Source organism: Triturus cristatus, chromosome 2_1 (genome assembly GCF_964204655.1).
Source record: "Triturus cristatus chromosome 2_1, aTriCri1.1, whole genome shotgun sequence".
Lineage (NCBI taxonomy): Eukaryota > Metazoa > Chordata > Amphibia > Caudata > Salamandridae > Triturus > Triturus cristatus.
Window position 1 is genome coordinate 433,629,955 of NC_140581.1, and position 144,179 is coordinate 433,774,133.

Consider the following 144,179-nt stretch of genomic DNA (forward strand, 5'->3'; position numbering starts at 1 on the left):
GGATGTATAGTGAGGTTTTAGTTTTGTAAGGCTTTGCGCTAAGGAAGTGTTATGTGATGCGCATCTCTTTCAATAAAGTGGCCTTTGTCACACAGAACAAGTCCCAGTGGTATGTAAGTGCCCCCCTTTTACCCAGTGCGGCCATGAGTAGAAAACAAATACAGCTGGGCTAGAGAAACAAACCTCTCCTATTTGCCAGAAACATAATCAAGATGGTGCAGGCTCCCCAAGCAGCAGAGCACAACTGAATATGAGCAACAGACTCTTTACACTTCGTTCACTAACTACCAAAAGCTTGCAAGCAACCATATTTCTAGGGAAAACTGACACTGAAAATATATCATAGAATTAAGTATATTGCGCTCCCTGGGTCTTCCTTCTGTGCTAAGAGACAAACCACCTGCATTTTCCTGCAGTCTTTCAAGTCGAGCAGAGCACTTTTCTGCGCAGGCCTGTTCCTTAACAATTGTCTTTATTTTCAGAAATGAAAAACATTACTATTGCAAATCTCACTTGTGAATGTTCCAAATATACAACACTCCCTTGCCTCCTTGGAAAAAAAACAGGGCAAATTCCCAAAACATGAGATTGCGCACGTCTATAGTGGTGATCCATTCAGGGTATGTTGCAAACAAATGCATAGAGCCATAAAGCCGGATAAGGTTCACAGTGGAAATAAGATAGAGCCAGATGTACGAAGCCCTTTTGCAGTCACAAAACCTGTGATTTGCAAAATCACAGGGTTTTGCGACTCCAAAAAACATTTTTGTGCTAAACCCATTTTGTGAGTCAGAAAAGTGCTTCCAACTCACAAACTGGGTTGGAGATTCTTTCTAAATCGCTATTAGAGGGGCAATAAATGACAGTAGCCTCCTAATTGAAAGTTGCAATGGTATGTATAAATATTTTGTGATTGCAATTGTGGTCTCAAACTATTCCTCAGTTACTGACGTGTCATAGGAGGTGGTAACTGATTTGCAAAAGGAGGGAGCATCTTCCCCTTTGTGAATTGTGTCAATAGCCCCGGGGTAATAGGCTGTGGTCCAGGGGACCTTCAAGGACCCCAGTCTACTTTAACAATATTCTATAATGAATTTAGCAGTTTTCAATTACAGTTGTGTTAAATAACAGACAGAATTAGTGATGAACAAAAGAGATTTCTTTTCTTCAGGTGACCTTCTTTTAGCCAACACGTGTTTCGTTGTTTATTATCCCTACGCCTTCATCAGGGCTGACAGTAATACAAATACCACAGTTTGTTCCATGATATTCTGACATATTATACATATAAGTGATTACAGTGCATGCTCGTTTATGAAATAGTAAGTAATTGGAGCACCCTTATATACAGTGTATGTTCTGGTAACTATTACATCGTGGACATCCATTCCAAATGATTTCAGAAGTTCATGTGAGTGTCATATTGTAATACACAGTGCAGAAATTGTCAGAAACTTGTGTGTAGAGAGACGAGATGTTTTATAATTTCTAATCCTCTCATCCAGGACAGAGATTGAATTGTCCTTTATATTCACTTATGGGCTTTAAGGAAAGACATCAGCATAATCCACGTATACCACTTTTTAAATTTTTATTTAATTTTTACAGAGTTTTATATAGGGCGAACTTGACCCGAATCGGGTATCGGAGCGCTTTACGTAGCACCAGTTGCATTACATGAGGTCACATTCATTTTTGTTAGGCACGGGGAGATGTAGTGGTTTGCCCAGAATCACAGGATGTTCAGCGTCATTGCCGAGACACAAACCCAGTTCCCCAGATTCGAGGTCGGCCGCCCTAGATGTTAGGCCAGCTCCTCTCCCCAGTTATGCTTGAACATGTCTTAGAACTTGTATTCACGTGCTTGAGTTCCAAACTATGAATATCTTGTCACTCTGCACACGAGTTTCTGACAATTTCCGCACTGTGTATTACAATATGACATTCACATGAACTTCTGAAATCATTTGGAATGGATTTCTATGATGTAATATTTACCAGAACACACAGTGTATAAGGGTGCTCCATTTACTCCCCATTTCATAAAGAAGCATGCACTGTAATCACTTGTATGCATATTGTGTCAGAAGATCATGGAACCAACGGTGGTATTTGCATTACTTTCAGCACTGACAAAGTCGTAGGGATAATCCCCAATAAACTACGAAACACGTGTTGGTTAAAAGGTCACCTGAAGAAAAGAAAATACAACACTGAAGAAAAGAAATCTCTTTTGTTCATCCCTAATTCTGTCTGTTAATTAACACAACTGTAATTGATTTGAATAGCGTGCGCTTCGTACAACTAGTATCTGTTCATCAATCTTAAGATTGTACCAGGGGAGTCGGTGTCTTTCCCCGCCATCGAATGCACCGCAGGCGAAAACCCGGTTGTATAAAACACGCGTGTAACTACTATAAGAGAGCTCAACAGCTCACAAACACCGAGCTCCGACATTGGTATTTAGCAGATATGTTGCATGACAAAATTAAAGAATGGTCACAAAAAACAGTATGCAATTTGCAGACACTTTTTAAGCCTGTTCTTTTAATACATCTGACCCATAGAACTTAACCGTTTGAACTGTAGTAATAAATGACTTCACCCAGCATTGACTTAGCATAGTGTGGCATAGGATGGGCTTTCAGTGCTGTAACCCACACCATAGTTAATTTTCTCCAGTAAAACCAGTATGGACTTAGCCTTTTGTGTGCTGCAACATGCATTTGGTATGTTTTGTAGATACATAGGGAAGAGAGTGGACAAAACACTGCCTATTATGCTACAACATTTGTAAGGCAACTGCATAAAGACAGATGTGCAGAGCATGCACCCTGTAAATAATAGGATTACTGTCACACTAGTGGGAGGCACCACCAGTCTGTGAAAAAAAACTGCATTGGTAGGTTGTGCCAGACAAGGTTTGTCAGTGTAAATGCATGAGCTACCTAGAAGGGCACATAAGCGACAGTTTTGTACGTAGTGTCAAGGATGCATGCTGTGACCCATATTTTCTATACCAAAAACAAGGTGATGGGTGGAATGCTTAAATTAACCTCAGCCACTTTCTCAGGGCCAAATCCTACATCCATTGTCATTCGCCTACCATGCTACATCAGTTTGGACCCAGCAGCATGCAAATCAGTCTTGACCCTACTCCATTGGGAACAGCCCAGCCCTAAATGCCAGGTCAGGTTCTCCCTGAACTGGAACACAAATAACCCAGACCAGTTTTGCCCATATTAGGAATCATCAGCCAAGTATACCTTGGGTCCAGTGGAAGAGAGAGCATGGCACCCACATCTGGGCATATCCATTACACATTAGGCATCAACAACAAGATGATGAATGGAAGGCTTATTTTAATCTCAGCCACAGACAATAATTGTGGACTGCTTCCCAATGTGTCGTTTTTCACCCACAATGCCACCTCAGTTTCACCCCAGATATGCAAATCAGTCTTGATCCTGCTCCAATTGATACAGTTCATCCTAAACTGTTTTGCATATGAGCTGGCAGTTAGGGCTGGACGGTTCCTATTGAACCAAGGTAAACACTGATTGCTAGCATTGAGTGGCCCTATTTGTTTATGGTTCTCCAGAGGCTGGGTTTTGGTCCGACTTTCTGCAGTTGGGTTAGGCTTCTGTACGAAGGACCCACGGCCCGAGTGTGCGTCAACGGGGCGATATCCAGATCCTTCCCCTTGCGCAGAGGTACCAGGCAGGGCTGTCCCCTGTCTCCTCTCCTTTTTGCCCTCGTGTTGGAACCCCTGGCTCATTGGATCCGGAGGGATCCAATGATCTGGGGCATTGTAGCACCTGGGGGTTGGGAAGAGCGTATCTCCCTGTACGCCGACGATATCGCTCTGTATCCGGTGGGAACATATCACTCAATGGCCCGAGTGCTGCATATTTTCGAACTGTTTGGCAGGTATTCCAGTTCTAATATTAACTGGTCGAAGTCTGTGATTTTTCCCCTGTCTGGTCCCCCCCCAGTACTCCATCTCTGTGCTCGGCCCCGGTGGTATTGGAGGACTTCAAATATCTGGGCATCTATGTCACAGTGACAGGAAGGTGTTTCACGATAGGAATCTCGAGCCCCAACTGAATCGCCTGGGTGCAGACATGGGTCATTGGTGTTCCCTTCCACTCTCCCTTATAGGTAGGGCAGCACTATTTAAAATGCTGACATTACCGAGACTACTATACATTCTGCAGAATACACCGTACCCTGTCCCCCCTGGGCACCTTCACATGAATAGCACAGGTGGTCCGAACCTTGTTCTAGGAAGGAGGGTCCCCGAGGACTGCGTTACACAAGCTGCATAGGGGAGTGCACGATGGTGGCCAGGCAATACCAGATGTTAAGTTATACTACTGGGCCTCGCAGCTCCAGGTGATAAATGATTGGGTTTATGTGGACACTAGTGAACCAGCATACAGGGTTCATAGATTATGCCCAGTGGGAACTGTGAACCTCTCCTATATGCCCGGAGGTCACGCCCTGGACACACCAAGGTGGTACTGCAGTGTTGGAGGGAGGCGAATAAACTTCTGGGGTGGGCGGGAACATTGACTGGCAGAACCCCATTGTGGTTGGGTGACCAACTGCGGGAAGTGACTGCTTTAACTGGCTTCAAGAGGTGGAAACTGATTGTGATCGACTACATGGGGGACGTTTGGAAGGGGACCTTCCCCCACTCCTTCGAGTATCTCCAAAAGAAATACAACCTCCACCAATCTCAGAGATACAACCATGTTAGACTCTTACATGCCCTAAGAACACATATACAGAGTGGCTCGTCTCTTCCGGACTACTCCCCACTGGAGGATAGGTTGTTGCTTGACCCCATCACAGAGAAACCAACATCCACGATTTATCGCAAACTTGTAAACAATGTACCTGACCCCCTAATCACACTCAGAGAAGCTTGGGCCAAAGAACTTGGTAGCATAGATGAGGAGGAGTGGCAGGATGCATTTTTGAGCCCTAGGGAGATCGCAATCCGTTCTCATTTTTGGCTACTGCAGCTAAAGATCCTACACCGCATATATTATCCCTGCACACACCTGTATGCATGGGGCAGGATTCAGTCAGCGCTATCAGGGGATGCCAACAAGAGGGCACCTTCTTCCATATACTATGGGAATGTCCGGAGATAAGTCGCTTCTGGAAGAGGGTCACTGATACTATGTCTGAGGTGGTGGGGGAAACGGTCCAGATGGAGCCGAAGTGGCTCTTGCTGGTGATTAAAGGAGACACTGATTGGTCTAGATATATGGAAATATGGTTGGTCCTGGCTGCAGGAATTGCAAAGCGCAATATTGCAAGGGGATGGGGGGTGCCGGCACCCCCGCAACTGGAGGACTGGAAGCAAGACCTTGACTGGTGCCAAAGGGCTGAAGAAACTATGTACAAAAGTAGGAGGTGTGGTAAAAAATTGAAGAAAGTTTGGGCGTCATGGCAGAGCTACAGAGGATCTGGAGGGGCCACGGAGTGGTTGGTGGGATGGGGATTATTGATTGTCTTGGCTGCTCCCTCATGATTGTTCTACTGCTGATTTTTGTGGTATCTCCAAATATGGACTTTTGGAACAATTTTGTATTGTATGGTCTCATGAGAATTGTTAATAAAAAGATTTTTTTTTAAAAACACTGATTTGCCTTTAGCTGGGTTCAAACTGAGTTGGTATGGTGGGCAAAAAACAATGGACTGGAATGCGGTAGCAGGCGATTGCCAATGCCTGAGCTTAATTCAAACATTTCATCCATCACCCTGTAACTATTGTTGCTATCTTTTCTGGTGAAATACGGAAACATGCTGTACTGGCCTTCCAAGGACCAATTGAAATGGAATGAAATTGACATTTTTAAACATCTAGAATTATAAATGGGTAGTAGTGAGTTGTGGAGATGTTTTCAATGAGGGGCTCTGAGTGACAGTTGAACCAAACAAGGGAAGGGAGGGCTATTGTTCATCCAGGTCCAGCATACATGCCCAAAGATACATCTAAACAATACTGGTATGCAGTTCCTAATGTAAGAACACGTTGTTGGTGAAGATCGAGATACTGCAAATGGAGTAGAAACTAAGGAGAGTATTCTCCTTTTTCGGAAAAAGGCCCTCACACACCCAGCCAGCTAGGTGTCTTGCTACATCATCGGGTCTGCTCCTAGTCGGGTCGGCGCTGCAATACCCGATCATGCGCCCGTGATGGGGCCTACTTAGCGGAGCTCTTTATTCCTGAAGCCGTTGGGTGACGTGCGTGTGGGGGCCCTAGAACAGTGTAGGTGAAGGTGATGTGTAGGGAAATGTGGAATTAAAATAGGGAGAGATGGTCCATTCAAGATAATTTTAAGGAAGTTGGCCACTTCCCTAATTAAAAAGGTAAATGCGCATATGTTCACTCTATGGTGTGAGGTTCTACGCTAGGAATGGTGGTCGACATGTTTCTTGCTCTTATATCAAGTAGATGGCAATTCTTCAGGACCTATAAAGTACTACCTACACTTTTTGGTAGTGGTCACTAACAGTAGTTTGTGAGTTGTGACCACCATTACAGCACCCTAAAAAGTGGTGGTACCAGTAGTTCAGAAAAAACAACAACCCAATTAGGGTCAGCTGTGGGTCGCAACAGTACCGGCCGGTGTAGACACCAAGGTGTTGTGTCGGAACCCCAGGAAGAGGATCGACGTCTGTCGGCCAGCCGAGTGAGGGGTAGGACAGACGCCGATCCTCTTCCTGGGGTTCCAGTAATTTACATTTTATTAATCTATAATTTTATGTTATGTATGTCGCTCAAAATCATATGTCCCTGCTTTCAACTGATATGCAGAGGCAAAAGAGTAATGGGGGAGCCATATATAGCATGGTTTCTCCTCCCTGTCCCAAATTTATAAAAGTACAGTACAGAAAGTGAACAGCAATAATGACACTCTAATTTTGTGGCAAAATAATTCTGAAAATAGGTGCGTATAAAAAGATGTTCACAGCAACATAATTTAAAATACATATTCTGCAACGAGGTTAGGGTGTATTTGTTATTGATACACATTATAGATAGTGGTGTCCAGAGACTACATAAACCACCTATATGTCACCTACTGTCATCTGTACTCCTTCAGGTTTTCTCTCGTACTTCCAACCTTAGTTTAATAATATGGTTTGAGGTTACCTCTAAATGGGGCTGACCTTTTTTGAGCCTTTTTAAGTGATGCAGTTTTGGAGAAATTCCAGCAATTGCTACATATGCAGAGTAGTTCTGGTTCAATGCTTCTTTTTTCACCTTAAAGCAGCATAGACTCACCAGAATTATGGTAGTAAATGCTATAATTTCAGCCGTGCAACATAATAAAACACACTCCACGCTTCTGGTACCAGCTCCAACTGCTGTATCCCCACACTCCACATTCTAGAAGCCCACAAAGACTAAGCTACCGTAGCCACACAAAACAAATTAACATTGTAATATTCTATTCACTTACCAATAACACATTCTTCCCCCTAAAATAAAACAAAAAACAACCGTATGATAATAAAATACAGAATTCGTATTGCAAAGATATGTAATTAGTACTAATACAATACAAATCCTCAATTCATTTTATAAAGGAACATGTCATGCTCAAAGATAAACAGACAGAAATTAACTTTACCTATTGGCATAACATACAAAATCATTGAATATTCATGGTTTGATAATAGGTCTACCAAAACTGCCTCTGCGGACATGTAAAGTAGTGTCACATTTAGGCACATTTTAAAACTCTTGACAAATTCTGGAATTTCGATGTGAATTATTAGCATCATCTGTAACATCATAAATTGGAAGTTCATTAACTTCCAACCAATCAAACTTTTGTTTATTTTTTCCAAAATGCATTTGGACAACTAACAGAAATTCAATAAGGCTGAATTGCATTACAACTCCTTGGCACATAAAGGGTCAGTATATCTACACTCTCCTTTAGGAATTTTACCACTGTTCTCGACTTTAATCCAATCTCAAGGTTTACGTTCTATATCCATAACATTGTGCTTACTATCATATCAGGATGTGTAAGCCTATTGGGCTTTTGCTATGCTTTCTCTCATGAATTCTGTAGACCATGCTACGTTGGCACACCACGCAAGATTGTCTTGGTTACAGGTACCCTGCCTCTCATCAACACAAAAGGACTGAACCTGGTCATTTCACTGGGAGTCAGTCTGTTAGATCAGGCCATTTTTTGTATTTATTTCTTCCAGTGAAGGTTGTTGTTAACAGAAAGTTGAATAATGCCCTTTATATTCTGTTAAACTCTTCTACAAAAACATTTCCTTCGGAATGACATACAGAGGTAGCAATGTCACTAATATCATTCCTTTTCAAAACATCTGAAACAATTCTGAAGTAAATTGTGTACCATTGTCAGTGAATATAACCTGAGGAAGATCCTCATGAGCACAAACTTGACCCAAAACTCGAATCAGTACATGGCTATCTGCTTTTTTAACCATTTTGATTTGTGGCCACTTGGAAAAATGATCAATCATCAAAACAATATACCACAGTTTTATATTATCCTAAATATGCACCGTAATATCAATGCAAAATCTTTCCCAAATAAGATTGGAACTTCCAATAGGATGCAAAGGAAGTCTAAAAGTTGATTGTGACTAGTTTATATTACTACATTCAATACAACTTTTAACTAAATCCCCCATACACTTATCAAGCCCTGTCCACCAATACATGTCTCTCATTCCTTTTCCTTTAAAAAAAAATTCCAGATGTCAATCAAGGCAAATATCAATTTTTTTTCCTAAGAGTAACCAACATATTGTTGGGAAGAATATTTCAGCTTAAATTTCATCAATCAAATTCTTCTTGAGTGGCCAGCCATCCCTGGTAAACCAAAACATGTTTGATAGAATACTGTCATTAAGAAATTCTTCTCTCCATACCTCTTCACTATTTCCAGAACATTTCAAAACAAATACCCTAGACAAACATTAATCCTGCTACTCCTCCATACAAAAAAGTTGAATCTTTAACAGATATTAGCATGCAACTTGTTCTTAGCACCAGGAAAATGTAGACTTTTATGATTGTACTCCATTAGACTTAGTCATTAGTCTTAGAGAAATGCGTGCAAGACTTGGGGAAGTATTGCTGAGAACTTTAGTAGTTATTAGTTTAGTAAGAGGGTTGTGATCTACACTTTTTTTTGCATAATATTCTGCAAGACCTACAAAGTATCTGACATCATCCTGGTTCAGTAGGTGGAGGGCATTGCATAAAGCTTCTGCCAGTTCTTCCTCTGATTGTATTCCTCTTACACTAATTTCATGTCACAAATAAGTTACTTGGTCTTGTACAATATTTACACTTCTACTATTCAGTAGTCAGACCTTTATTTGTAAAATGACAAACAATTGTAGAAGTTTGTCATTATGCTCTTTTTTTGTTTTCCCCATTATGAGGATCTGATCCTTTAAAGATTTGGTGCATAAACCTCTGAAACATTGCAGCAGCAGATGCCAACCCGACAGGAACCCTCTTAATCTGAAAACACCCCACAGGAGTAACAACAGTTCCTGCTTTCTGGATGTAATGGTACTTGATGGTATGCTGCAATTAAGTCAATGGCAGAAAACCATTTAATGAACTTCGCAACAACCAGAAGTTATTTTTTCCTAGGTAGAGAAAATCTGGAAGCAAACATTTTCTAATTAAGGTCTCTGAGATCCACACAAAGCCTTACTTTATAGATTGCACACCAAGCAACAATCAAGGTAGCCACCCATTCAGAACTGTCTACTGGTTCAATCACACAAGCCTCTTGTATTTTTTTTCCAGTGCTATAAATATTTCATGTCTTATAGATATGGGAATCTGTCTGCGTTTGTGTACACAAGGAATAGCATTATTATTAAACATAATCCTTTCAACCCTCAATTGTTTCCTGAAAATATGATGGGAAACAAACATAACATCTTTGTCCCCACCTCTTTTTGTTGTTCAACAATCATCATTGGCTCTACTTTGTTGGGGTCTGATTTATTTCTTAATTCACCTTGATCTATCCACCCCAAAACTGAAGGACCCTTCCAAGAAATGTTTAGCTTGCAAAATGCTTCTCTGTCTTTACATTGGAACAAAAACTCTCAAAACGTTCCCTATATGTCTTTATTAACAAACGTGCAGGGTGACCCTGAATCAGCCGCAATACTGATGTTAATGCCTCTAGTAATTAGATCACAAACAGGTTTCTTTCTCTTTGAATATTCAGCATTCGAAAGATCCACACTCAAAACACAATCATCTAGCGCTCTCTCAACTAATAAACATTCATCTTCATCAGATACAAACTTAATAGCTTTTTTGTTCTTTTTATGACTCACATTTACAAAATGTCCCATGATGGCACAACCAGAACATCTTTCTTTCTTTGGTGGACAAGATTTGTCATAAGCAAGGCGATATAATCTCCCACATCTGTAGCATCTTTTATGGACATTAGGTGATTTAACACTAGAGTCAGATTTACTGATCAAGAATTTGTTTTCCTTATTTTCTCCTACGGAAGTAGACTTGTTCCATGTACTACACTTCCCTTGTTTTACTTTGTCTAGGACATCCTTGGGATCTTTGACAGTTTCTTATTGCCTGCTTTATTGTATCTACCTGTTAATTCAGCTTTTTCTTTTTACAGTGGAACTTCTGAATCACCTTTGACCCATAGTCTGTCTTGAATATTAGGATTTCTGGAAGTCATTATAGTTAGGTCACTGATTAACTTATGATGGAAATTGCCAAAATGACATGATAGAGTTAATTTCTTCAGAGCAGAAACATGGTCTGTAATTTTTTCGTTAGGTTCTTGTTTGCAATGAAAACATTTAAATCTTTCTATAGCAAGACAAACTGTAGGAAAGGAATATGTATTAAGATCCTCTATAGTGTGAATATACACATCACCAATACAAGCTTGTCGAGGTTTGTTGTTACAATTCTCTTTTTCTATTATAGTAATAGCACTTCAGATTCAAAAGTAGAAATGTAATTGTTGAAATATTTCCTTCATTCTTCCCATTTCGTGCTAGGCCTCCCACCAAAAGTAAGAAATGATTGAGTAGAGACAACTATAAAGGATTGACAGTAGTTATGGTATAAATAAATCTATCTCATCAGTGTAGTTGTAGAAACGTCAGACACTCCCAAACAATTCTAAGTAACTGAATTTCTATGCAATGCTAATGAATGAGTAACAAAAGCAGTTTGTCAAGAAAAGGGAGTTTGTACCTGGATGATATCCCCAAAACCTTTTACGTATCCTAACCTACCTTCACTGGCAAACCAGGAGAGATGTTGATGAAGAGATTGTTCTTTGATAGAGTGGAGTGGGCCTATCTGTTTTGTTTCATGAGGAGAATGGGTTTCAGAGCATAATTTGTAGGGATGGTGCAACTTCCCTGTGGATCCCAACGGCGGTTATAATTTGTATTGGGTTCCTTTCAGGGAACATCCAGATCAGTAGTGAGATGTGGCAGGGCTGTCTGTTGTCTCTGGCTATTCTTCATAGCTTTGTAGCCATTGAAAGTCTTGATTATACAACGCCCCAACATCAAAGAAATCCATTCTGCAACATAAGAACTGAAGATAATGATATATGCATATGATATATATTGCTGTAGCCAACCTGCCAGCTTCATCCATACCTTCATTGATGGAGACCACAGCAATTTTTGTACTGTTCTCCAGTTAGAAAATTAAGTTGACCAAAAGTATGGCTACACCAGTGATGAATATCACCATGGAAGACTCATTTTCGGATCTCCTGTTCAAATGGATTCTGAGAATTTTAAATATTAAGGCATTAATATAAGGGCATTCTGTTGAGCAGAGGCATACATCACATGGTGCAAGATAATCTGGCATGACTGGTCAAACAAATGCAATCAGAATTTGTGAAATGGAAACATCTTTAGCTGACCCCCAACATTGTTTTCACTCCTGAAGATCATAGATTCTCACATCAATACTACATCTGAGATGATATGAAACCCAGGTTGGCTGTGTCTAAACTGTATGCAAGCACACTTATGGGAGGCCTATGACTATCTACCATCCAAATGTATTACATGGCATATCAAAAATCTCAACCAGTATATCACTTCCACTTGGACACGGAAACACCAGATCGAGACACTTAAGGACACTTAATTGAGACACATACGAAATGATGTGATGGGACCATGGCGCCTATACAGAATGCAAAAATAGGCTAGGGATCTAACTAGTCCTATTATACACTACTTAGTCCACTACTGGACCTCAGTCCACAAATTACTCAAACAAAATGGCTTTTTCCAACTAAGTGTGGCACTTTGAAACAACGTGGAGCTTTATAGATAATTCTCATTTTCACTTGCCTGGTGATGACTGCCAGCTTTCCATTGCCGAAAGGCACTCTAAGTGAGCAGCTGCGAAGTACCACTTCCACACCTTGCCCCACGTTAAGTAGTACCTCCAGTCCCATTGTTGACATAGAAGTACATTTGCTCCACATCTCCGCTTGAGCACTATTCAATTAGAAACATGACCTAAAGAGAACCTGCTTTCCCTGCATCCTGGTAATATTCAGGGGTGAGCTCTTTGCCTTTCTACTATGAAATCATGCTTACACAAATAATTTATTGGTGAACATCTATGGTTGGGATGGAAAATATCTGGAAACGTTTTGTGTATCCAAAATGGTCGTGACTTTGTAGCAATTGGACAAATATTTCCACATCCTCCCTCCCTGGACCGAAGAACCCATACCCCACTCCTCTTATAAACTTACTCAGGTCAAAAAAATAAACCAGGAAGACAGGCTTTTTCACTTGAGTAAGTGGATATCTGCAAGGAAAGGAAATCTCCATTCTGAGGATCATCATTTTCCATTTCAGAATACGCATTTTTATGGCTCGGCATAACACCCAAACATGTAGAAACGTTTATGATTCTGGTCAACAGAGCATAGGTCTTTTATTGTTTTTGGGCACTCTAAACTGAAAAAAAATATTTTATCGATGCTATTTCTTTGACCAGGCTACTTCACTGTTCTAGTTACTACTTTAAAAAATGGTGTCAGCAAAACCATTTAGGCTCCCTAATAAAGTGCCAAAGTACCTCCACCATTCAGTATATTCTTAATCAGCACATGAAATGACTGCATTGACACGTTTTGCTGTATTTCCCAGTATAGAGTGACACCTCGAATGTTGTAATACCTCATGCAATATAATAATGTGGTATATATCCCATTACTAAAGTCCTGCAACAACTAAAATCAAGTCCTAAACAGCACCTTTAGGAATACCAAGTGGAACTACCAAAACCACTTAACATGCTTGCTGGAGCAATTGTCACTATCATTGCTGTACATTGTTACACAGTGATTTTTTATTTTGAGCATATATGTTAGTGTACTGAACTGCTATTGATGAGTGCAGTAGCTCGGGAGTCCTAACAGAAGTGCATTGGCGTTATTTCCCACAAAGGCGGTGTGGCCTAATAGGGCGCTGCCATAATGGATGTTTGCCTGCAACAGTAGTTATTGGGTGCTAGTAAAGATACTTAAGCAATGATAAAATGTGCTACTCAGAATGTGGCAAAGCAAGTTTATGTTTGTAAGCTCTTTCGTACATTTTGTACCACATATTTGAAAATACGGCAGCATTTTACGAAACTCCTGGGCGTTGTACCTCAGATTATTTCAGATTAGCCCTTTTCAGCGTTTGCATTCCCATATCTCTCGTGATGCCAGATACAATGCACTGGGCGCTTGATTTTTTTCGTTGCATTATGGTACTTGTAGTTCTGGTTATCCTAGGATAAACATTACACTACAAGTACCAGACTGCAAAGAAAAACATGAACTGAATGGACTCGTCACTCGTGGAACTGGGAAACCTCGGCACTCTCTCGTTCTATTGCAAAGTCCGCCCACTGTTGATTGCTCCCGACTTAAGAAGATTCTCCATGAGAAGCAAATCATTTTGGGAGGAGCAGTTAGGCCATGTGACACTGTTTTACAAACTCTTAAATCGAATAAAACGTTCTGACTCTTAAGGAAAAAGCTGAATTCTTGGCTTGGTTTCACAGGCTTTCAAAACTCCACGAGGCACCCTTGTTTCTGGCCTATGAGCAGGTGCAGATGTCTGCATTATGGCCCGGCTAAAGACCAGAAGTAAAATGCATTCTGCAGAAACAAGCTGTGAGACTCAATATAGCTGCCCTTGTAGCCAAAGCTCCTTCAAAAAAAATATCTGCCCTGACCACAGTAGTTTGCAACCTCAGCTCACCCTGAACTAAGAATTCCATAGTTAGCATTTCTGATATATTGTTTGTGCTGGCTCTTTTACCCTGGAGCTCAAGCAACAAAAGAGCTTGCATTTACCATTAAAATATGTGTTTGCATACAGTAAACCTGTGTTTCAAGCTTCCAAATGAATTCAAGTTATGAAGTTAAGTTGGCCTGGATACACCTTGCATATTGCCTTGGGTCTAAATTCATGCGTCATGGACATGTCAGGACAGCTGATGTAAATCATTAAACAGAAATACGAATAGTTAACATTTTTATTGATGTCAGCTGTTTTAGTCAGACTTTTTGATAAGCGTTGAAAATGTGCAAACTGTGTATAAATTTGACATTGTCACAGAGAAATCAACCTAATTTGACACTCAAGGAGGGAAGTGGGGGGGGAATAGAAGACTGTCTACCGGGAGTAAAGGATACAATCTCCATGGGAAGTACTACTAACATGGGCTGTCCTATAGCCCTGTCTATCTCTAGGCTGTGCATAGGTGTTGAAAAATAATAATAGGAATCCTATTTGTGTCATCTAAGACCTTCACCCACTATATTAGTGGCAACCTTTATCATTAGGTTTCATCCTGGTCCCTATAACCCAGGATGTGCTCGACCACATTCCAGGAAGCACTTAAAGATATTACTTGACGGGCCTGGTTACATACAGATAAATTACGAACAGCAAGTTTCCCTTTATTGCTGGTGGCGAGGTATGGTTAAAAACTGTCACTTTTATTTGGGTGCTTTACAGTTATAATCCTTCTTACACCCTACAATTTGGTGTTGATATGTTTCAGCCCTAGTATAAATGGCATCTAAGGATCCAGGCCTATAGGATACCATGTGTTAGAAAGGGTAGACGGACCGGGAGGGTCGGCCGAGGTCAGGAGGAGAGGTCTCCGGGGAGAGCCGTCTCCAGCGATCGTACAGACAAGTGACTCCCCCCCACAGACAGACACCACACAAGGATAAGATTTAGTGTTCTTTATATGCACTTCTTAAGGTACGATGAAATAGTACAAGGAGGTCTGGACTCAGGGGTCCCCTCGATTTAGGTCTCTTAGGATAGGGAAGGGGAAGCGGGACAGTCTGTTTACCAGTCCGGTAGTTCGGATGAGATGATGGTTAGCCCACAATCCTCGAGCTTGGTGGTGTAGCTGGTACGGGCCGCGGCAGCGCCAGCAGGTCCCGGTAGAGATGGTCGATACACGGTCCGCGGCAGCGCCAGCAGGTCCCAGTGAAGATGGTCGAGGTACGGTCCGCGGCAGCGCCAGCAGGTCCCGGTGAAGATGGTCGTTACAACAGGCCGCGGCAGCGCCAGCAGGTCCCGACGAGGATGGATGTTGCAGAAGGCCGCGCCAGCAGGCAGGACGATAGTTCGCAAGATAGGGCTACGGCAGCGCCAGTAGTCCGTCAAGGCTGAGTTCTCTCGGTGTCTCTCGACTCCAGGATACAACTGCCTTCCTGCTCCGGAGTTGCCCCAGTTATAGGGCAGGCGCTCTTTGATGTCCGGACCCTCGCACTTGGAGGTCGGAGGGCCCGGGATGAAGGTGTCCAGACACCCAGCAGGGGGTGGAGCCAGCGCCTGGGGGAGCTGGAGGCGATCGGCACCTGGCGGGGGAAGAGCTCTTGACACTTCGTCCTCCCATTGACCTGCCAAGTGGTCCGCTCACCTCCCGGGTGGATGGTGGTGCCGGGATGTCGGGGCCGGTCAGGCCCGGGGTTAGGGTCGGGGCGAGGCCACGCGGCCTCGTGGTGCAGGGCCCAAGATGGCGGCTTGAACCGGCCGGGGGAGCCGGTGGGGCTGGGCCCCGTGATGAGTAGAGGTCCGAGGGCAGAAGATCCGTCGGGAGACGGGGTATAGGTGCTTTTCGTGGGTTATGCCTGGTGGGCCGGAGCTCGGGCCCTGTCGTGCGGGGAGGGAGCAAGCCCTTCGTGTGGCCTGTCCAACATGCGTCCCCCCCAGCTGAAGGCGGGGAGAGTCACCCATCTCCTTGGGGACTCTCTTCGTCGAGGCGGAAAAAGCGGGACAGGCCATCCGCGTTGGCGTGGTCTTGGCCTGGTCGGTGCTCCACAGTGAAGTCCATTCCCTGCAGGGAAATGGACCAGCGCAAGAGTTTTGGGTTCTCCCCCCGCATCTGCATCAGCCACTGCAGGGGTCGATGGTCGGTTTGTACCCGGAAGTGGGTACCGAAGAGATAGGGCCGGAGCTTTTTGAGGGCCCACACCACTGCGAAGGCCTCCCTCTCGATGGTGCTCCAGCGCTGTTCTCGGGCCAGGAGACGTCGACTGATGAAGGCCACCGGCTGGTCATGACCTTCGGGGTTTAACTGAGAAAGGACGGCTCCGATGCCGTGGTCGGAGGCGTCGGTCTGTACCACGAATTCCCGACTGTAATCGGGGGCCTGGAGCACAGGGGCGGTGCACAGGGTGGCCTTCAGCTTCTCGAAGGCCGCTTGACAATCGGGGGTCCAGTTAATCCGCTTCGGTTGGTTCTTGGACGTGAGACCCGTGAGGGGCCCCACGATGCTGCCGTAGTCCTTCACGAACCGCCGGTAGTAGCCGGTGAGCCCCAAGAAGGCTCGGACCTCGGTCTGGGTGACGGGGGGCTGCCAGGACTGGATGGCAGCAATCTTAAGTTGTAGCGGGGCCACCAGCCCACTTCCCACTTGGTGCCCAAGGTAGGTCACAGACCCTTGGCCAATTTGGCACTTGCCGGCCTTAATTGTGAGGCCGGCCCGCTGGAGGGCCTGTAGGACCTCTTGGAGGTGACGGAGGTGGTCGGGCCAGTGGCGGCTGTATACAGCGATATCGTCCAGGTAGGCAGCGCTGAACTCTTCGAGCCCCGCCAAGACCTGGTTCACGAGGCGTTGAAACGTGGCGGGGGCATTCTTCATGCCGAAGGGCATGACCTTGAATTGGTAGTGGCCATCGGGGGTAGAGAAGGCTGACCGTTCCTGAGCCCTGGGTGTGAGGCCGATCTGCCAGTAGCCTGCTGTTACGTCGAAGATACTGAGGTAGCGGGCGGCCCCCAGCCGGTCGATCAGCTCGTCTGCTCGGGGGATCGGATGAGCGTCGGTCCGGGTGACAGCGTTCAAGACCCGGTAGTCGACGCAGAATCTCAGTTCAGGTGCGGTGCCGGGGGCAGCGGCTTTGGGGACCAATACAACCGAACTGGCCCAGGGACTGTCCGAGGGCTCGATGACCCCGATTGTGAGCATCTTGGCCACTTCCTCCTGTATGCAGGCCCGTACCCGATCTGGTACGCGGTAGGCCCGGTGTCGGACAGGGGGACTGTCCCCGGTGTCCACGTCGTGCAAACACCAAGGGGTGACCCCGGGGGTGAGGGAGAACAGGGTAGCGAACTGCAGCAGGAGGTTCCGGCAGCCCTGGCGTTGCCCCGAAGTGAGGGCGTCAGAGAGCCGGACCCCGTCCACGGAGCCGTCATTCTCCTGAGTCTTCAGAAGATCCGGGAGGGGTTCGGAGTCTTCCTCTGCCCCACTGTCCGTAGCCATCAGGAGGCTGAGTTCTGAGCGCACAAAGTGTGGTTTGAGTCGGTTGGTGTGGAGGACCCGAAGGGGGTTCCGGGAGGTCCCCAGGTCGATGAGGTAAGTGACGGGGCTTTTGCGCTCGACCACTTTGAAGGGCCCCGTCCACTTATCTTGCAAGGCACATGGTTCGGTGGGGGACATCACCCATACTTGTTGTCCAGGCTCGAACTCAACGGAGGAGGCATTGTGATCATACCACCTCTTCATGTCCTCCTGGCTGGCCTCGAGGTTCGCCTTGGCCATCTCTCTGAAGCGCCGGGTCTGATTGCGTAGGGCCAGGAGGTATTTGAAGACGTCTGGAGGGGTCTTTAGGGGGGCCATCTCCCAACCTTCTTTTACTAGGCTGAGGGGCCCTCGCACAGGGTGCCCGTACAGGAGTTCGAAAGGGCTAAAACCGAGGGACTTCTGGGGAACTTCTCGGTAGGCAAAGAGGAGGCACGGGAGTAGTACATCCCACTGGCGACGGAGGGGCTCTTCCAATCCCCCAATCATCCCCTTGAGAGTGCGGTTAAAACGCTCCACTAGTCCGTTCCCTTGGGGGTGATAGGGGGTCGTGATTCTGTAGGTGACCCCGCATTGTTGCCAGAGGGACTTCATGTATTTGGATATAAAGTTCGTGCCTCGGTCGCTGACGACTTCTCGGGGGAAGCCTACCCGGGAGAAGATCCCCATTAGGGCCCGGCCAACCACCGGAGCTGTCACGGTCCGTAGGGGCACCGCCTCGGGGTAGCGGGTGGCATGGTCCACCAGTACTAAGATGAACCTGTGTCCTTGTGCCGTGCGGGGGTCCAGAGGCCCCACAATGTCTATCCCCACCCTCTCGAACGGGGTGGTGACCACAGGGAAGGGTTGCAGAGGGGCTTTCAGCTTCCGACCACTCTTCCCGCTGGCTTGGCATGTGGGGCAAGATCGGCAGTGGTTCAGGACGTCGTTCCTCATTTTCGGCCAGAAAAAGTGGGTCACTAGGCGGCTGTACGTTTTGTCCTGGCCCAGGTGTCCAGCCAGGGGGACATCGTGGGCCAGGTTGAGCAGAAAGTCTCTGAAGCGGAGAGGTACCACCAGTACTCGACCGGCCCCCAGCTCGGCGATTCTTTGCTCGCTGTATAGCAGGTCGTTATCCCAGTAGACCCAGTGAGTTCCGGTGGAGTCCCCTGCGTTCTGGGCGCTGGCTTGTTGGCGGAGTCCCTCGAGGGAGGGACAGGTCTTTTGTTCCTGGCGGAACTGTTCTTGGGTGGGCCCCCCTTCTTGACGCCACTGAGCCAGGTCAGGAAGGTTCTGGGTTGCGCGTCCCCTTCGGTCGTCGGGTCTGGGAGGCTGGCCTCGTCGTTGTCTTCTACTGGGGCGACCGGGGGCGGAGGTGCTGGCCATTCCGGTTCTTCTGATCGGGGGACGGCACGGGCGGCCATGGACCGGGTGGTTACGCAGGCCCAGTCCGGGAGGCCCAGCATCCCCAGGTGCTCTCTTCTCTCAACGGTGGCCCACGGGGAACTCTCGAGGTCATTCCCCAGGAGGCAGTCCACGGGGGCATCGTCCCGGACCGTCACCTTCAACAGGCCGGAGACCCCTCCCCATTCGAACGGGACGCAGGCCATTTGACACATACTCTCAGAGTTGTCTGCCGAGCGGACGGGGCAGAGAATGTTCGGCAGGATCTGCTCGGGCTTCACCAGGTGACAGCGGACGGCCGTCACACTGGCGCCTGTGTCACGCAAGGCCTCGGCTCGCTGTCCATTAATGGTCACCCACTGACCGTATTTCCTGGTGTTAGCGGGTAGGGGAGCCCGTGGGACCATGTCTCTTCCCCCTAAGCACGCCAGGACCATGGCGGCCGGTTCCCACTCTTGCTGGGCCGGCTCATACTCTTCTGGTTCCCCCGATAATCGCTCTTCCCCCAGGGCGGCGGCAGCTACCTGGCGGGGCTTGGGTGTTTGGTTCTGCGGGCAGCTCGGGTCATTGGCGTAGTGGCCGACTCGCTGGCATCGGTGGCACGTGACGTTGGCTCGGAACCCAGGACGCCACGGGGGGTTGCCCCGGCCGGCCGGAGGCGGGGTGCTGGCCACGGGTGTTGCTGGCAAGGCGTCTCTCCCTCGCCCCTGGCCCCCTCCTCCTCCCCGAGGACGGTGCTGGCCTGGGTTGCTTCTGTTCTGTTCGTGTGGCCCCCTCCGGCCCACTCGGGTGCTTTCCCATCGGTCAGCTTCGGCGGCGAGCTGCCGGGGGTCAGTCAGCTTACTGTCGAGGAGGTGCTGCCTGAGCTCGACGAAACAGTTGTTCGACAGGTGCTCCCATACCATAAGGTTAAAGAGTTGTTCGTAGGTGGTGACATGGCTCCCCTTGATCCAACCCTCGAAGGCACGGCTAAAATAGTTCACGTATTCTACCCAAGTTGTACCTGGGATCCGGGTGCAATCTCTGAACCTCTGGCGGTACATCTCGGGTGTGAGGCCGTAGCGGGTGAGGAGGGCAGCCTTCATGTGGTCGTAGGACGACATTTGGTGATCTGGGAGCTGCAGTAGGGCATCGCGACCCTCGTTGACAAACCTCCCCCAAAGTCCGGCTCCCCAATCACTCCGGTCGATCCGGTGGGAGGTCATGGCGATCTCGTAGGCTTTAAACCACTGTTGTATGTCGTCTTCTCGGACATACTCGCGGACAACATCCTTGGGGATGTGGACTTTTTTCTCGATTGGCCCCGGGGTGTGTGGCCGCTCAGGCACCCCCAGTTCTTTATTCTGTTTCCGAAGTTCTATCTCCGCTAGTTGGCGCTCGTGCTCGAGCGTTATTTTTTTCTCCTCCAGCTCTCTCTGTCTCTGCTTCTCTTCTCGTTCTTCTCGGAGCCGCATATGCTCGAGGTTGAGTTTCTGTTCAGCTAACTTGAGTTCCCCATCCATCTTGAGTCGTGCCATTTCCAACTCGTGCAATCTGGTTCTTTCTCTTTCTCGGATCTCCTCCTGCGAGAGGCCCGTTCCCCGCTCCTCGGGAGCCGTGGCGTTCCCCTCTGGTGTGATGCTGCTTTGGTCGGAGGGTCCGGCGACCCCAGTTTCTGTCCACGACTCTAGGGCGTGCTTTAGATCATCCTTGGTACTCAGGCCGGTGGTAGCAATGCCAAGTTCTATGCAGAATTGTCTCAATTCGCGGTGGTTGTATTCTTCTAACTTATCCATTTGGAATTTCTCGGTGGAGCTGCTATCTTTGGCTGACATCGTGTTTTTGTCGTGGGGTGAGCTACTCTCTGTACGATTACGCGTTGATTCGGATCGCGCCGCTGGCCACCAATGTTAGAAAGGGTAGACGGACCGGGAGGGTCGGCCGAGGTCAGGAGGAGAGGTCTCCGGGGAGAGCCGTCTCCAGCGATCGTACAGACAAGTGACTCCCCCCCCACAGACAGACACCACACAAGGATAAGATTTAGTGTTCTTTATATGCACTTCTTAAGGTACGATGAAATAGTACAAGGAGGTCTGGACTCAGGGGTCCCCTCGATTTAGGTCTCTTAGGATAGGGAAGGGGAAGCGGGACAGTCTGTTTACCAGTCCGGTAGTTCGGATGAGATGATGGTTAGCCCACAATCCTCGAGCTTGGTGGTGTAGCTGGTACGGGCCGCGGCAGCGCCAGCAGGTCCCGGTAGAGATGGTCGATACACGGTCCGCGGCAGCGCCAGCAGGTCCCAGTGAAGATGGTCGAGGTACGGTCCGCGGCAGCGCCAGCAGGTCCCGGTGAAGATGGTCGTTACAACGGGCCGCGGCAGCGCCAGCAGGTCCCGACGAGGATGGATGTTGCAGAAGGCCGCGGCAGCGCCAGCAGGCAGGACGATAGTTCGCAAGATAGGGCTACGGCAGCGCCAGTAGTCCGTCAAGGCTGAGTTCTCTCGGTGTCTCTCGACTCCAGGATACAACTGCCTTCCTGCTCCGGAGTTGCCCCAGTTATAGGGCAGGCGCTCTTTGATGTCCGGACCCTCGCACTTGGAGGTCGGAGGGCCCGGGATGAAGGTGTCCAGACACCCAGCAGGGGGTGGAGCCAGTGCCTGGGGGAGCTGGAGGCGATCGGCACCTGGCGGGGGAAGAGCTCTTGACACTTCGTCCTCCCATTGACCTGCCAAGTGGTCCGCTCACCTCCCGGGTGGATGGTGGTGCCGGGATGTCGGGGCCGGTCAGGCCCGGGGTTAGGGTCGGGGCGAGGCCACGCGGCCTCGTGGTGCAGGGCCCAAGATGGCGGCTTGAACCGGCCGGGGGAGCCGGTGGGGCTGGGCCCCGTGATGAGTAGAGGTCCGAGGGCAGAAGATCCGTCGGGAGACGGGGTACAGGTGCTTTTCGTGGGTTATGCCTGGTGGGCCGGAGCTCGGGCCCTGTCGTGCGGGGAGGGAGCAAGCCCTTCGTGTGGCCTGTCCAACACCATGTGCCTAGTATTTACCCAGGGAGATTGTATCATATACTCCCAGTGCAATGACTTCTCACTCCCTCCCCTCTTGACACAGGTGTGCCAAATTAGGGGGGTTTCTATTTGACTTTGGTTAATGCAGCAGAAAGCTGCAGGGGACTTATATATTTCAGGTAGTAGGTAAAATTTCGTTTTTGAAGCACAGTGCATGAGAAACTCTGGATAGAGCTTGACCCGTGAAATTGGCCACATTCTTCCTGCCACAATCCAAGGATCAGTTAACAAATGTAAGATTCATTATGTACAACCAAACCCGCTGTGGCTGTATTTGCTCTTAAGTAAGTTATAATAGCCCTGGGTAACTGGATTTTTACCTGTTTCTCTTAGCTCAGCTAATGATTCTCAGACTTCTGCCTGTGTCAACTTTGTGTCACAAATCAAAGGTGGTGCTGAAAGTATTGAGGGTAAAATTTCACCCGGAAATCTTATAATCCCGGCTCCCTGTTATACCTCCATAAATAAATTGCTATCCAGAGATTTTCATTTTTGATTTGTGTTTTGGATCATTAGAGAAGTAACTTGGGAAGACATTGCTAATCCAGGCAGAATTTTTCTGGATGACATTTTAAAAAATGGGGGATGTTTTGCGATGATTATGTAATATTTTAGGGAATGAGAGACCTATATACTTCATTTTGGTGTCAAAACATTGGTTATGGAGGCCAAGTATTCTTATAGAGACAGAAAATGACTCCTCAAAGCAGCCCTTCTGCCATTTTCCAAAATGGTGGCTATAATAGCGGAAGAAGAGACATATACAAAAATAAAACAAATAATAATGGTTTTAATCCTTCTATCTATACACCAAACAATGTTTATGATATGAATATAAAACAAAAATAATGTTTATCACTCCTGTTTCAGACACATTTTCATATTTCACTTTATTTATTTGTTTAGGCAATCGCTTGTGGTACATTTGCAAAATGTTGGACATTTGAGAAGAGCATATCGACAGGAACATCCTTTTATAGCACAGGTTTTGCAAGTACATGTACGTGTTAGTTCTGTGGGTAGAGGCTTTAGAAATTTCATAGGTTTTAGCACCCCATCGATATCTTCTCAACCACATTCACATGAATCATTCTCTACATGTGCATGGTCCAAAACATTTACACATCTTCTGATCAAGTAGAATGCTCTTTTAATGTGTCCATAGACAGAATATGACATTGGTGGAAGGTCACTTAGCAGGACTGATCTCTTGAACTCACCGACCGAAGATCGTCAAATGTGTGACAATCAGAACTTGTTTTCCACACACACACAAGGTATTTTTCTACGTCTTTAAAGTCACATTCTTCTTCTGTCTCCGCAAATCCTTTTAAAAACTTCATGGGTTCAGCAGTTACAGCTCTAAATTTTGTTCCAATTTACTCATAGTTTCATCACCCGTAAGAATATGTGCCTTAATAAGAACACTGTGTCTATCTCCCTGCCAAACACATGCGGAGGGACTCACGAATGGCCCCCCAACAGGACTTGCATAAATGAGGACAGAAATCCCTAAATGAAGAAATCTTTTTAATGTGTTGGCAAATAAGCACATCCTTGAGTAATAATAGTCCACTCACCCGAGTGGGGATGTAATAATTTGAATGAAACATCCACCCCCTCGAACGCGTCCCACATAAACATTTCACCAGCCCTGAAGTAGACCTTCAATAATTTATCAGGCCCAACAAGAAGGTTGAAACGCATCGGCATATAAATTCAAGTGAGCAGGACTCATTCTACTATCAAGAAGGAAAGAATTTATTTTTAAAACAGGCGAGGAGAGTATTGATACCTCCATGACCTTATGAAAGATCTCCAACCACACAAGGACCTGTAGTACTGTACGGACTGTATTATAGAGGTAAAAGTATGTCTCAAAAACTTAATAATATGTAACCATTTTCAGTATCACATTCTAGGAAACCCTTTCCACATATGCACTAGTTATGACCTGAGATGACAACCAAGGATAAATGTAATGTGTCAATGTAATGTTTGGATATTTTATATGTCTATATTTTATGGTGTTGAACATAGAAGGATTTATAAGAATTGTATACAAATTGTTTTGTGGCATGCCATTGAATGCATCACGAGTGGTACATGAAAGATGATAATGGAATCAAGTGATAAACATACTTTATTACCAGACATGTCTTCTCTCTGTGAATGCCTAATTTTATACCAATAACTGATGATGAGGTAGCTGAGTGATTTTAACAAAACAAAAAGGTCAAATAATACATGACAGTCATAAGATGAAAATTTAAGATACAAACAATGAACATATCCCCCTTATAAGTAGTTTAGGATCAGTGGTATAGGGGGTTGCACTTATATTGTTAATAAGAACACTGGGCATCTCTGGGTCAAGTTTCTTGTACAGAATATGAAGCAGGATTAAGTGCCTTTCCTCACCTGTTTCAAAACATGTCCATAACTCTGACAATCCTTGACTTATGAACTTTGCAACAAATCTAAGTAGCACAATAATAACATCGGTGTCACTTGACAGTACAACGACTCGATTGGAACCATTTCGAACAGCCCACATAACATGTGGCACAACAAGTAGGTCAGTTTCCTCCAATTTGCTGTTAAGTTCTTGAACAATATGGCCTAAACCTTTTGAATATATCTCTGTAGGCACCAACTCCTCATTGACAATTATTCCACTTGCAATAATTTAGAATTCAGTGTTCACTGAAGAATCAGCAATGTTTTGGGGAGTCAGATCTCCAAATTCATATTGTTCGATGTTGACGTCCAGATTGTATCAAGTTGCACAGGTATAGGTGTCGAGTTTTTGATGCAGACCAGCTCAATTGTTCTATTTGTAGACATTCGTCTGATTCTCTCACATTCTTTGACAGATAGTTCAAGATAACTGTAAAAGACAATGTGCAGTTCTTGAAAGGTGCACACTGACTTTGATAACTGCAGAACAGTCTGAATGACCTCTCCGAAGTTTTGCATGGATGAAATCTTGACCATTTGCAATTGTCACATATAGCCCACAATGCCAAAAAACAAAGGGAGTGAAGAGGTATAATAAGTCGTGGACTCGGCCTCCTCTACAAGTAATGAAAAAACAAAGGGGGTGCACTCTCAATTCCAAAGAACCGTGCTATCCTTACAAACAGCGACTAAACCCAAGAGAACCATTCGGTTTATAGCATGGAAGAAATTATATGTGTTCTAAAATAAGCCTCACCCACCAAAAGGTCCCTTGGTGGCATGCTTCATCATCGGGTTCTTCCTGCTCCGCTGCGGGGCGGGGCGTGCTACAACCTACGGATACGTGGGAGCACTATACTCTGATATACTGGAAACACCCCTTCACCACACTCGTGAAAGGTTTAAAAGGTGATATATTTTTCACTTCATGCACAATAGTTCATCGTAATTTACGATATACACGTAAAGATTACGATGAACTATCGTGCATGGAGTGAAAAATATATCGAGTATATCAGAGTATATACTATGATTATTAACTTTGTTCCTCTATCCTTCCAGATCGTTTTTAAAGAGAATACCAAGTAGGTATTGGATGAATGTGTTTTTGACAAAGATGCATATTAGCCTTTGACATTGACTAGGCTGACCACACTAGGTAACATTCAGAGTGGTAAAGGGGATCAACATCCTAGGTCCTAAAGAGAAGCTTCAGGGTAGGCTTCGAAACATGTAGACCCGTGAGAAACTGCCCATTACAGCACTTTTTCCTCCTTTTCCCCACTTTTATTAAAACCAGCTATAGGGAGTATTCAGTGGCGTCACTAGGGTTGGTGTCACCCGGTGCGGGTAACTCATGGTGTCACCCCCTCACGACTTACCGCATGGACCTCCTCCGCTCCGAGTCCGGCTTCCCCCTCATTTCAGGGCGTGCCAGGCGGTTTAACCAGATTTAACTTGTGGATGCGTTTCTGCCAGGCAGCTCTCCACCATGTTGGAGTCATGTGACAATGACACCGTAGTTGAGCCTCCCAACGAGGCTTGGACATCGGGGTAGGTGCTCCTACAAGCTATTCCAAATAAAGGTCTCAGTTCAATAGCACATAAATGCCCAATAAAGGGCAGCCAAATATAGCCCCCGCCCCCCTTCCTGTACTCTGATGGGAGTGACAGAAGTAAATGGTCTGAAAAATGATAGCGCCACAGATTCACCACTTGTGTCGTCTTCACATTTCGAATTACAGATGGTTGCCAGGTCACATTACTCCGGTCAGAGAAAGAGACTGGCTGTTGCTTGTAGTTTTAAATCATTGCTGGTGAAATTGTTTTTAAATGTAGTATTTTTAACCATTGTTCATTGCCCTGACTGTTTGCACTTATTCTGCGCTCTATTTGCACTTTGCACGTTTTAGATATCATAAGTGTTAATTGTAGGAAATCTAATTGCAAGCACTACAATTGTTGGTCAAAATCATTTTTCCCTACCTGTTCCAAGCTCTTGCCGCTAGAGTTGCGAGCCCGACCCCGTTCCGTCACGGCGTGTGCCAATTGTACGAAGGGTCAGAAGGGGCTCGACCACACTTCCTGCTTCTGGCGGAAGTCTAGGGACGCGTTCTAGCTGCTCTGGCCCATTGCCTACCTAATCTGGACGAGGGCGCGGACGCGCGCAGCATTACTCCAGTCAGAGAAAGAGACTGGCTGTTGCTTGTAGTTTTAAATCATTGCTGGTGAAATTGTTTTTAACTGTAGTATTTTTAACCATTGTTCATTGCCCTGACTGTTTGCACTTATTCTGCGCTCTATTTGCACTTTGCACGTTTTAGATATCATAAGTGTTAATTGTAGGAAATCTAATTGCAAGCACTACAATTGTTGGTCAAAATCATTTTTCCCTACCTGTTCCAAGCTCTTGCCGCTAGAGTTGCGAGCCCGACCCCGTTCCGTCACGGCGTGTGCCGATTGTACGGAGGGTCAGAAGGGGCTCAACCACACTTCCTGCTTCCGGCGGAAGTCTAGGGACGCGGAAGTCTAGGGACGCGTTCTAGCTGCTCTGGCCCATTGCCTACTTAATCTGGACGAGGGCGCGGACGCGCGCAGCGGCGCGCCAAAGGCAAGCCCGTCTGCGCCCGTCCGCGACCGGTCGCGTCCAGCGGCCATACCCCTTGTTCTAGACAGGTCTGTCCCGGGATTTTGTGCTATTTGGCCCTTAGTTTTTCCCTCTTGCTACCATCTTGCCTTATTCTTAAAATGGTTTTACTCCAATATTCTAGTTCCCAGTTAAAAAGCCTTAATATCCCACCTATCATATATTTGGGCCCTCATGAAACCGCCATGTCTAAGCATTCTGAGATCAGGCGTTCTCATAATCAGTCTACTCCTACCCCATCTATCAGACTTAAATTGCCCAATCAAAATAATGCTCCTTCTATTTCATTAACTGCCATTTATGTCAACGCTCGTTCCATTTCTAAACATGCTTTGGATGTATGGGATCTTTTGACTCTCACTGTCCCTGACATCTGTTTTATCAATGAAACCTGGCTACACGAGTATTCTGGACCTTTATTTACATACGGCCCTTCCCCCTGATTATAAAATTCTTCGAGTGGATAGAAAGGAGAAAAGAGGGGGTGGCTTACTTATTATATATAAAGGAGCGTTCACTATAAGCATCCTGGATTCTGTATCCTGTAGCACTATAGAAAGCTGCTCTTTTAAAATTGTTGGCCTTTCAAATGGCTCCTGGAGAGGTGCTTTGGTCTACCGCCCCCCTGGCTTAAAGGGCAATTTTTCTGACCAGCTAGTAGAAATCATCGCCCCTCATGTTCTGGCCTCTGATAAATTCCTGCTTATCGGGGACTTTAACTATCAAGCGGAGTTATCGGCCAACCCAGACACAGATAAACTACTCTCAGATCTGAATACTCTTGGACTAGGCCAGCGGGTAAATGGGCCTACTCACTGTGCGGGTCATACGCTGGATCTTTTGTTCACTAATGTATTGGACCTGACGGTGGAAATTCCAGTACCATTAATATGGACAGATCACTATCTCTTAAAGTTTGCCATTCCTTCCGCACCAAAAAAGAAATTCCATCAGGGTAATAAGTCTATTCTTTGCAGACCTTGGCATAAAGTCACTACTCCATTATTCAAAGAGAATTTTAGTTTTTATCCCTTAAATTATGAATCGAGTGTTGACCATGATGTATTTCAATTAAACAATGCTATTGGAACCACTATAGACCTAATTGCCCCGCTTCAAAACATTAGACCCAAGACTAGAAACTCTCCTTAGTTTACTGATTCACTCAAGGTCACTAAACGTCTGTGCCGTATTGCTGAAAAACTGTGGAGGAAAGCAGAAATCTTGTTAATCGCGAAAACTATAAAAAGATGCACAATGGTTATATGCTCGATATCAAACTAGCAAAGAAATCATATTTGGTTGACAGAATAAATAGGGCAGAGAACTCCTCTAAGGAGCTACATTATTTCCTTAAAGAATTTACAACTACTACTAATGCATCTGCACCACCCGTCTCCCAAACATGGACGGACTCCCTCTCTGATTTTTTCGAGGACAAAATTATGAAAATTCATAGTACTTTTCCGCTGGCTCCTGCGCACACAGCCAGAGACCTGGTAGTACCCTCACAGTCTCCTCTGATCTCAGACGATTACTTACGGAATTTTAAGGAATGTGACCTTAAGTCTGTCTCCGAGGCTATTACAAAAATCTAATCTGGCTCCCCTGATGACCCTTTTCCTCCTAAAATATTCCCTTCGCTGGCACCTACAGTCCTAACCAGACTAGTTGAAATCTTCAATAAGTCCTTAGCAAAAGCCGACTTTCCAATGTGTTGGAAAAAAGCCAGAATCAGGCCTATTCTAAAAAAAACTTCAGCGGACCCAGATATATTCTCGAATTATCGGCCAATTTCCTTGCTACCATACTTTGGAAAAATATTGGAGTCTCTAGTAAACAGGCAGCTTGTAAGTCATCTCGAGAGCCATGAGCTTTTAGATCCCTCTCAATCCGGGTTCCGTGCGGCTCACAGTACAGAGATAGCACTGATTGAGATCACGGACAATATTAGATTAGCCTTGGATAAGCAGCAGTCAGCCATCCTTGTTCTGCTTGATTTGTCGGCGGCCTTCGACACCATCTCCCATCACATACTTGAACATCGACTTTGGGAGATGGGGGTCAGGGGGTCAGCCCTAAACTGGTTTAGCTGCTATCTGAGAGATCGCAAAACCGTGGTCCAGATGGGCAACATCACGTCTAGTGAACGAACACTAAAGATGGGTGTCCCTCAGGGCTCTATACTGAGCCCCACCCTTTTTAATCTCTATATGACTCCACTGGCCGCTGTGATCAGACAATATGGCTTTGATGTCATATCTTACGCTGATGATACTCAGATTTTAATCACCTTGGGCCCTGATCCAGAGGAAACTAGACAGCGTTTTAAAAATTGTCTGATCCAACTAGATGAATGGATGTCATCAAATCATCTCCAATTAAATGGAACCAAAACCGAGATCATGCTGTTCGGTAAAGCTGCGGACCATTGGACGCATGACTGGTGGCCGTCCAAGCTCGGGCCTTGCCCCGCATATAAGAACGTGGTCCGAAACTTGGGTTTTTACATTGACAATAATTTGTCCATGAGTGGCCACGTAAAGCATGTGATCAGCACTTGCTATGGTGTTATGCGGAGCCTGCATAAAGTGTTTAAGTGGCTTCCATTAGAGGCCCGTAGACCCTTGATACAAGGCCTTATCATGAACAGAGTTGATTATGGGAACTCGCTTTTACATGCCATTAATTCAGATCTTTTAGCTAAACTCCAAGTCCTTCAAAACACGGCCGCCAGGGTTGTCTTGGATTGCCCTAATAGGACCTCGGCCCGCCTCTGCTTAAACAACCTTCATTGGCTTCCAATAAGGAAACGAACCCTGTTTAAAATACTATGCTTGACTCACAAGCAAATGTATGTTAACGGCCCCAAGTACTGGCTGCCAAAGCTCCGTTGGTACCATCCCTATAGAGCCCTGCGCTCCAGTGATGCTGCCCTGCTCACCCCTCGCAGGATTCACACTGCTAGGCAGGGAGGCCGTGCCTTTTCCTATTTAGCCCCTTTCTCATGGAACAAAATGCCCTATCATCTCCGAAACTTGTCTGATCATGGTTCCTTCCGAAAAAAGCTAAAGACCTGCCTTTTTCGGTAATTAAATCTGTGGTCCTCCTTTCTATCCGGTGAATCTGCAAGCGCCATGAGACTCTCTGAGTGATATGTGCGCGATATAAAAAATATCTCTGACATGATAGTGAATTTTACAGCACATTTTTCATTACATATTCAAATTGTATCAACTTTCAAAGCACAGTAAATAGTAGATGATGACCTTAAAGAACATCAGGTTACCCACCCAGTCATATGTACCCATAGACATTCTTTCAGAGAGCACCAAAAATAGACACAAGTAGTGAATCAGAGAGAACAAAGTAAAAGTGAGACCACCCCCCACATGGTGTGTAGCGAGCAAGGCAGTGAGCAACCACTACTAGGGGGATTTTGTGGGGTTGAACTTCTCCCACCCCAAGAAAATTTGGGAGACAGAAAGGCAAAAAAAAGCATTGTTCAACACATTTTTCATTACATATTGGATTGTATTAACTTTTAAAGCATAGTAAATGATTACTTTATAGAGCACCAGGATACCCAGTCATAAATCACGGACATTCCTACAGAGAACCCTAAAAAATGAACTGTCGAGCATGAAACATGAATTTAAATATAACCAATTTATTCTTCTACCACCCAAATCTGTGTAGACAATGAAAGCCCAGCCGTGCCTCTGCAGACAGAGACCCCTGTGCCTGTTAACAACAGTGTGATAATGACTCATTAATCAGGTTGTACAGTGGGCTACCTGCTAGTCAACAGTTTATTGGAATTTATAATATCATCGGTATGGTACTTTATACTGGTGTGGTGTTCCCACTATCCAGCAACACGATATATCAGTGGTCGAAGTGAGGGGAAAAAAGTAGGGGAACTGTTGGCGGAGAATCAGAGGGCGGGAATAACCCAAGGACTGGATCAGTGGGCGGAGCCAGAGGTGTGGCCAGAATGCGCAAACAACCCAATTTTTTGTATTTGTTTGGTTTTACTGCCCAGTTTTATCAACCAATGGATACACATGATTATTTAAGGGTATTATGAGTTATTGACAGTAAAATGTATTCACAAAGTGGGATATACTAATCACAGAAGTTCCCCAAATACGTTAAAAAGCACAAGCCATTTGTCTCCGACCCATGGAGTTTCTGTCATCAGCACTTCTCCCTTTTCCACAACAGCAGTTCAAACATGAATGGCTAAAAATCCTAGTTTGCCAATGTGTTCTAAATAATAATGGCTCTGCCATATTTGCCTCATAATGCAAGATCTGCAGCATGATCTGACCATTTAAACTAATAAATTGTTTGTAGCTCAAACGTATCAAAAGTTAATAAAAAATGTGACTTGGCTTGCTGCGGAGTAGATGACAGCTAATAGCTCACTGTTCTATGTTAGGATTTTAACTTATAAACTGCAAGTAACAAAAGGATCTCTCTAACAAAAGCAGTAGCCCACTGGCCTATTTACATTATGCGCACTTTGTGATCTGCATGGTACATGTTCTTTGCAGCAGGTACATTAACCCTCTGAGCTACCTTTCCATGAGTCAAATCTTCCATTAGACAAAATTCTGATCTCTCTCTACGAAGAACATTAATCACCGGTCATCATGACATTTTTATTGTTACCGAAAATTGCTGGAGGCCAGGAAGGAGGCAGCAAGCGCTTTTAAAACCATAATATACTTGCAAAAATTATGCCTCCACCTAAAGTCAGCACCTGGTGCGGTCACACCGGTTGCACCGCCCTAGAGCTGCCCTTCTCAAGGGTCCTGTGATCTCAGTGACAGGGTCACTGTTGTTCTAGGGTGTGCTGCTTCATAGGCCTTCCCTCAAGACTGGAGGTGAACTTCAGTATGAATATTGGTGGACAAGCCTTGAAAGTTAACCTACACTTGTCATGCTAGGGTCCACCTGCTGGTGCTACGACACCGGGGCTTCTAATGTCTTGCAAAGCCTTCTAAGGTCTAGCATGAGATAGTGCTCTCTCAGGAGAGTGGTCTGGCGGACTGGTTATTAAGGCTGAACCTGGTTCCCCAGTTCCAAATTCAGCAGCTCTGGCCATAGTGCCACATCCTCTCCCCCACTGAACATCATACTGTCCTACTGAGAAAAACTCAGACTGCCTTCAACTACAACCCAATTGTTGCCAGCTATAAACACCTGGATGTGGCTCAATTCAAATTATGCACTTGATAAGAGTAATATGCTGCCTAAAAAAAAAGTTAAAGCAACCACTCATAGGGAATGCAAGATTAAGTAAAGCATGTGAAATGTAAGCAGAAACAACATGGTTACCTTAACGATCTCTCACTCACTATTCAGAAATCAGCGAGTGGTTTTACCTGAAAAGTTAAGGACATGACTAGAGGGCCCTGAAGGGAACCGTTTCAATGTCCATTGCTTATATCCTTACAAAACGTAAGCAGTATGGTTTAAAAAGACCACATCCCTAAACACAGAGCCATGGTCCACATTTTGTTTTCCAATCCACCCATCAACCAGGTATTGCAGTGCATCCAGGAATGGTACACTTTCCCACCTGGGAACAACAATGCTGTTCAAAGAAAGACGAGAAAACAATAGTATCACTTCACTGGCAAACTCTGTAAAGTAATGCTGATACATTTGGATGTAAATAAAACCAATCTAGCAACTTTACAACCACTCTGTCTTGCTTTATTTAGTTATGTATTTATTTTTCATATTTAAAACCTTCTATTTCTCTCCATCCCGCTGCACTTTGGAATAGAAAAATGTCAGAAAAAGGGTATTTCTCGCAAGAGTGTTTTTCTTTTTTGGATCCATTTCACAGGGAAGCAACTAAATGAAAGAAGGAAAGAGAGGTTGTGAACCGTTTCTTCAAGTTACCGTTTTCAGTAAGTGAGGAGTAAGACAGAAAGGGAATAATAGGAAGGGGGGGACAGCTGCCAGCACAAAAAAGAAGAGAACATTGGCCGAGTCCTATTCCTTCTCTGCCCGTCCCCAAGAGTCCACGAAAGCAAGCCGAGCCATAATCTGAATGCCTTTGTCCTCCCCCAAAATAGTGCCGCCTGGGACGGACCGCCCCACCCTAGCTACGCCACTGTACATACAGCAGACTTCATTTATGAAAAATGCAGAGGGAAAAATGCACCGACCTCTGCGTTACTTTGAGGCTGTTGCACCTTTATTACTCACCTGGAAGCGACAGCATTCGAACATGTTTGCTTTGGCCTTCGGAATGACATCAGCCGCCTGCACCCGGGCCTAGAGTCTCTGGTGAGTAGTGAAGACGCCACTGCCTAGAGAGGCACACAGACGCGGCGGAGGAGGAGACAGTGCGCACTGTGCACAGGCACCTCCTCCTCCTGAAAAGTTAGGTTGCGTTGCGTTGCATTGCTCTGCACGGCACACACCGGCCCTTTGGTGTCACCCCGTTCGAGGGTGTCACCCGGTGCGGTCCGCACCCCCCGCACCTCCATAGTGAAGCCGCTGGGAGTATTTAAGTTTAGTTTTCCACGCAGCCAAGTATTTTTTAATTCCCATATCTTCTGACCCTTCCACTCTCACATCAAACACATTATTTCACTTCACCTGAAAGTGTTCCCACGTATCTGTAGGTCGTAGCATGCCCCATCCCGCAGCGGGACGGGACGAACCCGATGATGAAGCATGCCACCAAGGGACCTTTTGGTGGGTGAGGGTTATTTTGGAACACATATCGTTTCTCCCATGCTGAAAACCGAATGGTTTTCTTGGGTTTAGTTACTGTTTGTAAGGATAGCACGGTTCTTTGAAATTGAGAGCATATAGCCCACAACAACAGCAATGTTCAATAAGGACACCTTTTTGAATTGAAATTCTTCAGGTGAAATGTTTTTTCGAGTTCTTGTATGAGTTTGTGCTTCACTGGTTTGGTTGGAGCATCTCCATCAAATAATGGTTTTGTTGGAAGAAGATCATGCGACAGAATGTGCTTGATAAATTCACCCCTTTCTATTGCTACATCCATCTTTTTACGTGCTTGCGAAAGTCGTTTTTAATAACCTGTTTTGTAGTGGCTGGTTGGACTATACTCTTACCATGGCAATAAAAGCTTTGAAGTTTAGCTTTAGTGATTATGTTAAACAGTTTTTTCTCTTTCAATTCAAATCTCTCCTGCTTCAGTTCTGCTTATAGTTTTGATGCATGTTCCAGGACATCTAGTAAACGTGTCTTTATATCTTTATCCACATATTGTTTGGTCACGAAGTTGTGTAGTCGCAGAGGCTCAGTCATTTCAAAGGGGTTTCCTTGCTGCTACATGAAATGGAGAAGGCTGTCAACATGTTTATTAAAATGTTCCCCTCTCTTTTCCACAAGTTCATGGTGAGGAACTGTTTCACGATGGTCCATTAATTTTGAATATGTCATCTCTCTGAAAACATTGCAAATAGAAAGGACTTCATGGTAAACTAGTTGCCATTAAGCAAGATATTCTCTTTTACGTGTCTGACCAGCAATCCCCTTGGAGTTTTTCTGTGATCTCTGGATCATCTGTTCCAGTTGCATATCTGGAGCCACAGCATTGAACGTTCCCTCTCTGTCTTTCACCGCATTATGTCTTTGGATGAATTTCCTGTAGGGGTATCGTTTTTCCACCTCTAGTTTCTTCACTCATACCAAATACCAGGACCCATATGTCAGATAGTTTATGCAATTGAATTCGCGAAACACAGTAATCAGTGTCTCCATTGTCTTCACGTGCAGCTCCCAATCACCTTCCTGATCAGCATGCATCGAGTTTTTCACTAGAACTATCATGCATAAAACATTTCCCCAGTACTTGCAAAGTTCCTGTTTTTCTTCACATTATTTGACAAACTCTGGGTACTTGGTTTTCTGGTTTTGAACTGAGTATATTGAACATTGCCTGGGTTTGCATAATGTCTTTTGAATGAAGTGCCTTATTCACTTTTGAGATAAGATATGTAAAACGTAATTTGTCATTCATGTGCCAGAAAGCATTCCAATGCAATGTTTCTATAGCATCAGATATAATGAGCATACCTTATAATGAACAAACATAATGAGTTTCCCTCAATACTGATTGGACAGTTGTACTTCCAAAGATTTTGGCCTCCAGAAGTGCATTGTCTATGTCACATCCACTGAGATAACTTCCAGCACACTGCAATACAACATTTGCCAGGTGGAAAACGCCCATCACTGGATAAATATTGTCAAATTCAACTGAATTGCTCATAGAAATGTCAGCTACTATACGGAAAACACCATCATCGCAGAAAATTGGCAGTATAGGCTGGTCTTCAAACTCAGAATGAAGATAGTATTACTGGTAAAAACCCAACCTTGTTCAGTGGGACGGTATTCTGTGAGATCGGAGCATGTATTCTAGCCCATGGAGGAACTGGCTTTTCTTCATCTTTCAGTCCGCACTGATTAAGCGAAATAAATTATTCGATTAAAACAGCTTTGTATACCGCAGCATCAGGTAGAAGATGATCCTTGTCCTCAGACACTTTTTGTTTATGTACTATCTGTTTATTGAACAGAAGCAAATAGAAAATTACACATGCCACAAAGAGTGGAGGGCAAGAGCGGGGGGGGGGGGGGTAACAAATAGACATCGACAAAATAAACCATCAGTCTGAAGACCCGGCAGGAAAGAAAGAGATACAGAGTTTGAGAATTTTCAACACATATGGGAGGGGGGCATAGCGAGAGTCCAAAACTTAAAAGTCAGCCTTCAGGCGAGAGTTCTCGTCAGTTCTCAGGGAGAGACCCTGCAGGGGGCCAAGAGGCAAAAGCCCGGCAAAGGCGACATTGTCCAATATTGAAGGACCACAGCTGCAACCAGGGAATCAAATGGTGGATCAAAGCTAATAAAACCTAGGCAGAAAAGGGCCCACACCCAAGCAAAAGGCACAGGTCATACTGTGAGAGCATCAATACATTTTGCTGCAAATAACATAAGAACCATCATATAACAAAAGAAAGAAAAGGAGACGAAGAAAAGAAAGAAGAAAACAAGAGAGGAGAGGAAACAGAAGAAGGCGAGGACAGAGAAGAAAGTAAAGGGAAAAGCGGATGTGCCAAGGGAATGAGGAGAAGGGGAAAAAAGCCAAGACCCAGAGTGGAAGCCGGCGGTCCTAGGGCTCGGACAGCCCACCCAGCAGGTATAGCAGACTACTCTGTGGAGTCTGGTCTCTTCCCTCTAGAGTAAGGCTCCAAGGGATCATCGAACAGTTGCAGAGCCTGCAATCTAGGAGGCATCAGGCGGGAATGTTCGGTTTTAGTAAGGTGGAGTATGAGTGGACGCCAGATGCGATCAAAGCGTGTGTCAGTATGAGTAAGACGGGCAGTAAGCAATTCCAGGGAAAGGACGTCCAATAGTCGGAGAAACCATGCCGCAATAGGCGGTGTTACGAAGCCACCCACCTGTACTCCGGTTTGTTCCTTCCTCGATGCTGACTGTTCCCAACTCCCTCTGGAATCAACCAGAAGGGCAAGGGAAGAATACGCTTACCACTCCTATTGACTCCCGGGGAAGGGGGAAATGGGAATGAGAGAGACAAGAAGAGAAACAAGGATGCTTGATGCTGGCTTGACACCGAGTGTCTCTCAGGGCAGGGAACTAAAGTGGGCTGGGTTTCCCCTACTACCTACCCGATTCATCTGGGTGCTTTGAATTACTTCCTGAATTACTTCCTGAATTGTAACATCTGCAAAATGTATCTGTAACTGTGTACCCTCCTTCATTAAATACAAAAGACACAAATGTTATTACATGCAGTCAAGCGAATTCTCTGGTTTGTTTCGCAATCATTAACTTATACCTAAGATCTGCACATACCTGAAGTTTCCCAGACAATTGCCCAAAAGGATTCCTAAAGCAAAGAAATACCAAAAGAAATAAACACAATAAGCTTTGACTTTCCACAATGTCTCAGTGGGTTCCTGATATTCATATCAGACCCTAAATGTCAACATATTAGTGCAATAATGTTCCGTATGTCTTTAATTCAGACCAATAGTTTTTCTTGCCCTTTAAATGTCTAGGAGTGCTTAAACAATGTCCTTCTTTAACTTGCGTAACAAAAAATATTAGATCCCATTCAATGTCTTTGATGATCCAGGATTGTTAAGGAGATTTATTAAATCCTTTTTTTAAATGAAGTGTCAAAGAAAGTATACCGTAAGAGCTCTTACCTTGCTCGTTAAACAGAAAAACTCTTTACCGTTTTCATCGATAGGTTGCCTGGTAACCCTGTGTTGATTCTCTTGTCTAATTGTCTTTTTTCAGGAAACCGGAAGGAAATTTAGCTGGAAACAGGAAAAAAAGCTTGCGGGAAGACTAGAGCCTCCGAGGATGCCGGAAGAAGACGGGGAACAATTCTGTAGAGGAACGAGAAGGCAGGTCCGGTCCAGTAGTCAGGTGAGAACTGTCTCGCGAAGCATCTGGGTCTGGCGGATGGGGTGTAAATAGCTGAGGCTGATATTCATTAACAGTGCACGTGTGGCTGCTGAGGCAGTTTACACGTGTACAAGATGTGTGCAGATTTCACGTGCAACAGCAGATGCTCCTGCACGTTACTTCTTGAATGTTCTGGAAGGTCTTGTTTCAAAAAAGGAAGTCGATTATAAACAAACATTGGTTACAACAAGAGTGACTTAAGCTTTTACATTAACTCAGCAATCGTACTTTAAAGGGCTCAAATTATGATAAAAATCTATGATCACTGATGAGGAGCTAAGGACATCATAATCTTCACATATGAATAACAAGATGTGTATTTCTTGAAAACAAATAGTTCTTTAGCTGCTGAGTTTAGCTTCAGCTGCTCTCCTAACAGGCAGGGGTGGGGCCACTTCCAGCAGGAGGCAATGGACTGTCGCGCTGCACCTACTAAGTGAAGGATGAGATGCCAGTGTGCCGAGGTCATGGCTTTTAGCATGTTGGGCCGGATGCCCAGGAGCACCAGGGACGGGGTAGCAGGGTTCGGGAAACCCACCACCTCTTTAATGTGGCTGAGGACCTCCTTCCAGAACACAGTGAGCTCTGAGCAAGGCCACCATATGTTCAAGAAGTCCCCTCTATCAGTCTGGCATCTCCAACAGATCAGAGAACTGTTCTGGAACATCTGGTGGAGGCGAGTGGGAGTATAATACCACCTAGTCATCAATCTGTAGGCAGATTCGCGCTGAGGAATGCTACGGTATACCTTAGGAATGTCCTTCCACAGGCGGTCCTATTCCTCCGGGAAGATGTCAGCAGCCAAATCAGATGCCCAGCGAGTTTTGTAGCTGTGGAGTGGAAGATGCCCAGAGTGTTGGAGGACCGAATAGGTTTTAGAGATGAGGCCTTTAGACCCGTCAAATCTACGGATCAGGGACTCGAAGGGGGTGAGTTGTCGAGTCACCTCCTAAGAATACGCGGGAGAAAACAGCCAGTGACGTAGTTGGCAATACTGTAGGTGCTCATTGTCAGTAAGGTGGAAGAATTGTTTGCACTGTTCAAAAGAGCAGAGAGCAGAGCCCTGAAAGAAGTCCTGAGAACACGTTGACCCTCTATGGTCCAAGCCTCAAAGGACTGAGGCTGAAAAGCAGGGGGGAATGCAGGATTGTGTGTGAGTGGGGTGTTGGAAGAAGGGAAGGTCGTGAGGCCCCGGGAGAGTGCCAGTCTATCCCATATCTCCAAGACCGTTCTCGTTGGCGTCGCTAAGTAGGCACTGCGTGGGCATGCTTCACTCGAAAGCCACCGCACGGTCTATGTGGAACCAATGTATATCGCTTTCAGGGACGATCCACTCCGATATAAAACAGAGGTGGCAAGCCCAGTAGTATTCCAGCAAGTTAGGACAGGCCAGGCCACCTCGAGATCTGGGAAGCATGAGTATTCTGTGAGAGAAGCGGGGATGCGATTTCCCCCATATGAACTTAGTAAAATCTCATTGCAGGGCCTAAATATCCGCATGCGGAATAGGAGTAGTGAGAGACTGGAACAAATAGAGGATTTTAGGAAGAAGGGACATCTAAACAATGGAGATGGCCTAGCCATGCCAAGGTAAGACCTTCCCACCGACACATTTTTATTCACGGACAGAGTTGCAGAATCTAGGCCAATTAGAGGAGGTCCAAGAAGAGAGTGTAGGGGTTAAATCTAAGCCCAAGTAACAAATCGACTCGTCAGTCCAATGCCGCGGGAGCAAGTCCCGCAAGCTCTGGACCTCCGATGCCGAAAGCGTGAGATTGAAAGCGTGGGATTTTTCCAGATTAATTCGATAACCCGAAGCAGCCTCAAAGGATCCCAAGAGTTCAGCCACTGCGGGAAGGAAAGGGAGAGGAAAAGGTCAGCAGCAAATCATCGGCAAAGAGAGAAGCCTTATGTTCTGAACCCCCATACCGATTCCTTGAATATCCTGATTGCGGCGAATAGCGATAGCCAGGGGCTTGACAGCCAGCACGAAAAGTAGGGGAGAAAGCGGGCACCCCTGACGACTGCCCCGGTGGATAGAAATAGGGGCGGTGATAGTCGTTAAAATGAATACGAGTGGTAGGTTTCGCATAGGGGGCCTTCAATTTAGAAATAAAGTCCGGTCCCAAGCCAATCTTCCGAAGAACTGCCTGAAGGAAACCCCAGTCCACGTGGTCAAACTCCTTCTCGGCGTCAAGGGAGACATGACAGGCAGTGATGTCTCTGATACGTGACTTTTCCACCAAGTGGGCAATACGCCGAATATTATCGGCGCCCTGCCGGTGGTGGACGAAACCCACCTGATCAGGGTCAATGAGCTCCGGAAGATGGGGTTCCAACCAGATCGCTAAAATTTTGGTGAAGAGTTTGGCGTCAGTATTTAACAAGGCAATGGGGCGGAAAGAAGCCGCCAGGGTCGGGTCCTTACCAGGCTTAGGGACCAGCACGATTTCCGCTTCATTCATCGTAGGAGAGAGGCCCGTATGGTCAGTAAAGCTATTACAGAGATGAAGTAGATGGTCTCGTAACTGCGGGTAAAAAACCCAGTAAAAAGAAATCTGAAGACCGTCAGGACCTGGTGTTTTGCCCGTCGGTAGCTGCTTCAGTGCCTTAGAAATTTCCCCATGGGTGATAGGTTCATCAAGTAACCCCTTGAAGTAGGGATCGATAGGGTCCCAAGGGTAGGAGTCAAGGAACTTCTCAATCGCCTCCAAGGGGCAGGGAACATGGGCATAAAGATCCGTGTTAAAGGCCATGAGGGTACGACTCTTGTCCTTCTCCGAGGTAGCCCAGGAGCCATCGGGGCACTTGAGCTTTGCAATGTGAGAGCGAGCAACCTGAGTCCGCAGACAGCGTGCTAAACATGCTCCAACCTTGTCACCACCTTTTTGCTTAAGGTTGACAAGCAGCCATTCAGCTTTATTAGTACGTTGCAAGTACAGTTGACCACGCAGGGCAGCCAGACTGCGCTTGTTAGCAAGAGAAGGAGAGGCATGATCTTCGTGTTCCAGATCTTTAATATCGCTGGAAAGGGTGGATTCCACCAAACGGGCCTCGCGGGTCCAGGCAATGGAAATGGAGGTGATAACGCCCCGAACAGTAGCCTTGAAGGCGTCCCAACGAACATCCTCAGGCGTATCAGCCAGAGAATTAGTCGCAAAGAAGAATTCAATCCCCTTACGGATGTCCGCCACGTCTACCGGGTCTCGGAGGGCTTGAGGGGGCAACCGCCACCTTGGAAGGTGGTCATCCCGGATAGTGGGAGGTTGAAGCGTAAGCAAAACATGCTCATGATCAGATATAGAGATGTCCACCGTGCAAAGGACGTGGGCCAGAGAAAGTGAAAGAAAAAATGATCAATTCGCAAATAGGAACGAGGGACGTGAGAATAAGAAGAATAGTCCCAAGAGTCCGGGTTTAGATATCTCCAGGCATCAACCAAACCAAGGTCAGTAATCGCATTCTTCAATTGTGCCGACATCGCCCCAGCCACATGGTGCACTTGCGCAGTGCGATCCCGCTCGGGATCCCAATCCAGATTAAAATCGCCTCCAAGGACAAAGAGCGTAACAGCGTCCCTACATGCTAGCGCAAGTACACATCCTGCTTCTGATTGGGGGTGTATATATTAACGAAAGTGCAGGAGCCCCGAACCCAAACCCTGTCAACCTTGAGAAACCTTCCGTCGTTGTCAGCTATGCACTGGGAGGAGACCGCCCGCCAGCCAGGCTTAAAAAAGATCGCCACACCACTAGGCTTAGATGGGGAACTCGCCCAAAATTGTGTGGGGTATTTGCGGTGGGACATAAGGTGAATGTCAGAGGAAAGCAGATGGGTCTCCTGTAGAAAAAACACATCAGGATCATGCTGGGATAGATAACGCCAAACCTGCCGATGCTTAGTGGGAGAGTTCAGGCCCTTTACATTAAGGGAAAGGAATGTGACACTGTGGGTCATATTGTGGGTGAAGGGAGACAGCGCGCTTCAGCAGCAGTAATTCGCAGGAAGTAGCGGGACCAAAATCTAGCCAGGGACATACCAAAGAAGCTACAGGAGACAGACCCCAGGACTGGGAGTTCAAGAGCCCCCCCCCGAGTCACGCAGGACAGGAGTAGAGGCCGGGCGATGAGGGCAGTGGCAGTGAACATAAAGCAAGCACAGGGGTAAAGGCCCAACGACCCAACCTAGTGACCAATAGGTCCTCTCCTCAACCCAAAAGTAACACCGCAGGCCAGCTGCTGAGAAAGGCGCATCCGGAAAGAACACAGAGAAGGGGGAGCAGAAGAGATGAAAGAGAGAGAAGAAGAACAAGAAAGAATAAACAGGCCAACAAGGCCAATGCAGTGGAGAGTCTAATCGGAATAGCCTGGGCTCCCGAAGGCGGACCATCGCGGAGAAGTCACTCCCCTATAGGACTCCAAAGAGGGGTGTGGCATACACACACGAGGTGGATAGTCTCTGCCGGCAGCGTCCCGTGCATAGATGTAGGGAAAGCATAATTGAATCCAGCCACCAGGTCCAAGTCGGGAGACCCCCAGGGCGAAGAGCAAGGTGAAAACATAGCCAGTCATGTCGTAATGTAGAAGACAACTAGTTTGTGAGAGACAGGGAGGCACTCAAGGAACAAACTTGGTTGATGGCTTCTTGTTTAGCTTGAGATGATTCAAGATCCCTGGAGAGGCATCTGGAGCGGGGATGAGAAACAGTGGACCAGTCCGACCAAAGTGGGCCCATAGGACATGTACGAGAGGACGGGAGGTCATCGTTATCGGAGTCAACAGGAAGATGGAGGAGAAGCTGCGCCTCCTGCAGGGACCGGACAACTCGCAGCCTAACCTCCCAAGTAAACATCAAAGCAAAAGGGTTGCCCCATTGATATTTAACCTCAAGATCTCTTAGTTTGTCCATCACGGGTTTGAAGCCTTTCCTCCGTCGGAGCGTGGAAGGTGCGAGGTCTAGAAAGATTTGGATAGAGAGTCCATTGTAGGAAACCGTTTGTACTCCCTGTACCTTGCGGAGGATAGCTTCCTTGTCAGCAAAGAAGTGGACCCTCATTATGATGTCCAGAACAAAGTTAGGGCGATTGCGAGGACCAGTTATCCGGTGGGCCCTATCAAGCATAGGCCGGGAGGAGCCCTCGCCTTCACGGATGGCATGAAGGAGGTCCACCGTGTACGCCAGGATGTCTTTCCCTTCCGTTCCTAATGGGACCCCTCGGATGCGGAGGTTGTTCCGCCTACTGCTGTTTTCCTGGTCCTCCTGCTTCAGCTGAAGGGTGATATTCTGGTCTTCAAGTTCAGACACCTTTTTCCAGAGTCCGTCGATATCTTCCATCCTAGCGTCCATTGTTCGTTCGAGACCATCAACCCTATCGCCAATCTCAGTGACCTCTCTGCAAATATATCTTGTAGGCCAGCCTGGAAGTCCTGGCGAAGGGAGCCAATTTCAGACTTGATTTCCTGTAGGAATGTTTACATAAAGGCCTGGGTGATGGGCACCCCAGAAGAAGTCAACCCAGAGGACGCCAAGGAGGAGGCAGGATCCTCCTGCGCATGAGAAAGTGTTTTGGACCACAAGGTGGTCACCGGGTTCTAACGAGCGGCTGCAGCATCAGGATCCTTAGTGCCTCCGTACTTAGGAGGCATTTCTGCAAGGATCGGAGGAGCTGGGGGCTCAGTGCAAGGAAGAGAACAGCAATCCAGCCAGGGAGCAGACCAGAGAAGAACTGAGAATAGTCAGCGAAGCAGCAGAGTATTGCGTAGCACAGAGACGGCGTATTCCCCGGCACCCAGGGTGAAAACAGAGGCCAGTAGCTCCCAAGTGCATACGGCCGGTGAGGTGGTAGAAAAGCACAGGCAGACTTGTTCTTGGAGGCCGACAAGGGGTGTCCAATGAACAGTCAAGCAGAGCCAGTGAAGTAGAGGTCACCCCCAAGGCAGGACTGCAGGCCCGGAGCAGCGAGGAGCTCGTCGGGCCAAGAAGAGGCGGAATAGGTCGGGACACCAGACCAAGGAGGAGGTCTCTGAGAACCCGCCAAGGGTTTCGGAGGTAGCGAGGCCACAATGAATGCAGAGCAGTTCCCCACAGAAATCAGAGGGTCTCCAGGGGCCCCGCGAAGCAGGAGCGTGGCAGAGCAGGGCCCAGAGAGCAGGAGAGGCCAAGACGAGCGAGAGGGGGGTGTCCCGCAGCGCACGTTCCCACTCGAACTGTCCTCCAAAGCCAAGGACTCAGGGAACAGGCAGGGGCACCGACGTCGGGGACGGGGGGCACAAGCCGCAGGGGATGTCAAAATGGCGGGCTCAGCACTGGGGAGCGCACTGAAAGTTACCCAGGCTGACCGCTCCTTCAAAGGTGCCCCCCCGTCCCGGTAACTCCTGTCGCAGAATAGACTAGCATAGTCTGCCTTATCTGTAGGGCACAGCGGTGGGGCCAGTTACCCACGCAGCAAAGCTCTGCAGGCCACAGGTATGGTTGCTGGTCCAGCGTCAGGGTCCAGCTGGGGGAATCAGGCTTCACACAGGGCCCCAGGTAGGGTGGGGGAGGTCTGGGCACTCAGGACCTCTCCGCAGCAGGAGCGCTACGCTTGAGCAGCAGGGGAAGGCGCCAGGTACCGCTCAAGGCTCCACCACAGCCAGCAGGCAAGATGGCGTCGGGAGCAGGGCATATCGTCGTTGGGCGAGAGCGCCGCCAAACAGGGACCCAGGCAGCACCGCAGCGGCAAATGGCACCAACAAGCTCTCTCAGAGGAATCAGGGCTCCACAGGCAGCATAGCGGACCTGGTGACCGGAAAGAAGGCGTATACGGGAGCGGAGACTCGATGAAACACGTCTCACTCCATGCGTGCCCAAGCCACACCACTTCTTCAGCCACTTTTAAATTTTCTGGTAGACTGGGACATGTTGATGGCTTGTAATTATTTTGCACACGTTGTTAGGCATTTGGGTTATAAGTTTGCTCCTTTGTTTGTTTATGCCTACAGCTAACACAGCTTGTTTTCCAGCAGCTACTTCATTGGTACAGTCTTGAAAACGCACCATGGCAGTATCATGTGTGTTTTATTTTTCAGACAAGGAAGAGCTATCTTTAAAATCAATATTATCAAGAGCTGCAATTGTAAATCCTTTCCTGGTAAGGTGATTCGGATGTGGTGTGCTGTCGTATTAACAAGATTTTACAGCATGAGCTGCCAACAAGTTCCTGCGCTGTACTATGTCATTATAACTTGGTAATGCACCAATCCTATTCATTGAAGCAATTAACTCTCTACTTTTGCACTTGTCACAGATTGTGTGGGCAGTCATCATATGTAGCAGAGTTTTCTTATTGCAGTGATATAATTCATAAAACTTGATTTGGGAAAGACAGTACATTTGAACAGCATCAGCTTGTCGGTTCCTGGGATTGTCTTTCACTTCTTCGCTTATATCTTCAATGTTGCCGGCTTCTGTTCCGAACTCAAGAACTTAAATGTATAACATGTTTGCTATGCTGATATTAAATAATTATGTAAAAAATGTTAAGACAACATCAGGCATTCTTGTTGACTCTCATGATTTGCGGAGCCACGGGCATCACAAAATGTGTCATTAGGTCCAAAAACTTTCAGAACGTTTCTTAAAACAGCTCATGCTGATTTTACTGCATTTGTGATCTTATTTTTAAGCCTGTGCGGTGAACTCTGCTCGCTTTGAAGAGTTTGCAGAGTTTTTCGCACTCTGCCCTCCACAGAGCTCGCAGAGTTCCGAAATACTCTGCTCTGCTCCGCATAAACCACAGATAACACATCTAAGATCCTCTGCTTTCTGGTCAGTTGTTGGAGGTGGGCGAGGGGTAGCCATCGACCTTCGAAGTGGATGGGCATTGGGTTTGGTTGTCGTTACTTTCTCAGAAGATTAGGATTCTTGCTGTTGTTCACTGGTTTCTACAATTTTTTGACACATTTTCTTCCAGGCTTTTTTTCATTGTATAGAACTTGAACACTGTTACAATGATAAAATATTTAATCCTCTTTACCGGTCAGTTTCAATCTTTTGTGAACTTTGTCTTGCCGTATTTCTCCAGCATCTTGAACTCTCTCCTGTCCAGCTGCAGTTCATGTTAGCTTTTCTTTCGCTTTGGTTTGGCATATGACACATTATTCTTTGTTGAAGGAGTTCTCAGGAGGTAAAGATCCTCTGCTACCACCTGCTTCGCTTATGTTTACGAACTTAAATCAATGGAAAACCTGAAACGAAATGAAAATAAATTACCAATATGGTGGCTAAAACATATCATTACAGAAGGGTTGCTCGGAGGAGTTATTTTCTGTCTTTATAAGACTACTTGACCCCCAAAACCTATGTTTTGACACCAAACTGAAGTTCCTCATAGTTCCTAAAATATTACATCCTCACTGCAAAACATCGCCATTTTTTAAAATGTCGTCCAGAACATTTCGGCCCAGATTAGCAATGTCCGACCCAAGCTAAATTTCTTCTATATAACACAAAAATACAAATAAAAAATTAAAATCTCTGGACAACAATTGTTTTACGGAGGTATATCTAGGGGCCAGGACTTATAGGTCTAGTTCTGCCATAGAATTTGGTTGGATAAAATGTTTATATCACAGCGGCCTCAAGCAGGGGTGCTGGCCCCCCTCCTATTTAACATTAATTTGGCCAACTTGGGCAAAGCTCTACAATGAGCCAGCCTAATTACACCTAGGCTAGGATTGTCAAGACTCCCAATTCTGCATGGATCACACTAAGTCAGGCCAACAAAAAAGCCCCTAACACACTCCATAGGTATAACAAGGTCAGCAAACTTCAGGCCAATCAACGTAAAAAAAAAAGTCATCATCTTCGGCAAATACCCACAAAAAAAGCATGCTCAGTGGCAGCTCGGGGAGTTACAAAAAACTACAGTTAGAAATACAACTACCTAGGTGTCTGGTTTTCAGAAGGGGCAAAGCCAACGGCACACTGGAAGCATTTAAAAACAAAGGGTGCAGATTTCGTCCACAGCCTAAACAGCTTTAACAGCAGCCTGCTGAGTCCATCTGCAGAACCCATGTTAAAAGTTCTAAAAGCCAAATTGATTCCATCTGTACACTACAGTCATCAAGATTTCCCTGGTGCACTAGCAACACTACTTGACAAAGCTTGATTACATCCAAAGCACAGCATACAAAAAGATCTTCCATGTACCTCAGCAGGCATGAAGATTGAGGCTTAGATTAGAGTTAGGCCTTGTAAGATAGGACCTGGAATGTCAAGGGGCACTACTGAAATACTATATCAGGATCTTGCGAGCACCTTAGAACTCCCTCAAGGCATCACTCAAAACTGTATTTGAAACTGCTAGCAATCCATGGCAAGAGTATCTAGCACAAGTAATAAAAAACCTAAAAATAGAAGCCTGTAACCATCATCGCTCTGACATCTTTTTTACAGCCTGGAAAGAGATTGTGAGCTCTCAGCTCATTGACATCTCCTTTGAACTGGAAAAGAACAGCCTACGTCGCTCCCCCAACATGGAGGTACTTGATGCTTCCTATACCGGCAGGAATGCGCAGCCCTACCTGTACCAAGGTCTAGCTGGTCAAACCCACAAAAAAATCCTATACATGCATCTCCTCACCCTACCAATCATGAACTTCAACCCTTCTTGCACAAAGGATGTGAGAATAGATCACGCAGGCTGTGTAACTATCTCAACGAATCTTCGCCCCACCTGTTGTGCTGCTGGCTCAAACTCACCTGTGACCGACGTTGTTTGTTCTGGCTCAAGCGATGCGCACTTGCAGAGTGGCCACGGGTCTATGCTTCTCTAATGCCACTCCTGCAACTCTGGCAAAGCTAGTGATTTACCGACGTCATTTGTTCACTTGTCGCAGGCCTTCAGTCAAGACTCCACCTCTAATCCCTACTCAGCTCCCTCTGTAGACCAAAAAAGTGCACCCTAGTTAAACCTGCAACATCGTATCTTAATGCAACCATTTTCCAACGCAATCACTGCACTTTAAAAAAACAAGTGAGTACTTACCACTTTTACCTAATGACCCTGGACAGCTGTAGTTCGCCCTTGTGTTTTAAACAGATCCCTGCACTAGTCTTTTAAAAATTTGAGCTCCTCTGTATTCTTGTAAAGCCTGCTTGGACCCTGTTGTCTACCCAGATGTTTGAACTGCACTTTACACTTTGCCATATACTATACTAACTATTTTTTCTCTTCATTTCACGTTTTATCATAAGCATTAGCACTTTAAAGATGATTATTTATTTAGGAAAACAGTATAAGTATTGTTTAAATCATGTAGATTTGTTTTTAAGCCACGCAGTCCTGCACGTCTTTCCATCGACCTCTCAAGAAGTTTTGATTTGATGTTCCTGTCTTTGAATTCAGTTATACCTTTGTGTATGTTGTACCATGTAATGATTTTAAGTAATTGAACATAAATAAACTCAATGCACACTAGTTTATACCACAACCCAAAAATCTGAGAGGAAAACAATGTTTTAGTTCCTTTTTCTGTGAGGGATAAAGTAATTCTAGATTAAACACTGTTTAAACAGTTAGCCTTTCTGAGGATTAGTTTAGTGATATAAAAAAACTACAAAATAAAGACTACACTGTAAATTCAAATAGGCTGTGAAAGTTTTCAAAAGACTCCTATAGTTTCAGGGGGCATTTGCCTAATCGGATTTTTACCTACAGAAAATATGCAAGTTTGGAGTTTGGCATACACATTGAAATCTACCATTTTTGCCGATTCCTATCCATTGAGCAAGGTTTTTTGTAAACAGTGGCAGCTCCTCTGCTAAGGGAGAGGAGTGTCACCCCACTGCTTAAAAGGAAAAATGATAATAACATATTGTTATTATCATTTTATTTTTCCTATTGGTGTCAGTGGGGGGCAGGACTGGCAAGAGTAGGGAGAGGAGTGGTTTGCACTCCTCAAGTTTGCAGGACTACTTGGCCGGCTCTCTTGGGCCGGCCAAAGAGTCCTGCACACCTTGCATCTTCCCCACCAGGCTGCATTACACAGCCTAGTGAGGAACATGGAAAGCCTCCCAGTCCCTGTCTGAGTGCCGAACCACGGCACTCAGACCAATCCCAATGGTGCATTGTAGCATTGTCATTGGCTCAGGGAAGGCTGGGAGCCCGGGTGCTTCCTGCTACAGCCAGGACTGGAGACCAGAAGAAGTAAGAGGATGGAGGAGAGGCGCCGGCTGGCACAGGTAAGTCTTTTTTTTAACTCACAACCCCCCCCTACCGCCCCCACAACCCCCTACCGGTAGCATCCACTACTGTTTGTAAATTGAAAAAAGAGTATCTTTGTAAGAATCACAAAATATATTCTATTGCTCATCAGGGTGTTAAATGGTAGCGGCAGTTTCAGTCGATAACCTTTCAAGTATTTGCCCGGCGGTAATCGCCTCTCATACCACTCGATAATTTACCAATAAAAGAGGCAGGCGCCGGAGACTGGAAGGCAGGAAACAAAGTTTTATTCCGTCGGAGCAGAACACATCAGATCAGACAGCAAGGTATCGTCACGAGGTGCTCTAACTGCATCTCTGAGACCTGGTCTCTTATATACTGGTTTATTGCTTTATTACACATAGTACATTCTTGAGATTCCCTTGATGTACGGGGGGAATATCCCCCGAAGCCCCGGTTCAGATCCGATCCCACACATAGATACAGTAGGAGTTCCCACCCCACCCACAGTAGGAGATGGCTATTGCGCAGCAGGGTATTCCGCCAATTCCTGGGGGGGTGTGTGACCGGTCGGGTCTCAGGGAGTAGGGGCTTTGATCTACTGTAATCCCTTTGATGTGGTGTGGGGTGTTTCCCTTACAGTAGGGGCAATAAACTGCATCCGCAGGGCTAGGTGATGGCCTGGGACCAGTTCAGACAATGGGGCGCAGAGGAAGGGGGTTATCAAAGGAGAGGCATGACCATGTATGGGTTGTCGGTCGGAAGTGGTTCCGTAGCAGGGTCGCGCAGAAAGAGAGGGTTTATGGCCTGTATGAGAGAGCGGGGGTGGCCAGCGCGCGGGGCATGCTCGCAGCGCCAAGGGGACCGCGCTGGCGATTGACAATGAGTGGGGAGAGAGTGGGGTGCCTAAAATGGCGGCCGTGCATTCGCTGTGCGTGGCGCTGGGGAGAGGCAAGATGGCGCAGATAATGTTCAGTTTGCAAGCTAAATTTCCACAGTCCTCCCTTTTAACATATCTCGCCAGCTTGTCTAGTTCGGATTTATCCCCATAATACTACGGACCTCCACCTCATAAAGGGCTTTCATCCGCTCTGTTTCAAAGTTCAAAGTCTTAGGGCAGATGCAGTTCATAAAAAGCGAACATAAAGGTGGCAGACACTGAATCCCCAAGCAACATCCACATAGTATCACAATCGGTATTAGGATAAATGAAAACAGCCTCCATCCCCAACTTTTAATAGCGGCCCAAAACCAACTCCCCAGCGACCATTCTTCTTGCTCTTGATGGACCTCTGTGGACAGTCTGTGGAGGTGTTCAATTGCTTTGTAGACTGAGGGTGAGTTGTCTGGTACGTAGGTACAACAGCTGGATCCAATGATGCGGCATGCTCCTCCACGATCAGCCAGAACCACATCTAGAACGAGGCGGTTCTGAAGGGCCACTAAGCGGACGGCCTGGAGCTCGGCGGTGTTGTTGGCGAGGGCGCCAGCCGTAATGTTCATTGTCGTTTCGACTGCCTGGGTTAAGTGGCGGATGGCACGGCTGTTTGCCATTGGGCCCCAGAGTGGAACAAGGCCTTTGACTGCGTCCATGAACTGTGCTCCGGTGGAGTCGGCCTGTACAATGTCTTTGGCCCGTTTCTGTCGGTGATGGTTTGCTGGGGCCACATACGTCGGAGGAAGGACAAAGGCGATGTAGCAAGTGCCTCCCCAACCTCTCGGGAGCCAGGTGTAGGCCTTAGTACCACAGACGAAGTACATATTCGGGGAGGCAACAAAGGAGGGTGGGTCAACTGAATCCAATGTTCGGGTGATGAGGCAGGAGCTGTGGCCCACCAGCTGTGCCCCCAGGCCTTCGAGGCATACAGATCCAGTGATGTTGATGACGGACAGGGCCACTGTTAGGGTGGCGGCCGTCCGTTTTCGGAGGTAAGAGAAGGTGGGTCTGGCTGGATTGTTGAACACTTGCATTTCAACTCGTTCTTTGGCAGGGATGTCCATGTGAAAGGAAGTGTTCGATCTCAGAGGGCAGAAGAGGGCGGAAGTTCTACCAGTTTTGTTCATCCAGAACCCATGGTAGAAGTGTGACATGGTTCTGCCGGAAGTGGCATTGTCCTTGTAGCTCTCCTGCAGAAGGATCAGCCAGGTGAGGCAGGAACCATGGACAGAAAAAGGTGAAGGGATGAAAGGGATTGAGTGCCCAGTGGCATGCGGTAGCAATCCACAGATCCAGCAGTTAGTGGCGTTGGTGGCAAGATTGTGTTGGTGGAGCAACTGCACAAAAGAGTTATTCCAGAACTCCTTACGCCTTTCTCGGAGTTGGGGTGAAAGTGAGATCAGATGGTGCTCCTTCGTGGTGGTAGGTTGAACGGTGGTCAGCAATGTCTTATGAGCGGGTGTGTTCTCCTCCATGATCCAGAAGGTGACCATGAGGAGAAGGCAAAAGAGAAGGGTAATAAAAAGTGTTATAGTCTTAAAGCTGTGCATTCGGTCAGTCTTTGGGTTTCTGTAGGGGATCTTCGGACGTCCGGTTGCTTCCATCACCTTCATGTCGGGTGCTTCCATCACCTTCGAGAGACTCGGTAGCGGGCAGAACCACAGACTTTGCTTAGTTTCTCTCCTGGTGGCCTTTGAAGTGACTAGGCTACCGCTCTGAGATTTCCACTTAGCCTGTGGTCTGCTTAGCCGAAGTTCTCTCCTTTCGTCGCAAGTTATACCCTTCTTTGGATGGCACAGTGGGATCGGGATATTCAATCAATTCAAGTGTCTCTGTATCCGGGCAGCGGCTCAGGGATGGTCGGTCTTTGTTCAGGAGTTCCTCTTGGGCGGTGACGTTGTCCGTGGTTGTCAGGGTCGGTGATATCTTCTTGCAGTGGTGTGCATGCAGCCAATTGCGTTTCCCCTCCACTCGAAGAGCTGTTCGGGTGGTGATCAGGACTTGCAGGGGGCCCGTCCACCGGGGCTCCAGACTCTTGGTGCGCTGGAAGTTACGCACTAAGACGAAGTCACCTGGTTGGATGTCGTGCCCGGGGCCCCTGGAAACATCGGGAATGGCGTGCAGCACCTGCTGATGGATGATAGACAACGTTTTAGTTAGATTGTACAGATAATCAGACATGAGGACGTCCGGGACGTCGTGGATGGATGTCGGTTTTGGTGCAGTCCAAAGGTTCATGGGCCGCCCGAAGACGACCTCGTAGGGGGTTAAGTGGTGTTTGGTGGGGGTGGAACGCATTGATAGCAAGGCTAGTGGGAGAGCGTCTGGCCATCTTAGCCCTGTGGTGGCGACTATTTTTGCTATCTTAAGCTTCAATGTGGCATTGTGTCGTTCAACCAGGCCTGCAGATTGGGGATGGAAAACCGCATGGAACTTCTGTTTTACACCCAACCCTTTTAAGATGAGTTGGATAACTTCGGCTACGAAGTGGGGGCCATTGTCGCTCCACAAAATTCGACAAAGGCCGTATCGGGGGAAGAATTCCTTCAGTAGTACCTTTGCGGTAGTCATAGCGGTGTTGTCATGGGTTGGGTAGGCTTCCACCCACTTGCTGAAGGCACACACAATGACGAGTACATACTTCAAACCTTGGCACCTTTCTAGCTGGACATAGTCCATTTGTAGGACTTCAAAGGGGTGATTGGGGACCCCAAACCCTCCCCGGGGTACAGCAGTTCCTTTCCCAGGGTTGTGTTGGAGGCATACTAGGCATTGTTGGACTAGACGTTTGGCCGAGTCTGGTATTTTGTCGTTGTGCCAGACTTTAGAGATGAGTTCGATCATGGGGGCAGACCCTATGTGTGCGGGGGAGTGAGCCATGGTCAGCATGGGGATCAAGTATGAATCTGGTAACAACCATTTGTTCAAGTCTTTGGTTCGCCAGCAACCGTCATCGTCCTTCAATCCCACCCGGGCCCATTCAGTTAACTCGTGTGGTGTGCTGGCTAGTTGGATATCCCTAATTGTTTCCCTAGCATCCTTCCATTTCTCAGTTTGTGACCTGGTCACGTACATACGGGTCGTGGACCTATTCTCGGCTGTGGTCCGGGCAGTAATGTCAGCTAGTGCATTTCCCTGTCCTATAATGTCTGTCACCTTCTTGTGTGCCTGGCATTTGATCACAGCTAACCGTGTGGGGAGGAGGACTGCTTCGGTCAGGGCAGAGACTAGATCTCCATGCAGGATGGGTGTGCCATGAGAAGTCAAGAATCCCCTCTCTTTCCATAAGAGCCCAAAGTGGTGAACTACCCCGAAGGCATACTGACTGTCTGTGTAAATGTTTGCGGTTGTCCCTGCTGCCAGGATGCAAGCTCGTGTAAGAGCAATTAGTTCAGCCGCCTGTGCGGATCGCTGTGTGATGCGGGCTGTCTCAACAACTGTTCGGGCTGTGGTGACTGCATAGGCAGCCGAGGTGGTGCCATCGGGGAGCTTGATGCATGAGCCATCCACCCACAGTTCTCCGTCAGGGTCCGGGAAGGCAGTATCCCGGAGGTCAACCCTACTCTTGGTTTGTTCGTCGGTGAGGGTCACGCAATCATGTATAGGGGATGCATTGGGGTCAGCGTCAGGGAGAGGCAGTAGTGTAGCTGGATTCAGAGTGGTGCATCGTTTCAATGTGATGTGGGGTGCAAGCAGAGTCAGTTCATAACCGGTCAGTCGTGCGCTAGTCAGGTGTTGAGTCTTGGTTTGGTTCAGGAGGGTGTCAACAGCATGGGGTACCAATACCGTGAGGGGGTTCGAGAGCACGATCCCCTCACTTTGTCGGATAGAGACAGCAGCGGCGGCTACTGCTCGAAGACAGGCGGGCAAAGCTCTGGCTACGGGGTCGAGAGTGGCAGAGAAGTAGGCACAAGGGCGTTGCTTAGGGCCTATGGACTGGGTTAGGACAGACAACGCACACCCCTCCCTTTCGTGGGTGTAGAGGGAGAAAGGTTTAGTGTAGTCTGGGGTTCCTAGGACTGGGGCCGAGCAGAGGGCGTCTCGTAATTCTTTGAAGGAGGATTGACATTCAGGTGTCCAGGGGAGGGGGAAGGGGACATCCTTAGCCAGCAGGGAAAGCAGAGGTTTTATGGTAAGACTGAAGTTTGGCAACCACTGTCGACAAAAGGAGGTGAGGCCCACTAGGGATCGTACTTGCTTCTGAGTTTTGGGAACGGGGGTTTCTAGGATGGTTTGAATTCGGTCAGGGGTAAGTTTCCTCCCGTCTTTGGATAGTAGGTGGCCTAGATACGTTACCTGGGGCTGGCAGAATTGCAATTTCTTTCTGGAGACCTTGTGACCGTTCTCCGCAAGGAAGCGGAGGAGGTGAATGGTGGCTGTGACGGCAAGAGGAGTGGTGTCGGCCGCCAAAAGAATGTCATCGACGTACTGTATCAACACCACTCCATCGGGTAGTTGGACTGCATCCAGTTGTCTCTTGAGGGCTTGGCTGTAAATACTGGGACTCTCAGTGTAGCCTTGGGGTGCCCTGCAGAATCTGTACGAACGGGCTTTTAAGGTGAAGCCGAACAGGTAGCGGCTGTCTGGGTGGATGGGGATGGAGAAGAATGCGTTCTTGAGGTCAATAACAGTAAAGATGGTGGCAGTAGATGGAATCAGGGTGAGGATGGTGGTGATGTCTGAGACTACGGGGTACTGGGGTATGACTACTTTGTTAACCTCTCGCAAGTCAACAATGAAACGGTAGGCTTTCTCATCCCCCTCGCCTTGCTTCTTTACAATGGGTAGGATAGGGCTGTTGCAAACATTACTGACTACTTCTTCTACCACTCCTGCCTCGACCAGGGACTCGATGATTTCCACCAATGCCTTCTCGCCTTCGGGTGATATCCGATACTGTGGAAGCTTTGGGAGCACTGCATCCGGTCGGACGGTTATGTGTACCGGGTCGATCACCATGCGCCCTACATCTGAGTCGGTTTTAGCCCATAGATGTGAAGGTAATGTGTCGAGTAGGGACATATCAGCATCGGTTATAGAGAGCATACGTCGTGTGTGACAGGGTCTGGATAGATCTGGGTTATCGTGTAGGATGACTCGAACTCCGTCTGGGGAGCATCTGATGGTGGCTCGAAAATGTTTTAGCAAATCGAGCCCCATAATAGCATCGGGGGTGTTGGAGGAGAGCAGAAAGGTCGTGTCAGTGGTGTTATCTTCTAAGTCAAAGGAGATTGGTGCTGATAAGGGGTTAGTGGAGGGCGTTCCGTCAAAGCCTATTGAGGTTACGTGTGAGCCAGACAAGGGGGCCCTAGGAATCAGTCGTTTAGATAACGCACTACGTGTCGCCCCAGTATCTACCAGGAATGGAGATTTTGTGCCCAAGACCTTAGCGGTGACGTAAGGACCTTGCTGGTCAACACGGAGTTCGACTGGATCCCTCCCTTGTCCCTGGCGGTCCTATGCGAAGTCCTGGGTGCTCTCGTAGTCGGACTGCTGATACTGGTTTTGTCGGGGGCGATCAAAGGTGTTCGGTCTGCCTGGCCTGTCGTTGATGGTGTTGTTCGTGTGCCCTCGTCCCTGTCCTCTATTTCTGGGGTCATAGGCTGTGTCTCTGGGGTCCCTATTCTTGTTCATTTCCAGAAGGACCGGGCACTGGGACTTCCAGTGTCCGAACCCTCTACAGAACGCACATTGATTCCCATCTAAGTCTCTCCGTCCGTTGTAGGGTGTAGGTGTATGGTCTCTAGGGGGTAGCTTTCTAGGGGCGGTTGGTTGGTAATTCTCTTTTGGGGGTTCCCTTCCTATGGTCACCCCTTGCAACTGTGCTATCATCACCCTCTCCTTTAATTCCTTTTTCTTCTTCTCTGACGCCCTATCGTTCTCGTTCTTCTGGTTTTCGTAGTACTGGGCCATCTGGAGAATTGCTGCGGGTTTGGAGGCTGCCCAACTACTCTCGCTGGTCTGTAGTTTCTGGGAAACTTCTGGCGACAGACCCTTTACATAATTCTGGACAAAGAGATGATGTCCGGTTGCGGTGGTCATGTCTTGGCCACTGTAATCGGAGAACACAGTCTCGAATCGGGAGAAGTATTCAGACACATCCTCCTGGGGTTTCTGGCGGCAAGCCGTCACTATCGACCAGTCTACCTTTCTTTCTGGGATTAGAGTCTTCAGTTTTAGTACAATCTTGTCTGGGAGCTCTAAGATGGCCTTCGGGGGTTTCTGTCCTGGTTCTCGCTGTTTATCTATGGTATCGAGTTGTACCCAGGTATATCCGAACGGCTCAGCGTGGTCAACTTTCCGGATTTGTTTCCACACATCAGCCGGCAGGCATAGCCCAAAGAACAAGTCGATATCTGCTAACGTCATTATCGTTGAGCCCAAGGCTGTACCCAATTCAGTGTAGAAGGCGGTCGGGTTCTTTCTCAAGTCGGGTAGAGTCTTTCTAAAGGTCAAAATATCTTGCCGGTCCCACGGCTGGTAGACCCAGTTATATACAACCCTTCCCTTCGCATCTTGGTGGTTGATGTCGTCGTGTGTTCCCTGACCCCGTGGGGGGACCCAGTAGGGGGCAGCTTCTTTAATGGGCATCATGGCATCGGACCTTCCTCCCTGAGGCTTAGTTGCTATGGGGGTTTCTGTTTTGGTGGTCTGTCCATGTTCTTTAAGGTGTCGGTAGACCTCGAGTGTACGAGTGAAGAGTTTCGCTACATCGCCCTCTCTTTCTTCCCCAATGTCTACCTTCCTATATAGGGCCGCTAAGCCTTCGGGGCCTTTATCGTGGTACCTATCCTCATATGCATTCAGGGCGTGATAACAGAGCCGTACGACGAAGTGTCGTCTGCGGCTGTCGGCGTACGAGTTATACACGTCTGTTATATACTCCTCACTTTCTTTTCGTTCCACCAGCGTCCCTACTATCTTGTCAATTCCTGCTCGTTCATCCTTAGTTAATCGATCCATTCTGGTGGACTCTTTCTTTCCTATCTCATGGTCGTCTAGCGTTGTAGTCGACGTTGGGTTCGGCACAAGAGGCTCAGCCGGCGCGGAGGCCGTGAGGGCCGAGGCCCCTGTACTGCTTTCGCTCGTGTTCGGGGGTTGTGGGTGTTGCACTATTGATTGGGAGGGTGCATACGGAGGGGGCATGTAAATGATCGGGGGACCTAACAGTAACTCGTCATTTGTTCGCTGCTTGGAGGACAACTCAGGGTAGAGCAAAGAAGGGGTCCTAACAGCGTACTGGCCTGAGGTTTCGGGCTCCTGTCTTAGTTTAGTTTCCCTTCTCTCCTTTATGTCTTCGTCTAACTTTCTAGCGGCAAGGTGAGCTGCCTTTCGTAATTCCTTTTCTGCTTTTACTTCCTCCCTCTTTTTCCGTTGCGTCGCTTCTTTGCGCCACATGCCGATACTGTCAAGCATAGTAGGCGTCGTCTTGTTGCTACGCAGAGCTATTTCTAGCGCTTCTATCTTATGGTCGTCGAAGGATCCCATCAGTGGCCACTGACTTTCGGGGTCCTTCTTGGTATACTTATGCCACAGTTTGCTATAAGCTACGGCAACTAGTCCATATTTAGTGAACATGTCCTTATTAGGGGTGCCTTCCAGTGGAGCCGGGTGGTTCACCTCTAATAAGCGGTCCGGGCAGAACCAACTACCAATCAGTGGGGAGAAGATAGGCATGACGGGTTTCAACGGGGACAAAAGTCAGCACTACCTATCTTTTCACTGCTTGCAAAGACTAGACAGAATATCTCTATTCTTCGTTATTTGTAAGCAGAGAATACCTCCAAAGAACCAATATCGAACAACTAGTGTTCGGACAATCAATCAATCAATCAATGGGGAGATAAAGATAGGCACGACGGGTTTCAACGGGGACAAAAGTCTGCGTTACCTACCCTTCACTATTTGCAAAGACTAGACAGAATATTCCTATTCTACGTTATTTGCAAACAGAGAATATCTCAAAAAGCACTATTCTTCAAAACAATCAATGTTCGGACAATCAATCAATGGGGAGATAAAGATAGGCACGACGGGTTTCAACGGGGACAAAAGTCTGCGTTACCTACCCTCCACTATCTGCAAAGGGAGAGAGAGAGTGTATTTCTACTCCTCCCCGTTTGTAGACAGCGAATATCTCAAAAAGAACAATCAATGAGCAATACTAGTATTTCCAAAGCATCAAACAATCAATCAATTATTTCTCAATTTGTCGTGTATCACGACCTTACCCGGACCGCGTGGACAGTTTCTCGTCTTCCGCCTCCAGCGCCCGATCGTCCTCTACTCTCCGTATTTGCCGCGGCACTCCTGATGGTTCCCAGTCAGGACCGTAGATCACTCGAGAGAGGTCTGCTCGGAACCAGTGAAGTTCGGATGATCGGCTGCCAGACGAGGGTCTATTGGGCAGGAGCTCTCCCGATCGTTGCAGTCGTTCACTCTGTCGTCGGGACCTCTCCCACTGGATCCACGTGTCGCTGATGGGTCCGACGTTGGGCGCCAATTGTTAAATGGTAGCGGCAGTTTCAGTCGATAACCTTTCAAGTATTTGCCCGGCGGTAATCGCCTCTCATACCACTCGATAATTTACCAATAAAAGAGGCAGGCACCGGAGACTGGAAGGCAGGAAACAAAGTTTTATTCCGTCGGAGCAGAACACATCAGATCAGACAGCAAGGTATCGTCACGAGGTGCTCTAACTGCATCTCTGAGACCTGGTCTCTTATACACTGGTTTATTGCTTTATTACACATAGTACATTCTTGAGATTCCCTTGATGTACGGGGGGAATATCCCCCGAAGCCCCGGTTCAGATCCGATCCCACACATAGATACAGTAGGAGTTCCCACCCCACCCACAGTAGGAGATGGCTATTGCGCAGCAGGGTATTCCGCCAATTCCTGGGGGGGGGTGTGACCGGTCGGGTCTCAGGGAGTAGGGGCTTTGATCTACTGTAATCCCTTTGATGTGGGGTGTTTCCCTTACAGTAGGGGCAATAAACTGCATCCGCAGGGCTAGGTGATGGCCTGGGACCAGACCAGACAATGGGGCGCAGAGGAAGGGGGTTATCAAAGGAGAGGCATGACCATGTATGGGTTGTCGGTCGGAAGTGGTTCCGTAGCAGGGTCGCGCAGAAAGAGAGGGTTTATGGCCTGTATGAGAGAGCGGGGGTGGCCAGCGCGCGGGGGATGCTCGCAGCGCCAAGGGGACCGCGCTGGCGATTGACAATGAGTGGGGAGAGAGTGGGGTGCCTAAAATGGCGGCCGTGCATTCGCTGTGCGTGGCGCTGGGGAGAGGCAAGATGGCGCAGATAATGTTCAGTTTGCAAGCTAAATTTCCACAAGGGTAGTAATTCCTGGTTCAGTTAGATCAACTGCTACAAATACCCTGTTTATAGTGTAGGTGACATTGCATATAATCCTGTGAGATAGGGGAAGGCGTAGAAGGTAGCTTAGATTTGGTGTTGTCAAATGACAGTCTGTTTGCTTCATTTTGCACTCATGACAGTGTGACTGAGCATTTGTGGGAACACAGATCACATTACAAGCATGCCAGGAAAACCTTCTGCTCTGGCGCCATACAGGCTGCGAGCATCTTCCCATCCAGTGTATATACATATCTGCAGTTTATGATCTGGACTTTGCTCCTTACTTCGCTCCCCATCAGACAAGATGAGCAGGATGACCCCTGGAGGAGGCCATATTAAGACCACCACAAGTATTTGCCTGTTATTGATGAGTAATTAGTGGGCTCGACCCAAGGCTGTAGATTAGATTTCAAACTACCATTTCAACACTTGTAGTACAACTACATGATCCTGCAGAGAGGTCAGGTGGAATTAGAAACTCTAAGTGTTCTTTGCACTCAGAGAGGAGGAGGCCTTTTTTGACATTTTTGATAGGGGTTTCTCTCACTCCCAATGTTCATAATGTGTACTTTGATGTTGTAAAGAGATTAGTTATGCCCCATATACTTTCAAAGTTGTTTTCGAGTTATCTGGAGGAAGTGGGGCTTAAGATTGGCCGGTTGTTGGTTTTTATTTCTTTTTAGTTTATTTCATGTTTTAGAGCGCTGCTTAGACTCTTGCTGTGGTGGCAGGTGACAGAGATAACATACAACATAGGTGTGAGGTAAACAATATTACATAGGTAGAACATAAACATGGAACAATTTCTTATGTAGTGCCTGAAAAATAGATGCCAGTTAAGAGGGTAAAAGTAACAGAGATTCAGAATATATAACACGTAGACTCACCGATTAAACTTTAGAGGTTGGGTGGCAGTCAGTACACTAAAAGTCTCTGGGTAATACTAATAATCTGTTTTGGTTTTTAGATCTCGCTAGCGTAAGGCTGTGCGCATGCGCAGTCTCACTGGCGAGATTTAGTGTTAACAGGGTATTTTCAGTAAGGGGCATTAAGCCCCACCCCTCTTTCCCATTGGCCGGAGTCAACGTTTATGGTAAACGGCGTCCAGCCATTGGGAAAGAGGTGCTGGTGACGTTTCCGCTTGGCTTTTCGAGCCGTCCCATTTGGACGGCCTCGCCTGCCTTCCTTCTGCTGCAAAATGGTTCTTATCTTTATGGGGCCAAACACATGGAGATATATGTGAATGTTAAAAGTGCTATGTTTTTAGGTTAAATGTATAAGTCTTTTAATTTCTACTAAAATAATATGCTCGATAACTGTAAGAAATGTTATGACATTATCGTACTTCTTCATAGATATGCAGTTGCTCTATGCATGGGCAGGTGCATGAACAGGGGAAGGTATATAGTTACAATTATCATCAGACTACAGCCAAGCCCACTATCTACTTTTAGAAGGCATGGTATGATGAGCAGTTGTCTTACTAGCAGTTTGCTCATCTCAGGTGTTCATAGCTTGAGATAGCCTTTGTCTCACTAGTTTGTCGGATTAATTGATATAGAGCGCCAAGGGTCTGGGTATCACCACATTATAGTGGAGCAGTAGTGTAAGCACTGCAGGATGTGTGATTCAAGCTCTTCTTGTTGCTCCTACTACTTGGTGACTGTCACTGACACTAAATCACTATAAGTACTCCCGCAATGGACCAGTTAGCAGTAGAAGCCTCTACTACCAGATCAGATGTTGGTATGCCCTATTCGAAGTAAATAACACCACCTAGGCATGGGGAAGGTGGCAAGTCCTTTTGTTAATATTTTCCCTCACACACCCTAGTGGTGTCATGCTTCATCATTGGGACACCCTGACGCCTAGAGGTCAGGGTGGGCTCAACCAATATTCCAGGGAGCTCTTGATGAAATGATTTTTTGGCCAGGGGGTATAAAGATTAAAAATCGGTGTTGGACCCCAGTATCCCTTTATTCTTGGGTACGGCACTGATATTAAAATATAACAAGAAGGGTTATTCCGAGCAGTGGGAACCCATACCGAATAGGTGCTGACACGGGGCAGGACCCTTGGTGGCTGTGTGACTACAGGGCTACCCTATGTGTAGCGGTCCCACTAGATGTGTTTCCTCTCCTAAATTGGGATGGAGTGATTTCAAATACGGAACTATATTTTAATAAGGAGCAGCTACCTGCCCTTACTGAACAATAGTATTGGGAACTTCTCTTACTTCTTTCCCTACACGCAGGGGGCACTAGCCCTGATGAATGTCCGTGCACCCTTTATGGGGCATTAAGGACAGAAACATGTTGGCAATAGGGTCCTAGGACCATAATACCCCTAGTAACCCTTCTTGTTATATTTTAATATCAGTGCCGTACCCAAGAATAAAGGGATACTGTGGTCCGACACCGATTTTTAATCTTTATACCCCCTGGCCAAAAAATCATTTCATCAAGAGCTCCCTGGAATATTGGTTGAGCCCACCCTGACCTCTAGGCGTCAGGGTGTCCCAATGATGAAGCATGACACCACTATGGTGTGTGAGGGAAAATATTAACAAAAGGACTTGCCTCCTTCCCCACGCCTAGGTGGTGTTATCTACTTCGAATAGGGCATACCAACATCTGATCTGATAGTAGAGGCTTCTACTGCTAACTAGTCCATTGCGGGAGTACTTATAGTGATTTAGTGTTTATTCACGGGAGGGTGTACTCCCTCATTGTGTTCCTCTCGGCCCCCAACCTAACTAGGGATCCTTCCTAAGTTAATTTTGTGTAATAAAGACTGTCACTGACAGTCTAATACAGGACTCATCTAATATCTGAAGCACAGGACTTGATGATGAACACAGGTTTTGCTGTTAACGGAGATGTCTTCTATGAATTCTCGCACCCTCTTGTCATGTAGTTCCTACAAATTTATCTAGGATCTGCATGTTTAGATAATATAAACTATGGGATTGGTGTCCAGACAGATTCCCGACACCCCCAAATAATATGTGAGCCTTTAGACCAGCTAGCTCACAGTGCCGCCATAAGCCCCCTAGCCTTACCAAGGAGCGAATAATTTCTGGCAACTATTAAACATGACATCCCTTGATCCTTCAGGGATTGTGGAAACAGTACAGTACCTTTTGCTCAGTTTCTCATGCTCACTTGGTCTCAGAGAAATACACAGAATAAACTATGGGGACGTTTTCAATAAACATTTATTGAACCAGCGTCATTCTAGTATAAAATATGTTTTCTGCGACAACCATTAGCGAGAAATAGATGTATACAATTACAAGCACCAACAGAGTAAATAAAAGGTAGAATCCTACCATGGAGCAGAAACAGTAAATATATGCAGGCATATAGGTATGGGGCTGTAATTAAGCGTAATCCTAGGATGCTAACCCTACCTAAGTGTACCTGCATGTATGTGGGTGTAAAGCCAAGAATTCCATTGGAAAGAGCCAACCCCATTACTTGATGGGAGAAAGCGAAGGACCCCGTCTTGGTCTCGATTTGGACACCCTGCAAGAGATGTCAGACCACTGCATGCTGGAGTTTCTGTGTACAGGAATCTCGGGGTCTTGTGTCAGCATGGAAGCTTCTCCTCTGGTTACCCAGTGAAGATGCGGTTCTTTTATACCCAAAAAGGTGCCCTCTGGGTTCTACCTAGATGTGTAATGGTACTGTGGGCCTGTCGTCCAAGGATGACGATAGCGGTGACTTTTGTACAGGGTTATTATACAGAATATATTAATCCTCCTGTGTATGTCCGGGCAGGGGATTAAGATATGCTACTAAGAATCCTCATGCATAATAAATTAAATTAGTTTTCGACAAAAATCACACAACATTTATACGGCACATAACTAGGTGAAAGGTCAATGCTAGAGCCGTTATGCAGAGCAAGGTAGGACAAATGTAGGTAAAAAGTCGTGCAGCTACTTAGGCCTAGAATGGGGTACATTGGGGCTCATAACACTCTAAAAGGAATTGTCGGACATGGTGAACTGTTACTGGTTAGTTTCAGGGGACACAGAGGAAACGGGCTACCAAAGAACATCGGAAACAGCAATTTACATTTAGCCTCACACTGTAAGAGGAACCAGTGTTTCATTTGTGCATTAAGTTACTGGGACAACAACCCTGTTGTTCTCTCAAGCATGAGGAGGTCCTACCAGTTTTCTAAGCTGCACTACCTGTGCCAGACCTCTCCATGCCTTCCCAAGCCCAGGCATGAATATCTTACTGCAGCTATGGCAATGCAGGTGACATATTGATGAAAATACATCATCAAAGGAGTGACTGTGTCACCCCTGCTCCAACTAGTCCTGTGCAGCATGGGTAACGGGTATGGTGCTTGCATCCGTAAATTCCAGTGTGTTCCTGTTCATCTACAGGCAGAAATGAAGTGTATGGCTTTGCAGTTTTATTAATCCTTCAGGCCCCTGGCTCAGTAACTCTGATATTTTAAGGTATGTGTGAGAATCTTAGTGTAATATTGTACATTTGGGGTCAGATTTACCTTGCTTATGCTCACTCTTTTTGGCTTTAAAACCACTAGAAGGCTGTACTTCTAGCTGTTGAGTTTGTGGCCTTGTTCACACTTTGAAAATATATGAAAAGAATTAAGAGATAATATAAAGTGCTGCCACAGTACTTTAACATAAGTACTAAGCCGCATGTCTAAGGAACATTTGTAAACTGACAGTGAGCACGTTTCAAGTAATAAGGGAGAAGGTACCTCATTATAGACCTGAGAGGAGACAGCATTTCATGGTTTGATAAAGTAGGTTTCAGTCTAATTTTCTATTTTTGAGCTACGGACTCTGTGACATGGATGTGTGGCACTAGAACCATGGTTGCCCACTGCGTATGAAGACTGTGGCGTCCCCTTCTCCTGTTGGGTGAAACATGTTGGGTGGACAAGAGAGTTCTAGGATCTTATGTGGGAAGCTCAACAGAGATTTGTCTCAGACCCCATTGGAAGCCGCTGGCTGTGGAAGACAGAACAATCAAAGACCAGGCAGTCAGGCAGGATAAGTAAGAAGGATTGATGTTTAGACATATGAAGGGATTAAGAAAGTGGAAGAAAGAGGAAACGGGCGAAGACACAAAGCAGCAATAGAATAAGGAAGGACAAACTGAGGAGTGGGATGAGAGGGATAGAGGAGTAAGAAGGGTAACTAAAGTTGAAAAAAAGTGGGCGGATGCATAAAAGAGACAGCATTTGGGAAGAAGAATGAATTGGGACCTACTTCAAAGTTATGCCCTTCCTGGGTGCAACCAGTGCAAGCAGAAGAGATTGCCGATGGCTGCCACACCAAGTTCCAGGCTGGCCGCATTGCAACTCACCTCTCTGTGACACCTAGATTGTGGGAATGCTCAGTACTCTAATTATAGTGTTAGCTAATTCCAGAACCTTTTACATGTGTGAAGAATATTCATTCCTTTGAGTTCTTAAGGGTTCTGTTGTAGAATGTGGGTTTTCAAACTGAATCATTATGAACCAGTGCTGGAAGGAGATGGGAGTACAAAGTCTCAAGGTTTGCTAATGCACAAATAGATCATTCACTGCCACAAGGCATCATTAAAATGTTGGCAATGAGTACTGCAGCCCTGGGGAAGACAAGTCTAGACGATCACACAATATTTAGTGGTTGCCTTTCACAGGCTGCATCGAACTTGCCAGGTGTGTCATTCAGGTGATTCTTTATATTGATAGGCTTGGAGATGTTAAGAGTGAAATTTGATCTCTTCTCTGGTTTGAAATTGCAGGAGGTTGGTTGGTGGCAGTAGGAGACCAATTCTTGCCATTGCCATTGCTGACGTGGAGCCTGTCACAAGTGAGAGGTGACTGGTTTTGGCAAATAGATGTATGCTCTATCCCAGCTTCCCCTGCACCTTGTTGGCATTGCACACTTCACATAGGGTCATGCAACTTGACCCCTGGAGGAAGCCGTATTGGAGGGGGTTTTTTTCATTGTATTTTACCATCCACTGGTGGATACCGTCACTGTTACTTGGTAAGCGGTTATACCCAGCTACTATCACAAAACACTTGCATAATATAAAGTGAACTAAGGATTCAGAACCATTTGCTTGAGGACTACATTTGTTAGTCTTAGACATTTTACTCAACCCTGGCTGCATGTTTTGCAAAGTGAAATTGGTCATACCTAAGGCTGCATACTTTATCCCGAACAGTACTCTAAGGGATTTAGGGCCTCATGTAGGTAGCATACCAGTTACCACTTCTAAAATACCGAACGATACCGAATCGGTATTTTAGAAGTGGTAACTCGTATGTAGGTAATGAGTCGGTATTTTTTACCGATTCGTTACAATTCGGTAATTACCGAATCGGTATTTACCGATTCGGTAATGAGGCATACCTTCCCATTGAGGGGAAGGTATGCCTCATTACCGAATCGGTAAATACCGATTCGGTAATGGTGGAGAAAATGCAAGGGTGGCAGGGTGTCACATTGACACCCTGTTGCACCCCTGATTCGGCCATGTGTGCACATGTGGCACACATACATGCCCTAAGGGCATGTATGTATGCCACATTGCACACTGCTACGCGCTTCCAAATGCATACACACATACATTAATTATTTACCACCAACTAAAAGTTGGTGGTAAATACCGACTCATTAACACACACACACACTCCCCCTACATATCATTTCTGAAATCGGAATTTACCGATTCGGTAAAATTACCGAATCGGTAAAATTACCACATCGGTAACGTTACCGATTCGGTAATTTTACCGATTCGGTAGTTTTACCGAATCGGTAAATTCCGATTTCAGAAATTGACCCCCTACATACCAATAGCCAATATACCGGTCGGTAACGGTATAATTACCGAAAATCGGCCGTTACCGACCGGTATATGGCTACCTACATGAGGCCCTTAGTGTGCATATTCTCATCTTATATTAATTGCAACTTGTGAGCGGCCCAAACCTTTACCTTACACCCTCCACAAAAATTCCTTCCCACACCAGGAGATCCACCTTTAAAGTGGCAGGAATGTAAAAAGTATTTTATCAATTATTTTGGTACTATTGATGAAACTTTTACACCTGAGAGAAAGAAGAACATACTTTTACATTTATTAGGCACAGAAGGTCTCTGGGTATATCACTGAATGGAGAAAAAGATAGGTCGCTCACTGCATGGAATGTTTGTATATGAACGCCCTGGCCAATTTGGATGAATATAATTCTGCTTGTGTGTGTTTGGCAATTTATAGATACACATTTTTTTATAGGAAACAAAGTAAATCAGAATCAATCGATGATTATATGTCAGCCTTGAAGATATTTGCTATAAGTTGTAGATTTGGAACTCTGCGTAATAAATTTAGGTTTATTATTCAGAATTTATTAAAGACACAAAGAGTAAAATTAGGTATTGAGTTTTGGGAGTGGTAGATAGTCAAAAGAGAGTGAATTCCTTAAATGAAAACTCCAGAACTAAACCTGTATGTGAGATCAATGTAGGGAAACACCAAATTATGATTGTTTCTAACTCAGGTCCCCATATACCATTGTTGATAAAAAGGTGTGGAAGGAAACATGTGTTAATGTTCTAGGCCATAGATTTTTCTATTGAATATAAATCCTGATCGTTTCATGGGTAAATCAATACCAAAGCTTGGGTACAGGAGTTTTATTTTACATTAATAACAGGAAGGCGATGGGAATATTATACATAGTGGAGTAAGTTCCATCTGTTCTGGGGTGGATATATCAAAGAGCTAAAGCTATTATTTTAAATCCCAATAATATAGGTATTCGTGGTAGTGTTAGGTGCATCTCAGTGGCAGCTGGTGACATGCATAAGTGGAGGCGCAAGCAGAGCAATAATTTTGACTCACTGACAGGCACTGTGAGACAGTGAGAATACCTTTAGGGTCAACATCTAAGCTCTCAATTATGGCTCATTATAAGCAGTGTTTATAATGGACCATGACTGAAAGCTCTGGAGTTGAGACTGAAGGTAGTGTTAGTTTCTTACAGTGTCTGTAAGTGGGTCATCTTGAAGAAAATGTCTACCTTCTCATTGCCTCGTCGCCTCCGGTCCTATGTGCTCTTCCAGTCTGTTGGAGCATGTGGTTTCAGTGCCATCTCCCCTACATAATTAAGACACTGCTCTCATGTTGTTAATAATGTTATGCAGCATCAGAGGAGCACCAGGATTGCTTTGAGCCCACTGACTCGACACTCCCTCAGGCACTAGGGCCCTGTGCCTGCTCTCCACCCAGCTGCATAAGGCAGCTTGGATTGGAGAGGTTTAGAGTGCTCATGTTGGGCTGGCATCGCAAGACAGACAGCCAAAGTGACATGCACAATTTAAACTGGAGTGGGCACCACTCCTTCCTGCTGCTGCCAATCAGCAGCAATGATTTCCTGACACTTGGTTCGGGCTGGGAGCAATGAAAAATAAAATGGTAAGAAACCCATTTTATTTCCATTTTATTTTTCACCTTTTCTGTTTTCAGTGGTGGGGCAATGCTTCTTTACCCTAATTGAGGTGCTGCAGCTGGTGCATCTACGGAGCACTTGGTATTGTATTTTTTCTGCGTGTGTTGGTGCTTTGACAGGTGTTTCTCCTAAAATAGTTTTAAAAAGGAAGCCATACCCAAGGTGCACAAAGTGAAAAACCGACCCTTAGTTGTAAGGGGGAAATCAATTTTGGGATAGAAAAGTTGTTGGAAGCTGAAATAATTGAACCTATAGATGTGGTCGAGTGGATTACTCTGCTTGTCTTGTCCAAACAAGGGAATGGGAAAATTCATGTTTGTATTGGTCTCAGGGATTTAAATAACAAGAGTAGAATAGAAAGTTCCCTTTGCCAAAAATAAATACGTGATTTTTAACAATTGATTTCTTGAAGGCCTATCATCAGCTGTATTTACTCTTTGATAGCAAGAATTTTACAGCGTTTATGATGCTCATGTGATGTTTTCAATATACATGCATACCTTTTGGTTTAGCTTCAAATGCAGCTGTATTTCAGCAGTTAACGGACAACAGATTAGTGATGGGTATAAAGCAAAAAAAATATTAAGTAAAGTAAGACATGTTAGAAATTCTTAAGGAACAGCTGCTAACAGCAGTATTTGCTAAATATAAATTTGCTGTTCAGTGCTTGAATTATCTGGTGCATCAAGTTATTGACGATGGCACCAAACCAAAGGATGAGTTGATTAAAGCTGTTAGAGATTCTTTTCACTCATTCCAACAAGGATGATTTGAGGTCATTCTTGGACCCAGTTAACCTTTATGCAAAAGTTATATGTAATGTTTCAGAAAAAAAACCATATGCCTTGAGGTAATTCTTTTTTTTTTAAAACAGGGTGAAATTGATTTAGTCAGTTTTATATCAGAAACATTTTAGCAAATTATATCAAGCATTTGTACAGTTAATGTACTTCAAGAATTTGGCCTTGTGGCAGAATGCATCTTAACTACCAACACAAGTTGCAAGAGAATTGGAGCAGTTTTGTCACAGAAAGGTCCTAACGGGAAAGAGTTCACAGTAGTGTTTGCCAGAAGGGCATGGTTTCCATCAGAAAATCAATACTCAGTGGTGGAAAAGGAATCGTTGGCTCTGGTATGGCGGCTTGAGCATTTGTAATGATTTGTATGGGTTTTGAAAGTCCACATTGATTAGATGTGATCACAAGCCTCTAACTAGTGTCTTACAGATTTTAATTATAAGATCCAATATGCACCGGAGTAAAGAACAAAGTGGTGGATTGCTTGAGCAGACTTTCTTTGCCTTTAGACAAAACTACTAAACACAATTGAGAATACTTTAGTGTAGCTTGGAGTGCAAAAGTGGTTAATGAAGGTATTACAAGATAGGAGTAGGATAATAACAATAATGAAGGCGATCAACTGATTTAAGTAAAAGAATACATAGTGTGTGGTTAGTCTAAAAACATAAGGATGGGCAGCAAATTGACATGGTTTTTGGGAAGTACAGGATGAGCTCTTGTTGAATGAAGAGGAACTGCGGCGGGGTGGATAGTAGTGGAAATCTCATTAGGAGCAGGTCAGAGCATCCCAACAGTCATTTGCCATATCTTCCTGACCATTTTTCTTCACTTTGTCTAGGACTATAATCTTCCCAAGGCCTTATTATAAGGATTAATTGTTTATAGGGTTAAGTTTTTCTCACGTATGTTATAGTTAATTTAAGTGGGGCGATGTGTGATGCTAATTGACTCAAGGACCTAGTACATGTGTATACAATGTTCTTAATTGTTCTTTTGAAGAATTTGTTTTTTCAAACAGAGTAATGTTGTCCCAATGCTGGTAGGAGAGCGGAGGACATAGGCACCAGGTCTGCTAATAAAGAAATAGAGCATTTACAACCTCATGTGATCATTACTCCAAGCCTTCTAAAATGAACTGATATAGCATTTGAGGGACTCTGGTGATATACACCTCGAAGAATCAAATGAAGTGTGGGTATTGGGGCTATTTCCAATACCAGAAAAGGCGTAAGGGAATGTGTAAAACTATACAGCTGTCTCTTGATCTTGTCAAAAGGGGAATGGCAATGGTGGGAATAGTCCAAATGCGATGCAAGGCCAAAATATTTTTGACCAGAGTGTGATGTTTGAGGATAATGGGTTGAGTATGAACATGGAAAATACACTAGAAGAAAACATGTGCCCAATGTACCTAGATTGATGTCATGGCACAAGGGAGGTACCCGAGGGGAAACACTCTGAGAATATAAGATCAATGTCATATAAACACAAGTGTGGATTAAAGTACACTCTTGGTGTAAAGGACCACTATTCCTTAAAACACAGGTAATGGAATGGGCAATCAAGGCTCTACAATCGCAATGTAATGCAATTATGAATAAGGCTTTAAAAATTGAGAGCATGTTTTATAAATAGTACCTCACAGCTATAGGAAGAGTCTTTTAAATAAGACAAATAAGAGATCTGCAGGGGAGATGTGGTTAGATTTTGGAAGGAAGATCTCCCTCTTTCAGCTAGGGAGAGAAATTATTAGATCCTATAGAGGCAATACGACAGATTAGAAAATATCAAGTGAAAAATATCTATAATGATACTACACAGTCTTTGTTCAAAGGGGGAGGGAGGGTTGGAGGGTAAATACAAAGAAGAAGAGGCCCAGCATTTTCGAAGGCTAGATTTTAAAGTTCAGAGAACCCATGTTCATTCTTGGATCACCCGGTTCCGATATGATATTGTAATTTGAAGACACCAAGCAGGGATGAACCCTGAACACGGGACACCTCTTAACACAGTAGAGTAACAAGAGGGGGGGGGCTCTGCCGTGGGCGGCACAAGTTTTGGAGGTGGCGGCCTCCCTCCTCTTACCTGCGGCCCTCGCGGGGTGGCAAACACAAGGACCATCCATCCCCCGCTCTTGCCTGCAGCAGTCGGGGGTGGCAAACTCCCCGACCACCGCAGGGGGCAAAAGGGCTAGCTATGCCACTGTCTTAACAGCAGGGAAATGGCATGCATACAACAAGGTAATACAAATATATGATGCAACACAATTCTTAGAAAGAAGGGGTTACATTTATTTAGGAAGCAGAGGTGTGATGGAACACAACACAGCTCTGGGGAAAGACTATTCCCTATTCTTGATGAAGTTTATGAGCTCTCTGTGATACTTGAACAAGTCTCATTGCCTACCATGCCCTAGGCACTCCTTCTATTGTTATTTTTACAACCTTGTTCCCTGCTATCTTTTTGCAACCAGTTCATGGCCATTGTGTAATTTTCAAACCTTTGCAGCACTTGTGTACCTCATTGATTTATGAGCAGCCACTGAGGGTGGAAAAGAAGCAATCTTGTGTACTCCCTCAGTTCATTTAGGATTTGGAAGAGGGTAATAGCCCAGGTCCAAAAGGAGACTAAAGACTTTGATGATTCAGGAGCCAGAGACAAATCTCACTGGTGGACTCCTTCAACATTAGAAGTTTGTATTCAGACATCCATGAAGAATATTACTGAAGAATGAACAGATTTCTTGAGAATGGCATTTACCCCAACTTTATTAGTTAGTGAGAGCTATGCAGCAATAACTGAAAAATAAAGATAATACAGGTACTCTCCTCTTTTACTTTTATATTCAAATAATGAAGCAGTGAATCTAACTTTTCACATAAGCTGCACTTCAGATGTTCATGTACGTTTCATAGCCATTCTGCCGTATTGCGGTTTCTTAAAAACATTGAAAATCCTTTAGTTTTGTAAAAAGTATTTGCTTTTTACAAAACATGTCTTCCATGCGGCATCCTGTCTTGTGTGATAGCTTCTGTCAGGCTTGGCTTATTTGGCCAACAACCAATTGTATTCTGAAACTTGTATTTCTCCTTTAAATATTCTAATGATGGGGACATAAAAAAAACAGAAGGAGAAGTGCAGCTGCTTAAACAGGGAGGATTGGCTGATAGTGCTACACGTAACTTAGGTCAACTTACTGAATAAAGACTGCTGCAAAAGGATAATCAATTCAAAGAAGTTGTAGGCAGAAGAATTCTTAAATGTGTTTCTGCTTAACCTCTCTGCCCTGCCAGCCTCCAGCAAATAAGCTGAACCTACCCTCATCCTGGAGACAAGTCACCAATAGATACATAGATGACGAGATTTCAGTTTGCTTACGTGTGTCATTCCCATGCCTCATGGTACTTATATGTGACATTTCATAGCTTTATGTGTGACACTTTGAGTTACACTTCATAGAAAATAGGAATGAGATAAATATTACTAATTACCATTCTTTGGACTGTAATGGTCTACAAACTGCTTTGAAACAGCTACAGCACTTGTGCTGTGCTAATGCTAGCTTACTAACCTATCCCTTTCTAGACTTGACAAGGGCACTTGACAGCTTTGGTGCCACAATGTTCTATCTCCTCTATATGTCTGGGCCCTGTGTTGATGGAAGATTTCAGACCACGGCCGTGAGAGTCAGTGATGAACTGCCAAAAATAAACACATTTTTGGACATTTGAATGTTTAGACCATCTCCGATAGACTTTCGATGCTTCGGTGTCTTTGTGTTGCGAGTACCATGAGCTCTACATGCTTCCAAAGGCCAGCCAGGAAAGTTTTGGGGCCTTGCTATGCCTCTGGCCGTGGGTAAGCCTAGGGCCTGATTTAGATCTGAGAACAACAGAAAAACCCACTGGAGGATGTACCAACCATACTATCTAGACAATTCTGACCAGTAGACCGTTCTTACCTTAAATCAGCACCTCCACTAGGAGACAAAAGATTCTTCATCTCCACCCACCTCCAAACCAGCACCAGGCTGCTGGATGGAGCCATGGGAACAAAGATATCTCTCAAGGTGGCATCACAGACATTTAAAACTATGTAAATATACTTTAGCACATTTGTGCTTGCAAAACCCTAGCCATCCTTCCCTTGTGTTGGCTAAAGACCAATAAACTCCTCCAACCCTCTCCCATCCCTTGCCATCTCCATCCTTCACTTTCCCTCTCTTCCTTTGTCATTTTTTCCTTCCCACTTTCACTTCCCACCTTCTTGCCTTCACCCTCTCTCTCCCACTATCTATTGTTCTATCCCTCGCTCCAGTCACTCGATCTTTGCTCTCACTACCATATTCCCCTACTATTCGTTCCTCTTTCTTCCACTTTTCTCTTTTCTTCCTCTCTCCCTTTTCATCTCTATTTATCTATCTTCATTTTCCTCCCTCTTTTTTCTCTCCTGCCTATTGCCTTTCCCTTGCTCTCCTCATCTTTTTGTCTCTCTTGTCCACTCTTTTGCCTCTCCCTTCTCCTTTTTTGTCATTCCATTGCACTTTCCACAACTTTTAAAATGTCCCTCTTCTCCTCTCATCCATGTCCCTCTGTATTTTGACTTTTTAGCTCCCTACTCAGTTTTTCTTTTCAAACATTAGTAACCCTGACATGTCCCTTTATTTCTTTCTGCCCCTTGTTTGTTCCTCTCTCCTGGAACAACAGTTTTTACTTTTTGTCTCTCTCCTCTTTTCAATCTCCATTACAACCTCTGATCTTTTCACTACTCTCGCAGCTATTTGTCTCTCCCTCTTCCTCATTCTTCTATCTCTTCACACAAATTGTATTTTCCTCCCCATCATTTTCTCGTCCTCCTTTTATCTCTTCTCTTTCTCACCCTTGCCCTCTTCCCTTTGCATGTTCATCTCTCTCACATTTCACATCTTCCTCCTTTGGCATTGTTGACATTAAGTGACAAAAGTAATTTCATTTTGGCCACCGTATCAGTCGTTTGGACTATGTATATTGGTTTATTTAGTGAAAGAACATCATTTTTTGGCAAATGTTAGACCTGGCATGGTTGGTGTGGTATTTCGAAAACATTTTGCCTTCACATCTCTCATTTGCTAAAGTTGTTTTTGTTGTCTTTAGGACTCTGCACATTTTACCACTACTAACCAGTGCTAAAGTGTGGACCTGCTCCCCTTCATCCCAGGCTACCTGAGTGACTTGAAGGGTTAGTTGGCTGACTTCCTGTTCTGGACTAAGTGCTGCTGTGAATCTTGCCATGCCTGTGGATAGTCTGGCTGGTAACGACATGGAGCTCACCATCTAGAAGGAGGTGGTGCTCTGGTCTCACCTGAAGATTTTGAATTTTGCCTGAGCAGGTGTGCCTGACTACACAGTCTATGGCGACACAAGAGAGAAGTCAAGAGGACTTGGATCCTGGAAGAATGGCTCAGGTATCTGCCAAGAAGAGATTGGGCAGGGGGCATGGGATACCTACCCCTGAAATTCTCATGTCTGGGAGGAGGCTGGGCTTGAGGGCGCCACCTCGGAGCCTACAGGGGGGGAGATTGCTGCCATGCTGGACCTGCTGACCATCTGGAAAGTAGAAAGGGGAGCTTCCAGGAACAGATCCTGCAAATCCCAGAAAGAGTGCTCAACTCTAAAGGGCCCACAGCTGCAGGCTGAGGCCCACACACCGTTGGCGACACCTCTGGTGTTGATAGCATGATTTACTGTGAGAATGATCTCCTGTAAAGTGAGCCTAATGTTCCTGAACCTGGTGCAACCCATGTGTTGGTGGTCGTCCAGTGCTGCAGGGACTTCCTACTGGGTCTGGCACATGATGTCTCCCTGGCAGGACATCTGGGGCAAATCAAGAAGTATGCCAGGCTTGTCACCCACTTGTTTAACACATGGTTTGCAGGGGTCACAAGTTCACATAGCCTTTCTTCACATGCATTGCCTGCACTGCACAACATTCGCTGCATGTTATATGCTTACACTACAAGACTCTTGATGTTCATAAACCATCCTGTTTCTCTCTTATAACAAAATACTGACAAATTGTTCGAATGAGTCATCCTTGAGCTTCATTTTAGATGCAGGTTGTGACTACCATTTACTTTTAATGTTTTACACTATTTTGAGCGGAGAGAGCGTACTGCCCTGACGAATGCCCTGACGAATGCCGGCAACTCCTCATACTAGGGTTACTTCTGACAGAGACATGTTGACCTATGCTAATGGGTCAAATTATTCTTAACATTACTTTTAACCCTATCTCTGGGGGACCCAATCAAATGTAGCACTTCTACTCAGGAGATAGTTGTAACACAGACACATCTACCCTTCTGTACATCCCACTTACACCTATGCCATTCTCAGTAGGTGGACATGCAAACATACTTCACTTTATAAAAACAAAGTATCCCATAAAACTCCCCAACAACAAAGTGAGTAGAAGCTTGCACCGAGACCATCAGGCAAGTGAATGAAGCATGCCACCTAACAGGTGGGTCAGGGCCTCCGTCCTGAAGTAGTGAAGTGCTTGGCACTCACAATGTTTCTACCTGAGTTACAGGAGCAGTCAGTTTTTGGTGTACTTTAACTTACAAGCTCTCCACACCCTACGGTCCCCAGACTAAAGGGATTGTGGAGAGATTCAACAAGACCATCAAAAGCATGATTATGGGCCTGTCAGAGCCTATGAGTTGGAATTGAGGTGCCCTCTTGCCATACTTGCTGTTTGTATAAAGGCAGGTGCTGCAGAAGGGAGTTTGATTCAGGCCCTTTGAACTCCTCTATGGCCACCCTTTCAGACAGCCTCTCAGCCTTGTGAAGGAGGTGTGGGAGCAAGCTCCCTGGAAGCCCCCAAGAAGTCTTAAGCTACATGCTGGCTCTCTGGACCCAAATAAAGTGCTTCTGGAAGATGGCCAAAGAGAATGTGGAAGCCGGACAGGAGATTATGAAACTCTGGCATGACCAGAAAGCCACTCTAATGAGATTTAGCTTGACCAGATAGTGTGTATTTGAGCCAGTGGAAATCTGGGCCTTGCAAGACCGATGGGTCAGCTTCTGAGAGGTGAAGGAGTGCAAAGGTGAGGTCACCTACTTGGTGGACCTCAAAACCCCCAAGAATTCCTGGTGACCCTACATGTCAGGTGCCTCAAATCCTACTATGAGAGGTCATAAGTCCCCATGCTCAAGGTAATTGATGATGGAGTGGAAGAGGAGAGTGACCCTCCCCCCAACCTCCTACTGTCCAAGGAACAGGATGGGTCAGTGAAGGTGCCAACCTCTCCACCACCCTAACCTGAGGGCAGCAGAGAAACTATCCCTACTTGCTGAGACAGTTTGCTTTCCTGTTGTCACTGACCTCTGGGCTCACCCATCTGTTTACCCATGATATTGATACAGGGAACAGCATTCATGTGAAGAATGATATCTACAATCTTTATGATAAAATGAGAGCCAGCGTCAAGGAGGGAGTATCTAAGATGCTAGTACTAGGGGTAATTGAGCATTACACCAACCCTTGTTCCAGCCTAGTGGTACTGATAACCAAGGCAGTCCCAGTGGGCACCACACCGAATTCCGCTTCTGTATGGATTACAGCAGGTTTACCTGAGTCTCTAAAACCGAAGACCTCTGAGGCGGAAGCCGGAGGTGGTGTGACTCGTGTTTTTGAATTGTTTATTTTGTGCTTACCTCATATTTTAAAACTTTGTGTCCTATACAGAGATCCTCTCTGCATTTTAAATTCCCGCAAGCACTTGACATACAGCGGATTTAGCGCTGTCCCTTGCATTGATTCACGGCCGCCATCGCTAGCGCGAGGCCACGCCCACCCGCTAGGCCACGCCCACCTCCCCAGCCTATGAATAGCGCTGATTGCTAGTGCGTCCATAGAAACCGAAGACCTCTGAGGCGGAAGCCGGAGGTGGTGTGACTCGTGTTTTTGAATTGTTTATTTTGTGCTTACCTCATATTTTAAAACTTTGTGTCCTATACAGAGATCCTCTCTGCATTTTAAATTCCCGCAAGCACTTGACATACAGCGGATTTAGCGCTGTCCCTTGCATTGATTCACGGCCGCCATCGCTAGCGCGAAGCCACGCCCACCCGCTAGGCCACGCCCACCTCCCCAGCCTATGAATAGCGCTGATTGCTAGCGCGTCCATAGAAACCGAAGACCTCTGAGGCGGAAGCCGGAGGTGGTGTGACTCGTGTTTTTGAATTGTTTATTTTGTGCTTACCTCATATTTTAAAACTTTGTGTCCTATACAGAGATCCTCTCTGCATTTTAAATTCCCGCAAGCACTTGACATACAGCGGATTGAGCGCTGTCCCTTGCATTGATTCACGGCCGCCATCGCTAGCGCGAGGCCACGCCCCCCCGCTAGGCCACGCCCACCTCCCCTCTCCCTAAATGTGCTTCCCACGCAAGCGCAGCGGATGAGCGCAGCGGGAGCGCCATTTGCGCGCCGAAGGCGCGCCTAAGGCAAGCCCGTCTGCGCCCGTCCGCGCCGGGACCAGGCCCAGGGCCATAAACCCTGCCCGACCGACGCCAGATACCGACAGGACGTACACAAGCCATGACTTATTGGCACTTCAGCCAGCGCCCAACACTCGCTGTACAAAAATAGAACCTTCAGGATTACATAGCCAGTCTGCTACCTACTGCCCCCATTGTAACCACACAATACCTTTACGATTACCTGTCGTAAATACGGTATCTGCAAGGAATGGAAAAACAGCTGTCAGAACAATTGCCCTTATCAATGCGCGCTCACTCGTTAAGCATAGGCAAGAGATCTCAGACCTCATTACTGACTTTAAATTGGATGTTCTGTTTGTCACTGAGACATGGACCGATGAATCTTCAGAGCCAGACTTAGCCATAGCAGTACCGGATGGTTACAAAGCATACCGTCAGGACAGATTTAGACAAAGAGGGGGTGGGCTAGCTATAATAGCCAGAGACTCATATCCTGTCAGAACGATTCCCATCCCATCCATATCCTGTGAAGCCATGCAGTTTGCCATCAAGTTATCACCTTTGTTTAATTTCAAAGGAATATTGATATATCGTCCCCCTGGAACAAAAACAGCCTTTCTCAACAGCATCAACACAATGATGGAATCAGTTGCCACTGAAAGTGCATTTACGGTCCTAGGTGACCTGAATTTTCACTTGGACCAATTCCATCTAACTGACACAGTCACCCTAACTTCCGACCTGGAAATACTAGGGTTAAAACAACGGGTCACTTCCCCCACTCACCTAGCCGGCCACATCTTGGATCCCATATTTTCCAATTTAGAAGGCCTACAAATAACCAATATACTACCCCTGCCATGGACTGACCATCATGCTATTTTTGCTATTATCACCATTAAAACTCCTTGCGATAACAAACCCACTCCCATCCCTCAAAAGCCTTTTAAAGATTGGAAAAACATCAATCTTGATGATCTAAGGTCAAAACTGGATCATACTTGCCCAGTACTATCTGCTGACCCCAATTCAGCACTACTTCAATTACACTCCTGGCTGGGTTTGGCCACGAACCAATCAGCCCCGACTAAAGAATTATCTAAAAATAGATCTAAACCCACTGCCCCTTGGTATAACGAAGAACTAAGGGCACAAAAGCAAATCAACCGGACTAAGGAGAGACAATGGAGGAAAACCTACGATATAGCAAGTAAAGCAACCTATAAGGAATCTCTGGCACTCTACCAAGCCATGATTACAAAGGCAAAAAAAGAATACTATACTGATCAAATTCAAAAATCCAAAAATTCCAGTAGACGATTGTACCAAATCACAAAATCACTGTCAGGCAATTCCCCGGATCTCACTCCCCCCCCGTCACAATCTTTATGTGACTCTTTAGCCTCTTTTTTCTTTACCAAAGTTGACGATATCTATCAGGCATTCTCGGCAAACTCACTTCCCAGGACAGTCAATTCCCTCATTTTACCTTCAGCCAACACGTTCCCCAGCTTTCAACCAGTTACAATGGACCAAATCAAAATCATAGTGTCCACCATTAAATCAGGATCGGCCCTGGACCCTTGTCCACTCTCAGTGCTTCTGCCGGTAATGGACTCCATCATTCCTCTACTCACCCAAGTATGCAACACAACTCTACTTACAGGCACTTATCCAGACCCCTTAAAAAACACCCTACTAAAACCCTTGTTAAAAAAACCTTCCCTGGATAAAAATGAGCTAAAAAACTACAGGCCCATTGCGAGTCTCCCGTTTGTGGCTAAGGTGATTGAAAAAGCCATGAACATTCAGATCTCTGAATTTATTGAGAAACACCATCTCCTGGATGACACGCAATTTGGATTCCGGAAATACCATGGGACAGAGACAGCCTTGATAAAGGCCGCCGATGATATCAGGGTAATCCGGGATCAGGGGGGAACAGCCATCCTGGTAATGCTGGATTTATCAGCGGCCTTCGACACGGTCGACCACACAATTTTGGTCGATCGTGTCGAGGGATTTGGAATCTGCCACTCCGCTAAAAATCTAATTGCCTCCTTCCTAGCCAAAAGAACGCAGGCTGTCATCTTAGGCCCATTTCAATCGGCACACTTCATCTCCCTGCGGAGTTCCTCAAGGCTCATCCCTTAGTCCGACACTTTTTAACATTTATGTGTCGGACCTTGCTAAAACCATCAAAGCACACGGGATGAGCCTAACCTCCTATGCCGATGATACCCAGTTGGTACTGGCAATCAAAGGTGACGGAGATCAAGTGGCTGAAAAATTTAAGAAGGGACTTATCGGCATAGGAGAATGGATGGCCACTAATTGCCTCAAATTAAACTCAGATAAAACTGAGGTGGTCATATTTGGACCTCTTCTCCCAGCCTGGCCATCAAGTTGGTGGCCAGATGCCTTCGGTACCCCTCCCACTCCAACCGCCAAAGTTAGGAACCTCGGTATAGTTTTCGATGAAGGTTTACACTTCATGGATCACGCCAATAAAACAGTTTCCACAGCACATCTAAAACTAAAGATGATCAGAAAAATTCGACCTTTTCTCCCGGAGTCTGCCATCAAAACTCTGGTCACCTCCCTAGTACCCTCCGCTCTGGATTACTGCAATGGCCTCTTTCTTAACGCTCAATCCAGAGTAATAACCAAACTACAAACTATCCAGAACGCAGCAGCACGCCTGCTTTCAGGAAAAACAAAATATGAATCAATATCAAGAAGCATAAAGGATTACCACTGGCTCACCGTTCGAAACAGAATCCATTTCAAGTCCCTTTGTATCATGTTCAAAGCGCTCAATAATCAAGGACCTTACTTTTTGAAAGAGCAGCTGCAACCGTACAAACCTAGCAGAACGTTACGTTCAGCCACCCTCGGCCAACTGGTCATTCCTCGTACAAAGACGGTATCCTGGGGTGATCGACGCTTCCTGGTGGCAGCCCCAAAGCTCTGGAACACTCTACCCCTAAACATCAGGCAGAGCCCCTCCCTCCTTCACTTCCGTAAGCTCCTAAAAACGTGGCTGTTTGATCAATGATTCCTCCTTCCCCACGTTTTTCACCACAAGTAACTGGTTTCTTAGCGCCAAGACGCCCTAGGGTATATGCTGCGCTTTATAAATATCAATAAATAAATAAATAAATAAATGCTAACCCCATCTCCATAGCTGATGAGCTCATAGATCAGTTGTGGGCTGCCAAACAGCCGCAGTCCATGGAGGTAACAGTGGTGGGGCTGCGTGGGAGGGGATTTCGAGGGACGATGCCGATGGAAAATTAAATCTATATTTAATTTACCTTCAGCGTCATCCCTCAAACTCCCACCCAGGCAGCCCCACTGCCCTACCGCTGTTACCGGCATGGACCGCGGCTGCAGCCAAGGCCATCGACAGGGAATGTGATGCAAGGTCCTGCATTGCCATTGAGGATGCCGTTGATGAGGATGCCTTCATAAATGCTTTCCGTGTAATGTTTTGAGTTGGCGATGTGTCGCGTAGTAGCGGTTCTGAGAAACTGCGGGTTCCGATGTGAGGTCCTGCATTAGGGATGTGTTGCGCAACAGTGGTCCACATGAGAACCTACGAGGAGATGCATCTGCCCAAGAGACCACAGCTTGGCTGGAAGAGCACATTCTGGCCCACTTCCGAGGGCCCAGAACTGGAGTGGCACCACTTGCCGGAGCAAGATTCCCAGCAGATAGACTCTAGGTAATGGGATCAAGGTGGTTGGAGCCTTTTCTGTCACTGAGGCTCTGCTCAAAAGACCAGCCAACTAATGTGAGTGTGCTCAGTCAGAGACTTTGTGATCTGCAGGTGTGGTAGGTGACAGCGCCTCCCCCTATCAAGTCAGAGATAGCCCGTTCTACCAACACCTATCCTCCTTTATCTTACTGTCTCAGATCAATGCACAAAGCTCAACTGCCAGCAACACCTGGTCATGTGACCTAGGATATCAGCTTAAGGCACCAAATGTTTGGAACAGGAAAATGCTAACTTTCTAAAAGTGGCATTCTCAGAATTGTGACTTAAATTCCAATTTTACCATTAAAGAGGGTTTTAAATTACAATTCTAGCGACACCATGCTTGATATTCCTACCTGTCCCAATTGAAAGTTATCACTTATTAAATGAAATATGGTAACCCAATCTTATCCTATGGGAGGGGCAGGCCTTGCAGTAAGGAAAATGAGTTTAAGAGTTTTTCACTACCAGTATGTGTAAAAGTTAAAAGAACATGGCCAACTTTTAAAATACACTGCACTCTGCCCTGTGGGCTATTTAGGGTCTACCCTATGGGTGACTGACATGTATTTTAAAAGGAAAACGTTTTTTTTTTTTATAGCACAAAACCTCCCTGGGTCTAAACTCACGAAGTGTGTTTGGAGTGACAAATTATGAAGAGGTATCGACTCTCAATAAAGGAGAGAAATCCCTTTAGGACGATTACCCTCACTCACCAAAGGTGACATGCTTCATCATTTGGGAATCTCCTCTCAGTGGAAAAACCTAGGGGCATATTTACAATAACTGGCGCATCCCTGCATATCAGCAGGGATGCGCCAGTTATTGTGCGCCACAGCTCCGCCACCATGGATGCGCCGCATTTACTATGCGCCGCACCATGGGGCAAAAAAGGCACAGATGCGTGACGCATCTGTGCCGTAAAAGTGGCGCATTGCTGGAGTAGCGTTGCAAGCGCGACGCAGCTCCAGCAATGCTCTAGGGGGCCCAATCTTGCTAATGCTGCGTCAATCCTTACGCCTGCTTCAGGCAGGCGCAGGGTTTTGACGCAGCATGGGTCTAAAAGTGACTGAGTGAAATCTTGCAGATTTCACTCAGCCACTTTTAGGAGGCGTTCCTGCGCTGGAACGCCTACATGTGGCGCAGAGCTTTACAACGTGACGCTTCTTCCAGATGCCTCACGTTGTAAGTACCCCGCATCATGGCGCAGAATTTGCGTCGCCGCTGAGTCACAAAAGTGACGCAACGGCGGCGTAAATGAGGCGCAAGGGGCTTGTAAATCTGCCCCCTGGTTCCACTGAGGGCTACAACCCCCTCACTGTGAGGGAGGAGCTCAGGGATGTTTTGAAGTAGAAGCTGCTACACTCTCTGGGATCCTAAAGTCCCATGGTAAGTAAGGTAAAAGTACCCACAGATTCATACATACAAACATAGGGAAACACGTACTGCTCAAGTTCCTGAAACAAAACATAAACTGTAGACTGAAAAAAGACCTAGAGAAATACTTTAAATTCGAACGGCCTCAGTCTGCGACGGGGTACTGACGGATAGGTGAGTACACGCTGGTTTATTGTATAATTATTGAGGTGTTCGCAGAACGCATACCACAATGCTATTATAGTTATTTTGTGGCACTAGGAACACTCGGCTCTTTGACAATTGGGACATTTGTTTGGCACTACATTAGGTTTAAGCATGATATTTCATATGATGTTTCATGGGTTTAGCGATTTTTGAGGCAAATTACATTGCAACATGATTTCACCCCGTAATTATGAAACCAGTCTAAGGCCGCAGTAGAGGAGGACTACAGCCCCCATCAGCCATCCACAGACCCGCCCACATCCGGCGGAAAGCGCGCCCGGAGGCGCTACTTGAATCCAGGCTCCCCCGGTGGAGTGGGGGGACAGAATCTGAACCGCAGCCTGAACTTGTCTCGCCACGCAGCAGATCCTACCTGGTTCCTGGCGCAGGGGCAGAGCTTTGCTCACTTTTGGTACTGGCGCTGGTAGTCACCCTCGCCGCCTTCCGTCGCTCTAAGGCCACAGTAGAGGAGGACTACAGCCCCCATCAGCCATCCACAGACCCGCCCACATCCGGCGGAAAGCGCGCCCGGAGGCGCTACTTGAATCCAGGCTCCCCCGGTGGAGTGGGGGGACAGAATCTGAACCGCAGCCTGAACTTGTCTCGCCACGCAGCAGATCCTACCTGGTTCCTGGCGCAGGGGCAGAGCTTTGCTCACTTTTGGTACTGGCGCTGGTAGTCACCCTCGCCGCCTTCCGTCGCTCTAAGGCCGCAGTAGAGGAGGACTACAGCCCCCATCAGCCATCCACAGACCCGCCCACATCCGGCGGAAAGCGCGCCCGGAGGCGCTACTTGAATCCAGGCTCCCCCGGTGGAGTGGGGGGACAGAATCTGAACCGCAGCCTGAACTTGTCTCGCCACGCAGCAGATCCTACCTGGTTCCTGGCGCAGGGGCAGAGCTTTGCTCACTTTTGGTACTGGCGCTGGTAGTCACCCTCGCCGCCTTCAGTCGCTCTAAGGCCGCAGTAGAGGAGGACTACAGCCCCCATCAGCCATCCACAGACCCGCCCACATCCGGCGGAAAGCGCGCCCGGAGGCGCTACTTGAATCCAGGCTCCCCCCGCGTCGCGGGACGCGCGCGGGCGGCGCCGGGCTGAGCCCGGGCAGAGGGCGGGCCGTCTGTGGCCGTCCGTGGTCGAGCGAGGGCGGGACGGGCCACACCATTGTCTTCTGTACCACTGAGCCACCTTATTGGGACTGCCATAAAACAGGTACTGTTATTGAGGAACACTTTCACGGTTGGGGATACCACCTCCAGATCTATCTGTATATAGCCGCCGCATATGGATGCAATGTCCAAAGCAAGGAATCCTACAATGACTAACACTATGGACAATTACTTGGTCCAAATTGTCAGTAAAATAAATAATGAGAGGAGGGCATCATTGGGGCTATCATGTTCTCCTAGCTCTCCACCACTGATTCCTTTGTCTGGCGCATTGTTGGCTTCTCCCTTACAGCCAACAAGTAGTATGTCCCTAGACTTAATAAGTGTAGATAGTGACTTACCTGATTCCTGTCCGCCCTTAGCCTCTAAGTCGCCACTAGAATCTGTATTAGATATAGATGAGTCGGCTACAGAAGCTGACTCGCAGTCGCCTGCTCTTCCCTTGAGAAGTAGGCTAGTTAGAGCATGTAGAAAGCCCCAATTTAAAAGTAATGGGTCCCGCCCAGGGAGGAAAAGGGTCACTATTGTGAATAAAAGTATTAGCAAAGAAGATCCATCAGGGTCAGTTTCCAAAATAAATCCAGACGCGGAGCTCACCGATAAGATAAGAGACATGATAGATACCAAAATAGGAGATATCATAACCCCCTTGGTAGCCAAAATCGACCATCTTACGGCAGAGATTGCTAGATTAAATGCCATAATAAACAGACCGGTGGATGAAGTCGCTAGAACTATACCTATATCCCCAAATATACGTATTTTAAATGGGGTACCTCCGAACGGAGGGCAAAGGAAAACAGGAAATGTACAAGCGAACATCTCAATTCAGTCACCTGGAACTAATAAAAATCTCCCGAAGGCAAATACAGATACACCCAAGGCACCAATAGTAAATAACCAATTTCAATGTATTTCCCAGGCAGAACCTCTTACATTGGTACTTGCCAATGTCCCTGTTTTGACTACTGACAATTCGGAAACTACATCTTCCTTGATCAGTAAATCATTGTATTGGCTGGTGAATAACATGAAGATGTCTCCTTGGGGTAAGCAGAAACTAGCCAGGGAAATTATTATGGCAAGAAGGGTCCAATGGCTAGGGCATCACCCGAAAAAATTTAAAGGGGATTGTGTGGTATTAAATTTTTCCAATCCTGATGTCCTCCCAGATATTTTGGCCAATTTAAATCCCCCGCAACAAAGACAAGGCGTTATCATTCCGTTAACCCTTAAATATTTTTATTATATGAGAAATCGAGTCATTCACAAAGGAGTATCAAGATTAGGGTGGACACTGTCTCCAAGTAAAGGGGGTAGGAGCGTTTCCACCAGCAATTGGAATATTAGCCTGGAGAATAGGTTTGAGGTGTTGTCGGGCTTAAATGATTGCGATTGACTCAAAGATAGACCTAATGTGGTGAACATGGATATGGGGTTGGCTGTAATTGCGGCAGACCCCATTCCTTCTGCTAGCATTAGTGCTACTGAGACATCAGGGAATCACCAAAGACCTTGTAATGCTGTCATGGACTCATTGGGGTCTAAGTCTTCAAATAATCCCGGTGGGATGTGTCTAGCATTTAACTCCTTGGAAAGTGCTTCACTAGCTGACCCAAGTGCTATTATTGATTGTCTGGGTAAGAAATCAGGTGAGATACAGGATTCACAGACTAATAATTTAACTGATCCCCTAGTATTTGATTCATTGATAAATGTTGCATCAGATAACTTAAGTCCCGCTAGCGATCGCCAGGATATGGAAATTGGTGAGACTATAGGACCATTGATTAAACACTCTTTTTGTCCTTTCGTATCTGATTCAGGACTGGCTATCCTATCCTGGAATATTGCAGGTATAAATAATAAGTTGCATTCCGGCGTATGGAGTAGCTTTGTGGATCAATTTGATATTATTTTATTTCAAGAATCTTGGTCTGTGGCCCCAGTCTTTCGCCCTGGATTCCTAAACTTTTGTATACCTGCCACTAAAAAAGCTAAAGGCCGACCACTTGGTGGCTTGATAATATGGGTACGACAGTCACTATGTTGTAAAATCACTCAACCTAATCTCCCATCGTTAGATGTTATGTCTTTAATTCTAAACTGGCCCAACAATAACAGCATGGCTATCTTTAATATTTACGCTCGAGGGATGGTTGGGGGTACCTCGCCAGAGGTGATAAATGTCTTGGATCACCAGCTTGCAGTGCTTCCCCATGAGATTATAAAAATTGTTGGAGGAGATTTTAATACAACCTTCGAGCCTCTTGGTCCGGAGGACCGATTCCTTGCAATTGAAGAGGACAATAGGTGGGGTATTCCCCAGTTGGACCTTCCCTCAGTTAAGAAATGGTCCGCTGCAGCCATCCAACTCAAAGCCCTTTGTTTAGTAAGAGGGCTTAGAGCCGCAAATGGGCGCACTAAATCAGATCAGCAGGGTGCAAGCACATTTGATAATGGAAGGTTTGCCAGTCGAATCGATTACTTCTTGGTGGATATTAGAGTATGGAGCAGATTGAATGACATGTCCGTAATCACGCGGGATGAAAGTGATCATAATCCCTTGTATTTAGAGTTACATTTACCAAACACCCCTAGAGAAACTAAAATTGAGGGGGGGAAAGTAACTATGGACATTGTCACATCAAACAACATGCGTCATGTCAAATGGGATAGATTTATTGAGAAGGTGGAAACCTTAAATGACCTCAAGGAAACTATCATTAGTGAGGTGGCCAATCTAGCCCTTAAATCTATTAACCCTGATTTCTATCTAGTTATGCTCAAGGCCCATAACATTTTCTTTACTAAACTGCAAGGGTTTTTTATGAAACCCCCTAGTAGTGGGAAAAACACTAAGGGTTGTCCACCTGAAGAGGGATGGTTCAACAAATCCTGTAAAATAGCCCGTAAGAACCTGAGTGTTGCTCTGAGATCAGGAGTAGCGGAAGATGTGAGATTAGCCAGGAAGCTCTATAGGCAAGCTCAGGTAACAGCTAAGAAGGATTGGGACGAGAATCAGTGGCAGGATTTGAAATTCGCATGCTTGGCTAAAGACCAAAAACGATTCTGGGCCACATTAAAGTGGGGTAGAGGTGGCTCTGCACCCTCCCCACAAAATCACGTGGCAAAAAACCAATGGGTTGACTTTTTTAAACCACAGTATGCTTCTGTCCCTTCCGCAGAAGAGCAACCACTTCCTCCCACTGTTTATTTCCAAACACAGGTGTTTTCAATTAAAGAGGTTAACCTAGCTTTGGACAGTATAACAGCGGGCCGTGCACCTGGAATGGATGGTATACCTGCGGATGTGTTTTTAACAGATAGATTATCTTGGTGCCAATACTTTCAATGGCTAGCAAATTCAGTGGCTATGGGCGCACCTGTCCCTCCTTCATGGACAGGGGCAGAAATAATCCCGGTTTATAAAAAGGGTGACAAATCACTCCCAAGTAATTATAGACCTATTAGTCTCATAGACTCAGCACAAAAACTAATAGGTCGGTTGGTACAAAATAAACTCCAGTCTTGGGTCGAGGACAATAACATTTTGTCACCATATCAAGCCGGGTTTAGACCTTGCACCAGTTCTATTGATCAGGTTTTTTACTTCCTAGCTCTCTACTGGAGGAATGTGAAGTTGTCCAAAGGGACTCTTTATGCAGTCTTTATTGACCTGCGATCAGCATTCGACCTGGTACCTCGCCATAAACTTTGGAAGGTTCTCGCCCAGGCAGGTATGGCCCCGGAATTACTAACCTTACTCGTCCGCCTACACCAGAACAATTTTGCGCAAATTAGATGGGGAAGCCAGGGGGAGGTGACGGACCCATTTCCCGTTGAACGGGGTGTTCGGCAGGGATGTGTCCTGGCACCGACATTGTTTTCTTTATACATTAATGGGATAGTCGATTACCTTGACAGGTCTCCTACTGACGCCCCAATCCTAGCAGGATCCAAAGTGCCTGTTCTCATGTTCGCGGACGACACGTTGTTGGTTTCACGAACCCCAAGCGGATTGCAGAAAGCGTTAAACGTATTCGCTGAATTTTGTAAGGATCGGGGTTTAGAGATAAATACCTCTAAAACTAAATTTATGTGTCTAAACCAACGGAAAAATTTTAAAGGGGTAATAAAATATAATGGTATTCCATTGGAACAGGTCGAGGCTTTTACATATTTAGTAATATCGCTCCAACATAATATGAAATGGTCAAATCATATAGACATGACTGTCTTAAAATTCCACCAGCTTGCAGGTGCAATTATTTCCAAGCACAGATCTTCATTGACTAAGCCAATTAGGCCTGCCTTGGAAATTTATAATATGAAAGTTATTAGTGCATCGCTGTATGGCTCAGAGTTATGGGGGTTTGCAAATCTAAGTAGCTTACGGCTGGCTGAAAATAAATTCCTGCGCAGCCTAACAGGCGTTCCCCAAAGCACCCCTACGATCCCATTGAAATATGATCTAGGGAGGAAAAAAATCGAGAATTTGGCACAATTACGTCCACTTCTCTACTGGCGGCGGATCATGACAACGCCGGAACTTGAACATTATGCTAGCGCCCTGAAGGACATAATTAGGGCTGATTGTTTTCATTCCATTACTTGGCTTAAAGAAATTAAGAACTTGCTCATAAAACTGGAGCTAGGGTTTTTATGGAATGATGCAAACAGTGCAAGTATCCCATCAAAGTCAATTCTTAAAAAATTGTATTGGGATATGACCCTAACATCTGCCTCCTATACTGGCCAAGGTTCTAATTTGACTGGCCGTTTCTTTGATATAAAATTCTTACCATCTTATGAGGCATATTGGGATATTATAGAGAGGCCCATGGACAGGAAATTGTATTTCCAGTTCAGAGTTGGGTCCCTCCCTGTAAAAGCTTTCACCCATAAATGGTCAATCTCAAAGAATGATAAATGTCATCATTGTTCAGACTTGATTGAGGATGCCGGTCATTTGTTGTTTGTGTGTCCGCTATATATTGCTCCCCGCCGTAGATGGATAAAACCAGTATGCCTAAATTTGGGAACACGTAGCTACAAGGAAGCTCTAAGAATTTTTGAATCTGATTGCACCCCCTGCTTGGTAATTGCCGTTGCTAAATTTCTGGGGTGGGCTTGGATATTGCGCCTTCGTACTTTGAAACCCACTGAAGCTGATCAATGAGTGTTTTGTCACCAAGAAATGTCTATTAATTTTATTTAATGCTTGATCTTTATGATCTTTTATCTATCGATGATGTTTTTATCTGATGTAATTCGCCAGCATAATGATTTAATGTATTTTTAAACTATTTTATCTTAGTATTTATGGAACTGTTAGGATGTATTTGCTTTTATGACATGCTGTCGAATAAAGCTTTTGAAACTTGAAACCAGTCATGTCTTCCTAAAAAGAGCTATACAACTTGAGGGATCTGAACAGAAATCTAAGAATATTTCCCTAGGTCTTTTTTCAGTCTATAGTTTATGTTTTGTTTCAGGAACTTGAGCAGTACGTGTTTCCCTATGTTTGTATGTATGAATCTGTGGGTACTTGATGAGACAGACACATGACACAGAGTTATATACTTCTTTTTTGTAGAGCAGGGCCCTCTTCCCTGAGCTGTTGCCAGGTTGAGGTGAGGCTTAAAATGTCCATCAGATTGGGTGAGTTATTTTCCACCTTTGAAATTGGTGATGTAAGGGACATGTAATAAGGCCCTTTAATTTAATTAATTGTGTGTTGTTGTTCGCTTATTATGGGTTATTGACCTGACAAATACCTAATTTCTGCTTTTTAGGTATTTCCAGTATTACTGAAGGACACACTGGAATATGGTTTAGTATCACAACAATATTGTGTGTCTTTTTGCACCTTTATGGTTTTTTCACTTTAGCAGCAGCTTTGTATATCTTTGTGGTCCTGATGAAAGCCCGGATACTTTTCTGATCAGAGGGGCTGTAACATGTTGACCGTGTGTTCACAATCAGCAGTTTAATTTCCATACTGCTGTTGCACTGCTTTTTATGCCTCCCAGTGGGAGCAAGCCAATGAAGTTAGATCTATTTGCTACTCACTAGGTAGTTTTAAAATCACATTTATTGTATTTTGCGCTGCGATGTTTTGTATTTTACCTTACTTACCATGGGACTTTAGGATCCCAGAGAGTGTAGCAGATTCTACTTCAAAACATCCCTGAGCTCCTCCCTCACAGTGAGGGGGTTGTAGCCCTCAGTGGAACTAGGTTTTTCCACTGACAGGAGATTCCCAAATGATGAAGCATGTCACCTTTGGTGAGTGAGGGTAGTCTTCCTAAAGGGATTTCTCTCCTTTATTGAGAGTCGATACCTCTTCATAATTTGTCACTCCAAACACACTTCGCGAGTTTCGACCCAGGGAGGTTTTGTGCTATAATATGTTGTTAACAGGGGACACCCTCCTTGCAGGTCTTTAAAATTCAGTCCCTTTGACCCTCCATTCTCTGGTTTTGTTGTTACTAAAAAGTTTTTTTTTGGCAGGTCAAAATGGCAGTTTAAACTGTAAACAAAGGCTGAGTGGCAGGCCTAAAACATGTTTAAAGGGCTACTAAAGTGGGTGGCACAATACAGGCCTATTAATAGTATTTAATTTACATGCCCTGGGTATATGTAGTACTAATGTACTAGGGACTTATAAGTAAATAAATGTGCCAATTGGATGTAAGCCATCGTTATGATGTTTTGGAGAGTGTGAACACACAATTTAGCGCTGGTTAGCAGTGGTAATGTACACAGAGTCCTAATTCCAACAAAAACGAAATCAGATAAAAAATGTTCAGAGGAAGACGTGCCTAAGACTGCCAGGTATATGCTGTGTTTGGGTTAAAAAACAAAGACAGCATGCCCAGTCGGGGTAAACCTGGGGGAAGGCAGGATGCTAGGCAGGGAGTTATGCAGTGTGTTTTGGAGATGAGAGAAGGCAGGAATCTATATTGTATGCCTTGGGATAGCAGCAGCACATGTAGGGAAATGTCAGTGATAAGGGCAGGATTTCAGATGGAGGACTCCCTTATCTTTTAGATCTTATGAGTGAAGATTGGATATCAGGGTGACAGACATGAGGGTTGGGAAAGCAGGATGCCAGTTGAAAGTTGTGTTGGGGGAAGGCAGAACAACAGGCCTGAAGTTCTGGAGAGTTTTTGAGGAGGGAGAGATAGTAGAATGCCAGGTATGGATTGTACAGATTGAGGAGGAGAGGTGGTGAGCACAACATACAATATGGGGTTGTTTTGTTGGGATGGGCTAAAAAATGTAAAAGAGATGTATTTAAAAATATGAGTGCTATAAAAAATGCCACAAAATGTGATATTACGTGCAGTAGCATTTGTGATTTATTTTTTCTATGTCAGAGTAAGTTGACGGGTGGGGCAGATGCATTGAAACATACCACCGTTTTAATTGAAACTGTGAGTGTTGTATCACTGTATATTGTTTAGGGGTTCATTATAGTAACACAGTTTATTTTATTGTCTTTACATTTTGTGTAACTTACCGGTTATGGAATGTCCCCTCACGGTTCGAGATTCTTGTGAGAAAGTTAATGGAAGATGAACAACGATTGAACAAGGAGGGGATGAGCATGGCATTGCTCAATGCTTGACCTAGCCCGGTTAGGGGCGCAGAGGAGATGGTTAAGTTGGAACTCCCTTCTGCTGATTTTTGTTTGAGTAGATGTGATGTTCCCCTCCTGTTGCAGGTCGATAGCTGCCGGATGATTTTCTGTTCTGGCCACCCAGTCTTCTGGTGCTGGGATGTGCCAGGTGGCTAGTGGTTCCCCCTCTGGGATGATTCCCTCAATATCTCCTTTAGTTAGACCTAATGGGCTGCGTTTGAGATGGATGGTTTTTATCCTGCCCGATTGGGGGATGGGAGTGGGTGTGGGGTGGGTTTCTCTCTCTCCTCTTCCCTTTGGCATTTTCTAACCCACGAGTGGTTGACCAGTATTGCATTGTAGTCACGGGGGGCCCTAGTTGAGTGATTTTATTTGGAGTGATTAGCTCAATCATCTGATATTGCACTATGACGCTGCTGAAGGTGGTCACCTGGAATATTGGTGACATAAATGACGGACGCAAAGCTTGATTGTTTCTTGCAAAAGCTGCATTTGACTGTACACACTGGCGTGTGCCTGCGGATGGGATGGATAGGGGTGTAACACATAGCATGTTGCTTGAAATATGCCATAGGGGTTCCCATTATTATTGGGAAGGGGTTGCCCTGGTGCAGGTGCCCCGCATTGTGCGATCAGCAAGGCAGATATGTGATGCTGGCTGGCACGTTGGGTGGGTACCTGTTCAGGCTTTGGTCAATTTACAGCCCCAACTTAGATGATCCAGATTGTTTTGTTGAAATTTGGAGGCTGTTGGACTCCCTGAGGCCCGGTGCAATTTTGTGGGTAGTGGTACTTCAATGTGATGCTAAATCCCCAGCGAGATAGATCAGGAGGATCCCGACGCCCTCACCCTAAGGCAGCGGCACAACTCCATTCCATTATTGCAGTTAATGATCTAATAGACGTATGGAGAAATAGATTTAAGGATAGTCAGGAAGGTACTTGCATGTCCTTTGCATGCACCTCCTGGTCGCGGATAGATTATTGGCTCGCCTCCTGCTTTGCGGGGGCTTGGGTAAATACTGGAACCCACCTGTCGAGAACCCTCTCGGACCACTCACCGGTACTTCTAGAGCTCTCTATGCCAGAGTGCCCTGGTCGGGCATTCACGTGGCGATTACCACCTGGAGCCCTTCAGGACCAGGTGTTCAGTGAGGCCTTTCTTGTGACAATAGTGGTATTCTTTGAGCATAACACTGGCACGGTGGAGTCCCACTCAACACTATGGGAAGCATTTAAAACAGTGATTAGAGGTGAATGCATAGCCAAACAGGCAGGAATTCTGAGGGCGATCAGGGGGGAATTGAAACACCTGGAGGAGGAGATCAGAGCAGAGGACTTGAGCGCAAGTATTTTGCTACTTGCAATCTAGAGGTGCTGATCTGCATACATGATAAGATTGCCAATTTTGAGGAGACTGCAGTGTGAGAGACACACTATCTCAGCAAAGAGGCCTGTGCCAGACATTACGGGGAGGGTGAGTGACCAGGTAAGACCCTGATGGGCTTGCTTAGAAAACCCTGGGCTAATGATTATCTTGCTGAACTCCGCACTGATGAGGGGTAACTAGCTGTTGGCCATGTGGTGGTGCAGGGGGCAATTCTCTCTTTTTATTAACCTCTTTATGAAAAGTCACAATTGCGCGATCCCCCAGACCTTGATTTCTTTTTTCATACGATTCAGCTACTCTGGCTGGAAGACAGCCATCAGCGCTTTTCGGATGAGCCTTTCATGGAGGAGGGTGTCATACAGGTCATCAGGGTTCTCCCAGGAGATAAGGCTCTGGCCTGGATGGCCTTTCAGCTGCGTTTTATAAGGAGTTTTCTGATATTTCAGTATTTTAGCGCCCCTATCTTATTACTACGTATAGGGAATCCCTGGAGAAAGGGGAACTGCCACTGTCATTTCAGGAGGCACTAATTATTACCGTTCTGAAGCCTCACAAAGATCCGCAACGCTGTGAATCGCATAGACCACTTTCCATGATCGATGTGGAAAATAAAATCTTGGCCAAATTAATTACCTCCAAGCTTCTCCATTTGGCGTCTCTCATGGTGCAGCCAGATCAATTTGGATTTATACCGGGTAGAGCCACCACACATAATCTGCATACATTTGTTGCTATCCTCCAGGAGATAGACTCTTCACTCCAGGCAGCTGCAATTTTTCTTGATGCCATCAAGGAATTTGATTCACTTGAATGGTTGTATCTTTTTGTGTTATTGGCTCATGTGGGTATTAGTCCCAAATGTATTTTGTAAATCGGCCTTCTCTATGCTAGACACACAGCACGCCTCTGGATCAATAGGATGATCACTGCTCGATTTCCAATCTCCCAGGGGACAAGGCAGGGATAACCGCTCTCCCCCATACATTTCACCGTAGCTATGGAACACCTGGAAGCACGGCTTAGACAGCACCATGCGCACCGAGGCTTAGCGTTCACTCCCGAGTGGTGCTGGTATCTATGTATGTGGTTGATGTAGCTTTATACATCAAACATCCCACCGCAAACGTGGATCCCTTGATTAGAGAACTCACTAGGTTTGGCGGATTGTCCGGTATATCCATCAATTGGGCCAAGTCGGTGATTTTTCCGCACATGGAGGTCACTGCACATTTTGGCTTTGAGTTTCACTCAGGTGGGTGACCAAATCCATTAAATATTTGGGTATATGGTTGAGCCGGGAGACCGATGTTCTCTGGAGAGTGAACTATGGCAGTCTAATGAAATGGTTGGAGGGTCTTTTGACTCGATGGTAGTGACGCTCGCTCTCTTTGACGGGACAGCTGGCCATTCCTAAAATGGTTACATCGCCCAAACTCCTTTATCTGTTCATTATTCTACCCCTCTCCCTCACCAGGGAATTCCGGCTCAGACTGCATTCATGTTTGGTGATGTTGGTATGGGCAGGGAAACATCCTAGTATTACCTGAGAAATCCTCACTATTGCCTTCGAACAGGGGGACTAGGCGCCCCGGACATTGCCCTGTATTACAGCTGCGCACAGGCACAATTTGTTTTTCTTGGCTATACACTACACAGTTTAAGGCCCATACTGCACTGGAGCACGACCATCCAGCACCTATCCCTTTACATATGACTCTATTTCAGCCTCAAACCAGGCCACGAGTTGCATTAGATACAATTTGCTGTGCTGTTTGCGCATGGCATGAGCTGCATCAGCAGGTGCATCTAGATGTGTTGTTCGCCCCCTCCATTACGCTGGGCAGGCACCCTGCCCTACCCCTCTCCCAAGATACGGGCACCTGCAATATACAGAAGAGGCTCTGGCTCAATACCATGGGGGACGCGGTCCCGGAAGTCTAATTTATTACACTTCAGCAAGCCTTAGTAGATGTCTTAAGCACTGCCTTGGAAAGGTTTACATATTACCAACTATAGGCTGCCCTGCGAACTAACTTTGCGGTGTTCCCTCCTGCGCCAACCACCCTGCAGGTGCTGGAGGGCTTCCTCGGAAACCCCTCCCCGTGCACATTGATAACGCATTTGTATTCAGTAATGCAGTGTTCGGCTGCAGTGCTCTTCCCTACTGTGCAACAAGAGTGGGAGATACAATTGGATGTAACTATATCTGAGGAGAAAGGGACCTTTTGCTGCACTCAAGCAAGAGCACTATCACCCAATTACAGGCTTCGCCTGATACATTTTAAATTCCTGCATAGATTGTAATGGACGCCGGAATGGCTGTTCAAAGTGGGCCTAATAAGCGAAGCACGCTGCACCCGATGCTCTGCCCCTTGAACACATTCTTTGCATTTGTCCTGGGAGTGCCCTGGCGTAGGGCGATATCAAAGGCTTGTTTTCTATGCGAGAGAGGAGATGACGTTTTTGTTGCTAGAACGGGCACCTCCTTACGGCTCTGCTGGGATATGTAAAGGAGGTTCACTTGGACAGCCGAAAGTTAATTTCATTGGTATTACTTCATGGCAAGCGACGGGTAGCGATGTGCTGGGGACGTCACATGGCCCGCAACTGTAGGATACGCTGAAGGATGCAATATAGTGTCAGAGTCAACTTGAGATATTATGGGATATAATGCCGCCCTGATTGCGTCCAAAGGACATTTGGGGTCTACTCCAGGGCTACTTGCGACTGTGGGGGCAGGACAGGAGCTTGGCCCCCTCCCTGGTGCTGGATGAGTATCCCCGTTTTCCTGACGGCAGGTGATACCTAGTTGGAGAGGGCCGCATGTGTGGCTCCCCCTGGTATGAGTGACTTTCAGATGATGAGTGCGTTGATCTGCAAACTTGGAGATTCCTCTGAATGACATGTGCTTCGAGGCAACCTCCCTTTCCTTTCTTCACCTCTTCTTTTCCTAGACTTTCTTCTTTCTAATTCTTTTTACTTCCTGTTCTGCGCTGTGCTAGTACATAGAATAGATGATGGACATAAAGTCTGTTTACAAGTTTGCATATGGAGTGGACCTGATGGATGTAAGCAATGTTGCATATGTTGATATTACTCAGACTAACTGCTACTGTTTTTGTGTACCGCATTATAATTTAAATAAACAGAAGTCGGAAAATAAAAAAGAAAGCACAAGGAATTTTATCATGTTGCACAAATCCTACTCTAGAGGAGACAGTTCAAATTGCCAAAGGAATTGAATGCTCTGTGGGATCAGTGAAAATGATTGCTGGTTCTACTGGTTCAGAGTGCATCAGTGTGAGTGTGGTAAAGAATGTTCAAGTTGCTGGGGCAAGGAATGTCAAAGTGGTACCTTGTGGTAATATGTGATAGAGCTGTGGATCGAATAGACACATGGGTAATAGCACAAATTACCTTGCTCAAGGAAAGAAATATCATAAATGTAAAGAAAATAAGTCACTTTATGCATGTTTGTAAGAGTGTAGAGACTGTGAAAGTTAATTGTGTTCCTGAAGTGGAGGATCAGGACAATGTACTTCAACTATAATTTTAACTGAGAGAGTAGATGAAGTGAATGGTGATATGGTGTGGGTGTTCCTGGTGTGGTTGCCTGTGATCCAGGTGTGGTTGCAGTTAAGAAAAAAACTGTTTGCACGGTAAGAATAGCTGTTGTTGACTTGAAAGTCATGGCTGATTCTGGTTTGCTGGTGACCATGCTTTCGAGATTCATTTCCAAGTCATTTTGCTTTGCTCAAGAAAACTGATATTAGAGCAGTTGCGTATGGTGATACTGAGTTTGATACTTTGGGTCACTTTGGAGATATGCTGTGTTTCTCTGGGAGAACGATTTTCACTAAGATATATGTAGCAGTGAATGATTGAGATATCATGGGTTGGATTGATCAAGGAAGACTTGGTATAGTGTTGAAACTCTGTACTGCCAATCCATTTATACTTGTGGAACAATGTATTAGTATTGAAGACATTTTAAGAAAACATCCTGATGTATTTTCTGTTACAGTGAAAGGATTTGAGCATGAAATTAGATTGAAGCAGAATGCTGTGCCAATTGCACTTAAAGTGTGAGATGTGCTTCTATGCATCAGAGAGAATATCTGAGAAAACACTTAGAAGAGCTGTGCAGCTGACAAGATCATTGAGCCAGTCAATGCTGTTTAATGGGTAAGTGCTGCGATTATTGCTAAATATAAATGGCCAGATTAGGTTATGTGCAGATTTGCGCTATCTTAATAAAAACATTGTGGTGGAGTGTCAACCTTTGCCTAACATTTAGGAGTTGCTGACCACTTGAGGTGGAATAAAGTTTTTCAGTAATATTGATCTCAGGGCAGCATATCATTAAGTTTCTTTGGTCAAAAAGTCTCAGATTCTTACTACATTTATCACTCTATTTGGGGCCTTTAAGTATTTAAGATTACCTTTTGGTCTAGCATCTGCTGCAAGTGCTTTTCAAAAGCTTATGTATTGTCTTTTCAAAGATATTCCAGGAGTACAAGCCTTTCAGGGTGGCATACGCATCTCCACATATTCTATCAATGAATATAATTGTATTTTGGATAGAGTCTTTAGAATTTTGAGTGAGCATGGTATGACAGTTTCCAAAGACACATGCAAATCCTTAACCAACTCAGTCGAGTATTTAGGACATACTTTCTCATCTGAAGGGATAAAACATAAAGATGATCTAATCATGGCTTCTGGGGAGGTGTCTTGTCCAAAAAACAAGGATTAATAAAGATCTTTATTGGATTAGATTTGAATATCAGTTTTAAAATGTATAAAGCATGACATATGCCCGAGGGCATCTTGGCTCTAACGTCTGCTAGTAGATCCTCTGACCTGACGTTATCAAAACATTTAAAGTGTATTTGAAAAAAGTCATATTTTCAGCTGTTTCCAAAACAAAAAGTCTGTATGTTGGATTGGCCTCTCAGCTGCTCTGGAATAGAATTCCAGAGTTTAGAAGTGTGATGTACAAAACCACTTCCACCCCAAAAGGCTCTGTGAATCCTTGGCACCACTACTTTTCTGACACTTCATATCGCAGATCCCTCTTAGGTATGTACCAAGAGAATCTTCTCTTAAAATATTCAGACCTATCAGGTAAAGGGTTTTGTGAGCTGTATAAAGCGTTTGAAATGCTACCCTCTTCTTAACAGGGAGCAAATGTAGTCCCTTCAAGAATTTTGAAACCAAATCAAACTTTTTAATATTACCGAGCAGATGAACTGCTGCATTCAGAATCCTCTGCAGCTTTTATAACAACCCTTACTGAGGGGGGGCGTGGCTTGCACGCCGCTGCGAGATGGCGGTTTGTGCTTGAGCTCTGCGCTGGAGCGAGAGCCGACGGAGGTTTGCTGTCGCCTCGGATTGCCCCGGTCATTTCTGAAGATGCTCTCCTGGATATGAAGCTGCCAAGCATGTAATGAGAGACGTTTCCTGATATTTGAGGCTGCCGGTGACCATATTTCGGGCGTTTTTAGGTGGCGCTCGGTATTTTCGCGAGCGGCCGCCATTTTGTCTCTCTCAAGAGTGGGATGTTTTCTCTCCTCAGCACGACGACGTCACTGTCACGGATTTGCCAGGAATAAGGACTGACAAGAACTGGTGAAGTTGCTCACTTTTCATACATTTATATTATTTTTTTATTATTTCCTCCTGCTGCTTTGCTGCCTGTTATGACCATACTGTTTGGTTTCCTACTGTCATATTTCTAGTCAGCGCACCGCCATCGCCCTCTTAGGAGGTCTCGTTGACTGATATTTCCATACTTCGTGGCTGTTTCTGGTTGTTGGAAGGTGCCGTTTTTGATATCTATAGGGCATGATATTTTTGTGAGGTAGCTCCTTTCTCTGCCCTGATAGACGCCATTATTATCGCTCTCTTGATGTGAGCGCGCTCTCTATTTTTGCTTGGTACCTTTTTTGCTCCTGCTGAGCTGGTGTGCTCTATGGCTGCGAATATGGGCCCGTCACCAAATGCTAAGGACGCAAAAGACTCTAAAGCGTCTCTTAAAAGGTCCAAACAGTTATCCCCTACACCTGAATCTGCGCAAAAGGACCCTAGCGCCACTCTTGAGTCTATCCTGACGCGCCTCAATGAGGTCTATGAAATTGCGCAATCTACCAAGACTAACACAGATTTACTGCAAGTAGAGGTGCTAGCCATCAGGAATGACTTCAGGGCCCTCTCTCTTCGTGTTTCGGACACAGAAGCACGTATTAGTGGCGCAGAGGACTCCATGCAAAAGCAATCTAGATCTCTCTCACAGTTAGAGCGTTCAATGGCAGCATTGCGGAAAGACCTTACTGAGCAAGAAGATCGTAACCGCAGGTCTAATCTGCGCATTTTTGGTCTTCCGGAGGATGTTGAGAAAGATGCATCTTCTATGATTGATTTCCTTTATCAATGGATTCCTTCCACACTGCAAATTTCTTTCCAAAGGGATTTTGAACTGGAACGTGCACACCGTGTTCCTACATTTCGTCCTAAGTCTGCTACGCAACCTAGAGCAATAATTTTCAAGCCACTGCGCCATCAACACACTGAGCAAATTCTGGCTCATATGCGGAAGGTTAGAGTTGTCTCTTGGAATGGCCATCGCATTTCAATTTCTCAAGACTTTGCCAGAGACACGGTCATTAGGAGAAAGGGGTTTCTTAATCTCCGGAAGCGTTTAGCCGAGATGAATGTTCCCTTCTCTTTTGCTGGCCCCTCAAAATTCCGTATTACTTTCAAAGGGCGCTCCAGAATCTTTGATGAACCTGCTGATCTGGCCTCGTTTCTGGATAATCAGTTGGAATCGCAGATGGAACTTCAAATGGGGGCCTCGCTGGTTCCTGGCTCCTCTGGCACCTGATATGACTATACATAATGCAATGAGTTTTTTTTGTCTTTGCCAGGTCTATTAGGTTTACCCTCTTTTAGATCTGCGTGGTGGTCCTAATGTCCAATCTTCTGGACGTGCTGTTGTTGTCTTATGTTTTTCATTCCTATCGTTATAGTGTAGTGGCCTTTTATTGTCGTCAGTCCTACTGTATGATCTGTCCAATTTTTCGTGGTAGTGTTTCTTGATGGTTCTATTTTCACTTATGTTCACTTGTCGTCCTTAGCTGCTTTTAGATCTGCGCAGTGGTCTTTATGTCCATTGGTCTTGACGTATTTTTGTCGTCTCTTGGTGCTCCTTTAGTATCGTTATGGTGTATTGGTCTTTAGTGTTGTTAGTCTTATTGTATAAACCTTTTAATTTCTTGTGGTAACTTCTTTTGTTGGCGTGACTTCACTTTTGTCCGCGTAGCGTCCTGTCATTCATTGCCTCCCCAGTTTGTCTTTCGACGTATTAGGTCATGGTCCTTTTCCTTTTCAGTGGTATGTCTTCGGTATGTGCGTCGATTTTTGTGGTGAATCTGGTTTATCTTATTCTTTTGTGGTCGGTTCTTTTGCTTCATGTTTGTTTTTTGTTATTTCATATTTTTTGGAGTAGGTCATTGTTTGTCCCTTTGCTAGTTATACCTAGTTCACTGTTTTTTTTTCCATTGAGTGATTTGTTTACATTGTGTTATTTGTTTTTTTCAAGTAGGCTAGTTTGTTATAGATGCTTTGTACTTGGCAGACTTATGCCTCTCTTACGTACATGTTCACTTTGTTAGGCATGCATATTTATCTTGCCAGTTTGTGTGTATATGGCTTTATTTATTCATGGCCAGCTATCTTTAAGTTTGTATATAGTTTTTACATATTTATATATAGTATTGGGTCTCTTATCTAGCTGCTATAAGGGATTCTCTGACTGTTATATTGACAAGATGCTACGTACCGTTTTTTATTATGTTTCACCTATTTTTCCCATATTGTATCATTTAGATACCTACTTTATTGATTTTTTCATTGCGTGATTTGATTACATTGTGTCATTATTTATCTTTTTCGAGTAGGTTAGTTTTTTTAGAGATGCTTTGCTCTTGATACATTTATGCCCCTCTTATCTACATGTTCACTTTTTAGGCAAGCATATTTATTCTGCCAGTTTGCGTGTATATGGCTTTATTTATTCATGCCAAGTTATCTATAAGTTTGTATATAGATTTTACATATTTATATATAGTATTAGGTCTCTTATTTAGCTGCCATAGGGATTCACTGACTGTTATATCAATAAGATGTTATATACCGTTTTTCATTATATTTCACGTATCTTTCCCATATTGTATCATATAGTATGCTTTAGATTGTATTTCTTTTTTTTTCTCTTCATTATGGTCCTTTTTCTCTTGATGGAGTCCGCTTTGGTCTGGTTCTACCTATTAGTAATGGTTTCTCTTAGTTCACTTTCCACCAGCTCTTAATGACTGATCGTGCTTTCTTTTTCTCTCTTTTCTGCTCTTACCGTTCTCTATGATTTATTTTAGTTGTTATCTATACATTAATTTGGTCAAACGTGTTGCCTTTACAGTTTCTCATTTCGCTTTGTCTTCTAATAAGTGATAATTATTTCCGGTTCTTGGCTTTTAGATAGTGTTCTCTTTTAAAATGTATAATCGGCTATGCACTGCTTTGGGGCTTTTTATGCTGTTGTTGTTATTTCTCCTGTTGGCCCCTCGCTCTTTTTTCCATGTCCCCCCTTGTATGAATTTGGTCTTTTTCAGACCTGCCGGATGGGCCCTTCTCTCTCTCTTTCTTTGTATTCTCCTGCTTTCTTTTTCCTCTTCTTTCCTTTCTTCTTTCCCTTCTTTCCTTTCTTCTTTTCGGATTTACTCTTTGGTCTCACCCTGTTTTGTGTTGGCTGTTGATGTCTGCTGGTTAGCTCTCGTGGTTGTTGCGCTTAATTTGTCACATATGGAATATCTTTTTCTCCTGATATTGGTTCTATGTCTGGACTAAATATACTTTCCCTTAATGTTAAAGGGTTAAATCATCCAGTCAAAAGGTCGAAGATTTTGGACTACTGTAAATCTCTTTCTTCGGATCTCGTCCTTTTTCAGGAGACAAAGCTCTCTGCCAAGGAGGCGTTGTTTCTGAAGAAAGAGTGGGTCTTTGATGTTGCTTGTTCAGATGCTTGTGGTAAAAGGAATGGAGTAATTACCTTAGTTTCTAAACACTCTGGGCTATCTATCGTTTCCTCTGATCAGGATACGGAGGGGCGTTGGTTACTATCTAAGTTGTCCAATGGTAATGCTGACTTATTTGTCATGAATATTTATGCCCCCAACAAGGATGACCCGGCCTTTTGGAATGCGATTACCAAAAAGCTCGAGGATACTCCTCACTCTGGTAATCTTATTGTAGGTGGTGACTTTAACTTGCCAATGGACCCGATCTTGGATAGGAATTCTGCCTTTAACTTTCGTCCCCCTAAAGCACACAAACAAATGATTAATATGTGCTCTCTTACCCATCTTCAGGATGTGTGGCGTCTTCACAATCCCACTGGTAGTGACTTCTCCTTTTTTTCTTCCCCTCATTCGTCCTTTTCGCGCATTGATTATCTTTTGGTTCACTCTTCTCTGGTTCAATTTTCTTCTTCTCCGCTTATTCACCCTATTTTAGTTTCTGACCATGCCGCAGTCACATTTACTCTTACTTCCTTTGTCCCTAGGGCACGAGCTCGTTCGTGGAGACTAAACACAGAAATTTTACATGATGAGTCCTTGGTGCGAGAGTTTTCCAATGACATTGAGACTTTTTTTATTGAAAATGTTGGGTCAGTCAGTTCCCCGGTTCTTCTCTGGGACTCTTTTAAATGTACTTTCCGTGGTCAGATCATTAAATGTATGTCAAGGAGAAACGCAGCCATTAAAAAGGAACTCACGGACTTAGCAGACGAGATCAAACGTCAGGAATCCCTTTTTCGACATTCTCAGGATAAGACCTGCCTCCAGTCTATTAAAAATCTAAAGTATTCATACAATACTATAGTCACTAAGAGAGCTCATATTGGCCTGCAGGCTCAGAAATCTAAGAGACTGCTGTTAAAAAATCGTGCAGGCAAGATTCTTGCTGCCACTTTAAAGTTCCAGGAATCTTCTTGTAACACTTTTCAAATTCCTTCTATTACTGACCAGCTTGGTAGGAAAAAATTTCAAACTGCAGAAATCCTTGAGGTGTTCCGCGATTTTTATAACAATTTATATACCCCGTCGGCTCAAGCTTCTTTTGAACAATGTCAGGAGTTCTTGAAGTCGGTTCCTTTGAAAGTTGTTTCGGAGGAAGATAATCAATCATTAAATTGCCCGATTACTGCTGATGAAATCATTTCCGCGATTAAAGCTACTCGGTCTGGTAAAGCTCCTGGTCCTGATGGATATCCTATTGCGTTTTATAAGACCTTTATTCCCGTGATTGTCCCGAAACTCCAATCCGTTTTTGATGCTTTTATTAAGGATGGTTCGGTGTCTGGTTCTGCGGCGGATGCTACTATTGTAGTTATCCCCAAAGAAGGGAAGGATCACGCAGATCCCAAAAATTTTCGTCCCATATCCCTCCTTAACATGGAAGCCAAGATCTTTGCTAAAATTTTAGCTAAACGATTAGAGTCCTTTATTCCTCATTTGGTTCATCCCTCCCAAACAGGTTTTGTAAAGGGGCGTCTTGCACGGGATAATATTCGTACTTTTTGTCATATTCTCGGTGCCGCTAAACGATCTAATCTTCCGGCGGCAGCCTTGGCCCTTGACGCTGAAAAGGCCTTTGATAAGGTCTCTTGGCCTTTTCTACGAGCGGTTCTATGTGCACATAATCTTGGAGATTCCTTTATTCGTATGGTTATGTCTCTTTACTCCCGACCTAGAGCTAATATACGGGTGAACGGTGCTACGTCTTCCTTTTTTAACCTGTGTCAGGGCACTAGACAAGGTTGTCCTTTGTCCCCTCTCCTATTTTTGTTGTCCATTGATCCTCTCCTCAGAATGATTGACTCGCATCCAGATATTAAAGGGTTCTCTTTTGGGTCTCATCAGATAAAAACAGCGGCATATGCAGATGATGTTCTCATTTTCTCTGATGATATTGCATTGGCCATCCCTGCTATCTCGGATACGATTGCTCTTTTTTCAAAAGTTTCAGGATACACTCTGAACAAAGATAAGACAGAGATGTTTCCTTTAAATGCTTACTGCTTCTCCTCTCATATGGGTTCGGCGGGCTTTAAATGGCAATCCAAACACCTAAAGTATCTGGGTATCTATTTTTGTACCACCCTATATGCTACGGCTTCTTATAATGAATCCCAAACTATTCTTAAGGTGAGACGTCTTTTAGAAAATTGGTCTCCGAAGCATATTTCTTGGTGGGGCCGTATGCAGACTCTAAAAATGATGATCACTCCTATTATTAATTTTGTTTCCTCTATGCTTCCAGTAAGGCTTTCTGATTCCTTCTTCCATGAACTTGATCTGCTCACTTCTAAATTTTTATGGAATGATAGAAGGGCTAGGATTGCTTATAAATTTTTACGGAAATCTTATGATATGGGGGGCTGTAATTTTCCTGATTGGGGGAAATATCAAACTGCTTTTCTGGCGTCCCAGGGTGCCCTTTGGTTTTCTTCCCCATCTATTCATGCTCCAGCTTGGTTGACAATAGAACAGGAACTGGCCTCCCCTCTACCGACTGCATCTTTTTTAACCACAAACACCCTTTCTATTCCATTCTCTCGCTCTATTATTTTAGACACTATTGCAGCGGTTCGTAAGGTCGATAAGAGGGTAGCAGTTCCATTACATAAAACTAGATGGTCGTCTATTTGGCGCAATTCTAAAATCAAAATTAATATTGACCCTGAGTTGATGTCTTACTGGGCTGGGAAAGGTGTTTCACTTGTTAAACATCTCTATGATTCCAACAATGATCCTTCCCCTTTTTCATCCCTTGCTCAACATTTTTCTTTATCTAATTTAGATTTTTATACTTTTCTTAAGATTAAGGTTGCACTTGCTAAAGTACACCTTCATCCTTCTTCCCCGTTGATTACGCTTTTTCAGCTTTGGATCAGGACTGGCCATGTTGCGTCTCGGATTTATAAATTTTTATCGTCCTCTACACTCCCTTCCCATACTGTCACACAACAAAAATGGTTACATCATTTTGATCATAGTGTTACTGCTCATATCTCTTCTGATACCTGGCAAGATATTGGTAAATTTTCTCTTCGTAACAAAATTGCCCCCTCTCTAACGCAGTCTAAGTTTTTCTCTATTAATCTTCTTCATTGGACTCCCATTCGTCTGTACTCACTTAATCTCAAAGAAGACAATTTATGTTGGAGCTGTGGGCTTCTACCAGGAGATTTTCAACATATGTTCCTTGATTGTTCCCTTCTCCAACCCTTTTGGGATTCAGTTCACAAACACCTTATGCTCATCTTTAACATCAAATTTCAACTGTCTTTTCCATTAATTCTTTTGGGTCCGTTGGCGGCCCCAGTCCCTCTGCCTTTACATCCCATGGAGCTCCAGTTGTTGGACCTCTTGTTAACTATTGCAGTCAAAGTAATTCTCATGGAGTGGAAATCCTTTTCGTCTGTCTCTTACCATACTTGGTGGGCCTGGGTTTCCTTTCTACGAAGTGCTCATACGTCAGTGGACCATGCTCATCTTTCTCCTTCTATTTCCTCTGGTGTATGGGAAGCCCTAGATTCATACATGAAGTTGGCCGCTGAAGGGTTGGTGGAGCAATATCCCTTTGATTTGTCTGGTTAGTGTTGTCTTGTATGTTGGGTGATTCCTCTGGAAATCCTCTCCTCTTCCTTTCCTTCTCTCTGCCTCTCTTTTTCTTTCCTCTTCTCTTTCCTATTCTTTCCGTCTTTTCTTTCTTCCTTTCTTCTCTTTCCTCTTCTCCCTAATTTGCCATCTGTGGGTGATACTTTTGATATATATCTTTGCCAGACATCATTTTGGGTCTTCCCTCCTTAAGTATTTATTTATCTGATGTCTGCAGATTAATGAATGACAATGAATTGCTCTCCTACCAATTAATTTTATATTAATGTATTTATTATCTTATTGCCCGATATCAATTGTATCACTTTGGTTTATATCCTATGTGTCATATTTGCGCGTTTAAAACAATAAATTCTTTTGAAATGATAACAACCCTTACTGAATACCCAAATAAAGGGCATTGCAGTAATCCAATCTCTGTCTTCCTGAAATCAAAGGGTATAAATGGCTAAATCTTCTTTAATGTTTTTAGCACAAAGAAGCAAGACAACATGAACATGAGCTGATTAGACTGATCCAAGAAAGTGAGTTTGAAATCAAACCGGATTCCCAGATTTCTTATTCTGGAGCAGAACCAGCAACTCGACGCCTCACAATCCGGCACCCACAGCACTCACAGCACCAAAATCGCCCTGATTGCAGCCACTAGCGACATCGAACCCTCCTCGACTGAGGAGACACTGCAGCTTTGATCCTCCTCGACCTGTCAGCAGGCTTCGACACCATATCCCACCACACAACGATCGAAAGACTCCACCACATCGTCATCCAAGGGGACGTGCTCTGATGATTGCCTACTTCCTCACCGGAAGAACCCAGAGGATCCACCTCCTACCTTTTACCTCTGTACCCAGGAGATCACCTGCGGTGTCCACCAGGGCTCATCCCTCAGCCCCACACTCTTGCATGTATAACCCAGCGCCAACATCGCCAGATCCCACGGTCTCAACATAATTTCCTACGCACAAGACACCCAACTCATCCGCTCACTCACCGATGACCGCACCACCACCAGAACCAACTTGAACAAATGAATGACAAAGGTCACCGACTGTAAAAAAAACAACTGCCTGCAGCTGAACACAGCCAAGACGGAAGTACTGATCTTTGGCAACAGTTGCAACACATGTAGCGATTCCTGGTGGCCATCAGACCTAGGACCCACACCCACTTCTTCCAACCACGCCAGAAACCTTAGAAACATCATTTATAACAATCTCACCATGAAATCACAGATTAACGCCGTCTCCTTTGCCTGCTTCTTCACTCTGCGCATGCTCCGTAAGATCTTCAAGTGGCTACCCCTACACATGATACGCACATTGACACAATCCCTCATCACCACCCGTCTGGACAACGGCAGTATCCTCTATGTAGGAATCTCCACATACCATCTACAGAGCCTTCAGAGCATACAGAACACCGCAGCCAGACACATCCTTGGCCTTCCCAGATGAACCCACATCACACCCCACCTCAGGAAACACCACTGGCTCCCCGTACAGAAGAGATGCCAATTCAAGCTGCTAACCCACGCACACAAGACTCTACACAACCAAGGACCCACCTACATTAACCACTGCCTGAACTTCCACCAACCATCGAGAAGACTATGCTCCCCCTTCCTTCCAGTTACCTATACTCCCTGCATCTACTGAAGCAACAGTAGAGGACGCTCCTCCATCACAGCAAAGACCTGGAACAAACCTCCCCACACACCTCCAGACCATCAACCCACTTCCGTAAGTCCAAATGACCCTCAAGACCTGGCTGTTCGAATATGCCTCTGGGGCCTGCAAGAACCTGGATACCCTATCGGGTGATTAGCCGTGCTCTATAAATCCTGATTGATTGATTACTTTCTGGACAGGAATAGGCAAAGTTCCCTAACTCTGGGGCCACCAAGTCTTGTTCCAAAAGTGGATGTCATTTCCACAGATTAGCACCTGTGTCTTATTGGAATTTAACTTGAGACAGTGGCTGCTCATCCAATTCACTACGCTTCTCATGCAATTATTAAACCGATCTGCTACTTCCTCAATGCCGTTGATAAGCGATACCACTATTTGGGTGTAGTCACAACAGGATATAGTTGAGAAACCGAATGTTCTCCTCAATTTAGCTAATGGGTCTACATACAAATTAAATAATGCAGGACACAGCAATGGCCCCTGTGGGACACAACCCAGCAATGTAAACAATTTGGGAATAAAGTCTCCTAGGGCAACTCATTGCTCCCTACCATCAAGGAAGGAACAGAGGAGATCGAGAGCTAAACATCCAATACCAACTTCTGTCATATGATGTTGTAGAACAGGATGGCTGACAGTATCAAAGGCTGCCAATAAGTCTAAAGGTACCACAGCAGCCTTTCCACCCTTGTACAGTATGTCTCGAATCTCCTCGGTAGCGACAACCAAAGCCGATTCCATACTCTGGGCATTTCTAAACCCAAACTGCGCTTCATCCAGGATCTCATTATTCTTCCAAAAATCTGAAATTGAAATGTTCATATGTATCTCTAAGATGTCTATGTCTATTATTGTAGGTTTGTGGAAAGCTATGCCTCTATTATGGAACCCTAGAAAAGATTATTAAAGAAGAATGAAAAATGTGTTTGGGAAACTAAGAAACAAGATGTGTTTTGAAAGATAAAAGAAATTCTTACAGAGGTCCTGGCTTTAAAAACTTACATCAGTGGCTATGAATGTGTTATTAGAGCTGATGCCAGTGCTGTAGGGTTGGGAGCTGTTCTGTGCCCGAAAATTGGTGGTGTTGAGTATACTGTTGCTTTTGCTTCCAGAGTGCTGTCTGAGGTGGAAAGAAAACCAGCTTGTATGTGCTTGATTCAAAAATTCAAGAATAAGTGTGGGGTACCCATTTTTACTTTGAATCTGAATGTGTGGTAGCTGGTGTAGATCTAGTTGAAATTTGTCAAGGTAAAATTAGTGAAAAAGAATGGAATTCTGCTTGTGATAAAGACACTGGTATGTTGAAAGCTATGGAATGTATGCAAAAGGGATGGCTTTTGCATAAATGTCTCAGTGGCAAGTTACTTTGTTTTTGTCATGTTTCCTACCAGCTTTCCGTTGAGTCAGGAATTTTATTGAGGTCTGGAAAATGTGTTGCACCTGCCGAGTTAAGGTCTAAAATGTTTGGGATCCCCAGCTACCAAGAAAATATTGAGGCAATCCTTTTGGTTGCTGTATATGGATACAGATGTGGATGATTTCATCGGCAAATGTGAGGAATGTTTGATGTCTAACAAACATTGGAAAATGAGAGAGACACCTTTGTTACCTGCACCTTTTCTGGACACTCCATAGTACAAAGTTGCTTTAGAGTTTGCTGGACCTATTGCTGCATTACTATAAGCATCTAGATATTTAACTGTAATGGTTTATTATTTTTCAAGTGTGTCCATTATGATTTTTTCAGTGAAATTAGCATCAATGTGGCCATCAATTGTCTTAATAAGATTTTGGCTCTGGAAGGTTATCCTTTGAAACTCATTACTGATAAAGGGTTACAGCTTATATCTGATAAATAGATACTTTTTTGAAAGATAAAGACATGGTGGATTACATAGTGGCTTTGTATAGTCCACATTTCAATGGCGCTGTTGAAAGGGTGAACAGGTTTCTCAAAGAGGGTATACAAAACTGCTCTTACTTGTCTAAAAGATGTGCAGAATTTTGTAAGAAGACAAGTCTGAGCATGTAACACTGCCCCTCATAGTGTCACAGAGTTGCTCCTTTAACTTTGTTAAGAGGTAGGAAGTCCCATACTGGGTTGGTTCCTAGATGGTTGGGTGATAGATCCTGTTCTAAACATGAGGAAGGAATTTACCATCAGGATGATTATGATCTGGATAAGAATAAAGCTAAGGTTTAAGTTACTCAGAACAAAATGAAGTGTTATTTTGATGAAAAACATTTTTATATGGCGCAAACTAAACCAGAGACATCGGGTATCAGAGCGCTTTACATATCACCAGTTTCGTTACAGAAGGACACATACATTTTCTGTTAGGCACAGAGAGATTATGTGATTTGCCCAGAATCACAGGATGTTGAGCGTCGTTGCTGAGACTTGAACCCGGTTCCCCAGCTTCGAGGTGCTTCGAGGTCAACCGCTCTAGCCGTATGGCTACATCCTCTCCCCATTTTATAAGGAAAAATAAGGTACGGGTGGAAGTTGGGTCATGCTCAGAAGTATGAGATCAAAGAAGTCCACAGCTGAGTCCAATGGTCCATTTCAAGTTGTTAAAGTTGCACGTTCTTCTGTCAAGTTGACTAATGGTCGATGGTGGGCAATAAAGAACTTAAGTGCTCTTGATTTCCAGAAATCTGACTAAGAGACTGTCTGGTTCTGATTATTCTTGGTTGAGTCCAGTTTTGCATAACAAATTAAGTGGCTATTTTGTACATATGCAAAATGTAACACCTGATTCGCTGTCTAACTCTCCTGTTCTATATGAAACCCCAAGTGCTCATGACGCTGATGATGGGGAGCATGTCACTACCAGATATGGTTGTGTGACTAAAAAACAACGGGGCAAATTTACAAAAAAGTGCCGCAGCAACTCATGCCCTTTGGCTGCACCACGCTGCGGCTCTTTCAAAGCACAGGAATGCGACATATGTACGATACTGGCGCACAAACAGCTGCCATGTGCTGGCGCATGCACCCTTGCACCATGGTGCAAGGATGCCTGCATCATGGGGAGATTGTTTTTGTGCAGGAAGGGGCACCTTCCTGCACAATCAGTACAGGCATATTCCTCTTTCAATGCGTGATGTAGAATGCAGCACGCATTGAAAGAGGAAAAAACAACAAAGAGAAATGAAAACATTTTTCATGGTTTTGCCTTGCTACGCATTCTGATACATACCCAGGTTTACGATTCCTTGTAAATCTGGAAATGTGTCTGGTCCCATGGGTGTTGCGTGGCAACACACACAGCAACACCCATGGAAAGTCCCTTTCAGGCAATGTGTTGCGTGTAAAGGGGTCGCATTTACAAGGACAGGAAAAGTCACGTTGGGTGGCTTTTCCTGTCCTTGTAAATATGGAGCAGTGAAATGCGCCACCGGTTCGTCACGAAAAGTGATGCACTGGTGGCGCAAGGGGCTTGTAAATCTGCCCCTAAGTTATCTACTATTTTATCACCGTGTACATTTGCATTTATTCTTTAGTTATGTAATACCATTCTTTTGTATATTGCTTTGTTTATTATAAGGAGGGTAGGTGTTGTATCATTGTTTATTGTTTTGGGGTTCTTTATTGTAACAAGGTTTATGATATTGTTTTTACATTTATGAAATGTTGCCGTAGCGTGGTTTCCAGCATCCCTTGAAGGTTTGGGATTCTTATGAGAAGGTTAACGGAAGATGAATGAGAGTTGAACAGGGAGGAGCTGGGCTGAGGGGATGCTGGCTGGAGGGCATGTGTCCAGCATCATCTTATTTATTAATTTGAGCACCTTATCCATCTGTGTGCATTGTTGCTTTACTCAATAAACGTTCGACAGTGAGATTTAACAACTGTCATTTTGGAATAAAACAACATGTACGTTTTTTAAAAGCAGGCTTTAACCCCTTCAGCGCGGCGCGGATTTCCGCGCGGTGCTGAAGGTTCTGAGCGCGGGCGGGGCCATGACGGAGCGGTTCCGTCATGCGCACAGCGCAACCGACGCTCATGACGGAACCGCTCCGTCATGAGCGTCGAAGGGGTTAAAAACGTATCTCCAGCTATGTTCCTTGTCAACAAAGTAATCCGGAAGCGTATTGAAAATTATACAACAGAAAGTAGAAACATGCAGTGCATGCTCTCCTGTTGCGTTGTGTATCTCAAGTAGGCCTAAGTAGGCCCATCATATGTGACGCACATCACGGAGTTAAGATAATTGGCCCTGTTTCTGTACATTGGAGCATCATTAATTAAAGAGGGGGTGGGCTCTAGAGCTCCTGCGCTCCTTTTATCTTCGCTAATAGTCGTTTGTTTGTTCCCATCACTTTATAGATACTAACCCCAGAATAGCCTCTGGTTTAGGGGTAAACATCGTTAATTTTACCTCTTACTTATTGTGGATTACTAAGAAGTTCTAAAAGGCTCATGTGCTCAATATCATTCCAGAATCTAGTCAGGAATGTGCATCGCTTGAGAAGTTCACAGTGTTATTTTATAAATGCAAAGTAAGGTGTGTACTTTTGGAATGGGGAAGAACCTGCGCAGATGTTCACAGATACTACTACAGCAATGTCCGGCCCATGGGGGCCAATTCAGCGCTACCCTCTCATCTACTCACCTCCTCCCATTCCATTATGATGAGGCATTTCCTGCCTCCGACAGAAGTGTAGCATACTTTTCGGATTGTTACTCGACTCAGATTTAGACTTTCTTCTATGTGTATTCTCTGGGTATGTAAAAAGAAGAAAATCTCCCCACTCCTCTTTTTCCTTTCTATCTATGATCGGAGGACCCGTAAACCACGCTTTTATAAATAATGTTTTTAATTGTTATTATTCGCTACTTTATTGATTTATTTATGGCTAAACATATTCTTGCAAATGGTCTCAATGCTTACCGTGTTACAGAGCACTCATGTGCTGGGCTAGGGAGATGTCTATCCGCTGCCAGTCGGGTGTGTAGGGAGTCTTGGAGGGATATCCTGATTCTCAGCTAGCGTGCACTCTGCACACATTAAACTTTGGTTTGGATGCCAAGTTTTTTTCGAATAGCGAAATCTCATGAGAGCGTGATTTTCAGTGACGGCTCCTCTGCTAAGGCGGAGAAGTGTTGCCCCACTGCCAGGAGCAGTAAAGAAGGAAAAAATAAAATGATAATAACAGAATATCATTATCATTTTATTTTTTCCTCCTACTGCGGCAGTGCGTGAGGGGGTAGGGTGGAGCTGCACGGGAGGAGTGATAGAACACTCCTGTGTGCAATGACTGTTTGGTCGGCTCTCTTGGACCGCCAAAACAGTCATGCGCACTTCCCTGTTCTCATGCAGGCCTCCATTACAGCCTGCATGGAGAACATGCCCACCCCTCCAGCCCCTGGCTGAGCGCTGTGTCACAGTGCTTAGACCAATCACAATGCTGCATTGCAGCGTTGTGTTTGCCTTAGGGGTGGGAGACTGGCTGCCTGTCGCCTGATCCGACCTGGAGTCAGACGCAGGCGAGCAGGAGAGAAGATGCGGGACCCTACGGCGCTAAGGTGAGTTTTAAAAATGTATCTATATATTTAAAAAAAAATTTTAAAAAAGTTAAAAATAGGTGGAGAATCATTGATATTTTTGTTTTCTATAGATTGGTTATAATTTCTGAGACAAGGACTGTTTTTCACATATCGTATCGATATCCATGATAGTTTTTTGTGAGTATAGATTACCTAGGGCTATGGTTGCATGGGGAAGTCATGGAGAGAGAGAAGTTCAACATACAAATTTTGCTATCTAACTTGTATATAGATAACACTGGTGGGAAGATGGATCCAATAGGTGGAGAAAGGTGGATGCAAAAAGAAAAAGCTGGGGGTAATAATTTCAGGACTCATTTGGTCCAAGAATTGTCTGTAAAATTGGCATATGTGCGTCCTCTTGAACTCTGAATCAGTAAATCTGAGGTTTGATATTAAAAATTGTTTGAGGTTGAAAAGCTTCAAGTGAATTAGGAAGTAGAAGATGTATAGTCGATAGGTGTTGCCTAGTGCAATATAAATTATGGGTTCAACAAACGTTGTTGTGATATAGTAAAAGAAAAATCGTTTTTGTATTGTTCATATTATTTTGTAAAAACTTGTTTTTCTGTTTCTTTTGTACTCTTTACAGCCCTGAGGAAGTCCTAAGGGTAGGACGAAACGTGTTGGCTTAACAAGGGCTAAGAGGTTGATAAAGCTTTGTGAAAAGTACTTGGAAGACCAATATTTTGTGAATTATTGAATCATCATCAATTGAAGATACCACGTCTGTGATAAATAAAGAAATTTAGAAGACAGAAGACTAGAGTTCATGGACTTTTTTATGGTGTTCCTTCCTCACAATATTTGATATTCCCAAAATTGCCTGTGTTTGTGATTCTTAGATAGCTCATGGATTTTGATCCATTCCTCCTCAAGGCACTTCTGTTTAAGTTTCTCTCCACTTTTTTCTAGAGTTTTGTGTACAGTTTTTTTGATGAATCCCTTTTGCCTATCTTAGGTTGCATGTGGACTCCCGTAGTATTTTGTTATTTTGCCAGCTTTGCCTTGTTACTGGCCTTTTTTAAGTGAGATTTTCCTTGTTCCCCCCTGGAGAGCTGTTTGCAAGCCCGATATCAAGTTTCCCCAGTTTTTGATGGTGTGTATGGGAGTTATACAGTTGTCTCTGCTTTGTTGTGCATTTTTCCATTCTGTTAGTTTAACAGCATTTTGTTTGTTCCATTTGATCGTTCGGACTAATAAATATTCCTAGTTACCCCTTGTGTGGCTGAGGCGCCCAGTTTGTTCACTTTGATTGCCCTGTACCCCTAATTCCACTTGCAGGATTGCGTGGTCGCTTATTTCATGCTGCATCATTGTGAAGTTCTGTATATGGGATAAGGTTGCCATAAAGAAAAATATCATCAATTGTGCAATCATTGTATGAAAAAATGTTTGTGAAGTTCGGTAGTTGGCTTTTGGTCAACGCATCTGCAGAAGTTAAATTGAAAATTTGTATAAAACTTTGAAGGTTTTTCCTGAGTGTGTTAGACACCGTGTTGTGCTTGGGTCAGCCCCCAGGTGATGGAGGTTAAAGTCTCCGGTAATCACTGAAGCTGTGGATGGATGCGCACACAGAATTTCCTCTATTGTAAGAATCACAGTTCTGGTTGCTGCAAGTTTTGCATGAGCCTGGGCATTGAGATACACACTGATTATTAGGAGCGAAACTGTCCTCATTGTTTTCCGCTATGAGCGCCTGCAGCATGTCAGAATCTGACTTGACTTTTTTTACAGTGAAATCTATTGTATTTTTTATATACATCTACATTCCACCAGATGGTCTGCCATACAGTAGCGTTTTGCTTGCTGGTTTGTGAAAGCCTGCAAAACCTTACATATGTGTGGAATTGATTGCCCAGGTTTCTTGTATAAAGACAATGGCCTCCTCTTGCAGCTTCTTCCTAGCAGATTCATGATCTAATACTCTCTGAATACCGGCAACATTCCAGCATATAACTTTGATGCCTGATTGTTTGGCTTTGGTAATTCTTTGTTCTCATTTCCCGCGCAGGTTGCTAAGATTGTGTCTTGCAGCTCTGTGAGCGCCTCACTGATGTTATGAATGGATATTGATTTGCCTATCTCTAAATGCAAGTCTGACCGTAATTTTTCCCTCTTTAATTCCTTGATGTATGTCTGGCGTCACTGTTCTTTTCTGGGTTGAACCTTTCTGGGATCTTAGTAGTATGCTCAAATTCTTGAAATTCTGAAAAGACTGAGTCTTTGAGGTTCCTCTCAATATACTTTGCTGTGTTTCTCTGCGTTGCCAGAATCTCTTCGAGGGTTCGTTGAATGGGTTAACATGTAAGAGTATTTTTCCTGCTTTATTTCTTGTACCACTATACCCCAGTTTTCGAAGCTTTTTTTACCCGGAGGACCACCTCTGTAAAAATTAAATTAGTCCATGTGAGCATGTTGTCTTCTTGCCTATTATTTTTGTCTCTTATTTCAAACTGAATGCTGACCAGGTCTTCGCTTGTTATTCTTGTTGGTGAGGGGATATGTTGGAATAACCTCAGTAGGTTTGCCCTGTTGAGTGTTTCAGACCTGCCCCTTGACTTTAACTCTTGTTGAAATCTAACTTTAGATGACTTGATTTCTGGGACGTGATTTGATCCCTTTTCTCTAACAGTCTGCAAGTAAATAATTCTTTCCTGGACATTCTCAATAGGTAGACATTGTGGAGAGATTTTTCCTTGCTTTTCTATTGCTATTTGTTGTCTTGGAGCTGGGGGCTCTTCATGGTTATAGTGGTGTTCTTCAGGGCGGCCGTCGTCCTGCTCTGTTGACCCAGATTGGCAGTTTTTAAGGTTCACAAATAACTGTGCCCTTCCCCGCCTGGCCCGGGCCTAGGGCCAGAACCCCTGGTTCCTCTCCCATTTCTCCTCAAGAATACTTAAAGGAAGAGCTTCTTAATCTTAATCATAATGGAACGAACCTTAAATGTGTATGCCTAGCCACATCTGAAAACAGATTAGTCTGCCCATGCGGTTTTACTTTTCCACCAGAACAGAAGGTTAGGGCTATTCGTCCTACACAAGAAGTCTTGAATAAAGCGCCCCAGTCTGATGATAGAAAACAGGAGGTATCCTGTGGACCTATTAATGTGAGATCTTTGATTAAACACAATTATGAAATAGCTGAGATGATAATCACTCATAAAATTGATAAACTTTTTATTACAGAAACATAGGCTGATACAGCATCTGACCCAGATTTTGTCACTGCAACGCCCATGGGCTTTTGGTCGTTTAGAATAGATAGACCGTTAAAAAGAGGAGATGGAGTAGCAATTATTCTGAGAGAACAGTTTGCAGCCAAGTTCGCTCCAGCCTCTACCCCTTTCTTTGAAGCACTTCATTTTTCAATCGAAATAGCTTCCAAGATAACGTTTAAAGGTATGCTGCTTTATCGTCCTCCTAATGCTAGGAGCATATTTGTGCAGAATCTAGATGGACTCCTCGAACCCGCACTGGCTAGTAATTATTTCATTATCCTTAGGGATTTAAATATGTCTTTGGAAGACTTGGAAGATAGAGAGACGGCTATTTTTTTAGATGCATTAGGGGCGTTGGGCCTTTCTGAGATAATCCCAGCCCCCACTCATAAAACAGGTCATACACTTGACGGAATCTTCAGCTCCATAGTAGGCTTGTCACTGAAAGAAGTCCACCCTCTGACCTGGACAGACCATTTTTTAAATTAAATTTTACTTTGTAGCTTCGACAGCTCAGTCAGTGAAGAAGATAAAAAACTTCTCATCGACTTTTACAGCATGGAGCAAAATAGATTTGGCTTAATTTCAAACTTTTTTAGAGGAAACATGTCCTCAACTTAATCTGTGTGCAGACTCAAATGCAGTGAATACACTGAATAGCTTAACGAAGCCATAACAAACTCAGTGCCCAGTAGAAGAATTCCAGGGAACTGGGGTACGCCGTCGGCCCCCTGGTTCTCGGATGCCTTACGTAAGGAGAAACAATTGTATCATAGAACAGAAAGGCGCTGGAGAGTTAACTATGACACAACAGAAAAAGAATTATACAAAACTGCATTAAGCAACTATAAAAAATGTACTAAAAAATACTAAAAAGGAGTACTTCACTCAACAAATCGAGAAATCCAAACACACCTCCAAAGAGCTGTTCAAAAATAGTTAACAATCTAGTTTCACTGCCAAAGACTGATGCGATAAAATGGGACCACATTTTTGTGATTCTATTGCATCATCTTTTAAATCTAAAGTTATGAATATTTATAATTTTTTTTACAACGCCGGATCCTGATCCTATAGAACTACCCATACACGATGAATCTCAGAGAAACTTTTTACTAATTACTTCTGATGTGGTAGCTAAGCACATAACAGAAGTTAAATCCGGCTCGCCGACTGATCCTTGTCCTCCTGCTGTCCTTATAAAGATAACAGAGGTGGTTAGCCCTATTCTTGCTCAGATTTATAACACTATGTTCGAGGATGTTATTCCATGTAGAAAGATTGTTCCATTCTTCCCCTGTTGAAGAAACCAAACCTGAACGCGACTAATCCAGCCAACTACCGACCCATTGCCTGTCTGCCACTCCCAATAGTTGAGAAAGTTATGAATAAACAACTATCTCAGTTCGTTTTAGACAATGATCTTCTCGACCACTCACAATATGGATTCCGAAGGGAACACAGTACTGAGACTGCATTGATTAATGCCACTGAGGAAATCAGAACGGTGATGGATGGAGGAGGGTCGGCAGCCCTGATCCTCCTCAATCTACCAGCCGCTTTTGATACAGTGGATCACAATTTGCTGCAACAACGGCTGGAAGCAATGAGGGTCCGGGGAACGTCTCTGACCTTACTGGCCTCCTTCCTCAAAGAAAGGAGTTTAACAGTCACCATGGACGGGTTTCCAATCGAAACCATATGTTCTGCCCTGTGGAGTCCCCCAGGGGTCATCCTTAAGTCCAACTCTTTTTAATATATATGTCGCAGAACTCGCCCCACAGATTCGGAATGTGGGGGTTCAATTTGATGTCCTACGCGGACAACACTCAGATAGTTGTGGCAGCATATAATAAACAAACTGCCCCCTTTCTACAGTTCCAGAACTGTATGAGAGAAGTTGACAGATGGATGGGACTGCATTGCCTGAAGCTTAACTCCGACAAGACCGAGATCATTATTGTCGGTGAGTTAAAATCTAGATGGGACAATCTTTGGTGGCCGGCTGAGCTGAGCGAAGCACCTAAACCTGTGCTGAAGGCAAAAAATCTAGGCGTATGGATCGACAATAAGCAGGCACTATCCGATCAGAATAATGCTACTGTCACTGCCTCCCATTTCATGATAAAAAAACTTAAGAAAATCTTGCCTTATATTCCCACCGACTCTAGAAAGTTAGCAGTTACTGCACTGGTTCAGGATAAATTGGACTACAGTAGTAGCTCTACTTTGGCACACGCAAGCATTTTCTTAAAAAACTCCAGTCTGTTCAAAATACAGCTGCTCGAATGCTGAGTACCATCCGTAAATATGATCCTATCTCCAAGGAAATTTGCCAACTCCACTGGCTCCCAGTGGCTAAACGAATTGAGTTTAAAGCCCTCTGTTTAGTATTCAAGGCTTTGAATAATACAGGACCTCTATCGCTCAAAAGGCTATTTGTCTGGTACCATCTGGCCAGAGAGTCGTGGTCCTCAGGTACAAGACTGATGAAAGTACCCAGAATACGCACCACGACTTGGGGTGGCAGGAGTTTTTCTTATGGTACCGCAAAGCTGTGGAACTCACTGCCAACCGAGCTGAGAGGAGCAGCTTCCCACACCATTTTTAAGAAAAAGCTAAAAACTTGGCTTCTCCAGAACTGAGTAACTGGGAGGAATTACGGCAGTCAATAGAGTCAAGACACCCCCGGGTATTCGTGCGCTCAATAAGTCTCATTGACATTAACATTAACTGAGGCTGTGTGGAGTTATCCCCTGCGGTGGTAACTTGTGATGGTAAGTATGTTCCCTCGTTTCGGAACTTACTGGTTCCTTGAGTTGCTTTGGTCTTTTTGTAAAAATTGAGTACCGTTCCATCTTTTCTTGCACCTCCACGTTTAAAGTTGGCTGCACTGTTGGCTGTACTGGGGAATGAGGTTGCAGTCCACAGCTCCTTCTGACTTGTATCTTCTTTTGGGTCTTCTGTTTTTTCCTTGATCTTTTTTTCGCATGCCTTGTCAATATTTGTATTTTGTCTTGTATGCAGACGCTTGAATTTTCCTGACATATCTATATGAGTGATTATAATGGTGTCTATCGTTGTGGAGCGGAGGCACTTATTTAATAGTTTGGGTTTTCAGGAATCCCTTCTTGTGTCTTTTTCTCCTTCACCAGGTAAGGACTGCATTTGCGGTTGCAGTCTCTACCCCCCTTCCATAGAGTCAGGTCCAACTTTATCATTGACTGTATTTTGGGGGCATGGCGGCTTGAGATTCCTTGGGTCCCTTATCATTGTTAGCCGCACTTCAGGGAATGTTGCTAACATTTCTAAAATATCAGTTCAATGGCCCTCTTTGGCTGTAAGCCCCTTCTCGATGTTGTCAAGTTTGGCTGATATTTTTACAATTGCAAGGGCTATTGTTTGAATTATGTCCATTTGGATTTCCAATTTATGTGTCTGCCGGGTGAGTGCGTTAGTTGCCGCCATTAGAGTCGTGTTTATTGATGACAATAACTTATCTTGGTATTTGGTGAGATCCAAGCTGGAAGCCAAATTATCATGCAAGTGGTTGTCGTATGATTTATCTGACGCATAAATCGAGGAGCTTGGACTAAGTCCTTGCTGGTGTGCCACTGTCCCTAGTACCAGGAGCGGCGGATCGGAGCCTTTGGGTTCACTTGCACTTGTGGTTGCTGAGCTATTGTTTAGTTGTCCCCGTCAATATCCTGCGCATGTACTTAAACCTCTATCAATAATAGTTCTTTTGTTTTCTGCTGCATACTTTTGTTCTCTGTCACTGCCTGCGCTGATTCATGCCACTTCTGCACCATCCCCGCTCTCGGGCAAGTTTATTAGAAAGGAGATTGAAATGGGGATAGCTTAATAGATGAAGTTGTGCTTGTTCAAGAGGTTGGGGTCATCTTTCCTTTTGCTGTATTGTTTTGAATAATAATGCTGGTAGATTGATTCTCCACTGTATTCATCTCTGTCGTAAGAGGGGTCGCTGTCAAGCCAGGTGGAAGACCCCCACCTATAAAATTGGAGACACTCTTGGGTACAGTTGGAAAGTACTAAATTAGTGTCTTAAGCTTCTGCCCCTTTCTGCCCTCCATTTTGTCCTTTGGCCTGATATTTTATGTCTTATAGGAGCTGCTAGGACTTCATGTTCTCCTGACCCTTCCATGTGTATATTGGCCTTTGTTAGAGGGTATGCGCTATCCTTTGAGTTAGTCAAGGCAGCCTTGTTTTCTGATACCGCTACCATGCATTCTTGGTTTCTTGTTTGTTGCTTCCGCTTATTTCCCTTTACCACTGCCACTGATTTCTTTTGTAGGAATACTCTGTGGGCAATCTTCCAGCCCTCCGCAAAACAGGGGCTCTGTCTTTTCCTCGAGGTAGTGTGTGCCTACCTTCGATTGTGATCCCGTGTGCTTCCACCAAGATCTATTAGGTGTGTTCCCTGTGTGTCCTTGCTGCTCATTGAAGGTTGTTAGAGGGGGACCTCCTGTACTCGTCAGTAAGTTTTTTTTATTTTTTATTTTTATTGTGACGCCTGTAAGCTTCTATAATTTTTTACCAGTGTTGAACAGTTTTTTGAGGCGGGGGCTAATCAGGCTGTTGTGTTGATATTGAAAAAAAATGATGACGGCTGGAGGGTTGGCAGTCACACCAGTATCAGCAGGGAGTGGGAGCCCATCCCTAGACCCAAGCCTGTCCAGGCTGCTTCCACAACAAGGGGGCTCAACCTAATTCAGTGGTTCTAACACCACAGTTCCCCCTGTCACTCCTGTCTCTCCTGTCGCACTGTAGTAATGCCAGATATAGATGATTGCAGACAATTGTGGAGGGATGTGAGTGTTTGTGATGTTGTTGGGGTGGAGCTGTGCTTCTTTTACCCTCTTTTTTTCCAGGCCTTAGTGAAAAGTGATGAAACATGGTAAGCTGGTTTGGTGGGCTGACTGAAAGGAAGTGGAAACGTGGCTGGCAAGTTCAATCTCTTTATTTGTATTAAGAGAGAGATCCAGGGTAAACGACCGGCCAGAGCAACAGCAAAGTACAACTGCTGTTCTGACCATTCCACATGCCACCATTCTAGTAGGGAACAATGGTAATGGTGGCATGTGCTAACATTCAAAGGAAAACTTGTACTTAAAGATACATAGACATAATAATACAAATACACCGAAACCAACACCAACCTAATGGGCTCTCGCATTTCTGTTGCTGTGTTGCTCCCATGCTCCTGTGCTACATTCCACTGGCCCGTTTGCGACTGCTCCAGCAGGGAGCTGCTATCTCAGCTGCCTGATTATTGACCCGCCCTGGAGGGTCTTTTTCGCCCACTTGTTTACCCGCTCCTGCAGGTCTTTTTCACAACTTTTGCTGCCTCTGCTTTAATCCGACTCCCAACCCCATGGGGAGAAGGACGGAGCTATGCCACGACCTGTCTGGTGGCACCACTCTGCCCGTTCTGGTCTCTCTGATGAGGCAGTTATGGCAGCGAGTGGCAAACAATACCTAACACACACATACACCGGCGGCGCTTGACTTAAGGACGGTGTCGGGCAAGTGCCAATTACTGTAACGTGGCACTGGTAGGTGGCGGATGGTGGGCAGGCGGGTTGTTGAGGGCTGAAAACCACCTGGCAAACCACCTGAAGGCCGCTTGAGGAGCCACTGCCGCTGCTACTGCCGCCACCACTGTTGAAGCTGACGGAGCTCACGTCTGCTTGCATCTACTTATGTCTGCTTGCGTCTCCAAGAGTATTGTATGATTGCCTTGGTCATGGTCTGCATTTGTTACACAATGTATAATTTATGGTAGCATGGCTTTTGTGTATATTTCAAAGAGAAGTTGATGTGTACAGTTGATCAGGCATGCCACATTTCTGTATGTTATGGAAAATATGTTTTCTATGTAAAGATGTGTAGCTGGGTTTTGATTGGTGTATGCTCTTGCAGTCGCCTGGCTTGTCATAGATTATAATTTTAAGAGTTGTGGTGCAGGGTATTTTATGTTGTAACAGATGTATAATGCATGAGTTTTGAGTTTCGCATTGTTTATGATGTTGTTCTAAGCTGCTTTTATAACAAGAATGGAATCGAATTGAATATGCTTAACTAAAGCTCTACATTCACCCCTAAGGGCACCTTGGTACTAGGCGGGCAAGTAGCAATTCAGCAAAACTACTTTATGGAAAATGAAGGCCTTCATAGCCTTCCTAGATGAATAATGAGAACCAATAGATTCGTTACTTTTTTATACACATTACATAACCAGACAACATAACTGTAAAGCGCAAGTTCAGTGAGAAGGGCTTTTTTTTTTTTAACTTTATTTTCATTTTGCTTACAACATGAAATCTAGACAATCATCGCATTTAAAGCAGTAGCAGACCTTGCGGTATGATAAGACCATATCAATTATCTATTGGTTACAACCATACCTGTTGACACATTGAAAAGCCTTACATACACCTGGTTTCAATCACGTTACATTATGAACACCATGTCACGTTTTTACTCCTGTGTAAGAGGCTAACAGCCCAGTCACCCATACCCTGCAGTGTTAATGCCATCCATGTTGTGTCTTCATATTTGTGTATTGGTGGAGTCAGCCAATTCATGTCCTGTCTTGTTCCTCCTCTGAACCTACGGATGGTACGTGGCGGGTGAGATAAGCCTTGAATGGGTCACAAGTATCTTTTGGTTGCCACCTGAGGGGCATGAGGGCGTTGAAGTTTTCAGACTGTGTGTTGCAGTGTGACATGTCAGCGCACCATTCTTTAAATGTAGGGGCGGGCCCCTAGAGAAGGGCTTCTTAGCGTTGAATAACAGATGTTTATTAGCTTGGCAAATGCCAAATATAGAAGAAAAGCCACCATCTACCAGACCTCACATGGGTGCACGCATTTGACTAGCTACCACATTTGTTATTTTAATTAACTTTTAATTGTTATTTTATATCCCTCAACTTTCTTTTAACTGATTTGCTATAACATTATCTGTATTTTGGAAGAGAATCAACTGAGAAAAGAGGGAGCATCCAGGTTGCAGTTATGCTTTTGTTGCCTACTCTATTTTTTATATCGAGAGCAACTCAGGTTGCTTAACAAACAAGATTCTCAGGTGACCAGCCTATTTGAGACTGGCTTGCCAAAGGTGCATCTAAGGCTAGCTTGTCTGCATCTCACGTTTGGCACTAAACTGATCCAGAAAGGTAAGCTCTGCCCTTAAGATTCAGGACATTTCTACTCTTTCGGCTTCCGCTGGGCTTGTGCTCCCTGCCATGCCCCCTGTTTCGGCTTCCGCTGACCTTGTGTATGCTGCAAAAAATGGCATCTTCCGTTGCTCCACTGGCATTTTCTCCATCATTTGAACTCTCTTCTACTAAATACCATTCACTACTTTCTCCAAAAAGTTGAGTTAACTTTACTAATTGGAACTCAGGATCTTGTTTTGCTTACTGAAACATCGCTGTGGTTTGTGTGTTTCCTCTGGCCCCATGTGTTTGCCAGAGCCTTTTACTACGGGACATAATGCTCTCCTTAATAAATAAAAAATAAGATCAGTAAATAAGTACATAGCCTAACTCTGAGGGGACTGAGAACATGTTTAGAGCCCTCAAGATGTGATGCTTTTGGGTTTTTCTCCCATGTTCTGGAGAGTGGACACATTTTTGTTTTCAAAGCAATAATGTTGGTAGTAATCCAGGGTTCTGGATGAGGGTTCACAGCCTAGGGGCAGAGAGGTTGAAAAGTGAAGAGTGGGTAACGGGATTGGCCATGAAGGCCCAAGTCTTATGACCGTAGAAGAACAGTAGGAAGATGGAGCTGTTAATTAGGTGTAGCAGGACGTCAAAAAGTACTTGCAACCAGTATTAGGGCAGTTTTGGCTGTGAAATCATGATGAAGTGTAATGGGTGGTTGTGGAAGCAAAAGACATGCTCAGGCTAACATTGTGGTTTTATGTGACTATACCAAGACTGATAGCATTGACCTATAATTATTATTTATTATTATTATTATTTATTTTTATAAAGCGCATAGTCACCCGGAGGTATCCCAGCGCTGAAGAACCCTAAAACAGTAAAACTGAGGACCGAGGCTGAGTTCACGAGGGGGACATAGGAGCTAGGGAAAAAGATGTGTCTTTAGCAGTTTCCTAAAACGAAGGTATTGGGGTTCCAGACGGAGAACCCGAGGAAGGGAGTTCCAAAGACGGGCCGCATGGACCGAGAACCGTCTTCCTCCTGAACGTGCTTTCCTAAACCTTGGGGCGTTGATGAGATTTTCTGCGTTGGGACGGAGGGATCTCGTGGCTATGTAAGGGGTGATGAAATTGCGGAGAACTGGGGGGCCTTGGTTGTTCAAAGTTTTGTGCACCAAACACAAGGCTTTAAATTTAATTCTCTCCCTTATAGGGAGCCAATGCAGGAGTTTGAGGGCAGGTTTGGCCGATGATCTTGCCGGGGTGTTGGTAATGATCCGGGCAGCAGTATTCTGAATCCTTTGCAGTTTATTCAGTGTTGCTTCCGGTGCACCCAGATAAATCGCATTACTATAGTCCAGTCTTGATATAATAAGACCCTGGACTAATAGTTTTTGTGATTTCGGAGGAAGAAGGGGCAGGACTTTCCTCAAGGATTTTAGAAGACCGAAACAGGTCCCTACGACCTTCTTTGCTTGCGGGGCGAATGAGAGTTCCGAGTCAATCCAAACACCCAGACTTTTCACCTCTGTCTTTGGGTCTGGGGGAGGACCTAGACATGTTGGCCACATGTCCAGAGGAAGTGAAGTTCCTTTTGAGCCGAGTACAAGGACCTCGGTTTTTGTCCCGTTTAGTTTTAGCGCTGATCTATTCATCCAATGATGGACCTGCGTGAGGCAGTTGAGGAGATCAGCTTTCTGTTGTTTAGGGTGGGACAGAGACACCACTAATTGTGTGTCGTCAGCATAGCTGATGACACTCACTCCGAAAGGGGAGATAACCTCCTCCAATGTGGACATATAGATATTAAATAATGTGGGGCTCAGGGAGGAGCCCTGAGGCACACCACATTGGAGGGGCATTTCGGAGGAGCGGGCGTTCTTCTCCCAGATCTGATAAGATCGTTGTGTCAGGAAGGATGAGAGCCAGGATAAGGCTGTGCCTTCCAGACCAACTCTTGCCAGCCTTTCGATGAGGAGTTGGTGGTCAACGGTATCGAACGCTGCGCTAAGGTCGAGGAGGATCACTGCCACTGATCCTCCTCCATCCAGCAGCGTTCTGGCTTCCTCTACCGCCGCCAGGAGGGCGATGTCCGTGCCCTGTCCTGGTCGGAAGCCCGTCTGGGAATTTTTCAGTTTGTTGTTAGCCTCTAGGTACTGCGAAAGTTTCTTGTTGATGAGTTTTTCCGCGATTTTACTTACTCCTGGGAGTAAGGAAATGGGCCGGTAATTCGCCAGGTTTTCAGGGTCAAGAGTGGGTTTCTTCAGTAAGGCCTTTACCACCGCCTTCTTCCAGCTCAGGGGCACAACTCCCTGTTGAAGTGACGTATTAATCAACTGAGTGAGGGAGGGGATGATAGAAGGGGCTACCTCTTTAAGGATCCGAAGAGGAGCAGGATCTCTGGGGGAGCCGCTCTTCATGGAGTTGAGCGTCGTCCGTACTTCGTCTGAGGTGACCTGGCCCCATGTGGACAGGCCGGTGGAAGAAGTCGGATATGGGAGAACGGTTTCTTCCCTCGGGCTCAGGGGAGGAATTGAATCCAGGATTAATCGGATTTTGTCCTGGAAAAAGTTAGCCAATTGTTGGCATTTCTCTTGGTCAACTTTAGGGTCAGAAGGGGGTCCCCGTTCTTGTTCTGGTGGTTTTGAGAGTTCTTTGAGGATAGCAAATGCTTCCTTCCCGGAGCCACCCGCTCTCTCTATTCTCTCCTGAAAAAACACGCTTTTGGTTTTCCGGATAGCGGTTTTATAATTGAGAAGAGAGATGGAGTAGATATTTTTATTTGCTCCTGTTTTATCACGTCTCCATGAGCGTTCGATTTTTTTACATTCTTGCCGTAGGGCTTTAAGCTCTGGAGTGTACCATGGAGCAGGGGATATCTTTTTAAGCTGTTTAAAAGTAGTGATTTTTGGAAGCAAAGCGTCGAGAGACGACGTAATCCAGTCACTGAATTGTTTATCGGCCGCATTCGGGTCCGAGGAAAGCTCGGGAGTGGAATCTGTAAGAGAACGGGCCCATATATCAGATGACAATTTGTGCCATTGGCGGTCGGTAACCTGGGTTTTAGGAGTTAAGTGATTAGATATGGGAGTTTCCCAGAAGAACGGAACCAGGAAATGGTCAGTCCATGGAAGGGTCACCGGAGGGTTGGTGGTCATCGTTGGAATATTGGTAAAGATGGGGTCCAATAGATGGCCCTTCTCGTGGGTGGGCTCGTTGTTCACCAGACATACCTCTAGAACTGTAAGGTCATGTCTGATGTCCGCGGCGACACGATCCGTTGGATCAAGGAAGTGGAGATTGAGATCACCTAATAACAGGAAGTTGGAGGTGGAGGAGGCTAGTTGAGAAATGGATTCAACTATGGAGTTGGAGAAATTGCCTGGGGCCCCAGGGGGACGATAGGTCAGAAGCCCCGCCACAGTGAAGGCTGGGGAGATTTGGATGGAGAACTGGCCGCACTCACAATCCTCGATATCAGCGTTAATCATCCTACAGACGTATCGTTCCCTGTGGATTATGGCTACCCCGCCTCCCCTCCCTTTAGGTCTATTTAGCGTTTGGCAGAGATAACCTGTGGGGAGGGCTGTGACGACATCCGGATCGGTGCAGTCAGAAAGCCATGTCTCTGTTAGGAACATTAGGTCGAAATCCTGATTTTGGATTAGGAGATTTACTTCGGTGGCGTGTTTCGGGAGGGAGCGGCAGTTGAGGAGTCCAGCTTTCAGAGCCGGTCTGGTGATTTTAGGGGGGGGAGTCGGATTGCAGTATGAGCAGGTCGAAAAGACCTTACCTTCCGTAACCGTGTGGTAGCAGGTCAGGGTGGTTTTCGGACGTAGGGCTCGTAGTGTATCAGCTGTATACATCACTCGCTCCTGAGGGTCACCTGGCAGAGTAACGGGGCCACGGGCCGTCCGGGTCCGGACGGGCCCAGACGGGCTTGCCTTTGGCGCGCCTTCGGCGCGCTGACGGCGCGCCCGCTGCGCCCGTCCGCTGCGCGTCCGGTAATTGCACATTATTTTATGGGTTTAAGGAGGGGGGTGGGTGTGGCCTCAGGTAGGCGTGGCCTTGCTTCCTCGCCGTAAATGGCGGCGGGAAATTGTTTTTCCAGGGTTTGCTCGTTGCAGCGAAGGAGTCGCTGTTTCAGCGTGACTCTAGCCCGCTCTGACTGTTTGCCGGGTGAGTGCGCTTTTTAAAATACAATTTTAGTAAGGTGACACAAAAATACAGTGGTGATAGTTTTTAAAAGAATTTCGGCGTTCTCCCGGCTTCCGCCTCAGGAGTTTTCAGGTTCTGTCAGTTTCAACGCTGCTGGTCGCGTATATATGCTGAGGGGGGTGGGCGTGGCCTCAGGTAGGCGTGGCCTTGCTTCCTCGCCGTAAATGGCGGCGGGAAATTGTTTTTCCAGGGTTTGCTCGTTGCAGCGAAGGAGTCGCTGTTTCAGCGTGACTCTAGCCCGCTCTGACTGTTTGCCGGGTGAGTGCGCTTTTTAAATGCACTCACTTGTTGATGCACTAATGGTAGTGCATCAACAAAATTACCTACTGCTGTAATGGGTTTACTATTCTTAACACCAACTGTACTTACCTTGGGAGGCAAGTAAATAATTTAAATTTTTACCTTCACCTGTAGTTATTTTATGGTGTAGGAGTTAGGTTGATGTGGCGGATCAATCAATCAGAGTTGCAAAGCGCATGGCTACCCAACCAAGGTTTCTCAGCAATAGTGGAAAGGACCAGAAAACCCACACAAGCTCAGAAAAGCCAGGTTTTAAGTTGACCGCTCTGTTGGCACCCCTCATACCAATTCCATGGAACAAATATGTTAAAATCCAACCCCCTAAGCAGCTGCTGAAGGAGTAACGCCCAGTAGTGTATCCGCAGAGTACGAGCCAGGATCCAGGTGGCCAGGAGCTGAAGCATCCCAGGACGGCTCATAGTATGCGGTTTGAAGCAGCAGTAATTGCACAGGGCAACTGTACACATGAGTCTTTAGGGGACCCACCAGTGGTGTATAAAGCATAAATTCAGGGCACACTCAAAAGTGCACAGCTGACAGCGGAATACGGGCTACACGCAATGTAGTCAGACAGGCCGAAAGGATAAGAATTACTTGTCATTAAGTTCCTGAAGCAAGGGTGCGCCAAAGGGATCTATCATTCTTTCATGACGCAGTAGCACATGTAATAGTGCCATCCCCATTTGGCCACATGGCAGAACATCCATTGCGGAGACCATAGAATAAAAGCTGTGCCCCAACAATTAGAATATATCAACATAGGAGGGGGGGACGAGGAGCTATTAGAAAAGGTCCTGTACCAGGGCTCCCAAATTAATTACTATAGCAATAAGATGGTAACAGTTCCTTATGAATAGAGAAAGAGAGACTCAGACAGCCAATTAGGCTTTAGAAGAATGTGCAGTGTCTCCAAGTGGGTTAGAGTGTGCCGAGAGAGAGTGAAGGTACTCCTGTGTGGATCTAGAAGTGCCCTCACACACCCTAACAGGTGTATAGCATCATCATTGGGCTGGTGCTCCTCGTGGGGGTGGCGCTGCAGTCCCTCATGGGCCCGTTTGACGGGGCTCTTTGTCGGAGATCTTCAAGGAGTTTGCCGCATTTGTGCATGGGGGTATGTGGGGCTAAGTGGAAGTGGTGTAGTGAGTGAGGTCTAAAAAGAGCCCAAGGACACTTACAATTTATTAAGGATGTCCTAGGGGTCTAGGTTAAAATATATCACGGGGATGGAGAAGCAATCTCAGTTGCCTGTGTGAGAGGGGAAAATGAAACAAATTGAATCCCTCTTCTCTCACCCGTGTGGTGGATAGTGTGAGTGTGTCAAGGGGTCGACATGTTTCGCGCCATAAATAGTCCCTAATGGATCTGGGAGCGCTTCATCGGGACCAAAAGAGTGAAGTATGTCAAATGGGAGTCGGGAAAGAGACACCCTATAAACCCATGAGTCCTAAATATAGGAGATATTGTTGAAAAGATAGATAAGAGACACGTCGTCTTTGCGTGTCCCTAGTTGCGGCCTATAAAGGAGACAAAAAACACATAGGGGGTGGGAGAGAAGGGAACAAGAACACAATACAAGGCCGTTAATAACAGTCTCAAGTAATGTGGATAATTAATCTCTGCATGCTTGTGTGTCGGCAAGTGCCCCTGTGGGGAACCTAACTGGACATGTGCATACATGTGGATGGAGGGGGGCAAGAGTGTACCTGGCATGCGTAGGACTCAGATAAGTGGCCTATGTATAGGGCTAGACTAGGTGATGGGAATGCTCACTAAAAAGTAACACCGCGGGTCTATGGTGTATCTAGTGTGCATACGGGAGGGGTGTCCATATATCATTAATCATGAATTGTGAAAGTAAGTGATCTGCTGTGCTCCTTCCTAGCAACGAGCACTACGATGGTGAGTACAGTGTAGGCATGGACATACCAGAAAAATACACCGTAAAATGAAATAAAATAAAATATCACTGTGCCTACCCTCCCTTGTTCCAGGACAGGCCTCGTCAGCTTCGCCGAAGACCAGTGAAGGCAGCTGCGAACAAGAACGGCATGGCTATGACATTTAAGCTGCTCGGGATGGAGACGGCCAGAAAACGGGACCGGTGCCGGTAATAGTACAATGTTACAAAATAAAAATAATAAAAACGGCATGGCTATGATATTTAAGCCGCTCGGGATAAAGATGACTGGGCTATGATATTTAGGCCGCTCGGAGTTGAGACGGCTAGCAGACGGGACCGGTGCCGGTAATAGTACAATATGGCAAAAAATATAATAAGAACAAAAACGGCATGGCTATGACACTTAAGCCGCTCGAGATAGAGACGGTTAGAAAACGGGACCGGTGCCGGTAATAGTATAATATGACAGATATCGTCATTCCAGTGTTGAAAAAGTACTTACTTCGTACTCTTCTTCTGTGCTCCGGATCACCTACCCGGTAGCTTCGGCTGCTGGACGGCAACTCGGGGCAGCAGTATCCATAATATACAAACCCTACGGGATTGGTGCAGAGGAGTGCGCGTGACACGTGATAGAGCGTAATGACGATATAGTCGTCTGTCGTTCTTTAGGGGCGGCCATTTTGGAACGGGATACAATAATGAGAATCCCAATGTAACCGGGATGGCAATAAGAGAGGAGCATCAAGTATCAAGGCCCTAAGCATGTAATTGAACCAGACACCGGAAAGGAAGTGGGACAATGTAAACTGACCAAAAAGTGTCAGGGATACATCTCATATATATGTACTTGGGAGACACAGAGATCTATAGACTAGGGTGTCAGCTGGAGACACGTGGGCGAATGTCTCCTGGCAGGGATGTTAGGATCTGGTCTCAGTAGTGGTGTAGTACACAGAAGGGGATGGCGAAATGGAACCGTTATGTGGGAGGACAACATTATCTGTTGTATGTATTGTATGGTTATCGTAGTATCAGGGAACATGAAGCCATATTGTGTCATGTATGCAGTGACTAGGACAGATGTTATGTGATGCTCCCACTGGGTAGTTCATCTAGTAAGATCAACCCAGGGTATGTTATCGTTGAGACCACCACTGTCACTTTTAAGTCTGAAGACCCATCGTTGTTCACGTTCAAACAAAGTAGTTATGGACCATTGAGGGTTGGATTCTATAATGGTCCACTTTAAGCTGTCTGGGGGATGATTCTTCTCCAGAAAATGAGCCTGTAGTCTCGTTGCTGAGCGTTTGCAACGGATCGTACTTTTATGTTCTCCTATGCGGATCATTATTGGTCGCGCTGTCATACCTATGTAATATGAACCACAGGGACACGTAATCAAGTATACGCAGTTCTTGGTGTTGCAATTTGTGTGGCGATTTTAATGCCATGGTCTCAAAAGTCCAAGTTCCAGTTCTTTGGTTGCCGTCGTCTGAGGACAGACTGTACATGTACCGCATGGGTAGTGGCCCAACACGGGGGGTAGCGTCCAAAGGGTTGGTTGCGGATTGGTTTTTTTATTTTTTGGACGTGTATGTACCAAAATGTCCCTCAGATTCTCAGTCCTTTTGAATGCGAACAGTGGTATCGGTCCTGGTGATACATTGCCTGTTTCTAATATCCTCCAGTGCTTCTTGACAATTTTTTGAATTTTGTTGGAGTAGGAGGTGAATGATGTCACACAGGTTAGTTTGTCAGTTTCCTTCTTCTCTTTTACTTCAAGTAGAGCTCCTCTGTGGTTGTTTCTTGCTCTCTTACGGACCTGTCTTATGATGTTGGATGGATAATTTCTTCTGATCAGATTGACAGATAGGGTTTCAGCTTCTTTTTCGAATTCTATTCTGGTGTTGCAATTTCTCCGTAGACGGAGGAACTGGCCTACAGGTAGGTTCTCCCTGAGTGCTTTTGGATGGTGACTTTGAAATAGGAGCAAGCTGTTCCTATCTGTAGGTTTTTTGTAGTTGGTTGTTTTAAGAGTACCCTCTTCCAGTGATATCAGAAGGTCAAGGAAAGGGATGGAATCCGATGACAATGATCCAACAAATTTCAGGAAGGGGTTGATCGTGTTAATCCATGTGAAGAAAGAACGACAGGCATCCTCATCCCCTTTCCAAAAGATGATGATATCATCTATATACCGGCGCCATAATAGGATGTTGCCGGTGAACGGGTTGGTGTCTCTGAGGATTTGTTCTTCTTCGAACCTGGCCATGTAAAGACATGCCAGGCTCGGCGCAAATGTGCTGCCCATACAAGTGCCTTGCACTTGGTGATAGATCTTGTTTTTGAATGCAAAGAAGTTTTCTTTCAATGCAAGTGAGGCACAATCACAGATGAAACTGATTGGTGTAGAGAATGGCCAGGGGTTAAGATGGCGTAGGGCACCTTCCAAAACCGTCAGGGTAGCATCTTGCGGGATATTGGTATAAAGTGCCTCTACATCTAGGGTGACAAGCAGTGTGATGGATTCTGGTTCCTCAAATTGTTCTATTAAATTGAGTACTTCTGTAGTGTCCCTTAGATAAGTTGGAGTCTTAGTGACCAAAGGCCGTAAGAAAACATCACAAAATTTGCTCAGAGGTTCAAGTAGAGAGTTGATGCCTGACACTATCGGGCGTCCAGGGGGAGGGTTGATGCCCTTATGAATTTTAGGTAGGCAATAGAAATATGGCATCCGCGGGTCATCATTTCTGAGGAACATAGCTTCGTCCTTCGTTATCCAACCTTCTGTTTCAGCTTCATACGTTAGACAGCGTATAGCTGCAGCAAGTCGTGAGGTAGGGTCTTCTTCGGTAGGTTCGTAGTATCTTACATTGGATAATTGTCGTAGACATTCTTCATCATATGCGTTTCTGTCTTGTATGACAATTACTCAGCCTTTATCGGCCGGTTTGATAATGATGGAGTCATCTTCCGCCAGATCTTTTAGCATAGATCTTTCTTCCTTAGAGAGATTGTCAAATGGGCGGTTAGTTGTAATATTGTCAACATCTTTGAGGATGGCCTGCTCGAACGTCAGGATCTCATTGGGAGTCATTGCTGCAGTTGGAGTGAATCGGGATCTGTTCTTCAGTCCACTACCTTCCGGTGGATTAGAAGGTCTGTCATGGAAAAAAGCTCTTAGTCGTACCTTCCGGAAGAACTGATGCAATTCTTGGTGTAATTTAAAGTCATCAACCTTCGGTGTCGGGACAAATCCAAGGCCTCTCTCTAGAAGTTTTGTCCCTCCTGTGGTCAGAGGTCTTGATGACAAATTGACCACTAGGGTCTCGTTGTCTTGCTCCGCAGGACCATCTGTTCTGGTTCCTGCCAGTGAACGTTCTTGATCCCTCCTCTTCTTCTGCCTCTTCTTCTGCCCCTCCCTCTGTTGAGAAAAGGGGGGTTCTGGAATGATTGATAATTAGGCAGGGGATTCTGTGCTGGTAGTCCGTTCCACATTTGTTGAGGGCCCATCCACGGTCCCTGATAGACCGGTGTATGAAATGGATGTGTAGGGAAGCCTTGGAACAAGGGTGGTGGCATAGGTTGATATCTGTATTCTCCTCTGGATCTCTGTTGTCTATTACTAAAGTTAGATTCACTGCCAGTGGAGTCTGATCTACCCGAGTTGTTACTGCTGGTATCCTCTGATGTAGTGTCGTGGTTGGGGAATACATAATCATCTTTGGTGTACGGGTAGACTTTTTCTTTATCAAACTTTCTCACATCTTTTTGAAGTTGATTGATCTTTTGTTTAGTTAGATACTCTTTATGATCTTGCATTTCTTGATTCATTTCTGTCAATCTTGACTTTTAAATGCTGTCACAGAAATGCCAGTTTTGAGTCTGTTCTCGGAGAGTGTGATCTGTATCAAAAGGTCATCTGATAACCGTTTAGCCGTATTAATGATGAGTACCAACCAATCACGGGTACATTTCCACGAAATCCTTGACCATTCCCGACGGAAAGTCAGGTCTTCTAAGAAAATCCTCGGTGCTAAAGTGATCAATAACCCGTTGGGAGCGATATTAGCTCTCAGGTACTCAGTCATGATGGTTCCATGTAAGGCAGTCTTGATCTGTAACTTTCTGAGTGTCTGGAGTGATCTCCAATCGTCGTTCCCGCTACCAGATGGTACATTGCCATCTTCTGCCAGTAGGGCGGGTGCCCTCAAGATCTCTGCTACCATATCGTCGTCAAAGCTCAGACCGGGGTGGTCCATCTTGCCAGGTGGAATAGGGAGATAAAGGAGTGGAAAAGGGGGTGAGTAGTAGTCTTGACAGTCTAGACCACTATAGAGGGAGACCTAAGTGTATATTGAAGTTAGGAGAGAAGAGAGAGAAGAGAGGGACGTCCCACGGCTATGCAGCCGTACAAATACTATATCAACATAGGAGGGGGGGACGAGGAGCTATTAGAAAAGGTTCTGTACCAGGGCTCCCAAATTAATTACTATAGCAATAAGATGGTAACAGTTCCTTATGAATAGAGAAAGAGAGACTCAGACAGCCAATTAGGCTGGGTTGGATTCTATAATGGTCCACTTTAAGCTGTCTGGGGGATGATTCTTCTCCAGAAAATGAGCCTGTAGTCTCGTTGCTGAGCGTTTGCAACGGATCGTACTTTTATGTTCTCCTATGCGTATCTTTATTGGTCGCGCTGTCATACCTATGTAATATGAACCACAGGGACACGTAATCAAGTATACGCAGTTCTTGGTGTTGCAATTTGTGTGAGGGCACTTCTAGATCCACACAGGAGTACCTTCACTCTCTCTCGGCACACTCTAACCCACTTGGAGACACTGCACATTCTTCTAAAGCCTAATTGGCTGTCTGAGTCTCTCTTTCTCTATTCATAAGGAACTGTTACCATCTTATTGCTATACCCCAACAATTAGAAACAGGACAAGCGGTAAGCCTCCAAAAATGCTTCCCTACATGGATTGTAAAAAAGGTGGAAAAACTCCGAAGACTATCTGGGAGGTACTAACCAACCCAGAGCCAATTGACTTTAAAAAGTGTGCCATCCCAGCAGTGTTCAAAATTTTAAAAAATGCAGTGCACTAAATCCACAAAATGGTGTGGGAGATTGGTGCAGAGTAACAACTGTATCTCAGAGGAAAACTTTGCAACTTGAAGATCAAACATCTCCTGTGCAGATGTTAAGCACACTTCCTTCTGAAACAATAAGGCTTTCAGTCTGCTTACAGCATCAAAGTTCACATTCGAAATCTGTATCAAAGGCCAAATTGTCTTATCCCAAACTGTACGGCCTGGTAGAAACAGTACTTGTACACAACAAGTCACAATCCCTGAAACTGTCATCTAATATGGTATTCCCGGTCTCATTCCACAGCAACCTTGACTAATCATCATCAAATTATTCCCATTAGACAGTAATCTGAATGTCAGATGAATCACATCTGCCGGGCAACCTTTCAGATAACAGGACAAGTTCACATTGGACACATTACATGCTCCATAGAGTGTAACCTCCCTGCAAACTAAAGAATGGCCTAAATACTATTGCAGTCTGTACTGCAAAGAAAACGCCTCAGTTGCACCATTCATACAGCGGTAAGTGTCTAGCACTTTTGAATCTTGCACTAGATGCTAAATTAGAGTTCCCAGAGAGTAGGACTTACCTTGGGACATAGGGATGTATGAAAGAGTGCATAGATGTAGGGCCCATTCAATGCCATGCTTAAAAAACGTAACACAGAATCTTGAACTTGCTATTTTTGGCAATAGGGAGCCAGTATAAGTTACATAGATGTTTTGAAACTGATTCAGTATGCAGGCTGTCACATAACAGATGGGCTGCTGCATTCTGCAATCGCCTCAACCCAGACTGCATGACCCCCAAATATAATACATTGCCATAGTTCAGCATTGAAATTATCAAGGCCTGCACTACTGATTTTTGTATTCTATGAGGTAAATTCCACATGATCTTTCTGAAGGATCTTAATAGTCCCATGCAGCACTCAGCTACCTTTGTAATCTGTTGCACAATAGTAAGTTTGCTATCTAATCAGAAACCTAGGTCCTTAATTGACTCACTAGGGGTAAGACAAATGCCCAGCATTAATGATCAACAATGTGAACCCCACATCTGGGGTTGGTTGTCTAGAGTGAGCAGCTCAATTTTGCTGCCATTTTGTTTCAAACAATGAATATCATTCATTCCTCTACTTCTTGAAGGCAAGTAGTCACATTACATGTGGTCCTGTCATCTGTTGCAGTAAATGAAAAGATAATCTGAATATATGGATAAACCAACTTTTTTCCACTTTTTTAGCAAGGGGTTGGACATAAATAATAAAAAACGCTGGACTTAGCGCCGAACCCTGTGGTACTCCATAAGGCAAATTGCATGATGCTGCTTTAAAGGGTTTAGCAATAACTTGGAACATGCAGCCTGATAGAAATGAATCCAGCCAGCGTAAAGCTGAATTTTTCACCCCTACCATCGCTAGTCTCTTGAGAAACAAAGGGTGTGAGACAGTATCTAAAGTGGCACTGAGGTCCAATAAAATCTGAGCCACTGTACCGCCTCTATCCAATTCCTGTCTCAAGGTTTCAGTAACACCTAACAGTGCAGATTCAATACTGTGTTCTGTACAGAACCCAGATTGAGACAGATTGAGTATGCTATGGGTGTCCAAGAACGTAGATATCTGACCGTTAATATGCTCCTCAAGAATCATTGTGTAAAAAGGTAGGAGGGAGATACGGTGATAATTAGCCCAATCAGTAGGCTCCAGGTTAGGCTTTTTGTTTTTAGAAAACGAAGCACAATAACATGCTTCCTTTTTCAGGCACCTCTCCAAGTGACAAAGAGTTATTCAACAAATCATTGATGGTAGGGGAAAGTGCATCACTCCCAGAACTAAGCTTATCAGGTAGAAGAAGCTTCTGAATCAAGAAGTTGAAAATGGGTCAGCGTCTCAATGGGAGTTTCTAAGAGCGAAGTTACATATTGTACAGTACCTTTAATATAATAAATAGAGTCAATAGTAGATACCTTAAAACAACAATATTCTGCTTGTTCATTCCAGCTTTAAGAGAGAGAGAAATGCACAGAGATTCCTGAGGTGGGGCTAAGATAGATTTAACTATCTGGAAGACCTCTTTAGAACAGTTGCTAGCTGTCTCAATTTTGTTGGCATAGTAGGCTGCTCAGGAAGATCTACAAGCTCTATGATAAGTCCTGGTTCCCTCTTGGAATTTTAAGTTATCATCTAATGCATAATTGTTACGCCACATACACACCAGGAATTTTCAGCCCTACTTTAGCATTAGCGCTGCTTCAGTATACCATGGGACAGGTGAGTGAGGAGTCCCTTTCTGGCAGCATTGTATTGGGAGGATAGTATCAAGATTTGAAAAGATCCAAGACTTTACCTACTCCACACATTTGTCCATGCAACCCTTCAGTTTAGGAGCATTATTCAGAGAAATGCTACTAAGTGGACTGAACTTTGCCCATTTCCTCAGGCAGACTATCTGAGTGGATTGCCTTTTTGTGAGACATCGCCTACAATCTGACCAACTGAGGGGGAGAGGACGGTCCATGTGGATGCTAGTTAAATTAGTAGAAATAGGGCTCAAAAGGAGTCCTTTACTATTATGTCATGTCCCAGCATTTCTAGAGCGCCCAAGATGGAATTAGCTGTCTGACAGTTGACATAGTCTAAGTGAATATTGAAGTTTCCTAAAGCGATAAAATTTTCATATTTGAAAATACAAGGTGAAAAGGCTTCTGCTAGGCTAGAGCTCCATAAACCAACCGGACCTGCTGAATGATAGATTAAGGAGCCAGATAAAGTGAAAGTCTTGGAGAGATCAATAGAAAAAAGAGCACATTCGCAGTCCTGAATGGGTAAACAAGTCATGTGACATAAAACGTCTAACTTACAAAGTATACCTAAGCCTCCCCCTCTTTTCCCAACCCGGTCTTGCCTTACTATATGATACCCCAGCAGAGGGGCAGCAAAGATATCAGTGGAGGAATATTCGTGAAGCCATGTTTCAGTTAAAAAGGCTACAGCTGGCAGTCGATATGATTGTCATGAGAAATAACGCATTGGATATAGTTGGGTATACCAACATTCATATTACTTACATTCATGTAAACATGCTTTCAATGACTGCACTATTCAGATGCACTATTTAACCAACCACCGTAGAGTTAAAAATGATATTTCACAGAAGGATAGGACACACATTTCCATATCTTTAAATTAAGAGATCTTACATAAATTCCTGTCCAGTGTACGCTCTCTACTATAACAATTTTGATAATGTATACCATTCCTCTAAGGGTATTAGATAGTGTATTGGGTATCCAGATCCCACTAGGTCAATAGAAGTGTTAGCTAATTGGAGCATACAACCTCACACACCCAAGGGGGGCATGCTTCATCGTCGGGCCATGCGCCTCATTGAGTCAGCGCTGCAATGCCCAATGGATCCCTCTGGGAGGTTCTTTACCGGAGATCTTTTTATCGCCACTTAAGTTAAATGTTCGCACCTCGAATGCCTCCAATGTTGAAGGACACTAAAGACTATCTAAGAAGATTGATGAATAGTGAATAATATTAACTGTAGACATCTGCAGCTCTCATGTATTAATTTGTGTAGCCTATGTTAAGGGGAAAAACAAATCAGAAAATATGTAGGAAATCAAATGTGGCTTGTATTCTCCCTCAGTGATTATTGGTTGGTAGTTAGTCTAAAGGTTAATGGTCAATCAACTGGTCCACTTAGATAACGCATTCATGTACTTAGTGGTCAACATACATTTCCATAAACATGAGTGCATATACATTTCCATATAGATTGGTCAGAGAACCAATATAGAAATGTCGATAGAAAATAATTTTTAAAATCTGAGGTTTGGATTACAGGACTCAGTAGTTTTTAGGAAACATTAAAAAAATATTGTTCAGTTTATAACATTTTGGTACTTACAAGTGCACTGAGGTCTATTTCGTAAAATGATTAGACAGTGAAACCTATGAAGAGAGCCTGCCCCACAAGGTAAACTGTCCTTTTCTTCTGGAAACGTTTGACTCCAGAGGTTGCAAGTCCCAAGACCTTACCATTGTAGCCCTTCAGCCACACAACAGTCCCTGTACATAACCTTGTAAAATATCTGTTAGTAGACCCTGTGTTTACTACAAATTTTTTGTGAGTGACAGGGAAGCAGTTATTATAAATGCAGAACTTTGACTTGACTCACCTTGCAAGTGTATCCACTGTCTCATGCTGCAGAACCAGTTTGGGGTGTGTCAGACCTGTCAGCCTTAAGGTTGTCTTCACCTAAACATTTTGCCTTACTCCTCCTGTTTCTGCAAAATTCATTTTGGTTGGTTTTAGGACACTGCATGATTTACCACTGCCTACCAGTGCAAAAGTGCTTTTGTTCTCTCTCTTAAACATGGTGAACTTGGATTACACCCAATTGACACATTCTTTTTACTTATAAATCTCTAGTAAAGTGGTACTGCATGTACCGAGGGCCTTTATATTAAATTCTACTCGTGGGCCTGCAGCACTCATTGTGCCACACACTTACATAGTCTTTTAAGCATGTCCCAGGCTTGTCATTGCAGCCTTTGTATGCAGTTTTAAAGTGCCATTTTGACTTGACAAAATGACCCTGTAGCCAGGCCTAAACATTCCTTTTTTTAAATATCAGTCCCCCTGGGGTAGGCCCTAAACAGCCCATAGGTCAGGGTACATTGTAGTGAACATTTTGGACATGCACCTTTAATTTTTACTTGTCCTGTTAGTGAAAAACGCTTGCATTTGTTTTTCACAGGATAGCGTTGGGTTACCATATTACATTTATTAAATAATTACTTTTAATTGGGAACAGGTAGGGAAGTCACATTTGGTCTCTAAAGAGTTGTAATTTAAAACCCTATTTAATGGTAAAGTTGGGTTTTAAGTCACAAACTGAAAATGCCACTTTATAGAAAATAGGTAGGCATTTTCTTATCCCAACCATTTGCTGCCTACAGCCTGTATCCTGTGTCACATTTATTTATTTATTTGAAAAGTTTATAAAGCGCGAACAAGACTCAGACGGATATCAGAGTGCTGTACAAAGAGGAAAATTAACGTTGACGTAAAGAAGCAATAACCGTACAATACAAAAAGGCAGCATAAGAGGAACCTGAGACATAAAAGAAAATGTGGGTGCTAGGGGAGGACGCGGTAGCAGGTAGACAAACAGGCAAAAGCCCTACTAGACGAGGCCGTGCAGTTTAAGCAGCGCACTACCTCCAACCAATGACAAAATACATTTCAAATCCAAAGTAAAAGTGATTCTGAAGTACGTTTCAAAACATAAAGAGAAAAAGATTGTCAGGCATACATTTCAACACACAAAGTAAAAATGATTCTCAAGCACTAGAGGGAAGTGACTATCACATGACATAGAAGCTGTTGCTGCTGAAGTTCTTCCAGAAGTAGCCATGTGACCTGTTTCTTGAATGAAGAAGTTGAGGGGTTGGCTCTGCTCTGCGTCGGTAGGGCATTCCAGATTCTTGGAGCCAGACCTGAGTAGGTGCGATTGTAAGTACTTTTTAATTTAGGTGGTTTCATGAGTAAGGAATTGGAGCATCTTAAGTTTCGACTGGAGCCAGAGAGTTTGAGTTTCTTTGCCAGGTAAATGGGGCTATTGAAGTTTATAGCTTTATGTGTCAGACAGGCTATGTTGAGGCGGCTCCTTGCTTCAATGGGAAGCCAGTTAAGTTGAATTAAGTCAGGTGTAATCTGATCATGCTTTCTAGAGCCTGTGATTAGTCTGGCAGAGGCGTTCAGAGTAGCTCTTAGCGGAGCTAAGCTAGATTTAGGAAGCCCAGCTAGGGTCACCAAGCCATATTCTACTAGCGAGATACCAAGGGATTGGACTACTCACTGGATGTCCTCAGGAGGTAGGAAAGGTTTTATTTTCCTAAGAGTGTTGAGCTGATGATTGGCACTCTAAATGGTGGCACAGATGTGTCCTTGCATGTTTAGAAATGTGTCCAGGGTGACACCTAAAGAACAAGCGGGGTCCACCATATGCGGGGTGCAGTTGAGTGCAGAGAGTTTTTTGATCCAGTTTTGCGTCGGGGTCTCTTGGGTGCGGGGGGGGGGGGGTACTCAGGAGAAATTCTGTTTAGAGGGAATTTAGTTACAGATGGTTATATGTTAGCCATTGTTGAGTTTTATGGAGCACTCCATTAATAGTTTTAATGTCATCTGGAGAGGAGATATTCAAATACAGTTATCTACTATTCCTATTTTGCGAGTCGCAAATTATTTGCGACTGGCAAAATAGGAATAGCGAGTCTCTATTAGAAAGGGGCATTCCGAGGGCATCCCTTCCTAATAGCGAGTCCTCCAGGTATGTATGACTCTTTTGCAACCGCAATTGCGGTTGCAAAACAGTTGCAGTTTATCACCCTTCTCAGAAGGGTGGTAATGCACCCTTCTGAGACCCCTTTTCCTTTGTGAATTCAGAGGAAAATATTTTTTAAGGGCAGGCAGTGGTCCCAGCCCTTAAAAAATGAAACTGAAACATTTCATTTCTTCTTTTTTAAATGCATCCCATTTTCCTTTCAGGAAAACGAGCTGCATTAAAAAAAAAAGAACTGCTTTATTGAAAAGCAGTCACAGACATGGTGATCTGCAGAACCCAGCAGGCCACCATCCCTGTGAGGCTGGCCATCCCAATGGTGTCGCAAATTGAGAGTGGCTCATGAATATTGATAAGCCTCGCATATTGCGACCCCATTGGGAATCACTAACAGTGTCTCAGACACTGTTGTACATTGGATTTAGTGCCTCACAATTTGCGACCCGCAATTTGTCGCAAATTGCGAGGCGCTAAATCCAATGGTCGTACATCTGGCACTATATTTGCCTAAATCTTTAAAAGTGCATATCTTTCATTCGTATGCTTGGATTTTTGTTGTTTTGGTGTCAAATAATGAATGAATTTTTACTCTATTTTTTCTAAATTAGTGTGGGAGAGGCACAGCTACAGTATCTGGTGGAATGGAGTAGGGACAAATCGGGAAAGCGCTGGTTATTTGAAGATAGAACGATAGCGGGACAGCACCTTTGGAAAGTCCCCTTGGGTCTATCATGATTCCCCTCTCCGCTGATGCCAATTCTGGGAAATATCGACTTCACCCTGGGTGTGGATCAGGTGCCTTTCTCACCATGGCAGAGTGCAAAGTGTCGTTCTGTGGGTTATTTGTTTGATGAGGAAGGTGTGATACCATTTGATCAATTGGGCACAGAGTATGCGCTTCCAGAAACCAAAAGGATGCATTATTTGCAAGTGCGACATTGGCTCTTGCACCCATCTAATCGCCCTGAGGCACAGAGGTACCTCACTCCTTTTGAGAAGTGGCTAATAAACAAAACCTCAGATAAGCGGCTTATCACTGAACTATATAACATTCCACGCCAACCTATCTCTCCGCTTCCCAGTGTGCGCTAGAGGAGGTGAAAGACTGAACTAGGGAGGCAGTTGACACAGAAATAATGGGGGGAGGTGTATCATAAAGCGCGACTTACAGCACGCAACACAGGCAGCATTGAAACTGCCTCCAAGGTAGCCACATAATGGTACCTCACACTAATACTCCTACACAAAGGAAATCCAGAGCAGAGCCATAACTGTTGGAGGGGATGTGGTGCCCCCCGGAACGCTGCTACACTTGCTATGGGATTGCCCTACAATAGCAGAGTATTGAATCACGATCATAGATGATATCAATCTAAATTTAGGCAGGTAACTTCCCAGATTCCCCACTCATGCGATCTGGGGCTGCCTAATCTGCTCACTTTCCCAATAAAATCCAGTAGGGAAGGCTGATATGGTTGGCTTGGAGAGAAGCACTCCTGAACCTACTAACGCACTGGGGCACAGGATGCACCCCAACACACCAGAGATGGCTCTATTGCCTCTGGTACATATTGGGGGTGGAAAAGATTACCCTGTCTCTTACTGTCCAGAGTGCCTTGTAGAGAAAGCTCTGGCACCTGTTCATTGCCCTTCTTTAGATGGGATTCCAGGAACTTACCTGTCCCTGATAGCTGCGCTTGTTTCATCTGACAGATGTCATTCCCCCTACACAACCGGTAGATACCAGTTAAATAGACTCCCGAAGAGGCTTGTAGTGTCATATTTATCATATCTCTGTGCATTGAGTACTGAGGGGTGAGTAGGGAGGGTTCTTTTTGATGAGGGGTTTTCTTTTTCATCGTTGTTGTTATTAATGCAGTAGGGTTCAGAAGCAGCGCACTGCCCCACTCTATTTGTTGCTATTGTCGTATAAAAAATGCAAATAACGAGATTTGAACTATACACTATTGTCGGATTTTATTGTGTTGTGTTTTTACTTTTTTGTCAATCATTCAGAATTTGTAGAGCACACACTGTCGCCCCAGGGGATATCTGCGCTCTGGGGTGTGAGGTCTCCGTCCAAAAGCCAGGACATGAGGAAATGGCAGCAAGAGGGAAGAAAAAAGCTGAAAAAGGCAAAACCGAGGTTAAAAAAACGAGCGAGCAGGAAAGGCAAAACAGAGGGCAGAAAAACGAGCAGTAAAGGCAAAACAGAGGGCAGAAATATGAGCAGAAAGGCAAAACAGAGCAGAAGAGGGAAAAACAGAGGAAAGAAAAAAACTGAGCCGAAAGGCAATAGGGCAGAAAAATAAGCAGAAAGGAAAAACAGAGCAGAAGAGGACAAAACGAGCAGAAAAGGCAGAACACAGAGAAGAAAAAGAGCAGAAATAAGAAAAAACAGAGTGCAGAAAAAGAAGCAGAAAAGACAAAGCAGAGCAAGAAACGTGCAGAGGAGGTACAAACAGAGGGCAGCAGATAGACAGGCAGCAGAGGGTAGTGGACTGTGGGCAAACTGGACAGGAGAACTGTCACAGGGGGAGCTGTTAAGAGGAAGTTTGAGGTGCTGCATACATACTTTACACATTGCCTATAAGTTAAGCCTGACTGCTTTTGAGCCAAGCTACCAGAGGAATAAACACAGGTTAATTTGGAGTTAGCTTGTGTTTCACTCTGACAAGAATTGTGGTTGCTGCTTCAGTAGTGTAACACCCCCCTCCGCCACTAACTCAGTTTCCTAATTTGGGTAGTTCATCTTTGTGTCCCCTTACCACAGGGTAGTCTCTGACTTGGAGCACCCAAATCAGAAGCACAAAGAGGTTTAAGGTTTCTTCACTTGGCTGTCATCAGGTATTTGATTTCAATAGTTTCTACGGCTTAAACCCTCAGATTGCTATCTATAGATTACGTCCTTAGATTGCTTGCTATCTCAGTAAGCCTTCTCCCACTATACTCCTAAACCCTGCATAACAAATTGACCTTGACTTCCACCTGATTCCTCTCCTTTCGGTCTCCACAGTGACACTTTTCTTACATTCTTTTTCCACTTACCTTCTATTTCTTACTATAGCCTACTCGCAGTCTCATGCCTGTCTGCCTTAATATCTCTTATTGTGATT

General features: G+C 45.0%; 1 long non-coding RNA gene across 1 annotated transcript; it reads left to right on the top strand.

The window, feature by feature from the left end:
- The first annotated feature begins 37,777 nt into the window (after nt 1–37,777).
- On the top strand, nt 37,778–113,994 carry LOC146865419 (uncharacterized). Its single transcript, XR_014976634.1, has 3 exons — nt 37,778–37,899; nt 96,813–96,973; nt 113,366–113,994. It is a non-coding gene; the product is annotated as an uncharacterized LOC146865419 (long non-coding RNA).
- Nucleotides 113,995–144,179: the final 30,185 nt, after the last annotated feature.